The sequence below is a fragment of the Triticum urartu genome, chromosome 2A, assembly GCF_056163025.1.
Source record: "Triticum urartu cultivar PI428250 chromosome 2A, HENAU_Tu73, whole genome shotgun sequence".
In the NCBI taxonomy this organism is placed as follows: domain Eukaryota; kingdom Viridiplantae; phylum Streptophyta; class Magnoliopsida; order Poales; family Poaceae; genus Triticum; species Triticum urartu.
The window spans coordinates 162,027,802-162,171,980 of NC_141874.1; positions in this window are offsets into that span (position 1 = coordinate 162,027,802).

Here is a 144,179-nt window from a genome sequence, read left to right on the forward strand (position 1 = left end):
TATCTTCGCACGCAAGGAAGTGCCTCCTTATTACGCACAAAAAAATGAATACCCCCCCTGCTAGCTAGGACCCAGTATAGTGGGCCTACTAAGTTGACAGGGACGAAGGGCTTTGTCAACTTAGTCAATATGCACGAGTCTAGCTCGACTGACTATACGATGTCCATCCAACGGCCGTAGTGCTTCTTCAACCTCTGGTCTTCTTGCTCCAGCCGCCCAAAGCAGCGCCGGTCATGCCGCCTGCTCCTGCCTCTCGTGGCCGGCTGTGCTGCCGTGGAGGCCTCACCGCCGCCATACTACTCCCGCCGCTGGCCAGGCCATCCCTCCACTCCACTCACCCACACCCCCTGTTATTCTGCGGCGACGGCAGCGCAGCCGAACCAGTGAACCCTCGTACTCCTCTCCGCGTGGGCATCCACTGCCGCGTCTTCCCCGGCTCCGCGCCGTCCCTTCCTAGGCCTCGCCGTCGTCCACCGCCGTGGTGCTCTTGGCGCGGTGTGGTCAATGTGGTCAACGACCGAATTCCATCAGAAGAATACTGTATGTGGAGAGGCCGATAGCTGGGTCCATGGCAGCCGCAAGGAAGTGCCTCCTTATTACGCGAAAAATAATTATTCCTCCACCTGACAGCAGGGACCCACCGGACGCCCACCAGTATTTCGTGAAAAAAACATTTGCCCCTGACTGCTGGGACCCACTTGAGGGCCACTGTATTTCACGAAAAAAACGTTCCCCCTGCTGTCAGCTCGGACCCACCAGAAGTGCCTCCTTATTACGCACAAAAAATGAATACCCCCTGCTACCTGGGACCCAACTTGGTGGGAGGCTGACTTGTGGGCCTACTAAGTTGACGGGGACGGAGGGATTTGTCAACTTAGTCAATATAAATGATTCTAGCTCCAGTGACCGTAGGATGTCCATCCAACGGCCGTAGTGCTTCTTCAACCTCTGGTCTTCTTGCTCCAGCCGCCCAAAGCAGCGCCGGTCGTGCCGCATGCTCCTGCCTCCCGTGGCCGGCTGTGCTGCTGCGGAGGCCTCACCGCCCCCTACTATTCCCACCGCTGGCCAGGCCCTGTGGCAACGACAGCCTCACACCACAGCCGAACCAGTGAACCCTCGTACTCCTCTCCGTGCGGGCTTCCACTGCCGCGTCTTCCCCGGCTCCCCGTCATCCCCTTCCTAGGCCTCGCCGTCGTCCACCGCCATGGTGCTCTCGGTGCGGCATGGTCAACGTGGTCAAGGAACGACTTCCATCAGACATGGACTGTACGTGGAGAGGCTGACAGCTGGGTCCACGGCCACAGCAAGGAAGTGCCTCCTTATTACATGGAAAATAATGATTCCTCCACCTGACAGCTGGGACCCACCGGACGTGCCACTGTATTTCGTGAAAAAAACGTTTCCCCCTGACAGCTGGGACCCACCAGCTACATCTTCGCACGCAAGGAAGTGCGTCCGGGCAAAAAAAAAACGATTCGCCCCCCTGACTACTGGGACCCACCAGCTACATCTTCGCAGGCAAGGAAGTGCCTGACAGTCGGGACCCACCTGGTCGAAGTGTACGTAGCGTTGTCATTCTGGTCACGAACGTGTACGTACATATATACTGGTGGATGTAGAGGCGCGCACGTGTCGTAGTGGAGGTGCGTATGTGTCGTAGTAGAGGCGCACACATAGCATGTACACGTACGTACAGCAGCCAGCGTGCAAGAGAGAAAATACGGCCACATATGTGTACATACATGCGGGGTCTCGAACGCCTACTCGCACATACGTATGGCCAGGGCTCGTGTACATGGCTGGGTCGAAACGGATAAACAGCTTCGTCGTTGTGTTCATGGGGAGGCAACGGAATGCGTCATGTTCATGGGGAGGCAACAGAATGCGTCGTGTTCATCGGGAGGCAACGGAACGCGTGGGAGCCAACCGGCTGGGTCGGAACGGAATGCGTGGTCGTGTTCATCAGGAGGGCTTGGACGGAACAGGCGATGGAAACGAGGCCTGGCATACCGCACAATGGAGGAAACTGACCTCATACATTCGGAACGGGGTCCTGTTGATCGGGAGGGGTCTGGCGTACCGCAAAACGGAGGAAACGGACCTCCTATGGTCGAAACAGGGGTCCTGTTGATCGAGAGGGGTGTGGCTGACCGCAAAGCGGACGAAACGGACTTGTGTTGGAGTGCTACGGTCGAAACGGGGGTCCTGTTCATCGGGAGGGGTGTGGCGTACCGCAAAACGGGACTCCACGAGATACTATTCATCTCCACCGTCGACCTCCTCCAGGCTCCACGGGCTACCGTCGACCTCCTCCAGCCTCCACGGGCTCCTGTTCATCCAGCCTCCACCACGTGCTACTCCACCGGCTACTGTTCAACCACCCCTCCACCATCTACTGTTCATCCAGCCCTCCACACCACGGGGTCCTGTTCAACCACCCTCCACGGGCACCCCTCTACCGTCTACTGTTCATCCAGCCCTCCACCACACCATGGGGTCCTGTTCATCCAGAGGCAACGCCACCACTCATTGTTCATCCAAACCCCCCCGCAACACTCACTGTTCATCCCAAAGGCAGCATCGATCGGCTTCAGTTAGCAGCAGTAGCAAAGGAATCGCTCGATCGGGTTCAGTTAACAGCCATCGATCGATCGCTCGGGTTCAGTAACGTGTAGCCTGCAATGCAATCGCTCGGGTTCAGTTAGAGCCCAACGCCTCGCTCGGGTTCAGTTAGAGCCAACGCCTCGCACACACACGCGTACGGGTACGAGAGAAACGCGCATCGCTCGGCCCCCGACCTCCCACCATAACCGGGAACTCCCCGAAATTTTCCTCCCCCTCGCTTCTACCACGGTTTTTTCCGCTATGGACAGCCCAAAGAATGTCATGCAACTGCGTCTCCGGCCCGCCCAAGACAAAAAGCCCATTTTCTGTCATGATTTTTTGTCATAGAAGTAGGAGCCCACCACATCTATGACGATACCGGGTTTTCTCACAATTATCGTCATAGAAGTGTCATATGTATGAAAGAAATTTTTTTCGTTCGGCCCAAAATGTCGCGGATGTGTCTTTTTTTTTGTAGTGTCAGCTGAGAGTTAATCTTCTGGATGATAGTGTTATTGACAGAGTTCTTCAATCACTGCCACCAAGGTACAAAGGCTTCATGATGAACTATAATATGCAAGGGATGGAAAGGACTATTCCCGAGCTCTTCGCAATGCTCAAAGCTGCGGAGGTAGAAATCAAGGAGCATCAAGTGTTGATGGTTAACAAGACCACTAGTTTCAAGAAAAGTGCAAAGGAAAGAAGGGGAACTTCAAGAAGAATGGCAAGGAAGTTGCTTCACCCGGGAAGAAGCCCAAGTCTAGACCTAAGCCTGAAACTGAGTGCTTCTACTGCAAAGGGACTGGTCACTGGAAGCGGAACTGCCCCAAGTATTTGGTGGATAAGAAGGATGGCAAAGTGAACAAAGGTATATTTGATATACATGTTATTGATGTGTACCTTACTAATGCTCGTTGTAGCACCTAGGTATTTGATACTGGTTCTTTTGCTAATATTTGCAACTCGAAACAGGGGCTACGGATTAAATGAAGATTGGCTAAGGACGAGGTGATGATGCGCGTCAGAAATGGTTGCAAGGTCGATGTGATCATCGTCGGCACGATACCTCTACATCTACCTTCAGGATTAGTTTTGTGTTGAGCATGAACATTATATCTAGATCTTGTTTGATGCGAGATGGTTATTCATTTAAATCAGAGAATAATGGTTGTTCTATTTATATGAGTAATATCTTTTATGGTCATTCACCCTGGATGAGTGGTCTATTTTTGTTGAATCTCGATCGTGGTGATACACATATTCATAATATTGATGCCAAAAGATGTAAAGTTGATAATGATAGTCCAACATTGGCACTTCCATTTAGGTCATATTGGTGTAAAGCGCATGAAGAAACTCCATGCGGATGGACTTTTGGAATCACTTGATTATGAATCATTTGATGCTTGTGAACCATGCCTCATGGGCAATATGACTAAGTCTCCATTCCCCGGAACAATGGAGCGAGCAATTGACTTATTGGAAATAATAATACCGATGTATGCGGTCCAACGAGGGTTGAGGCTTGTGGCAAGTATCGTTATTTTTTGACCTTCACAAACGATTTAAGTTGATATGGGTATATCTACTTAATGAAACACAAGTCTAAAATATTTGAAAAGTTCAAAGAATTTCAGGGTGAAGTAGAAAATCATCGTAACAAGAAAATAAAGTTTCTACGATCAGATCGCGGAGGCTAATATTTGAGTTATGAGTTTGGTCTTCATTTAAAACAATATGCAATAGTTTCGCAACTCATGCCACCTGGAACACCACAACGTAATGGTGTGTCTGAATGTCGTAGCCGTACTTTATTAGATATGGTGCGATCTATGATATCTCTTACCGATTTACCACTATCGTTTTGGGGTTATGCATTAGAGACAACTGCATTCATCTTAAATAGGGCACCATCTAAATACGTTGAGACAACACCATATGAACTATGGTTTGGCAAGAAACCTAAGTTGTCGTTTCTTAAAGTTCGGGTTTGCGATGCTTATGTGAAAAAGCTTCAGCCTGATAAGCTCGAACCCAAATCGGCGAAGTGCGTCTTCATAGGATACCCAAAAGAAACTATTGGGTAAACCTTCTATCATAGATCCGAAGGCAAGATATTTATTGCTAAGAATGGATCCTTTCTAGAGAAGGAGTTTCTCTCGAAAGAAGTGAGTGGGAGGAAAGTATAACTTTATGAGGTAATTGTACCTTCTCTTGAATTGGAAAGTAGTTCATCACAGAAAACTGTTCCTGTGATGTCCTACACCAATTAGTGAGGAAGAAAATGATGATGATCATGAAACTTCAGATAAAGTTACTACCGAACCTCGTAGGTCAACCAAAGTACGTTCCGCACCTGAGTGGTACGGTAATCCTGTTCTAGAAGTCATGTTACTAGACCATGACGAACCTACAAACTATGAGGAAGCGATGATGAGCCCAGATTCCGCGAAATGGCTTGAGGCCATGAAATCTGTGATGTGATCCATGTATGAGAACAAAGTGTGGACTTTGGTTGACTTGCCCGATGATCGGCAAGCCATAGAGAATAAATGGATCTTCAAGAAGAACACTGACGCTGATGGTAATGTTACTATCTAGAAAGCTCGACTTATTGCGGAAGGTTTTCGACAAGTTCAAGGAGTTGACTATGATGAGACCTTCTCACCCGTAGCGATGCTTATGCCTGTCCAAATCATGTTAGCAATTGCCGCATTTTATGATTATGAAATCTGGCAAATGGACGTCAAAACTGCATTCCTTAATGGATTTCTTAAAGAAGAGTTGTATATGATGCAACTAGAAGGTTTTGTCGATCCTAAAGGTGCTACCAAAGTATGTAAGCTCCAACGATCCATTTAAGGACTGGTGCAAGCTTCTCGGAGTTGGAATATACGCTTTGACAGTGTGATCAAAGCATATGGTTTTATACAGACTTTCGGTGAAGCCTGTATTTACAAGAAAGTGAGTGGGAGCTCTTAGCATTTCCAATATTATATGTGGATGACATATTGTTGATTGGAAATTATATAGAATTTCTGGATAACATAAAAGGATACTTGAATAAGAATTTTTCAATGAAAGACCTCGGTGAAGCTGCTTATATATTGGGCATCAAGATCTATAGAGATAGATCAAGACGCTTAATTGGACTTTCACAAAGCACATACCTTGATAAAGTTTTGAAGAAGTTAAAAATTGATCAATCAAAGAAAGGGTTCTTGCCTGTGTTACAAGGTGTGAAGTTGAGTCAGACTCAATGCCCGACCACTGCAGAAGATAGAGAGAAAATGAAAGTCATTCCCTATGCCTCAGCCATAGGTTCTATCATGTATGCAATGTTGTGTACCAAACCTGATGTGTGCCTTGCTATAACTTTAGCAGGGAGGTACCAAAGAAATCCAGGAGTGGATCACTGGACAGCGGTCAAGAACATCCTGAAATACCTGAAAGGACTAAGGATATGTTTCTCATTTATGGAGGTGACAAAGAGCTTGTCGTAAATGGTTATGTTGATGCTAGCTTTGACACTGATCCGGATGACTCTAAGTCGAAAACCGGATACATATTTATATTGAATGGTGGAGCTGTCAGTTGGTGCAGTTCCAAGCAAAGCATCGTGGCGGGATCTACGTGTGAAGCGGAGTGCATAGCTGCTTCAAAAGAAGAAAATGAAGGAGTCTAGATGAAGGAGTTCATATCCGATCTAGGTGTAATACCTAGTGCATTGGGTCCAATGAATTTTTTTGTGACTATACTGAAGCAATTGCCCTAGCGAAGGAATCTAGATTTCACAAGAGAACCAAACGCATCAAGAGACGCTTCAATTCCATCCGTGATCAAGTCAAGGAGGGAGACATAGAGATTTGCAAAATACATACAGATTTGAATGTTGCAGACCCGTCAACTAAGCCTCTTCCATGAGAAAAACATGATCATCACCAAGACTCCATGGGTGTTAGAATGATTACAATGTAATCTAGATTATTAACTCTAATGCAAGTCGGAGACTGAAGGAAATATGCCCTAGAGGCAATAATAAAGTTGATATTTATATTTCCTTATATCATGATAAATGTTTATTATTCATGCTAGAATTATATTAACCAGAAACTTGATACATGTGCGAATACATAGGCAAAACAAAGTGTCCTTAGTATGCCTCTACTTGACTAGTTCGTTAATCAAAGATGGTTAAGTTTCCTGACCATAGACATGTGTTTTCATTTGATGAACGACATCACATCATTAGGAGAATGACGTGATGGACAATACCCATCCGTTAGCTTAGCATAATGATCGTTAAGTTTTATTGCTATTGCTTTCTTCATGACTTATACATATTCCTTTGACTATGAGATTATGCAACTCCCGAATACTGGAGGAATGCCTTGTGTGCTATCAAATGTCACAACGTAACTAGATGATCAGAAAGATGCTCTATAGGTATCTTCGAAGGTGTTTGTTGGGTTGGCATAGATCGAGATTAGGATTTGTCACTCCGAGTATCAGAGAGGTATCTTTGGGCCCTCTCGGTAATGCACATCATGATAAGCCTTGCAAGCAATGTGACTAATGAGTTAGTTACGGGATGATGCATTACGGAACGAGTAAAGAGACTTGCGAGTAACGAGATTGAACTAGGTATAAAGATATCAACGATCGAATCTCGGGCAAGTAACATACCGATGACAAAGGGAATAACGTATGTTGTCATTGCGGTTTGATCGATAAAGTTCTCGTAGAATATGTAGGAACCAATATGAGAATCCAGGTTCCGTTGTTGGTTATTGATCAGAGATGTGTCTCGCTCATGTCTACATAGTTCTCGAACCCGTAGGGTCCGCACGCTTAACATTCGATGACGATTTGTATTATGAGTTATGTGTTTTGGTGACCGAAGATTGTTCAGAGTCCTGGAGGAGATCACGGACATGACGAGGAGTCTCGAAATGGTCGATAGGTAAAGATTGATATATTGGACGATAGTATTCAGACACCGGAATGGTTCCAGAGTGTTTCGGGTATTTATCGGAGTACTGGGAGGTTACCGGACCCCCCGGGGGAAGTAATGGGCCACATGGGCCATAGGGGAGAGGCAAGGCAGCCCACACGGGGGTGGCGTGCCCCCATGGGGAGTCCGAATTGGAAAAGGGGAGGTGGCACGTCCCCCCTTTCCTTCTCCCTTTCCCCCTCCAATAGAAGGAGGGGGGGGGGAATAGGACTAGGAGTCCAAGTGGGTTTACCCCCACTTGGCGCGCCCTAGGCCGGCCTCTGATGACCCACAAGTATAGGGGATCAAATGCAGCTCTTTTAGATAAGTAAGAGTGTCGAACCCAACGAGGAGCAGAAGGAAACGACAAGTGGTTTTCAGTAAGGTAATGTGTGCAAGTGCTGAAATTGTAAGTAGTAGAATAGTTTGATAGCAAGATAATTTGTAACGAGCAAGTAACGATATTAGTAACAAAAGTGCAGCAAGGTAGCCCAATCCTTTTGAGTCAAAGGACAGGCCAAAACGGTCTCTTATTATAAGCAAAGTGTTCTTGTGGGCACACGGGAATTTCATGTAGTCACTTTCATCATGTTGGTTTAATTCATGTTCGGTACTTTGATAAGTTGATAGGTGGGTGGACCGGTGCTTAGGTGCTGTTCTTACTTGAACAAACCTCCTACTTATGATTAACCCTCCCGCAAGCATCCGCAACTACGAGAGAAGTATTAAGAATAAATTCTTACCATAGCATTGAACTTTTGGATCCAATCGGTCCTTTACGGAATAGCGCATAAATTAGGGTTTAAGTTTTTGTCACTCTCGCAACCCATCATCTAATTGCTACTCCACAATGCATTCCCTTAGGCACAAATATGGTGAAGTGTCATGTAGTCAACGTTCACATGACAACACTAAGGGAATCACAACATACATACTATCAAAATATTGAACACATATCAAATTCACATAATTACTTGCAACATGATTTCTCCCGTGATCTCAAGAACAAAGGTAACTAATCGCAAATGATAAAAATGCTCATGATAAAAGGAGTATTTAATAGAATATTGGACCTGAACATATAATATTCAACCAAATAAACCATATAGTAATCAACTACAATATGTAATCAACACTACTAGTCACCCACAAGTACCAATCTATAGTTCCGCTAACAAGATTAAACACAAGAGATGAACTAGGGTTTGAGAGGAGATGGTGTTGTTGAAGATGTTGATGGAGATTGCCCTCCCCAAGATGGGAGAGTTGTTGGTGATGATGACGATGATTTCCCCCTCTGGGAGGGAAGTTCCCCCAACGGAATCGCTCCGCCGGAGGGCAAAAGTGCTCCTGCCCAAGTTCTGCCTCGAGGTGGCGGCGCTTCATCCCGAAAGTACTCCTCTTATTTTTCCTAGGTCAAAATGACTTATATACCAAAAGATGGGCACCGGAGGTGGGCCGAGGGGAGCACAACCCACCATGGCGCGCCTGGGTTCCCTGGCGCACCCAGGTGGGTTGTGCCCACCTGGTGGGCCCCCTCTGGTACTTATTGGCTCCAATAATTCTTATATTCCCATAAAAAATCCTCGTGCAGTTTCAGCTTGTTTGGAGTTATGTAGAATAGGTAGCCTGATGTGGCTTTTCCAGGTCTAGATTTCCAGTTGCCGGAATTCTCCCTCTTGGTGTGTACCTTGCAAATTGTGAGAGAAAAGGCATTAGAATTACTCCAAAAGGCATTATTATGGATGAAAACATTATAAATAACAGTAAGAAAACATGATGCAGAATGGACGTATCAACTCCCCCAAGCTTAGACCTCGCTTGTCCTCAAGCAAAAACCAAAATCGAAAAACATGTCCACATGCTTTGATAGAGAGGTGTTGATAAAAACAAAATACAGACATAAAAGCATCATGTTGATTATTATAATAGCAACAAAATTAAACATAGGACTTTTATCACGGAGCTTTTATCATATACTTCTCACGAATAAGTAATAGTTCATCACACGATCGATGTATAAGGCAAAAACTCTATTAGAAACCAACAAACTATGTTCTCAGTCAACTTTGCAACTACAATTCATCATCTTTTCAAGAAGGGTTGTGTGTCGGAGCCTTTAGGCAAGTCCACATACTCAACGATCATATAGTCTTCTATGATTGCTAACACTTACCGCGTACATGTGAGCAAAACATTTCAATTGGACACATAGATAGATAGGGGCTTATAGTTTCGCCTCCCAACGTACTCACCTCAAGGGTGATGTCAACAATAATAACTGATGCCACCCATATTCAACTGGACATATGTGCCTAGATCTTTTCTCACCACATGATGCTTGCCAAAGGAGAAAATTAAAAGGAATAAAGAGAAAAACTTTGACTCTTGCATAAAAGTAAAAGATAGGCCCTTCGCAGAGGGAAGCAGAGGTTGACATGCGCTTATTTGTTTGTATGCTCAATCCCTTAGTGCAAAAGAACGTCACATTACATTGCGCCTTATGATAGCGACCTTTATTATGCAGTCTGTCGCTTTTATTCTTCACCATCACAAGTTCGTGCAACGCTCAATTTTCTCTTACACTAAATGATCTCACACTTTTAGAAGCAATTTTTATTGCCTTTTTGCACCGATGACAACTTACTTGAGGGATCTTGCTCAATCCTTAGGTAGGTATGGTGGACACTTGAAAATAAGATTTGGGTTTAAGGGTTTTTGGATGCACAAGTAGTATCTCTACTTAGTGCGGAATTTTTGGCTAGCAAAGATAGGGGGCAAGCACCACTTGTTAAAGGATCCATGACAATATGACTTCTATGTGAATATGAACAAACATAAATCATTAAGTTGTCTTCCTTGTCCAACGTCAACAATTTTGGCTTATAATATTTTGATGAGGGCTCACAATCATAAAAGATTTCTAGGATAGTATATTTATATGTGAATCTTCTCTTCCCTTATTAATTATTTCATGAGTTGCATCATTGACTAATGCTATGTTTGTCAATCTCTAATAAAATTTTCTACTTATACTTTTCCTTATGTGGTGCCATCACCTACCATAGGATTAGTATATAATCTTTTCATTATTTCTTTCCTTTCTTTTGTTTATTTCCTTTCTTTTATTCTTTCTTATTTCTGCAACATGAAAGTAAAGAAAGAAAAAACTCAAACTAAACTTTATTATATAACTTGCACACGATTACAAGGATAGATCACTAGGAAAACTCTCAAAGAAGAAAGGATCGAACTAAACTTTTATTCATCTGAAGCAAAAGATCGAACTAAAATAAGTAAAAGCAAAAAGATAGTGGAATGATACGATACCGGGGCACCTCCCCCAAGCTTGGCGAAAGCCAAGGGGAGTGCCCATACCCGATACTCAGTTCTCTTTTGGTGGTGAAGAAGATGGTGGTGACAAATCAATCCTATCTTTAAGGATCAAAAGATTCTCCAATCGACGGATGACGCTCTGGAGGTGGGTGATGTGCTCTTGATGCAGAATATTTTCACGGGTGAGATACTTATTTTGTATGCGAACTATTTAAATGATGTGAAAGGCTTGAATCTCAGCAGCAATAAGATGATTAAGGTAAGGTTTAAGGATATCTTCCTCCCCCTCCTCAGCTGGCAGTGCTTGTTCGAAGACCGGAGGCTAATCTATGGTAACCTCCTTGATCTCATCTCCTCCGACGGCTTCCGCGGTCTCTTCTCTCTTCAGCTCGATCTTCATCAGCCAAGCACCCTCTTCCACATTGTTGCAGGAAGAAGACGACATGATGCCTGGCTCAACAGATCTGACAGAAAACAGCAAGAAAAGAGAACAGAGGATTTCTTCGCGATACGGTGATCAACAGGTTCGGGAAGTATATATAGATTTTTTATCTTGGAGGACAAGCATATGGTAGAAAAATGGAGTCCGGAAGGTGTCCTAGGTGGGCACAACCCACCTAGGCGTGCTAGGAAAGCTTGGCGCGCCCTGCTATCTTGTGCCCACAAAGGGACGCTTCCTAGAAGTTTCTTTATTTCCAATTTTTTTAAATATTCCAAAACTGATAAAAAATATTTTTGCAGATATTTCGGAGTCCGTTTACTTACTGTATCATGTACCTCCTTATTTTCATGATTCTAGAGTGTTCCGGAAGGACTCTTTTATGTGTTCTTCCGGTGTCAAAGTTTGGATAATATTACTTTCAACATTAATAGGCGTACCTGAGATATAATGCTTTATTCGTTGCCCATTGACAACCTTCGGGTTAGTACCTTCGGAATTATTTATTTTGATGGCTCCAGACCGATAAACCTCCTCGATGACATATGGTCCTTCCCATTTTGAGAGGAGTTTTCCTGCAAAGAATCTGAAATGAGAGTTGTACAAAAGAACATATTCTCCGACTTTAAACTCACACTTTTGGATTCTTTTGTCATGCCACATTTTAACTTTTTCTTTGATAATTTTGCATTTTCATAAGCTTGGGTTCTCCATTCATCTAGAGAGCTAATATCAAATAACCTCTTTTCACCACCAAGTTTGAAATGATAGTTGAGTTCTTTGATTGCCCAAGGTGCTTTATGTTCTAACTCAAGAGGCAAATGAGAAGCTTTTCCATAAACCATTTTATAAGGAGACATACCCATAGGATTTTTATATGCTGTTCTATAAGCCCAAAGTGCATCATCTAATTTCTTAGACCAATTCTTCCTGGACCTATTGACAGTCTTTTGAAAAATTAATTTTATTTCTCTATTGCTAAGTTCAACTTGGCCACTAGACAGAGGATGATAAGGTGATGCAATTCTATGGTTAACATCATACTTCGCAAGCATTTTACGGAAAACACCATGAATAAAGTGTGAACCACCATTAGTCATTAAATATCTAGGGACTCGAAACCTTGGGAAAATAACTTCCTTAAGCATTTTAATAGAGGTGCTGGGATCAGAGCTACTGGTTGGAATAGCTTCTACCCATTTAGTAACATAATCAACAACAACCAAAATATGTGTATACCCATTAGAGGAAGGAAAAGGCCCCATATAATCAAATCCCCAAACATCAAATGGTTCAACAACAAGTGAATAATTCATAGGCATTTCTTGATGCTTATCGATATTACCTATTCTTTGATATTCATCACAAGATAAGACGAACTTACTGGCATCCTTGAAGAGAGTAGGCCAACAAAATCCAGATTGCAATACCTTGTGAGCAGTTCTATCTCCAGCATGATACCCTCCATAAGCTTCAGAGTGAAATTTATGTAGGATTTGTCCCTGTTCATGCTCAGGTATACAACGTCTAATAATACCATCTACTCCTTCTTTATAAAGGTGTGGGTCATCCCAAAAGTAATGTCTTAAATCATAGAAGAATTTTTTCTTTTGTTGGTATGTAAAGCTAGGTGGTAAATATTTAGCAACAATGTAATTGGCATAGACATCATACCAAGGAGTACCATGAGAAACATTTATTGCAGCTAACTGCTCATCAGGGAAACTATCATCAATAGGTAGTGGGTCATCAAGCACATTTTCAGGCGTAGATAAATTATCAGCTACTGGGTTCTCGGCTCCTTTTCTATCAATGATATGCAAATCAAATTCTTGTAACAAGAGAACCTATCGACTAAGTCTAGGTTTAGCATATTTCTTTTCCATAAGACATTTAATAACAACATGGTCTGTGTGAACAATTACTTTGGAATCAACAATATAAGGTCTAAATTTATCACAAGCAAACACCACTTCTAAGAATTCTTTTTTAGTAGTAGCATAATTTCTTTGAGCACTGTCTAGAGGTTTACTAGGATAATGAATAACATTCAATTTCTTATCAACTCTTTGTCCTAGAACAACACCAACAGCATAATCACTAGCATCACACATAATTTCAAAAGGCAAGTTCCAATCAGGTGGTTGAATAATAGGTGCAGAAATTAAAGCTTTCTTAAGTGTTTCAAAGGCTTCTAAACAATCATCATAAAAAACAAAAGGAATATCCATTTGCAAGAGACTAGTAAGAGGCCTAGAAATTTTTGAAAAGTCTTTGATAAATCTCCTATAGAAACCAACATGACCTAAGAAACTACGAATACCTTTTATATCTTTAGGACATGGCATTTTCTCAATTGCATCAACCTTAGCTTTGTCCACTTCAATACATCTTTCAGAATTTTTATGACCCAAGACAATGCCTTCATTAACCATAAAGTGGCACTTCTCCCAATTCAAGACAAGATTTGTTTATTCACATCTCTGCAAAATTCGATCAAGATTGCTTAAAAAACCATCAAAAGACTTCCCATAAACAGAGAAGTCATCCATGAAAACCTCAACAATCTTTTCACAGAAGTCAGAGAATATAGCAGTCATACATCTTTGAAAGGTATTGGGTGCATTACATAAACCGAAAGGCATAAATCTATAAGCGTAGGTTCCAAAGGGACAAGTAAAAGTGGTCTTTTCTTGATCAGGTTGAGAAACAGGTATTTGTGAAAAGCCAGAATATCCATCAAGGAAACAAAAGTGTGTGTGCTAGATAATCTTTCAAGCATTTGATCAATAAAAGGCAAAGGGTAATGATATTTTCTAGTTGCTTTGTTTAATTTTCTAAAATCTATTACCATTCTATAACCTGTAACAATTCTTTGTGGAATAAGTTCATTCTTATCATTAGGAACAACAGTTATACCTCCTTTCTTAGGAACACAATGAATAGGACTTACCCATCTACTATCAGCTATAGGATAGATTATACCTGCTTCCAGAAGCTTTAAGATTTTTGTTCTTACCACTTCCTTCATCTTCGGATTTAACCGGCGTTGGTGATCAACAACGGGTTTAGCATCAGGTTCCATATTAATTTTGTGCTGACATAGAGTGGGACTAATGCCCTTTAAATCATCAAGAGTATATCCAATAGCATCTCGGTGCTTTCTTAGAACTTTCAATAATCTTTCTTCTTCATGTTCTAAAAGGTTAGCACTAATAATAACATGATATATCTTCTTTTCATCAAGATAAGCATATTTCAAAGTGTCTGGAAATTGTTTTAATTCAAACACAGGATCACCTTTAGGTGGAGGAGGACCTCCTAGAGTTTCAATAGGCAAATTGTGTTTAAGTAGAGGACGTTGTTCAGAGAAATTTTTATCTATTTCATTTCTTTCATGCATATGTAAATCATTTTCATTGTCTAGCAAATATTGCTCTAAAGCATCAGTAGGTGGTATAGCAGTAGAAGCAAGACCAATTAATTCATCCTTACTAGGCAATTCTTTTTCATGAAGATTTCTACTAAACTTGGAAAAAATAAACTCATGAGACTCATCACCAAAACTAACACCGACAGTTTGTTTCTTGCAATTTATCTTAGCATTAACGGTGTTCAAGAAAGGTCTACCAAAGATAATGGGACAAAACTCATCTTGTGGGGAACCAAGAACAAGAAAGTCAGTAGGGTATTTTATTTTCCCACACAAGACTTCGACATCTCTAACAATCCCAATTGGTGATATAGTGTCTCTATTAGCAAGTTTAATAGTAACATCCATGTCTTCTATCTCTGCGAGTGCTATGCCATTCACAATTTCTTGATATAAGGTGTAAGGAATAGCACTCACACTAGCACCTATGTCACATAAACCATGATAACAATGATCTCCTATTTTAACTGAGATGGCGGGCATGCCAACAACAGGTCTGTTTATCCTTTTTATCTAGTTTGGTAATTCTAGCAGCTTCTTCACAGAAGTAAATAACATGCCCATCCATATCTTCTTCCAAGAGTTCTTTAACTATAACAATACTAGGTTCTACTTTAATTTGTTCATCAGGTTTAGGTGTTCTAGTATAGCTTTTGTTAACCACAGCTGAAACTTTAACATGTTCCTTTATCCTAACAAGGAAAGGTGGTTTCTCAATATAAGCAGAAGGAACAATTGGATCAACATTATAAAGTATAGTTTCTTCTTTAATTGGTACCGGTTCTTTAATAGGTGGGTGATATTTAAACCAGTTCTCTTTAGGGAGTTCAACATGAGTAGCAAATGATTCACAAAAGGAGGCTACTATCTCAGAGTCAAGTCCATATTTAGTGCTAAACTTTTGAACAACATCGATATCCATAAAAGATTTAACACAATCATATTTAAGTTTAATACCTAACTCTTTACCTTCATCGAGTTCCCAATCTTCAGAGTTGCATTTAATTCTTTGCAAGAGATCCCACCGGAATTCAATAGTCTTCTTCATAAAAGAACCAACACAAGAAGTATCAAGCATGGTTTGATCATTACGAGAAAGCCGAGCATAAAAATTCTGGATAATAATTTCTCTTGAGAGCTCATGATTGGGGCATGAATATAACATTGACTTAAACCTCCCCCAACCTAGAGCGATACTTTCTCCTTCACGAGGCCAAAAATTATATATATATAATTCCGATCATGATGAACAAGATGCATAGGATAATTTTTTTGGTGGAACTCCAATTTCAAACGATTCCAATTCCAAGATCCAATATCATCGCATAGCCTATACCATGCCAATACTTTTCCCTTCAAAGATAAAATGGAAAACCTTTCTCATAAATTCATCTCCGGGTAAACCTGCAAGCTTGTACAATCCACAAATTTGTTCCACATATATCAAGTGCATATCAGGATGTTCGGTTCCATCTCCTGCATAAGGATTAGCTAGCAGTTGTTCTATCATACCTGAACGAATTTCATATTCAATATTTTCAGTAGGTGCTGTAGGTTGAGGGGTAATCAATTGTGGTTTTGGAAGAGGTGAAGATACCCCAAAAAAATCCCTCAAAGGATTGTTTTCCATAGTAACAAGTGACAATAAATTTCAGCACACTATATAGATGTTTCCTTACCAAATTCCACTTACCAAAGGCGCTTCACTCCCCGGCAACGGCGCCATAAAATAGCCTTGATGACCCACAAGTACAGGGGATCAATTGTAGCTCTTTTCGATAAGTAAGAGTGTCGAACCCAACGAGGAGCAGAAGGAAATGACAAGTGGTTTTCAGTAAGGTAATGTCTGCAAGTGCTGAAATTGTAAGTAGCAGAATAGTTTGATAGCAAGATAATTTGTAACGAGCAAGTAACGATAGTAGTAACAAAAGTGCAGCAGGGTAGCCCAATCCTTTTCAGTCAAAGGACAGGCCAAAACGGTCTCTTATGATAAGCAAAGCGTTTTTGATGGTACACGGGAATTTCATCTAGTCACTTTCATCACTTCAGTTTAATTCATGTTCGGTACTTTGATAATTTGATATGTTGGTGGACCGGTGCTTAGGTGTTGTTCTTACTTGAACAAACCTCCTACTTATGACTAACCCTCCCACAAGCATCCGCAACTATGAGAAAAGTATTAAGAATAAATTCTAACCATAGCATTAAACTTTTGGATCTAATCGGTCCCTTACGAAATAGTGCATAAACTAGGGTTTAAGTTTCTGTCACTCTCGCAACCCATCATCTAATTGCTACTCCACAATGCATTCCCTTAGGCCCAAATATGGTGAAGTGTCATGTCGTCGATGTTCACATGACACCACTAAGGGAATCACAACATACATACTATCAAAATATCGAACACATATCAAATTCACATGATTACTTGCAACATGATTTCTCCCGTGACCTCAAGAACAAAGGTACCTACTCACAAATGATAAACATGCTCATGATCAGAGGAGTATTAAATAGCATATTGGATCTGAACATATAATCTTACAACAAATAAACCATATAGTAATCAACTACAAGATGTAATCAACACTACTAGTCACCCACAAATACCAATCTATAGTTCCGGTAACAAGACTGAACACAAGAGATGAACCAGGGTTTGAGAGAAGATGGTGCTGTTGAAGATGTTGATGGAGATTGCCCTCCCCAAGATGGGAGAGTTGTTGGTGATGACGATGATGATGATTTCCCCCTCCGGGAGGGAAGTACCCCCGGCGAAATCGCTTCGCCGGAGCGCAAAAGTGCTCGCGCCCAAGTTCCGCCTTGAGGTGGCAGCGCTTCATACCGAAAGTCCTCCTCTTATTTTTTCTAGGCCGAAATGAATTATATACCAAAAGATGGGCACCGGAGGTGGGCCAAGGGGAGCACAACCCACCAGGGCGTGCCTAGGCTCCCTGGCGCGCCCTGGTGGGTTCTGCCCACCTGGTGGGCCCCCTATGGTATTTATTGGCTCCAATAATTCTTATATATTCCATAAAAAATCCTCGTGAAGTTTCAGCTTGTTTGGAGTTGTGCAGAATAGGTAGCATGACGTAGCTTTTCCAGGTCCAGATTTCCAGCTGCCGGAATTCTCCCTCTTGGTGTGTACCTTGCAAATTGTGAGAGAAAAGGCACTAGAATTACTCCAAAAAGCATTATTATGGATGAAAACATTATAAATAAAAGTAAGAAAAAATGATGCGAAATGGACGTATTAGCCTCCTCCTCTCTCCCTCCTTTATATACGGGGGCAGGGGGCACCTCTAAGGCACATCAATTGTTCTTAGCTGTGTGCGGTGCCCCCTCCACCATTTACTCCTCCATTCATATTGTCATAGTGCTTAGGCGAAGCCCTGCGTGGATCACTGCACCATCACCGTCACCACACCGTCATGCTGACGAAAATCTCCCTCGACACTTTGCTAGATGAAGAGTTCGAGGGACGTCATCGAGCTGAACGTGTGCAGAACTCGGAGGTGCCGTACATTCGGTACTTTATCGGTTGAATCGAGAAGACGTTTGACTACATCAGCTGTGTTAAACTAACGCTTCCGCTTTTGGTCTACAAGGGTATGTGGACACACTCTCCCTCTCTCGTTGCTATGCATCTCCTAGATAGATCTTGCGTGTTCATAGGAATTTTTTTGAAATTGCATGCTACGTCCCCCAACAATCCGTTCATTATTTAATCCACCCTCACAATAGCAAAGCCATCTAGAAGAGGAGCGAAATGGAACATCGCATCAGGTCGAGGAGGTAAGACATAGCCGACCGCCACCTTCAAGGTTAGGTTATGGCATTTCGCAATTAGCTCACAATGTTCATGTTGCATGATACCATCCATGGGGTGGAGAGGGGCTGTGATATCAGGCTGAACGAGCTCCATGGAAGCCGCCCTACTTTTCCGCTGAGATGGTGGGGTAGCTTGGGAAGTATCGAATGAAGTATCTTCGTGCCACTGAGATGGTGGGCTGGTAGATCGCTGGCTCTCATGTTCCTCTAGTTTCACTAATCTTTGTTCTAGCTGCTGCATTTGGTCTGCTTGCTCTTTCTTCTTTCTCCCTCGGCTTCTATAACCAGTGCTATCGGGAAACCCATGCAACCGCAGAACAGAGCCTGATGTGCCTCATGTTCGTCTAGGGTGTTAATAGAAAGACGTAGTATGTACCAAAAACAGGGAAGGCATGTCATATTCACAGGTATAATGTGTTAACTAAGTAGATGCAATTTACCCTAATTGGAATCATTACAAGGTAGACACCATATGCAACACACAACCACATATCACATTGCCAAGTAAGAGCAAGCACCTGCGATGGTGGTGTAGGGGAATTGCAGTCGTCAACTAGAGAGCTACGTTGACTATTTTCATTTAGCCTTGCTGTTTCTTGAGAATCATGTGGGGAGGATGACACTGCACTCTTTAAACAAGTAGAGCGTCTCACAGTAACCCACTAGGGTGACTGTCTCATCATAAGTAATTGATGAGGGATACAAAAGAGCATTAGTTTGATGTACGAACATGGTTAATAGACATATGTAGTATGTATCAAAAATAGGAAGGCATGCCATTATCAAAGGTATAATGTGTAAAGTAAGTAGATGCAACTTAACCAAATTGGAAGCAATACAAGCTAGACACCATATGCAACATTGTCGGATTATGGGTTCCGGAAAACCCTTGAGGTTCGAACACTAGGGTGCGCACGAAGATATCTCCCTAGCTCGCTCTCGCAACGATCTCAAGCCTTAGCTTGCCGAACCCAAGGAACAAGAGACATGAGAGTTTATACTGGTTCAGGCCACCACTGTGGTGTAACACCCTACTCCAGTGTGGTGTGGTGGATTGCCTCGTGGGCTAAGGATGAACTAGTACAGTGGATGAACAGCCTCCTGAGGGAGGTGTTATTGGGCTCGATGAGATGGTGTGTTTGAGGATGGTCTGAATGATCCGTCCTCTGCTATGGTGGTGGCTAGCCCTATTTATAGAGTCCCTGGTCCTCTTCTCAAATGTTTAGGTGGGAAGGGATCCCACAACGGCCAGTTTTGAAGGGAGACAACCGGTACAAGTTATCGTGACAAAAGGTGGTGTTCGCCTGCCAAAGGCTCTGGTGGTGACGCCACCGTGGGCTCCATGGTGACCTCCATCCTGCCGTCCTGCTGGTCTTTGGTCTTGTTGCATTGATATGGAAACCTTTGCCTGATGCCTCGGGACTCCTCGCCTGTGCCTGCTTCCTTAGCACCAAAGAGGAAACTGGCACTCTGCGCCCGCTGGCGCCCGCTTGGTTTCGGTCGTCATGGCTCACATCACGTGGACCTCATGAAGTGCCCCTTGCATAGATATCTCCGATCCTTAGGAGCCAGCCTAGCGAGGCCGCCCCTGGGGAGGTCTTGGTGTCGTCCGCCTCGCGAGGCTTGGCCCCTTGCAAGGGTATTGAGTGGTTGCTGATGAAGATGGGCCATAGCAGGCCGTTGGTGGAGCCACGCCTTGGGCCGCAGGCAGGCAAGTCTGGGTACCCCCGTTCCCAGGATGCCGACAGTAGCCCCCGGGCCCAAGGCATGCTCGGACTTGGCTTCGAGGCGAAGCCAAAGGGCAAGTGTGGAGTGTCGCGGGCCCCAACCGCCTGCGGCCTTGATTGACGCGTGGCGATTGACAGGAAGTGGGCATCTCCGCTTCCTCATGCTGCCTCGGCAACTGTCCTCGACTGAAAAAAGACTGGCACACGCCACCGAGTCTTCATTGCCCTCCTTCGCCTTGCTCCAAATCCCCTTTCTCTTTCTCGCCCTGAGAGACTCCAGATCCACACGAACCCCTCTCTGATCCTGCAGTCAATGGCGTCCGACAAGGGGAAGGCCACAGACTCGCCTTCCTGGTATGAGCCGGCCTTGAGCGTGCCTAGCGTCTCGGAGAAGAACCTCGCTGCCACGCTCCTGATGACGGCGGACCGCACCAACAAGAGGGGAAATACCATGCTTCGGGCTGGCTCCGACGAGGCGGAGCCCCCAGGCAGTACCTTCTACCCCTTCTTCATGAATAGCGTTGTTGCGGGACTGGTCCCGCCTTTTTATGACTTCTTCTACGCCGTCCTTAGCCACTACAAGCTTCATGGCCTTCATCTCCATCCCAACTCCGTTCTGCTCCTATCGATTTTTGCCTTTTATTGTGAGGCATTCGTGGGGGTGATGCCGTCCGTGGCGTTGCTTTGCCACTTCTTCTACCTCCGGCTCAAGGAGGGCCATTGCTCAGGGTGCGCCAACTTCGTTGCGGCCAACGGGACCAACGCGATCTTGAAGGCCGAGATGAAGGCCAAGGGCTTCAGGAGCAAGTGGGCCATGATGGACGCCAAGTGCGTCCACCCACGGTTGTGCTGCCGACGAAGATGCCCTCGCCCCACGACAGTTGGCTCCGCGCAAAGCTCATCAACCCTCGGGCGAAGCAGGTCCTGGAGAAGATGACCGCCGACCTGAAGCCTAACGACCTGAGGGCGGAGAAGCTGATGGGGGCCACGCTCGTGAAGGACTTCCTGGCGCAGCGTGTTGCCTGCTCCAGGTGCACTTACGCCCCTTGTGGAAGCTTGGGGACGAGGGGGAAGACTTCCGTCTGCGCCCGGATGCCTTGTCCAAAGAGGAGCTGGGCGCGGTCATCCGTCTCCTGGGCGGGGATGATCTGGGGTACCCACTAGACTCCCATCTTCCTCTATACCGCCGCCCAGATGGGGTGAAGGTAGCCGCGCCCGGATGCCTTGTCCAAAGAGGAGCTGGGCGCGGTCATCCGTCTCCTAGGCGGGGATGATCTGGGGTACCCACTAGACTCCCATCTTCCTCTATACCGCCGCCCAGATGGGGCGAAGGTAGCCGCCGCCATGCCTGTCTTCGATGGGTGCGGGCCCGTGCCGCCAGCGCCTTCCGAGGCCATGGAGACGGCGACCCCCGTACTAGTGCCTTCTAGTGATTCCGGCGAGGAGGAGAGGCCTGACTCAGAGGCGACCCTAGAGGGAAAAGGGGAGACTTCTCCCCTTGCGGTGGACCTCCTCCGAGCCCTCCCCGACGATGACGAGGCCGGCGACCATCCGGTGAGGGAGTCCCAAGCCCCCACCGGAGTCACTACGAGGTCCAGGGGCACCCCTCCGAAGAAGCCGTCGGCCAGGGTCCCAACAGAGAGAAGGTCGGCGCTGGTCTCCCAAGGTGGTGTCCCTATTCTGACGTCGACCGGTGCTGCCGCAGGGCCGGCTGCCGTGACCTCGTCTGCTCCTGGGACTCACGGGCCGGTGCCCCAGGCTGCGAGCCCTCCGGGCTCCGTGCTTCCGCAGAGGCCGCATGATTACGCCGCCGTGGACCAGTAAGCACCTCGTCCTGATCTTGTTCTTGCTCCTGCTCCTGTTGCTGCTTCCTAATGATCTCCTCCTGCACCGCCAGGCCGACGCTGGCGTTGAAGAAGAAGAGGGAGGGATTGGCTGCTCGTTCAGGGACCCAGCGGCCTGGCCTGGCCGCACCTCCTTTGGCGCAGAAGGGCGGCAACAGCCCCCGCGCTTCTCTGGCCTAGTCATCCTCGCGAGCCCCGGAGGACCAACCCCAGGAGAAGGTGACCTCCACAGCCAAGCCGGCTCCGGAGGTGCCCGCTCTTAGCTCGCTGGCCGAGGTCCCACAGGCCCAGGGGTTCCTGGCCTCTTCTTCTGCTGCCATCACTTCGCAGGTCTTGGCGACGATGCTGCCTCCTTCTCTTGTCGCACCGCTGGCTCATGATCCTTCTGCTTCGCCCGTCGCTCTGGAGGGGGCTCTTTCTGCACTAACACAGCTCCGAGATGACCTTTAGGGCACTGACCGTCGCCTGGTGGTGGGGCGCTTGGAGCTGATCTCAGGCTGGCTGCACTCCGGTGAGTCTGTCAGGGCGGCGCTGGGCCAGGCCGTGGCGGCTTCTGAGGAGGACAAGTGGGCCGCCGACCAGGCCGTGGACACCCGCGAGGTGGCGCTGATGGATGCGAAGGCCGACAAGGAGCGCTACCAGGCAGCGGAGGTTGAGCTGGAGAACCTCCGCAAGGAACGGGCTGCCGCGGCTCACCAGCTCAAAGCACGGGAGAAGAAGCCGAAGGCTCAAGAAGTAGCGGTGGCCGGTCAGCTAGAGAAGGAGATGGAAGTGGAGGGGCCCAACTAGAAATTAAGGCGAAGGTTCTTGCCGAGGATCGCGAGGCCTTCAAGTGTCTTGAGGAGAGGTCCCACAAGGCGCTGCAGGGGCTCTACGAGAAGGGTTTGGAGAAGCCTTTGGTGACTAATGACGACGGCCCCGCCCAACTACTTCCTCAGCTCGTCATGATGCTCGAGGACGTTGTTGACGGAATTGACCCCATGGTGGAGGGGGAAGTGCACGCGCTTTCCTCATCGGCCCTGACGCGCATCCTCAGCCACCTTCACCTTCGCGACCCCAACACTGACCTTGGTGTCCTGCTCGAGCCCGTGGATGAGGGGCGCCGCGAACCCGCTGCAAAAGCGGTGAAGGGCCAGGTGGAGGCCTTGCTGAAGAAGTTCCTTGCCATCAACCCCGCGCCTCCAGCTGATGGTGCCGCCGATCCCTCGACAAAGGCCGACGACACAGGTGACGGCAACGCTGCCGATGAGTGGGCGCTTCCAGACGATGGCGCCCAAGGCTGAAGAGGAGGCTCGCTAGTGCTCCTTCCTGCTTTTACTTTCCTGTGAACTTTCCTGCGACATGCGATGTGCCTCATCGAGGCGTTAAAACTCTTGTTTGGTGTTTAAGGAACAACATGTTTTAGTAGTATCTCGTTAAGATTCTGCGACCTCCTTCCCATTTGCTTGATGTTCTATGTCGGGAGGGCCCGACCGCGCGCATACCTCAGCCGTCGTTGGACCGTTCGGATCACCAGGACGGGACCAAGGGGTGATGGGCTACGTGGCCAGTTAGGCTCCTGAGTCGCGATGCTCAGGAGTCCCCCTTGATGCGCAAACAACCTGCGAGGAGGAGGTGCGAAAGTAGGCCTTAGTGTTCTACATCGGCAGAGCCTGACCCCACGCATACCTTAGCCGCCGTTGGACCATCCGGATCACCAGGACGGGACCAAGGGGTGAGGGGCTACGTGGCCAGTTAGGCTCCTGAGTCGCGATGCTTAGGAGTCCCCCTTAAAGCGCAAACAAACCTTCATACCTGTCCTCGTCGAGGTCCCGCTCGGGAGGGGCGCACGATGACCAGGTCCGATGGACCTGGAAGGGTGGCATAAGCTAGGCGTGACCTGAGCGTAGCCCCCGTGCCCAGCCCTCTTGCGTGAATCTCCTGAGGGGAAAGCATTGCGGTGAGGATGGACACTGAGCCGGATGCCTCCCTGAGGTAGATGCGGCCACGGGGCTGCCCTCAGTTGTTTATCACCAGCGCGGAGCATAGCGCTTCTGCACTTGCACGGGCATAGCCGCTCCTCGACCGTGTCGACTGCCAGCGTGGAGCATGGTGCTTCCACTAGTGCGTGGGTGAGGGATCCTTTTGAGTGGAGCCCCCGGGGCATGTGCAGCCCCGCCCTGACATGTGGCTTGCATGGCAGGGCTAGACGAGGTGTGTCTGGGCACTCGTGAGCCAGCACGGGACTCATGAGGCCCTACCTCAAGGCGGGTTGTGCCTGGTCTTAATTCTTGATGGTTGTGGTGGTCCTATGAGATGGTTAGGCAACCTGCGTCGGACAAATCTCTTGAGGTGATCATGTGAGAAGGCAAAAAACCAACGACCCCAGGAGGTGACGTGAATGGGGCCGGCCCGCCAGACAGAGCTCAGTCGTTGGGTTTATCGATGCTGCAGGGACGGACCCGAGCACAGACGCCGTGCCGAGTCTTCTCATGCGAAGAATCCTGAAGAAAGACGACTGACGCGCGGCTCCTGTGGTGGCGAGGCACTGGGTTGCGCGCCCTAGCTTGTCCGTTCGTGATTAGCTCATGCGAGGACAAGGCACCAAGGGCCATGAGAGGTGACATACATGGGAGCGGGCCCGCGAGCCAGAGCTTGGCCTCTTAGGTTTGGCGACGCTGCAGGGAAGGACCCGAGCACAGGCACCGTGCCAGTCCTTAATCATGGGGCGGTCGTGGGCGGGTTTGCAAGGGCGTGCAACGTTCATGGTATCGAGGTACCGGATAGGCAGGTGATAATCATAAGGCAGTCCATGCAAGAGGGAAAGCTGGTTCAGATAGATGCAAGAACGATACATGCCACTGGGACGGACCCGAGCGGCTTGGGAACGATGCATCCGGGGAGGCGCTCCCAACAGAGTAAGCTAAAGATGCAAAAGGGATACACGCCGCAGGGACAGGCCCATGCGACTTGGGGCTAATGCTGCCCGAAGGGCGCCCCTAGCTGAATGAACTGGAAAGAGTCACCTGATACCGTAGCTGGAGTGGTGTCGGGGTAGCTGAAGATGTGCGCTGGAGAAGTTGCTACTCATGAGCCGCCAGGGTCCTGAGCCTCAGGAGGCTCCGCAGGCCCAGGAGGCTCCTGAAGAACTGTCGCGATCTCCGCCAGGACAACATGATGCTTGGCCTTCTGAGCCGCTAGAATGCTCCGCAGGTGGCACTGGAAGGTGACAACCGCGTCCGGCAGGCCGAGAGGCATGCGAACATAGTTATGAGGGGGACCCTCACACCATCCAACGCACGAAGGCCAGAAACCTCCCTGAGATGCGGCCTTGTTGAGCCCTGGAATGTCGACGCAGGTGCGTAGCCCGCCGTCCTCGCTAGGATGGGGAGCTCCGCCAAGTGTTGGGCGGTGGTCGCTGCGCATGGTCCTTGCCTCTTGAAGCTCGTGGATCGCGTTGGGGATGAACTCCTGAGCACTAGGCGCTCCATGCCTCATGCCCTCCTGAGGGAAACGTGCTGTAACGCCCTGAGACCGATGCGCCAGGTGTCTTCCAGTTATTCGCTGTTGTTGCCTGATAACCCACAAGTATAGGGGATCGCAACAGTTTTCGAGGGTAAAGTATTCAACCCAAATTTATTGATTCGACACAAGGGGAGCCAAAGAATACTCTCAAGTATTAGCAGCTGAGTTGTCAATTCAACCACACCTGGAAACTTAGTATCTGCAACAAAGTATTTAGTAGCAAAGTAATATGATAGCAGTGGTAACGGTAACAAAAGGTAACAGTAGTAAAAGTAATGTTTTTGGTATTTTGTAGTGATGATAGCAATAGCAACGGGAAAGTAAATAAGCGAAGAACAATATATGGAAAGCTCGTAGGCAATGGATCGGTGATGGAGAATTATGCCGGATGCGGTTCATCATGTAACAGTCATAACCTAGGGTGACACAGAACTAGCTCCAGTTCATCAATGTAATGTAGGCATGTATTTCGAATATAGTCATACGTGCTTATGAAAAATAACTTGCATGACATCTTTTGTCCTACCCTCCCGTGGCAGCGGGGTCCTTATGGAAACTAAGGGATATTAAGGCCTCCTTTTAATAGAGTACTGGAACAAAGCATTAACACACAGTGAATACATGAACTCCTCAAACTACGGTCATCACCGGTAAGTATCCCGATTATTGTCACTTCGGGGTTAACGGATCATAACACATAATAGGTGACTATAGACTTGCAAGATAGGATCAAGAACTCTCATATATTGATGAAAACATAATAGGTTCAGATCTGAAATCATGGCACTCGGGCCCTAGTGACAGGCATTAAGCATAGCAAAGTCATAGCACCATCAATCTCAGAACATAGTGGATACTAGGGATCAAACCCTAACAAAACTAACTCGATTACATGATAGATCCCATCCAATCCATCACCGTCCAGCAAGCCTACGATGGAATTACTCACGCACGGCGGTGAGCATCATGAAATTGGTGATGGAGGATGGTTGATGATGACGATGGCGACGGATTCCCCTCTCTGGAGCCCCGAACGGACTCCAGATCAGCCCTCCCGAGAGGATTTAGGGCTTGGCGGCGGCTCCGTATCGTAAAATGCGATGATTTCTTCTCTCTAATTTTTCTCTCCCCGAAACACAATATGTAGAGTTGGAGTCGGAGGAGCTCCAGGGGCCCACGAGGTAGGGGGGCACGCCCTAGGGGGGTAGGCGCTCCCCCAGCCTCATGGACAGGTGGTGGGCCCCCTGGCCTTCATCTTTTGCAGGTATTTTTTATATTTTCCAAAAAGTTGCTCCGTGTTCAGGTCATTCCGAGAACGTTTGTTTCTGCACATAAATAACACCATGTTAATTCTGCTGAAAACAGCGTCAGTTCGTGTTAGTTCCATTCAAATCATGCAAGTTAGAGTCCAAAACAAGGGCAAAAGTGTTTGGAAAAGTAGATACGACGGAGACGTATCAACTCCCCCAAGCTTAAACCTTTGCTTGTCCTCAAGAAATTCAGTTGATAAACTGAAAGTGATAAAGAAAAACTTTTACAAACTCTGTTTGCTCTTGTTGTTGTAAATATGTAAAGCTATCATTCATGTTTTCAGCAAAGATTATAACTAACCACATTAGAAATAACGCTTAGGTCTCAAGTTTACTCATATCAATAGCATAATCAACTAGCGAGCAATAATAATAAATCTCGGATGACAACACTTTCTCAAAACAATCATAATATGATATAACAAGATGGTATCTCGCTAGCCCTTTCTGAGACCGCAAAACATAAATGCAGAGTACCTTTAAAGACCAAGGACTGACTGGACATTGTAATTTATGGTAAAAGAGATCCAGTCAAGTCATACTCAATGTAAACTAACAATAATGAATGCAAATGATAGCGATGCTCTCCAACTGGTGCTTTTTAATAAGAGGATGATGACTCAGCATAAAAGTAAATAGATAGGCCATTTGCAGAGGGAAGCAGGGATTTGTAGAGGTACCAGAGCCCGGTTTTGAAATATAGGTGAATAATATTTTGAGCGGTATACTTTCATTGTCAACATAACAACCAAGAGATGTCAATATCTTCCATGCTACACACATTATAGGCGGTTTCCAAACAGAATGGTAAAGTTTATACGCCCGCTTCCACCAACAAGCATCAATCGATGGCTTGCTCAAAACAACGAGTGCCTCCAACTAACAAGAGTCCCAGGGTGAGTTTTGTTTGCAATTATTTTGATTTAGTTTGCATAAAGCATGGGACTGGGCATCCCGGTGACCAGCCATTTATCTTATGAGTGAGGAGCGGAGTCCACTCCTCTTGAGAATAACCCGCCTAACATGGAAGATACGGACATCCCTAGTTGATAAATGAGCTATTCGAGCATACAAAACAAGATAATTATTTGAAGGTTTAGAGTTTGGCACATACAAATTTACTTGGAACGGCAGGTAGATACCATATATAGGTAGGTATAGTGGACTCATGTGGAATAACTTTCGGGGTTTAAGGGATTGTATGCACAAGCAATATTCCCGCTTAGTACAGGTGAAGGCTAGCAAAAGACTGGGAAGCGACCAGCTAGAGAGCGACAACAGTCATGAACATGCATTAAAATTAATCAACACCGAATGCAAGCATGAGTAGGATATAATCCACCATGAACATAAATATCGTGAAGGCTATGTTGATTTTGTTTCAACTACATGCGTGAACATGTGCTAAGTCAAGTCACTTAAATCATTCAGAGGAGGATACCACCCTATCATACCACATCACAACCATTTTAATAGCATGTTGGCACGCAAGGTAAACCATTATAACTCATAGCTAATCAAGCATGGCACAAGAAACTATGCTCTCTAGTTGTCATTGCAAACATGTTTATTCATAATAGGCTGAATCAGGAACAATGAACCAATCATATTTACAAAAACAAAAGAGGTCGAGTTCATACCAGCTTTTCTCATCTCAGTCAGTCCATCATATATCGTCATAATTGCCTTTCACTTGCACGACCAAACGATGTGAATAATAATAATAGTGCATGTGCATTGGACTAAGATGGAATCTGCAAGCATTCAATAAACAGGAGAAGACAAGGCAGTATGGGCTCTTTTGTCAGATCAACAAGTATGCATACAAGAGCCACTTCAATAATTTAATCATGGTCTTCTCCTATCGACCCCCCAAAGAAAAGAAAAGAAATAAAACTATTTACATGGGAGAGCTCCCAACAAGTAAAAGAAGAACATGAAATATTTTTGGGTTTTCTTTTTAATTACTACTATAGGCATGGAAAGTAAACTAATTAAAAGCTACAACTAATTTTTTTGGTTTTTCTTAAGGTTTATTAGACACACAAGAAGAAAGCATAAAAAGGAAATTAAACTAGCATGGATGATACAATGAAAAAGTATGAGCATCGACATCTAGCAATGAGTGTGTGAACATAAATGTAATGTCAGTAGGAAATACGTACTCCCCCAAGCTTAGGCTTTTGGCCTAAGTTGGTCTATGGCCACGGCTGGCCTGGCGGATATCCATAATAGTAGCTGCGGTCGTACTGAGATGCAGCGGCTATCGCCTCCTGAGCTGCAGCGTGGCGACGAGCGGCCTCCGCTCTCCTCTCGTACTCATCTGCCTCCTCTCTGCTAATAACATATCTTCCTTTTGCCTGGTGATCAAAGAAGGCAGGAGCAGGGAGAGTAATATGGACAGCACAGCGTCTGTCAAAGATTAGTCGATACTGGAGAGGTGATTCAGTCCTCTCGACAAACTGGTGGTGAACCATAGCATTAAAGTCTAGGTAAGCAGGGGGTAATTCAATATCATCTTTGCGTATGGCTACACCAAGAAAATTAGCTATGCATGTTGCATAAATTCCTCCAAAGTAATCTCCATTAAATCTATTAAGGTGCAACCTACGTGCAACATTGGCTCCCAAATTATAAGATTTGTCTCCTAACACAGCACTCCTAAGAATAATGAGGTCAGGGACACACATGTGACATGCCTCATCTTTACCATTAATGCATCTACCTATGAAGAGAGCAAAATAATGTATAGCAGGAAAGTGAATGCTCCCTATGGTAGCTTGTGTTATATCTCTAGATTCTCCCACAGTTATGCTAGCAAAAAAATCTCTAAATTCAGATTTGCGAGGATCCCTTATACTACCCCATTGTGGAAGTTCGCAAGCAGTGGTAAAATCCTCTAAGTCCATAGTATAAGAATTTTCATAAAGATCAAACAGGATAGTTGGAGAATTACGTGAAGATGAAAATTCAAACCTCCTCACAAAGGTACTAGTGAGATTGTGATACTGGCTGCACTTCTCTTCCTCGAAGATCACACGATCGGCGTTACGCAAATATGCGTTGAATTCTTCCTTAATTCCTGCTCGATCCATAAAATTTTCAGAAGGCCACTCACAAGGACGCACCGGAGCGTCTCTTGGTGGCTCTTCATCAGCATCACGCATTGCAAGCCTGGGTCCTTGCTTCCTTGAGGAAACACATTGGAACATTTTCCTAAGCATTTTTCTTCCTCTGAAAAATTCTAAAAAATTTCAGTAACTTCAAAATAAAAGTAAACCAAACTCAATAATATTGATAGCAACTACTCCTACAAGTGCCTAGGGCCTATATCATGCATCAAAACTACTTTTGACCATATAAATTTGACATGCAAGCTCAAGAACATGGTCACCTAGGCAGCAAAAATTTGCAATGAATAAAGCACTAAAACAAAAACTAATTGGACCAATGGAGGAGTCACATACCAAGGAACAATCTCCCCAAGCAGTTTTGTGAGAGGTGCTTTGAGCAAGGAGATCGAAAATGGCAGCAAAACGAGCTTGGACTCGGGTTTTAGCTGATTATTCGTGTTTGGGGGAAGAAGAAGGAGTGTGTGTGTGAAAGGATAAGTGGAGGAGGGCCACCGTGGGCCAACGAGGCAGGGGGCACGCCCAGGGGGGTAGGGCGCGCCCTCCACCCTCGTGGGCAGGTGGTTGACCCCCCTGCTGTGTTCTCAGTGCCAAATATTCTCAAATATTCCAGAAAAAAAATCATATTTAAATTTCAGGGCATTTGGAGAACTTTTATTTTCGGGGTATTTTTATATTGCATGGATAATCAGATAACAGACAGAAAAATACTATTTTTATTCTATTTAATATAAATAATAGAAAGTCAAGGTGGGGGTACAGAAGGTTGTGCCTTCTAGTTTCATCCATCTCATGATCATCAAAAGGAGTCCACTAACAAGGTTGATCAAGTCTTGTTAACGAACTCATTCCGAATAACATGGAACCGGAGAAATTTCGAATAACACTATGTTACCTCAACGGGGATATGCACATCCCCAATAATAAGAATATCATATTTCTTCTTGATAGTAGGAAGAGGAAATTCAAAGCCTCCAAATATAATCGATGGAATTTTTCCAATAGAGTTGATACTATGAACTTGAGGTTGTTTCCTTGAAAAGTGTACCGTATGCTCATTTCGATTAACATGAAAAGTGACATTGCCATTAGTGCAATCAATAACAGTCCCTGTAGTATTCAAAAAAGGTCTTCCAAGAATAATAGACATACTATCGTCCTCGGGAATATCAAGAATAACAAAGTCCGTTAAAATAGTAACGTTTGCAACTACAACATGCACATCCTCACAAATACCGACAGGTATAGCAGTTGATTTATCAGCCATTTGCAAAGATATTTCAGTAGGTGTCAAATTATTAAAATCAAGTCTACGATATAAAGAGAGAGGCATAACACTAACACCGGCTCCAAGATCACATAAAGCAGTTTTAACATAGTTTCTTTTAATGGAGCATGGTATAGTGGGTACTCCCGGATCTCCAAGTTTCTTAGGTATTCCACTCTTAAAAGTATAATTAGCAAGCATGGTGGAAATTTCAGCTTCCGGTATCTTTCTTTTATTTGTAACAATAACTTTCATATACTTAGCATAAGGATTCATTCTGAGCATATCAGTTAATCGCATACACAAAAATATAGGTCTAATCATTTCAACAAAACGCTTAAAATCCTCATCATCCTTTTTCTTAGCATCACCCTTTAATGAGAACGGAAATATTTTAAGGATATAAAAGTAACGAGTTCTCTCATCAGTAGTGAACAATGTAGCTATATCATTTAATTTAGTAAGATGTGCCACAGCAGTTTCAGATTCATAGCCATGAAAAGGATCAGATTGAACCAAAGTAATTATATCAGGATCAACAGAGAATTCATACTCCTTATCGGTAACACAGATAGGTGAAGTAGCAAAAGCAGGGTCAGGTTTCATTCTAGCATCTAGAGATTGCTTGTTCCATTTAGCTAATAACCTCTTGAGTTCATATCTATCTTTGCAAGCTAAAATTGCTAAAGAAGCTTCTTTATCAAAAACATAACCCTCAGGAATAATAGGCAAGTCTTCATCATCAATTTCATTAGTATAATCAGATTCAATATTTTCAATCTCTCTAACCCTAGCAAGTTGTTCATCAAGAAATTCACCAAGTGGCATAGTAGTATCAAGCATAGAAGTAGTTTCATCATAAGTATCATGTATAGTAGAAGTGGCATTATCAATAACACGTAACATATCGGAACGAATAGCAGAAGCAGGTTTAGGTGTCGCAAGCTTACTTAAAGCAGAAGGTGAATCAAGTGCAGAGCTAGATGTCGGTGTACTAAAGTAGGGGTACCCTTAGTACCCCGAACTTGTGCACGGGCAGTCGCAGCGTCCCGCGGCAAGGCCTGCCAGGTCACCGCCAAGATCCTCCGTGGTCCCTTTGAAGACCATTCAAGAACAAAGTACTGAAGACAAGACTCCGGCAAGAGGAGCTTGCCGGGAAGAAGGCAAGACCCCGGCAAGAGGAGCTTGCCGGGAAGGCCATCAGAAGCATCCCAAGGCCCCGGCAAGAGGCGCTTGCCGGGAAGGCCGTCCAAGGCATTCCAAGGAACTTGCCCCGGCGCGCTACGCGCCCCGACAAGGCCCGGTGAGCGACAAGCTCCCGGAAGCGACAAGTCAATGGCCGCGGCAAGGCGCTTGCCGCGGCAAGCCCCCACTCCACGCCCGCGCTCCAGCACATCCACCCACGTGTCGCTCCGGGGCCCCTCCCAAGCGCATGTGGCAGGAGGCTGTGCAGCTAGGGGCGTGCGGTGGCACGCAGGTGCTGACAAGACAACCATCGTGGCAAGACGGTGGCGTCCCTAGCGGTCCCTTTCGGTGCTGTCTAGGCGACACAGACGGGCATTTAATGCCCTTGTCCCCTGCCGTCAGGGTTAGGTATGATAACACTGTAGCGGCTAGCTGTGCCTACTATAGCACCTAGCTGTGCCTACCCACGGCACCCTTTTCCACTTTTGCCCTCCGTTGCCCTATGTCGGTAACCCCTTGAGCATATAAAAGGAGGCCCGGGGCAACGTAGAGAGGGGTTCAGCAATTCCACACACTCACGCTCGATCTAGCTCCCGAGCTAGAAATCAATACCAATCCACAAAGCAGGAGTAGGGTTTTACGCATCCGTGTGGCCCGAACCTGGGTAAATCGCTCGCGTGCTTCGCCTCGATCTGCTCTTTGCGCGACCTCCGCCCCCCGCCGAACCAAAAGGGACCCGGTCCGCCGGTCCCATAGGTGCCCGTGGATCAGAAACCCCGGCATCCCTGGCGCGCCAGGTAGGGGGCGTCGACGTTGTGTGAATCAGATCCCGCATCCTCGCGAGCCAGATCTTCTTCATCTTCATCAACATCAGATCCGGCGTTCTTACGAGCTAGATCTTCATCTTCTTCATCAACATGCCACCGAAGAAGAAGGTTTCGGAGGCAGCTGCTCCGTCTGTGCCGAGCCATCCACCGCCGGAGCAAACGGATGGTGGGGCAGGCGCCGGCGGAAGGGCACGCATCGACGAGGGAACTCTTGGTGCTGCCAGGTCCCAGGGCAAGGCTGCGCTGCCCATCGGCGGCGTGGCCGGCTCCCACAACGACCGGGCGCACTCCAAGACCTCGGCGTCCGTGCATGCACCGCGCCCATCTCAGGAGGCGCGGGACCGGCAGCGTCATGGTACTCACGGTACCATGCGCTCGCTGGATCAAGATCGAGCTGGTGGATCCCGGAGCGCCCAGGACCACCATGCGCGTCAACAAGCCAGCGCGAGCGAGACGCGGTCGCCTGGACGGGATACTGCTCCTTCTAACGTGGTTAGGAGTCCGTGCGTATCCCGCTCCTCGCACCGTTCGCTACCGCCGCCCGCCACCAAAGCAGAAGCTCTGGCACGAGCTCAGCTGCTCCTAGACTACCCTCCAGCGGCGGACAAGATCGACGACTGGAGGGCCACCATCCAGAGTCTCATCGGCTTCGCCAACGGCGACACTCCTCGGCAGCCGAGCACGTTGCATCCGCAGCGAGTCAGCCAGGCGCAAACCGGTGGAGACAAGATTGGTGGGGGTGCAACCACTGTGCACTCCCCACCCCGAAGGCCAAGATCGCCGACCCGCCGGATCCGGCACGACAGCGACTCCACCGCGTCGTCGGATCCGCGAGCTCGTCGCGACCAACGACAAGTCCTTCAAGAACGGCAGCGGGAAGACGCTCGTACACGCATCGAGCGCCGGAGAGAAGCGCGACGTCAGTCAGACCAGCGCGCTGGGCCCTCTGTCGACATGCATGCGCCAGGGGAACCAGGTGACTTGCCGTACCCGGTAGGTTGCCCTGCGTTCACTCGTGAGCTGCGGCAAGTCCAGTGGCCCAGTACGAAGAACTTCAAGCCCGACGTACCAGAGAAGTACGACGGCAAGTTGCATCCGTCGGAGTTCCTCAGCATCTACACCATCGCGGTGCAGGCTGCTGGGGGGCGAGACGACAAGATCCTTGCCAACTACTTCCCGTTGGTACTCAAGCCCAACGTCAGGTCCTGGCTCATGCACTTGCCGGACAACTCCATATCCTCCTGGGCTGAGCTATGCCATCAGTTTGTTGGCGCCTTCACAGGCGGCCACAAACCTCATGGCCAAGAGAGCGATCTTCATCTGCTTGTCCAGAAGGAAGGAGAGCCCCTACGCCAGTATATCCAGAGGTTCAGCCGTGTACACCACAACATCCCAAATATCCACCCTGCCGCGGTAATCAGCGCGTTCCATGAGAAAGTGCGTAACCGCAGGATGCGGGAGGAGTTGGCGATGTGCAAGATTCGGGACGTCAGCGAGCTTTATGCCCTGGCCGACAGGTGTGCATGCGCTGAGGAGGGGAGGAAATTCCCCGGAGAAAGCACTGGAGCAGGAGGATCTGACAGTGAGGATGCCGCCCCGGCAAAGAGAAGCCGGCGGTGCAACAACAGGAAGATGCAGAACAGCGAGGTGCTGGTCGTTGAGCAGTCCGGCAATGAAGGTGACGCCACGAAGGCTACAGTTGGTAGCTCCGGCAAGGAAGTTGCCGCGTGCACCAACTGTCAGGCTGTGGCGGTCGCTGACAAGCGGGACGGCTCCGGCAAGCAATACTGTAAGATTCACCGCACCAAGGGCCATGACCTCCAGAACTGCCAGAAGGTCGAGCAGCTCGTCCAGCAACAGAGGGATGAGTACGAGCGGCGCGACAAGGAGAGAGCCCAAGGGGGTGCCGAGAAACCTGGCCAGAAGCGCACCGGCCAGGAAGGACGCCGCGGCAAGGCCAAGCAGCGGCAAGGAGACAGACCTCCCCGCGGTCGCGACAACGACGAAGACGACGGTGAGGATGAAGACATGGATGACGTTGAGACCAGTGAGCAGGAGTTTCAGAAAGCCACAGAGGTCTTGTGCGTTGATGGGGGTGCTTCCCTGCATACCTAGCACCGCCAACTCAAACAGTGGGTGCGGGAAGTCAATGCAGCGGAACCACCCATCGAATCGCGCAAGCTTCTGAAGTGGTCCAGCACGCCTATCATCTTTGACATTGAGGACCACCCTGATCGCACAACAGCGGTCGGGTGTCTACCGATGTTGGTTTCACCAACCATCCGCAACCTCAAGGTCACCAAGATGCTAGTCGACGGCGGGGCCGGCTTAAACCTGATCTCCTCCGCTGTGCTCCGAAAACTCCAGATCCCTGACGGCGAGCTCGAAGAGACCGGCACATTCCAAGGAATCAACCCGGGAAGGAGCAAGCTGAAGGGGAAGGTCACGCTGCCGGTAACATTCGGCAGCAAGTTAAACTTCAGGACTGAGAGGGTCATGTTCGACGTTGCCGATATCCCGTTGCCTTACAATGGGATACTTGGCCGTCCAGCACTCGCCAAGTTCATGGCGGCCTCTCACTACGCGTATAACGTGCTGAAGATGCCAGGCCCGATAAGCGTCATTTCCGTCCCTGGCGACAAGAAGGACGCTCTTATCTGTGCCGACAAGATCTACCGGGAAGCAGCAGCCACGGCAGATCGCCATCCACTTGCCGCTGAAGCTCCCGGGGGAAAGAGGACCAAGCCCGGCAAGAGTTCTGGTGCCTACTCCGGCAAGCGCACCTCTTCGGAGTGCTGCGCTGCCGTCGAGGACGCACCATCGAGCTCCACCGGCAAGAAGGCCAAGTCCGGCAAAAGCTCTGATGCCCACTCCGGCAAGCGCGCCTCTTCGGAGTGCTGCGCTGCCGTCGAGGACGCACCATCGAGCTCCACCGGCAAGAAGACCAAGTCCGGCAAAAGCTCTGGTGCCCACTCCGGCAAGCGCGCCTCTTCGGAGTGCTGCGCTGCCGTCGAGGACGCACCATCGAGCTCCGCCGGCAAGCACAAGAAGACGATGGCAGCTCCGCCGGAGACGAAGAAGGTGTCCGCCAAGGAGGATGGCACTGGTGGTACCTTCACCATCAGTGCCGCGCTTGATCCTAAATAGGAAAGCGCGCTCGTTGCTTTCCTGCGGGCGAACGTCGACGTGTTTGCATGGCAACCGTCCGACATCCCCGGTGTTCCCAGGAAAGTGATTGAGCACCACCTTGCCGTCTGTCCTCATGCGCGGCCCGTCAAGCAGAAAGTCTGGAAGCAGGCGGTGGAGTGCCAAGAATTCATTGCGGAGGAAATCAAGAAACTGGAAGCAGCAGGCCTCGTCAGAGGAGTGCTCCATCCCACGTGGTTGGCCAATCCTGTAGTCGTGCGCAAGGCAAACGGGAAATGGAGGCTTTGCATCGATTTCACCGATGTTAACAAGGCTTGTCCCAAAGACCCATTTCCTTTGCCGCGCATTGACCAGATTGTTGACTCCACAGCTGGATGTGATTTGCTTTCGTTTCTTGATGCGTACTCTGGGTATCATCAGATCTTCATGGCAGAGGAGGATGAAGAGAAGACCGCATTTATTACTCCATGTGGCACGTACTGCTTCGTACGGATGCCTTTTGGATTAAAGAATGCTGGTTCGACATTTGCAAGAGTAGTCCATATTGCTCTTGAGCCACAAATACACAGAAATGTGGAAGCATACATGGATGATATAGTGGTCAAGAGCAAGGACAGAGCAACCCTGATCCAAGACTTGGACGAGACTTTTGCAAATCTGCGCAAGATCAGCCTCAAGCTCAACCCAGAGAAGTGTGTGTTTGGAGTTCCCTCTGGCAAGCTTCTCGGGTTCTTCGTGTCTCAGCGGGGGGTTGAAGCCAATCCCGACAAGATCAAGGCCATTGAGCAGATTGAAGCACCGAAGCGCGTCAAGGATGTACAGAAACTTGCCGGTTGCGTGGCTGCTCTCAGCAGGTTCATCTCTCGGTCTGCCGAGCGCGCCTTGCCATTTTTCAAATTATTGAAAAAGGCAGGTCCGATGAAATGGACTCCGGAAGCGGAGGCTGCGCTGCAAGACCTGAAGAGATACCTGTCCTCCCCTCCAATACTTGTCGCGCCTAAGCCACAAGAGAAGTTGCTGCTGTACATAGCGGCAACCAATCAAGTGGTTAGTGCTGCGTTAGTGGCAGAGAGGGAGGCGGATGATGAGCCAGCAACCGCGGCAAGCGCATCCAGCGACAAGCAGGGGGCTTCCCCGACAAGCTCTGGTCCCGACAAAGATGAACCCGCGCTGATACACGAGGAGATACGGAAGAAAACGGTGCAGCGCCCAGTTTACTTTGTCAGTTCCCTCTTGCAGGGGGCTAGGTCAAGGTACTCTGGTGTGCAGAAACTGCTTTTCGGCCTTCTCATGGCCTCGAGAAAGCTGCACCATTACTTCCAAGCACATGAGATCACAGTGGTCACTCGCTTTCCGCTGAAGAGGATACTGCAGAATCCTGAAGCGACAGGCAGGATTGTTGAGTGGGCACTGGAACTGTCAAGCTTTGGTCTCAAGTTTGAAAGCACTTCAACAATCCAGAGCAGAGCATTGGCAGAATTCATAGCGGAATGGATGCCAACTCCGGACGAAGAAATCCCGGAGACGAGCATCCCCGACAAAGAAGCGAGCAAAGAGTGGCTGATGTACTTTGATGGTGCTTTCTCGCTGCAAGGCGCCGGCGCTGGTGTGCTGCTTATCGCGCCCACCGGAGAGCACCTCAAGTACATAGTCCAGATGCACTTTCCCAAGGAGCAAGCAACAAACAATACTGCAGAGTATGAGGGATTGCTTGCCGGTCTCAGGATCGTGGCAGACCTTGGGATTAAGGAGCTCATTGTCAGGGGTGACTCACAGCTTGTCGTCCGCCAAGTAAACAAGAATTATCAGAGTCCGTTGATGGAAGCTTACGTCGACGAAGTGAGAAAGCTAGAAGAGCGCTTTGACGGCCTGCAAATGGAGCACGTTCCGAGAACTCAGAACGCCATTGCTGATGGCCTGTCAAAGTGCGCCGCACTTAAGTTACCTGTGGAACCAGGGACCTTTGTGCTCAAGCTGACTCAACCGTCCGTAACACCATCAACTGGACAAAGCAAGAAGAGGAAGTTGATTCCCGGTGACTACCTGCCAGCAGAGCTTCCCGAAGCCGCCGCCAAGAAGGTCCCCAAGATCAACACCGAAGGCGCTGAGGAGCGAGATGCTCTGGCAAACCCCAGGGTTTGTTTCGTTGAAGCAGAAGCTCCCGGCAAGTTTGTCGCAGGATGTCACGCTCCAGCAGAGACACAGCTTCTCGCCGTAGAAGCAGATATTCCCGCAGCAACCTCCAAGATCAACGCCAAGAGCGCTGGTGAGCCAGATGCTCCGGTAAGCCCGGCCCTAGGGTTTGTTCCATTGAAGCTGAAGCTCCCGGCAAGCCTGTCGCGAAACGTCAAGCTCCGGCAGAGACACAGCTTCTCGCCATAGAAGCGGACGTTCCCGCAGCAGCAGAGTTGCCTTTAGTCCTTGTTGTCGAGCCATAGGCTCCAACATGGGCGCAGCAGATTGTCCGTTTCCTTCAGACAGGAGAACTTCCCGAAGAGCAAGAAGAAGCCGAAAGAGTAGCCCGGCAGTCAAGTATGTACCAGTTCGTCGACAAGACGCTGTACAGAAGAAGACTCAACGGTGTGAAATTGAGGTGCATTCCCCGGGAAGACGGACATAAGCTGTTGGCAGAGATACATGGAGGCATATGTGGTCACCACATTGGCGCAAGAGCACTCGTCGGCAAAGCATTCCGGCAAGGTTTCTTCTGGCCAACAGCCCTCCAGGATGCAACTGCACAAGTAACCAAGTGTGAAGCGTGCCAGTTCCATTCCAAGCAGATACACCAGCCAGCTCAAGCTCTCCAGACGATCCCTTTATCCTGGCCCTTTTCGGTCTGGGGGCTCGACATCCTCGGCCCCTTCCCCCGAGCTGTCGGGGGCTTTGATTACTTGTACGTCGCAATCGACAAGTTCACAAAGTGGCCGGAAGTGGAACCAGTGAGGAAGGTGACCGCACAGTCAGTCGTCAAGTTCTTCATGTCGATTGTTTGCCGCTTCGGGATCCCTAACCGGATAATCACCGACAACGGCACACAGTTCACGAGCCACGCCTTCATGCAGTACATCCAAGATCTCGGCGCCAAAGTCTGCTTCGCTTCTGTTGCTCACCCAAGGAGCAACGGTCAAGCGGAGAGGGAAAATGCTGAGGTGCTGCGCGGGCTCAAGACCAGAACTTTCGACAGGCTGCACAAGTGCGGAAGAAACTGGATCGAGGAGCTACCGGTGGTTCTTTGGTCGATCAGAACGACGCCAAATCGAGCCACTGGACAGACACCCTTTGCTCTAGTCTATGGAGCAGAGGTAGTTACCCCCACGGAACTCGTATACGGGTCACCTCGAGTGCTCGCTTACGATGAGCTTGAGCAAGAGCGGCTGCGGCAAGATGACGCGCTGCTCCTTGAGGAAGATTGTCTCTAGGCTGTTGTGCGAGCTGCTCGCTACCAGCAAGCTCTGCGTCGCTGCCACAGCCGCAGAGTCAATGCCAGGAGTCTCGAGGAAGGCGACCTTGTTCTTCGGCGCGTTCAGTCGGCCAAGAATTCCAACAAGTTGACGCCGAAGTGGGAAGGCCCTTACCGGGTGAAACGAGTCACAAGGCCTGGCGCTGTCCGCCTTGAGACCGAAGATGGCATCCCAGTGAGCAACTCCTGGAACATCGAGCATCTTCGTAAGTTTTACCCGTAAGGCGCGGTTGTCGGACCCCGTCCGGCAACCACCTTTCTGTACGAGTCTTGCCGCTGTTGCATGTAAACCTCTGTACAGAGCCAGGCGCAGACCCTGAGCACCAGAAAATGAAGCGCTGCATACCCTGGGGGCTATAGCATGCATGCTAGGTTGAGTCTGAGTCTCGTCCTTGGTTAGGGTCGATAGTCCCTAACAGCGGCTAACCCCTAGCTTAGAGGTCGAGTGTCCGTCCCTTTGCTTTTCCTTCGTTCGCAGGGCTCGCACGTCCTGGCCAGGCCACCTGGAGACGAAAAGGAGAAGAAGGGCGCGCCGGCACCTGGGCCCCGGCAAGAACGCCGGGGGCTGCGAATGCCAAGATGTTACCCTCGGCAAGCCAGAGTTGCCGGGGGCTGCGATATCAGATAAGTTTTACATCCCTCTTCATGCATCCTCATATGGACTGGGGAATGTGAAACCGCGTTTCTTCCCGTAAACTGCCGTGCTCCCCCGACTCTAGGCCCCGGAGCGCGTTCCCTGGGCCAAGTTTGGTCGTAGCCGCGACAGCAAAGGGATGAAACGAGGAGGCCGCACCCACCTCATTCCCGCCTCCGTCAAAGGCGTGAGAACGGTCGAAGCGACGTGGGAAGGCGGCAGGGCCTGTTGCCGGGAATGTCTGTCCGAGGGATACCAAGGATTTGCTCCTTGGTGTGGGTTCGACCCGCGAGGCAAATAACCTGGCAAACATCCCCTTTTCATTAAAAAACATCCCGTACAGGTACAATCCATAGAGGATGAAAAACATGAAAGAGAGGATTACAAGTTTTAGATACAACTAAGGCCTGAAGGCTTACAATTAAAAAGATAAGGTGCCCGTAATCCCTTTCCTGTCCCTCTCTTCAGGAGGTAGATCAAGGAGGCGAAAAGGGGGAAGGGGCGCTAGGGCGAGCTACAGGTGCCAGAAGACACCAAGAGAACATCCCGGGGGCGGGGCGGTGATGGCGACGCCGGGAGAAGGGTGCGAAGGAGGGGCGGCAGGACGTCAGCATGCTGTCGAGGGCACCACGCCCTCGTACTCCGACCTGACGGCCTTGTCGCCAGCCCTCTTCCCCTTCCGCGGCCTCCCTACGCCAGCCGCGCAAGGAGACGCCCCTGGGGAGTTCAAGAAGCCGGCGCCGCGGATGATAGGGTCGCCGGTGCCGCACGAGACGGCGCCCGACACCTAGTCGGAGCCGCCGTCCTGCCGCCCGCCACCCTCACCATCACTGCCGCTCCCCTCCTCGTCACTCTCGCTCGAGGAGGAGCCTTCGCTATCGGAGGAGCTGTCCACGCAGCACTTCGCCCGGGTGCCGAAGCACCCGAAGACCTTGATGGAGAGGAGATCGCCCTCCACCAGCTTAAAATGGAGGGTGAGTCCCCCCGTCAAGCTGTGGATGCGGGCGAATGTCTTCCACCCTCGATCGAGATACATCACACTAGGGGCTGGGAACACCACGCGGACTCGCGTGCCGCTGATCCCACAGCCCCTCATGTGTAATCTCAGAGTTTCGGGCGGGTCCGACTCCATCGCGCTCGCGAACGGAGCTGGAAGCCGGTGGCGACGACGAGGCGCCCGGTGCAGCTTGACGAAGAACTCGCAAGGATCGTCCCCTATATGGACCACCGCGGGGAGAGGAGCCGCCGGCGGGGGCGAAGCTGGCGCGTCGCCCCGTCCGCCTCTTCCCCGAGCGCCTCGACCTCGCCCTCGACCTCGTCCATGACCTCGCCCCCTCCCCCTTCCCCTTATGGCTGGCTCTACCACCACGAGCGAGGAAGAGGGGAGGGTGCGCTGTCTGGCGGTGACCCTCGCCGCCACCGATGAAGGCCCAGGATTCCCTTTCTCCATGGCGAATGAGAGAAAGGGGAGCAGAAGCTGAAGAAAGGAGGAGACGAGAGGGTGCAGGCTTCGGTGCTCCCTTCCCGCTCCTTATAAAGGAGCGAAGTGGGAGCCCAGCCGCCCCGCTCAGCGAATCAAGGCACGGGAAGAGCAGGGAGGCGGGCCGACCCGCCCCCTCTGCTCACAACGGCCCAGGTTCCCGCTCCCGCCGTCCGCGATCCCAAGTGCATGGGAGCCGCGTGGCGGAGATGCAGAACTGAGGCGATGGATGGGGCAGCCTCGCCCTACCCCGTAATCTCGGGGAGTGGGTGCTTCGAAAACCGCACGCCGGCCCCGTCCAGTAAATGCGCCACGCCCCCACGCCTGTCTCCGCTTGGAGAAGAGGGCGTGGGCCGTTCCCCTTCATCATGGCTTGATGCACGCTCGCGGGGCTCAGCCCCGCGCGCCCGCGCCACCCACGTCACCCACGACGCCGCGTTTGACGCGTGCCGTTCCGGGCGTACGCGGTGGAAGCGGAGGGATATGCGGCGTGACCTAGGCCGCGCGTGCCCGTGCACTGTTTTGGGCCTGGCCCAACAGCGCTCGGCACCGTGTCTGGCCCAGGCCCGGGGGCTCCTGTCGGTGTACTAAAGTAGGGGTACCCTTAGTACCCCGAACTTGTGCACGGGCAGTCGCAGCGTCCCGCGGCAAGGCCTGCCAGGTCACCGCCAAGATCCTCCGTGGTCCCTTTGAAGACCATTCAAGAACAAAGTACTCAAGACAAGACCCCGGCAAGAGGAGCTTGCCGGGAAGAAGGCAAGACCCCGGCAAGAGGAGCTTGCCGGGAAGGCCATCAGAAGCATCCCAAGGCCCCGGCAAGAGGCGCTTGCCGGGAAGGCCGTCCAAGGCATTCCAAGGAACTTGCCGCGGCGCGCTACGCGCCCCGACAAGGCCCGATGAGCGACAAGCTCCCGGAAGTGACAAGTCGACGGCCGCGGCAAGGCGCTTGCCGTGGCAAGCCCCCACTCCATGCCCGCGCTCCAGCACATCCACCCACGTGTCGCTCCGGGGCCCCTCCCAAGCGCACGTGGCAGGAGGCTGTGCAGCTAGGGGCGTGCGGTGGCACGCAGGCGCTGACAAGACAACCATCATGGCAAGACGGTGGCGTCCCTAGCGGTCCCTTTCGGTGCTGTCTAGGCGACACAGACGGGCATTTAATGCCCTTGTCCCCTGCCGTCAGGGTTAGGTATGATAACACTGTAGCGGCTAGCTGTGCCTACTATAGCACCTAGTTGTGCCTACCCACGGCACCCTTTTCCACTTTTGCCCTCCGTTGCCCTATGTCGGTAACCCCTTGAGCATATAAAAGGAGGCCCGGGGCAACGTAGAGAGGGGTTCAGCAATTCCACACACTCACGCTCGATCTCGCTCCCGAGCTAGAAATCAATACCAATCCACAAAGCAGGAGTAGGGTTTTACGCATCCGTGCGGCCCGAACCTGGGTAAATCGCTCGCGTGCTTCGCCTCGATCTGCTCTTTGCGCGACCTCCGCCCCCCGCCGAACCAAAAGGGACCCGGTCCGCCGGTCCCATAGGTGCCCGTGGATCAGAAACCCCGGCACTAGATGTCAGTTCCTTACCTCCCCTCGTAGTTGAGGGATAAATTTTAGTTCTAGGATCTTTCAAGTTCTTCATAATGATAAGCAGATATAAATCACAAGTAACTCAAAGAATAGAGCTATGCTCCCCGGCAACGGTGCCAGAAAATAGTCTTGATAACCCACAAGTATAGGGGTTCGCAACATTTTTCGAGGGTAAAGTATTCAACCCAAATTTATTGATTCGACACAAGGGGAGCCAAAGAATACTCTCAAGTATTAGCAGCTGAGTTGTCAATTCAACCACACCTGGAAACTTAGTATCTACAACAAAGTATTTAGTAGCAAAGTAATATGATAGTAGTGGTAACGGTAGCAAAAGTTAACCGTAGTAAAAGTAATGTTTTTGGTATTTTGTAGTGATGATAGCAATAGCAACGGGAAAGTAAATAAGCGAAGAACAATATATGGAAAGCTCATAGGCAATGGATCGGTGATGGAGAATTATGCCGGATGCGGTTCATCATGTAACAGTCATAACCTAGGGTGACACAGAACTAGCTCCAGTTCATCAATGTAATGTAGGCATGTATTCCAAATATAGTCATACATGCTTATGGAAAAGAACTTGCATGACATCTTTTGTCCTACCCTCCCGTGGCAGCGGGGTCCTTACAGAAACTAAGGGATATTAAGGCCTCCTTTTGATAGAGTAATGGAACAAAGCATTAACACATAGTGAATACATGAACTCCCCAAACTACAATCATCACCGGTAAGTATCCCGATTATTGTCACTTCGGGGTTAACGGATCATAACACATAATAGGAGACTATAGACTTGCAAGATAGGATCAAGAACTCTCATATATTGATGAAAACATAATAGGTTCAGATGTGAAATCATGGCACTCGGTCCCTAGTGACAAGCATTAAGCATAGCAAAGTCATAGCAACATCAATCTCAGAACATAGTGGATAATAGGGATCAAGCCCTAACAAAACTAACTCGATTACATGATAGGTCCCATTCAACCCATCACCGTCCAGCAAGCCTACGATGGAATTACTCACGCACGGCGGTGAGCATCATGAAATTGGTTATGGAGGATGGTTGATGATGACAATGGCGACGGATTCCCCTCTCCGGAGCCCCGAACGGACTCCAGATCAGCCCTCCCGAGGGGTTTTAGGGCTTGGTGGCGGCTCCGTATCGTAAAACGCGATGATTTCTTCTCTCTAATTTTTTTCTCCCCGAAACACAATATATAGAGTTGGAGTTGGAGTCAGAGGAGCTCCAGGGGGCCCACGAGGTAGGGGGGCGCGCCCTAGGGGGGCAGGCGCGCCCCCACCCTCATGGAGAGGTGGTGGGCCCCCTGGCCTTCATCTTTTGCAGGTATTTTTTATATTTTCCAAAAAGTTGCTCCATGAAGTTTTAGGTCATTCCGAGAACGTTTGTTTCTGCACATAAATAACACCATGGTAATTCTGCTGAAACAGCGTCAGTCCGGGTTAGTTCCATTCAAATCATGCAAGTTAGAGTCCAAAACAAGGGCAAAAGTGTTTGGAAAAGTAGATACGACGGAGACGTATCATTGCCTTGTCATTCGCTTGCGTGTTGCATCTTGCCATGTCATCATCCGCATTGCATCTGCATGTTTCCGAAACTTGCATCCATCCGGGTCTCCAAGTTCTTTCCGTTGTCCGTCCTGAGCCCAGACACACTTGCACGCACTCGCGGCACCTTCGAAATAGTATTTTATAAGTGGCGTAAAAATGTTCTCGGAATGGGGTGAGAGTTGGCATGCGGTCTTACTATAGTGTAGATAGACCGCCTGTCAATTTTCGTCGTATTAGGAGCTCGTTTGTTAGCCCAGCCCTTAAACATATAGCGGCATTATAGCCGGTCATTCGTCAGATGTTTTCGGTCTCTGAAAACCCATGCCGGGCCACTTTCTCTTATCTCCTCTCAGTCCAAGCCCTTCTTCACAACCCACCTACAGCCCACCTAGTCACCCTCCACTCCCGACCGCCCGATCGCGATCGCACGGTCCGAAAACCCCTCCTAACCCCTCAAACCCTAACCCTGCCTATAAAAGGAAGTCCCCCCTTCCATTTTTGGCAGCAGACAACTCCCTCCTCAAAATCAGCACGCCACCAGCCTCCTCCCACCTCTGCCTTGTTTTCCGCGTCAGACCTCTCCCCCGCTGATACGTCTCCAACGTATCTATAATTTTTGATTGTTCCATGCCATATTATATTCTGTTTTGGACATTATTGGGATTTATTATACACTTCTATATTATTTTTGGGACTAACCTATTAACCGGAGGCCCAGCCCAGAATTGCTGTTTTTGCCTATTTTAGGGTTTCGCAGAAAAAGAATATCAAACGGAGTCCAAACAGAATGAAACCTTCGAGAATGTGATTTTCGGAACGAACATGATCCACAGGACTTGGACCCTACGTCAAGCAATCAACGAGGAAGGCACGAGGTAGGGGGGCGCGCCTACCCCCCTAGGCGCACCCTCCACCGACGTACTCCTTCCTCCTATATATACCTACGTAACCCCAAACTACCAGATACGGAGCCAAAACCCTAATTCCACCGCCGTAACTTTCTGTATCCACGAGATCCCATCTTGGGGCCTTTTCCGGAGCTCCGCCGGAGGGGGCATCGATCACGGAGGGCTTCTACATCAACACCATAGCCCCTCCGATGAAGTGTGAGTAGTTTACTTCAGACCTACGGGTCCATAGTTATTAGCTAGATGGCTTCTTCTCTCTTTTTGGATCTCAATATAAAGTTCTCCCCCTCTCTTGTGGAGATCTATTCGATGTAATCTTCTTTTGCGGTGTGTTTGTTCAGACCGATGAATTGTGGGTTTATGATCAAGTTTATCTATGAAAAATATTTGAATCTTCTCTGAATTCTTTTATGTATGATTGGTTATCTTTGCAAGTCTCTTCGAATTATCAGTTTGGTTTGGCCTACTAAATTGATCTTTCTTGCAATGGGAGAAGTGCTTAGCTTTGGGTTCAATCTTGCAGTGTCCTTTCCCAGTGACAGTAGGGGCAGCAAGGCACGTATTGTATTGTTGTCATCGAGGATAACATGATGGGGTTTATATCATATTGCATGAGTTTATCCCTCTACATCATGTCATCTTGCTTAAAGCGTTACTCTATTCTCTTGAACTTAATACTCTAGATGCATGCTAGATAGCGGTCGATGTGTGGAGTAATAGTAGTAGATGCAGGCAGGAGTCGGTCTACTTGTCTCAGACATGATGCCTATATACATGATCATACCTAGATATTCTCATAACTATGCTCAATTCTATCAATTGCTCAACAGTAATTTGTTCACCCACCGTAAATACTTATGCTCTTGAGAGAAGCCACTAGTGAAACCTATGGCCCCCGGGTCTATCTTCCATCATATTAATCTTCCAATACTTAGTTATTTCATTTGCCATTTATTTTACTTGCATCTTTTATTTCTCTTTATCATAAAAATACCAAAAATATTATCTTATCATATCTATCAGATCTCACTCTCGTAAGTAAGCGTGTAGGGATTGACAACCCCTTATCGCATTGGTTGCGAGGATTTATTTGTTTGTTTAGGTGCGAGGGACTTGTGCGCGGCCTCCTACTCGATTGATACCTTGGTTCTCAAAAACTGAGGGAAATACTTACGCTACTTTGCTGCATCACCCTTCCTCTTCAAGGGAAAACCAACGCATGTGCTCAATAGGTAGCAAGAAAGATTTCTGGCGCCGTTGCCGGGGAGGTTCGCGCAAGACAAGTCAAGATTTGACTCCCGACAAGGAGTCACTTATGGCGCCGTTGCAAGTCAAGACATACCAAGTACCCATCACAAACCCTTATCTCCCGCATTACATTATTTGCCATTTGCCTCTCGTTTTCCTCTCCCCCACATCACCCTTTCCGTTTTATTCGCCCTCTCTCTCTCTCTCTCAATCCTCCCTCTCTTTCTCTATTTGCCTCTTTTTGCCCGTCTCTTGTTTGCTCGTGTGCTGGATTGCTTGCTTGTCACGATTGTTCAAGATAATACAAATTGTGTGACTTCACCAATACCAACAACAATGATTTCCTTAGCACTCCGATTGCTCCTCTTACCGATACTGAATCTTGTGAAATCAATGCTACTTTGTTGAATCTTGTCATGAAAGATCAATTCGCCGACCTTCCTAGTGAAGATGCCGCTACCCATCTGAATAGCTTCATTGATTTATGTGATATGCAAAAGAAGAAAGATGTGGATAATGATATTATTAAATTGAAGCTATTCCCTTTTTCGCTTAGAGATCATGCTAAAGCTTGGTTTTCGTCTTTGCCTAAAAATAGTACTGATTCGTGGAATAAGTGCAAAGATGCTTTTATCTCTAAGTATTTTCCTCCCGCTAAGATCATCTCTCTTAGAAACGATATTATGAATTTTAAGCAACTTGATCATGAACATGTTGCACAAGCTTGGGAGAGGATGAAATTAATGATACATAATTGCCCTACACATGGTTTGAATTTGTGGATGATTATACAAAATTTTTATGCTGGGTTGAATTTTGCTTCTAGAAATCTTTTAGATTCGGCCGCAGTAGGCACTTTTATGGAAATCACTTTAGGAGAACCTACTAACCTCCTAGATAATATTATGGTTAATTATTCTCAATGGCACATTGAAAGATCTACTAATAAGAAAGTGCATGCGATAGAAGAAATTAATGTTTTGAGTGGAAAGATGGATGAACTTATGAAATTATTTGCTAATAAAAGTGTTTCTTCTTATCCCAATGATATGCCTTTGTCTACTTTGATTGAGAATAATAATGAATCTATGGATGTGAATTTTGTTGGTAGGAATAATTTTGGTAACAACGCGTATAGAGGAAACTTTAATCCTAGGCCGTATCCTAGTAATTCCTATAATAAGTATGGTAATTCCTACAACAATTTTATGGAAATTATAATAAGATGCCCTCTGATTTTGAATCTAATATTAAATAATTTATTACTCCGCAAAAGAATTTCAATGCGTTGATTGAAGAAAAATTGGTTAAGATTGATGAGTTGGCTAGGAATGTTGATAGAATTTCTCTTGATGTTGATTCTTTGAAACTTAGATCTATTCCACCTAAGCATTATATCAATGAGTCTCTCAATGCCATGAGAATTTCCATTGATTAGTGCAAAGAAAGAATCGCTAGGATGTGTGCTAAGAAAGATTGCTTTATAAAAGCGTGTTCTTCTAGTTTCCATGATAATAAAGATGAAGATCTAAACGTTATTGATGTGTCCCCTATTAAATCTTTGTTTTGCAATATGAATCTTGATAATGATGGGACTGAATATGATCCGCCTTTACCTAGACGGCATTCCAAAAATTCGGAGTCTTTAGATCTTGATGCTAAAATTGCTAAAAGTGGGATTGAAGAAGTCAAAACTTTAAATATTAATGAACCCACTATTTTGGATATCAAGAAATTTAATTATGATAATTGCTCTTTGATAGATTGTATTTCCTTGTTGCAATCCGTGCTAAATTCTCCTCATTCTTATAGTCAAAATAAAGCTTTTACTAAACATATCGTTGATGCTTTGATGCAATCTTATGAAGAAAAACTTGAGTTGGAAGTTTCTATCCCTAGAAAACTTTATGATGAGTGGGAACCTACTATTAAGATTAATATTAAAGATCATGAATGCTATGCTTTGTGTGATTTGGGTGCTAGTGTTTCCACGATTCCAAAGACTTTGTGTGATTTGCTAGGTTTCCATGATTTTGATGATTGCTCTTTAAACTTGCACCTTGCAGATTCCACTCTTAAGAAACCTATGGGAAGAATTAATGATGTTCTTATTGTTGCAAATAGGAATTATGTGCCCGTAGATTTTATTGTTCTTGACATAGATTGCAATCCTTCATGTCCTATTATTCTTGGTAGAGCTTTCCTTAGAACGATTGGTGCAATTATTGATATGAAGGAAGGGAATATTAGATTCCAATTTATGTTAAGGAAAGGTATGGAATACTTCCCTAGAAAGAAATTAAATTACCTTATGAATCTATTATGAGAGCCAATTATGGATTGCCTACCAAAGATGGCAATACCTAGATCTATCCTTGCTTTTATGCCTAGCTAGGGGCGTTAAACGATAGCGCTTGTTGGGAGGCAACCCAATTTTATTTTTATTCCTTGATTTTTGATCCTTTTTAGTAATGAATAATTTTTCTAGCCTCTGTTTTGGTTGAGTTTTTTTGTGTTTAATTAGTGTTTGTGCCAAGTAGAACCGTTGGGAAGACTTGGGGAAAGTCTTTTTAATCTTGCTGCAAAAAACAGAAACTTTAGCGCCACGATAATTGCTACCATTTTTATTTGGAAAGTTCTATTTAGTTAATTCTTTTTTCAGATGATGAATAGATAAATTATTCACGTCCAGCAATTTTTTTTAGAATTTTTGGGGTTCCAGATCTTGTGTTAGCTACAAATTACTATAGACTGTTCTGTTTTTGACAGATTCTGTTTTTCGTGTGTTGTTTGCTTATTTTGATGAATCTATGGCTAGTAAAATAGTTTATAAACCATAGAGAAGTTGGAATAAAGTAGGTTTAACACCAATATAAATAAAGAATGAGTTCATTACAGTACCTTTGTAACATCCCAAATTTTCAATTTGTAATGTTATACATTAGATCATCATTGCATATCATATTTTATTTGTGTTTGGTTTTGATCCTAGAATTTCTACGCAACTCAAGGACCCACGGAGAGAGTTGGGGAATTCATTATTTTCATATTTGAGTTTTCTCAAATTTTGAGAATAGGATCATTTGATTTTATTTATTTTATCATCAATTATTTCTATTACAAAAATTATGAGAGAGGGAATAAAATGACTTTCTCAAAATAAAGAAATATTGAGTATTTAATAATAAAATAAAATACGATTTTATTTCAGAGTTTTTCGTTATTTTATTTGAATTTAGGAAAAATGTGCATTTTTCAAAATTGCATTTAGGCCCCAAATAAATGTTCGCCTTGTGCGGCTTGATTTTAGAAGCCCGTGAAAATTTATTTCGGAATTTTTGGAGTCCGTTTAGTATTTCTTTTTATTTTTCTTCTGCGCGTAATATTAAAAAAAACGAACTGACCTAGGGCCGTGTCCGACTTTGACTCCCGGCCCGTTAGGATATATAAGCCGGGGGAGGGGGGGAGAGGCACAGCCCCAGCCAAACCCTAGCCACCCCCAGCGCCGCCCGTCGCCCCCAGCGCCCGCCGCCGCGCTGCCCCGCCGTGCCGCCGCCGCCGCACGCCGCCCGAGGTCCGCCGCCGCCTCGAATTCCGCGCCATTTTTTTATTTTTTTTTCAAAAAACCGTTCGGTTTTTCCGTCGGTTTTTAGTTCATTTTTTTAAATAGATCGGTTTTCCGGTTTATTTAAATAGCGAGCGTTCGTCCGTTCGTTCGTTCTAGTGAACGTTCGTCGTTTCTGTTTTTCTCGGATTTAATCCGCGATTTTTCTGATCGCGATTCCTGATCCGATTTTCTTTTTAGTATAACTTTTTGCTCGTTTATCGGAATCAGGCGATTCAAGCGCCTAGAGTTTTATCTCGAAACCCTCTATCCGTTTAATCAACTTAAACAAGTTTTTGCTACTGTAAAATTTGCCCTAGATCCAGATTAGTAGAACAAAGTTGTTTTTTTTTCACCGTTTGACTTTCGTTGCTTTGTTTGATTTGATTCTTTTTGCAAACCGGAGTTCTTAAGTTGAACCTTCTGGTTAGATCTCTTATTTGAGTTTTACCTGTGCATTAGATGAGTACTTATTGTATGCTTGTTTGTTGTTTGCGATAGAGTACCCGGAATGCGCCGCTTGTTACTTCGAATCGCTAGGTTTCCCGGATCATCAGCAAGGCAAGTAACACTTTGATCATACCTTTCCTACTACCCAGTTTTATTGCATTAGATCAATCCTCACACATTGCATGATTAGGACCTAATTAAATTGTGGGATGGGAAGTAGTTGAGGTAGTACCTATTACCTGTTTATTATCAAACCTTTGGGAGTTACTTCTACGTTTGCTTATTATGCCATGCTATGCTAGTAGACGTGGATTGGGTGAGTGATATCCATGACAGATGTGAGTTTGTTAATTAATGGTTTATCTAAGGTGGCAACTTAAACACAGATCTGGGTGGATTGAGGCACCTGGGTATTCCAGGACTTTCCTGTTTTCTTTTGGACCGCCACCCAAGCTCAAAGGGATCATGAGACTATTCATACTAGAAACTTCCGTGTGCAGCCACAAGCTATTATGGGCTCTAGCATTGTTGACTAAGTCGTGCGAACTCTTACAGTGGTAGACTAGCAGATGTAGGGGATGTAGGTGGTACGGTCTACCCGATCGTAAGGTGCTAGCGCTTCTGAAAGACTATGTCTCGGTCATCCGTCTTCTCAAACACCATGTAGTGCGAGAAACCAAACGGAGACGATCGAGTCTTGTGGGGAAAAGTGCGCAAACCTCTGCAGAGTGTAATAAACTAATCATGGTTAGCCGTGTCCCCGGTTATGGACATATTGAGTATCTAGTACCTAGATTATCATGTGAATCTCAACATGTTACTCTAAATGAATTTTGTTGGGCTTTGTTTAATGATGATGCTTAATTGGGATTGAGAATGCTGTCAACCATTCTCAATGTTTAACAACCACCATGATAGTAATTAAATTTATTCCTTTGAAGTAGGGAAAAATTGGCTTTACGCAAAACTGTAACCATAGAGCTTTCTACCAGCCAAATATGCATATAGTATAGCTGTTTCATTCCATTATTTTCTATGTGTTACATTGCCAGCATATTCCATGTGCTGACCCGTTTCGGGCTGCAACGTTAATGTTGCAGACTTTTCAGACGACGATTAAGGAGTTTTTAGGTCGTGGTTCTATACTCAGTGATGCCGTTGGAGTTGATGGACTCACTTATCTTCCAAGCCTTCCGCTGTTATCATTATAGATGGCCTTAAGCCATATTTATTGTAATAAGTTCTCTATGGAGACACTCGATGTAATAAGTGTGTGATTGCTACTCTGCTATAAATCCTCCGAGTACTATGTGGTGTCAGCATTACTGATCCAGGGATGACACCGGAGCACAGAGATCAGACTGTTTGAGGTCTGGTCGCTACAGAGATGGTATCAGAGCACACGCTGACTGTATGACACGACCACTAAGCTAAAGACCTAGAACACTATTCACCCTCTTCTCTTCTGGCTCCTCATCTCTTCTACTCTTTTAGGATGGCGGATGCAAGGAACAAGTTCACGCAACTGGATGAAGATACACCCTTTGGACGACACTTGAAGGAAGTCACTAGATACCTGAACATAGGAGTACCAAGCTTCACCAGAACCTACAACGCCACTTTACCTGAAGAAGAGCGCTGGATGATTCACGTTCAAGTTCCAGGAAGGACGTTCATGCCAGTCACAGAGCCCATAGAGTTTTCTTTTGATGCACCAACTTGGAGTCTAGGAAAGAGCATGGCAGCTCACATCGCCATGGGACGCATTGGAGAAGTCTACCGCAATGATCTCAAGGATACTATCTACCAGATTTGTGGACGCCGAGATGAGCACTGGGAGATGATCAGCACCCGGAAGGATAGATCAATTGCAGCTTTTATCCAGGAGTTAAACCAGCACATTCGACGACAGGAAAACTAGATGTGCGCCGACATGTTAGATCTGAAGAAGGCTAAGACAAGAATCAAGGAACTGGAGGAATAACTCAAGGCTACACGTGAAGATTATGAAGAGGAAATTGAAGTATTGGTGGATAAGAATGCCGACCTAACAAAGAAGTTCGGGATATATATGGGAGACCCCACACCAGTAGATGAAGATGAAGAACCCAAGGAGATTCGCTCGGAAGACTACATCATCATCGACGACACCGATTCGGATCCAGACGATAGCGATGATGATTATGTTGATGAAGCTGGAGCAGATATCATGGAGTCTGCATCCGAAGAATATTTCTAGTAGACCACCTCATCAGTAGTAGTAGTCCACCATGTAAATATAGTAGTCCGAGCACTTTTGCGATAGTTAGATCGATTGCATGCCCTTGTTTGATTGAATGAAGTGAATTGTTTGCTTTTTGCCTCATGTGCATATGGGTAGTGTTTTCTCTTTAGACCCCTCTATTCTTATATCTCATCTTTTCTAAACCCTCAGATGCCTCCGAGATGTGACCCCGGATTTGCCTTTCCACCGGAGCTCACCCAGTTGATCCAGCAGCAGAACACATTGATGCAGTTGCTAGTCCAGAATCAGAATCAGGGGAGCAACAACGACAACCCACCACCACCACCACCACCTGTTGATCACTTAGCGCGTTTTCTTAGGCTGAATCCGCCGGTGTTTTTCAGTAGCACCGAGCCGATAGTAGTAGATGATTGGCTCCGCAAGACAGCTAGAGAGTTGACCACAGCAGGATGCACGGATGCGGAGAAGGTGAAGTTTGCCGCACATCAGCTTGAAGGACCCGCAACATCATGGTGGGAGAATTTCACAGCCACTTTCCCTGTCGACACTGTCACATGGGACCAGTTTCAGCAGGCCTTTCATACTGCCCATGTTTCAGCAGGAGCTATGGCCATGAAGAAGCGTGAGTATCGCAACTTGCGCCAAGGAGGACGGACAGTTGGCCAGTATGTGGAGGACTTTAGTAAGTTAGCACGTTATGCCCCAGATGACGTTGCTACGGATGCAGCAAAGCAGGAGAAGTTTCTAGAAGGACTGAATGATGAGTTGAGCATGCAGTTGATGGTAGCAACCTTCAAAAACTATCAGGAGTTGGTAGACCGTGCTCTTATGATTGAAGGCAAGCAGCAGCAAATTGAGAACCGCAAGTGGAAGTATGGACAAGGGAAATACAATTCAGGAGCTCAGCAGAAGCCATGTTTTACCCCTAGACCGGGAGGACATTTTCAGCATACCCATGGAGGAGGTAGCTCGCACAATCACAATGGCACCAGGAGTGGTAATGGGAATGGAGGGAGCAACGGCCAGAATCGCACCAACCCATCAACCCCAGCCAAGAAAGACATGAGCCAAGTCACTTGCTTTAAGTGTTTAAAGACCGGACATTATGCCAATGAATGTCCTGAATTACAAAATGGAAATGGCAGTGGAATCTCTGGGAAGAAGCCGAACCCTTTCAACAGGGGACAGGTGAACCACGTTAACGTGGAGGAGGTTGAAGCTCAGTCTGATGCAGTAATAGGTAAGTTTTTGGTTAAGTCATTTACTGCACTCGTTCTTTTTGATACTGGCGCATCACATTCATACATCTCAAGGGGATTTGTGGATAAGTATAGACTGTCAACCCAAGCCCTTAGGTCACCCATGTTAGTAACCTCTCCTGGAGCAGAGTATATGGCTAGTCGATGGTGTGATCGGTTACCATTAAGGATTGGTAACTATGTTTTCCCCTCAGACCTAATAGTATTGGAATCCCAAGGATTGGATGTGATATTAGGCATGGATTGGTTATCAAAGTATGAAGGGAATATTGAATGTGCTAGTAAGTCCATTTTGCTTACCACACCAGAAGGGAGAAGGATCAAGTATGTATCCCGACATGTGCCAAAGAGGACACAAGTAAATTGCTTAACAGGAGTTGTGCAGGAGGATGTACCTGTGGTAAGGGATTTCCCTGAAGTATTTCCAGAAGAGTTGCCAGGCATGCCACCGGATAGAGATATTGAGTTTTTGATTGAGCTATTGCCAGGCACAGGGCCAATATCAAAGAGACCATATAGGATGCCTGCAAAGGATTTGGTGGAAATTAAGAAACAGATTAAGGAGTTACTGTATAAGGGATATATTCGCCCAAGTTCTTTGCCTTGGGGATCGCCAGTACTTCTAGTGGAGAAGAAGGATGGATCGTTAAGGATGGTTGTTGATTATCGAGGATTGAATGAAGATACGATCAAGAACAAGTACCCACTACCAATGATCAATGATCTGTTTGATCGATTGCAAGGAGCTAAGGTATTTTCCAAGATCGATTTGCGGTCGGGATACCACCAGTTGAAGATTCGAGAACAGGATATTCCTAAGACAACTTTTACCACCAGGTATGGGCTATACGAGTATACCGTTATGTCATTTGGTCTGACTAACGCACCTGCATATTTTATGAACATGATGAACAAAGTGTTTATGGAGTTTTGGATAAGTTCGTCGTAGTGTTCATTGATGATATCCTGGTTTACTCGAAGAATGAAGAGGAGCATAAGGAGCATTTGCGTTTGGTACTTGGAAAGCTCAGAGAACATCAATTGTATGCCAAGTTCAGCAAATGTGAGTTTTGGTTGAAGGAAGTAGGATTCCTCAGACACGTTATATCCGGAGAAGGAATAGCAGTAGATCCCACTAAAGTTGATACCGTGACCAAATGGGAAGCACCGACCACGGTTGGAGAGATACGAAGTTTTCTGGGACTCGCAGGATACTACCGGAGATTTATTGAGAATTTCTCAAAGATTGCGAAGCCTATGACTGAGTTGTTGAAGAAGGATACCAAGTTCAAATGGACTGAGGAATGTGAGGCTAGTTTCCAGGAGTTGAAGAAACGTTTAGTTACCTCACCAGTGTTGATTTTGCCAGATCAAACCAAGGACTATGAGGTGTATTGCGACGCTTCACGTCAAGGACTTGGAGTAGTGCTTATGCAGGAAGGGAGAGTTGTTTCATATGCCTCAAGACAACTGAAACCTCATGAGTTGAATTATGCTACGCATGATTTGGAGTTAGCAGCCGTAGTGCATGCATTGAAAGCATGGAGACATTTCCTCATTGGAAATCATTGTGAGGTGTACACGGATCATAAGAGTTTGAAATACATTTTCACGCAGAAGGAGTTAAACCTCAGACAAAGGAGATGGTTGGAGCTCATCAAGGATTATGATATGAGATTGCATTATCTTCCCGGGAAGGCTAATGTAGTAGCTGACGCATTAAGCCGTAAGAGCCACGTCAATACATTAATGACGGGAGGAATACCAAGGGAGTTAGCGGAAAATCTCCGTGAACTATGTGTGGAAATAGTTCCTAGAGGCTATGTAGAAGCATTGGAGATTCAGTGAACCTTGATGGATAGAATCAGAGAAGCTCAGAAGACTAAGAAGGAGATTGCCTCTATTAAGGAGAAACTGAGCAAAGGAAAGGCTAAAGGATTTCGTGAGGATGAGCACGACACCCTATGGTTTGAAGACCGTGTTTATGTGCCCAATGACCCGGAGATTAGGAAATTGATTCTGCAAGAGGCACACGATTCACCATATTCGATTCACCTAGGAAATACCAAGATGTATTTGGATTTGAAGGATATTTTCTGGTGGACCGGAATGAAGAAGGATATTGCGGAGTATGTAGCAGTCTGTGATGTGTGTCAGAGAGTAAGGCAGAGCATCAGAAGCCAGCAGGATTGTTACAACCATTGCCGATACCCGAATGGAAGTGGGATAAGTTAGGCATGGATTTTATCACGGGATTACCCGGGACTCGTTCAGGCTATGATTTGATTTGGGTTATAGTCGATCGGTTGACGAAAGTAGCTCATTTCATCCCGGTAAAGACCACTTACACCAGTACTAAGTTGGCAAAGATATACATGACCAGGATCGTATGTTTGCATGGAGTTCCGAGGAGTATCGTATCAGATAGAGGAACCCAATTTACCTCAAAGTTCTGGAAGCAGTTGCATGAAACTTTGGGTACCAGGCTAGAATTCAGTATAGCTTTTCATCCATAGATAGATGGACAGACCGAGAGAGTCAATCAGATTTTGGAGGATATGCTGAGAGCTTGTGCGCTAGATTACGGATCTAGTTGGGACGACAATTTGCCATATGCAGAGTTCTCTTACAACAACAGTTATCAAACCAGTTTAAAGATGGCCCCTTTCGAAGCTTTGTATGGAAGGAGGTGCAGGACACCGTTGTCATGGGACGAAGTTGGAGACCGCCAGTTGTTTGGACCTGACTTGATTAAAGAGTCTAAACAGAAGGTAAAGTTGATTCGCGACAGGCTCAAGATAGCCCAGTCCAGACAGAAGAGTTATGCAGATTCTAAACGGAAGGAGACAGTTTACGAAGTTGGAGATAGAGCTTATCTTCGAGTATCTCCACTTCGGGGAACAAAGCGTTTTGGAGTTAAGGGAAAGTTAGCGCCACGATTTGTAGGACCATATCGAGTTTTGGAGCGTATGGGAGAAGTGGCCTACAGGTCGGAATTGCCTGAAGGATTGTCAGGAGTTCATGATGTGTTCCACGTTTCCCAGTTGAAGAAGTGTCACGCTGAGATGGCTGACATACCCTTGAGAGACACAGTGCCATTGGAAACAATTCAGTTGGATAACGATTTGACCTACGAGGAGAAACCAATTAAGATCCTCGAGTTTGCCAGCCGAGTCACTCGCAGCAAGGTTATCAAGTTTTGCAAAGTTCAGTGGAGCAACCACACGGAGGATGAAGCCACCTGGGAGCGAGAGGAAGATTTGCTCAAGGACCACCCTCACCTATTTTCTAGCCAACCCGAATCTCGAGGGCGAGATTCATCTTAAGGGGGGTAGGTTTGTAACATCCCAAATTTTCAATTTGGAATGTTATACATTAGATCATCATTACATATCATATTTTATTTGCGTTTGGTTTTGATCCTAGAATTTCTACGCAACTCAAGGACCCACGGAGAGAGTTAGGGAATTCATTATTTTCATATTTGAGTTTTCTCAAATTTTGAGAATAGGATCATTTGATTTTATTTATTTTATCATCAATTATTTCTATTACAAAAATTATGAGAGTGGGAATAAAATGACTTTCCCAAAATAAAGAAATATTGAGGATTTAATAATAAAATCAAATAAGATTTTATTTCGGAGTTTTTCGTTATTTTATTTGAATTTAGGAAAAATGTGCGTTTTTCAAAATTGCATTTAGGCCCCAAATAAATGTTCACCATGTGCGGCTTGATTTTAGAAGCCCGTGAAAATTTATTTCGGAATTTTTGGAGTGCGTTTAGTATTTCTTTTTATTTTTCTTCTGCGCGTAATATTAAAACAAAACGAACCGACCTAGGGCCGTGTCCGACTAGGACTCGCGGCCCGTTAGGATATATAAGCCAGGGGGGAGAGGCCCAGCCCTAGCCAAACCCTAGCCGCCCCCAGCGCCCGGCGCCACCGCCGCCGCCGCACGCCGCCCGAGGTCCGCCGCCGCCTCGATTTCCACGCCGGTTTTTTTTTATTTTTTTCGAAAAACCATTCGGTTTTTCCATTGGTTTTTAGTTCAGTTTTTTAAAATAGATTGGTTTTCCAGTTTATTTAAATAGCGAGCATTCATCCGTTCGTTCGTTCTAGCGAACATTTGTCGTTTTTCTTTTTCTCAGATTTAATCCGTGATTTTTCTGATCGCGATTCCTAATCCGATTTTCTTTTTAGTATAACTTTTCGCTCGTTTATCGGAATCAGGCGATTCAAGTGCCTAGAGTTTTGTCTCGAAACCCTATACCCGTTTAATCATATTAAACAAGTTTTTGCTACTGTAAAATTTGCCCTAGATCCAGATTAGTAGAACGAAGTTGTTTTCTTTCGCCGTTTGACTTTCGTTGCTTCGTTTGATTTGATTCTTTTTGCAAACCGGAGTTCTTAAGTTGAACCTTCTGGTTAGATCTCTTATTTGAGTTTTACCTGTGCATTAGACGAGTACTTATTGTATGCTTGTTTGTTGTTTGCGATAGAGTACCCGGAGTGCACGGCTTGTTACTTCGAATCGCTAGGTTTCCCGGATCATCAGCAAGGCAAGTAACACTTTGATCATACCTTTCCTACTACCCAGTTTTATTGCATTAGATCAATCCTCACACATTGCATGATTAGGATCTAATAAAATTGTGGGATGGGAAGTAGTTGAGGTAGTACCTATTACCTGTTTATTATCAAGCCTTTGGGAGTTACTTCTACATTTGCTTATTATGCCATGCTATGCTAGTAGACGTGGATTGGGTGACTGATATCCATGAAAAATGTGAGTTTGTTAATTAATGGTTTATCTAAGGTGGCAACTTAAACACACATCTAGGTGGATTGAGGCACCTGGGTATTCCAGGACTTGCCTGTTTTCTTTTGGACCGCCACCCAAGCTCAAAGGGATCATGAGACTATTCATACTAGAAACTTCCGTGTGCAGCCACAAGCTATTATGGGCTCTAGCATAGTTGACTAAGTCGTGCGAACTCTTACAGTGGTAGACTAGCAGATGTAGGGGATGTAGGTGGTACGGTCTACCCGATCATAAGGTGCTAGCGCTTCTGAAAGACTATGTCTCGGTCATCCGTCTTCTCAAACACCATGTAGTGCGAGAAACCAAATGGAGGCGATCGAGTCTTGTGGGGAAAAGTGCGCAAACCTCTACAGAGTTTAATAAACTAATCATGGTTAGCCGTGTCCCCGGTTATGGACATCTTGAGTATCTAGTACCTGGATTATCATGTGAATCTCAACATGTTACTCTAAATTAATTTTGTTGGGCTTTGTTTAATGATGATGCTTAATTGGGATTGAGAATATTGTCAACCATTCTCAATGTTTAACAACCACCATGATAGTAATTAAATTTATTCCTTTGAAGTAGGGGAAAATTGTCTTTACGCAAAACTGTAACCATAGAGCTTTCTACCAGCCAAATATGCATATAGTATAGCTGTTTCATTCCATTATTCTCTATGTGTTACATTGCCAGCATATTCCATGTGCTGACCCGTTTCGGGCTGCAACGTTAATGTTGCAGACTTTTTAGACGACGATTAAGGAGTTTTTAGGTCGTGGTTCTATACTCAGTGATGCCGTTGGAGTTGATGGACTCACTTATCTTCCAAGCCTTACGCTGTTATCGTTATAGATGGCCTTAAGCCATATTTATTGTAATAAGTTCTCTATTGAGACACTCGATGTAATAAGTGTGTGGTTGCTACTCTGTTATAAATCCTCCGAGTACTGTGTGGTGTCAGCATTACTGCTCCAGGGATTACACCGGAGCACAGAGATCAGACTGTTTGAGGTCTGGTCGCTACAACCTTGAAGTGGTGTTTTGTTTTTTCGGTAACAGAGCTCACGAGATTTACTACTTTAAGTTTTGTGTTGTGAAGTTTTCAAGTTTTGGGTAAAAGATTTGATGGATTATGGAACAAGGAGTGGAAAGAGCCTAAGCTTGGGGATGCCCATGGCACCCCAAGATAATCTAAGGACACCAAAAAGCCAAAGCTTGGGGATGCCCCGGAAGGCATCCCCTCTTTCGTCTACTTCCATCGGTAACTTTAGTTGGAGCTACATTTTTATTTAACACATGATATGTGTTTTGCTTGGAGCGTCTTGCATTATTTGAGTCTTTATTTGTTAGTTTTACACAATCATCCTTGCTGTACACATGATTCAGAAATTGTTAGAATACTCTATGTTCTTCGCTTATATCTTTTGAGTTATATAGTTTTTGCTCAAGTGCTTCACTTATATGTTTTAGAGCACATCGGTGAATTTGTTTTATAGAAACTATTGTTCTCTCATGCTTCACTTAGATTATTTTGAGAGTCCTACAAAACAGCATGGTAATTTGCTTTAATTATGTTAGGAATTCAAGATTAATAAATTTTTTCTTATGAGTGTGTTGAATCCTATGAGAAGTTTGATACTTTATAATTGTTTTGAGATATGGAGATGGTAATATTAGAGTCATGCTAGTCGAGTAGTTGTGAATTTGAGAAATAGTTGTGTTAAAGTTTGTGATCCCCGTAGCATGCACGTATGGTGAACCGTTATGTGATGAAGTCGGAGCATGATTTATTTATTGATTGTCTTCCTAATGAGTGATGGTCGGGGACGAGCGATGGTCTTTTCCTACAATCTATCCCCCTAGGATCATGCGCCTAATACTTTGCTTTGATAACTTGTAGATTTTTGCAATAAGTATATGAGTTCTTTATGACTAATGTTGAGTCCATGGATCATACACACTCTTCTTCCTTCCACCATTGCTAGCCTCTCTAATACCGCGCACCTTTTGCCGGTATCATACATCCACCATATACCTTCCTCAAAACAGCCACCATACCTACCTATCATGGCATTTCCATAGCCATTCCGAGATATATTGCCATGCAACTTTCCACCACTCCGTTTACTATGACACGCTCCATCATTGTCATATTGGTTTGCATGATCACGTAGTTGACATTATATTTGTGGCAAGGCCATCGCTCATAATTCTTTCATACATGTCACTCTTGATTCATTGCATATCCCGGTACACCGCCGGAGGCATTCACATAGAGTCATATTTTGTTCTAAGTATCGAGTTGTAATTGTTGAGTTGTAAGTAAATAAAAGTGTGATGATCATCATTTTTAGAGCATTGTCCCAAGTGAGGAAAGGATGATGGAGACTATGATTCCCCCACAAGTCGGGATGAGACTCCGGACGAAAAAAAGAGGCCATAAAAAAATAAAAAAAAGGCCCAAATAGAAAAATGAGAGAAAAAGAGAGAAGGGACAATGCTACTATCCTTTTACCACACTTGTGCTTCAAAGTAGCACCATGATCTTCATAATAGAGAGTCTCCTACGTTATCACTTTCATATACTAGTGGGAATTTTTCATTATAGAACTTGGCTTGTATATTCCAATGATGGGCTTCCTCAAAATGCCCTAGGTCTTCGTGAGCAAGCGAGTTGGATGCACACCCACTTAGTTCCTTTTGTTGAGATTTCATATACTTATAGCTCTAGTGCATCCGTTGCATGGCAATCCCTACTCACTCACATTGATATCTATTGATGGGCATCTCCATAGCCCGTTGATACGCCTAGTTGATGTGAGACTATCTTCCCCCTTTTTTGTCTCCTCCACAACCACCATTCTATTCCACCTAAAGTGTTATGTCCATGGCTCACGCTCATGTATTGCGTGAAGATTGAAAAAGTTTGAGAACACCAAAAGTGTGAAACAATTGCTTGGCTTGTCATCGGGGTTGTGCATTATTTAAATACTTTGTGTGGTGAAGATAGAGCATAGCCAGACTATATGATTTTGTAGGGATAACTTTCTTTGGCCATGTTAGTTTGAAGAGACATAATTGCTTAGTTAGTATGCTCGAAGTATTATTATTTCTATGTCAATATTGAACATTTGTCTTGAATCTTTCGGATCTGAATATTCATACCACAATTAAGAAGAATTACATTGAAATTATGCCAAGTAGCATTCCACATGAAAAATTCTGTTTTTATCATTTACCTACTCGAGGACGAGCAGGAATTAAGCTTGGGGATGCATGATACGTCTCCAACGTATCTATAATTTTGATTGTTCCATGCTATATTATATTCTGTTTTGGACATTATTGTGCTTTATTATACACTTTTATATTATTTTTGGGACTAACCTATTAACCGGAGGCCCAACCCAGAATTGTTGTTTTTTACCTATTTTAGGGTTTTGTAGAAAAAGAATATCAAACAGAGTCCAAACGGAATGAAACCTTCGGCAACGGCATTTTCGGAACGAACATGATCCAGAGGACTTGGACCCTATGTCAAGCAATCAATGAGGAAGGCACGAGGTAGGGGGCGCGCCTACCCCCCCAGGCGCGCCTTCCACCCTCGTGGGCCCCCTATTGCTCCACCGACGTACTCCTTCCTCCTATATATACCTACGTACCCCCAAACTACCAGATACGGAGCCAAAACCCTAATTCCACCGCCGTAACTTTATGTATCCACGAGATCCCATCTTGGGACCTATTCCGGTGCTCCGCCGGAGGGGGCATCGATCATGGAGGGCTTCTACATCAACACCATAGCCCCTCCGATGAAGTGTGAGTAGTTTACTTCAGACCTACGGGTCCATAGTTATTAGCTAGATGGCTTCTTCTCTCTTTTTGGATCTCAATACAAAGTTCTCCCCCTCTCTTGTGGAGATCTATTCAATGTAATCTTCTTTTGCGGCATGTTTGTTCATACCGATGAATTGTGGGTTTATGAGCAAGTTTATCTATGAACAATATTTGAATCTTCTCTGAATTCTTTTATGGATGATTGGTTATCTTTTCAAGTCTCTTCGAATTATCAGTTTGGTTTGGCCTACTAGATTGATCTTTCTTGCAATGGGAGAAGTGCTTAGCTTTGGGTTCAATCTTGCGGTGTCCTTTCCCAGTGACAGTAGGGGCAGCAAGGCACGTATTGTATTGTTGCCATTGATGATAACAAGATGGGGTTTATATCATATTGCATGAGTTTATCCCTCTACATCATGTCATCTTGCTTAAAGCGTTACTCTGTTCTCTTGAACTTAATACTCTAGATGCATGCTGGATAGCGGTCAATGTGTGGAGTAATAGTAGTAGATGCAGGCAGGAGTTGGTCTACTTGTCTCGGACGTGATGCCTATATACATGATCATACCTAGATATTCTCATAACTATGCTCAATTCTGTCAATTGCTCAACAGTAATTTGTTCACCCATCGTAAATACTTATGCTCTTGAGAGAAGCCACTAGTGAAACCTATGGCCCCCGGGTCTATCTTCCATCATATTAATCTTCCAATACTTAGTTATTTCCTTTTCCATTTAGTTTACTTGCATCTTTTATTTCTCTTTATCATAAAAATACCAAAAATATTATCTTATCATATCTATCAGATCTCACTCTCGTAAGTGACCGTGTAGGGATTGACAACCCCTTATCGCGTTGGTTGCGAGGATTTATTTGTTTGTGTAGGTGCGAGGGACTTGTGCGCGGCCTCCTACTGGATTGATACCTTGGTTCTCAAAAACTGAGGGAAATACTTACACTACTTTGCTGCATCACCCTTTCCTCTTAAAGGGAAAACCAACGCAAGTGCTCAAGAGGTATCACCCGCCGCCACTTGTCGCCGCCAGATCCACCACCGCCGCCACCTGAGACCACTAGTGAGGCCTTCCCTGACCTATCGCGCGCCTCCACGTCGCCCCAGCGCCCGCTCTAGCCAACCGCAGCGAACCACACGTTCCTCCCCTATGCCCCACTTAACCGCGGCCCTGCCAGGCCCATCCGCGGCCCGCCCAAGCCCATCTGGGCCTGGACGAGCCCGTCCCGCCGCCGCCGCACGCAACCGAGGCTCGACTGTGCCTCCCTGCCGCCTATCGCTGCCCGAGATCCCGAGCACCCCGACCTCGCCGGCGACCCCAGGTCCTCCCTCGCCGACCCCGTCCTCCTCCTCCTTCGTTTTCGCCGCCTCTCTCAGACCTCTCTCTCTCTCTCTCTCTCTCTCTCTCGCAGGAGAGATCACCGTTGCCGGAGTCGCCCATTCCACTGACGTCGAGGTCGTTGCCGGCCTCCTCGCCCTGAACCGTCGTCGGATCCGGGACTCCCTCGCCTGGATCTGCCCATTCCCGACCTCGCCGGCCACGCCCGTCGTCGTTTCCCTGCGCGTCGCCCTTGCCAGAGCTCGGCCGCTACCGCCGTGGCTCTCTGTTGACCGCACCCTCATCGACCGCACGTGCCTGGGCCGCGTCTTGCATCCGCGCAGGCCCAGCCGGCCTAGTTCTCCTCCACCAACCGGGCCTTGGCCTAGGGTGAGCACCCGCCCTTTGTATGCCCTTGTTGGGCCAAATGGATTTCGGCCCGACTCATGTTTTTTCCATGGAGCGATTTACTAATTATCTAGGAGTTTGGCAGTTTTGCAGAATAGCCCCTCTACTTCATGCATATCGTAACTCACAAACCGTGCATCTTATGTAAAAACTTTATGTATGAAAAATGCTTAGAATTTCATCTAGTTTCACAATATGCTACTTTCATCTATGTTTAAAACGTTTAAAATGATGCTTGTTTAAATTTTCTCAAATAACATGCTAAAATGATTTATTTCATAACTTATCAACCGTAGCTCCAAATTTAATAAACTTTATATGTAACTTGCTTGAAAAAATGCATAGTTTAACATGGTGGCATTACTTTTCATGTTTAACAACTCCAAAATTATGTTTTGGGCAGAACAATAGCTAATTCGAAATATTCACATGGGGATTTTTCCGGACTTGTTGCTTGTTGTTCTGGCCTCATTTAAACTTGCTTAGATAGGTAGTTTTATTATGCTTCACCTCTTTCCATGTTTAATAACATTTAATATTGTTGGGTACATAACCGGGAGTGACCTAAATAGGTCATGTGGTGTTCCATCAATATGCAACTCGTTGCATATTGAGCTCCACATAACTTGTAGTGTTGTTTGTGAACTTTGCCATGCGATGCCTCTTTAAACCGGACATGCATCATACTTGTTTGTGCATCATGCCATGTTTATGGTTGTTGGTTTACCATGTTGTTTGCTCCTTTCCGGTGTTGGTTCTTCTTGTTAGTTCCAGTAATGCCGCGTTTGTGAGGATCCGTTCGAACACATCCGTTTGTCTTCTTCATGGACTCGTTCTAAGGCAAGATGACCATATGTAACACCCACGATGCGGCTATATCTCCCATGTGTCGAGGCACGACTTAGAGGCATAACCGCATGGTGGTTTAGTCGCAAGTGGGGTAATCTTCACACAATCCCATGTACTGAATAAGAAAGGGATAAAGAGTTGGCTTACAATCGCCAGTTCACACAAATAACAAGTTAAACATCATACAGAGTACAATCAAGGTTCGACTACAGAACCAAAATAAAGGAAGACAACCCCAAATGCTAGATCCCCGATCGTCCCAACTGGGCACCACTACTGATCAACCGGAAAAGACACAAAACAACGACCAAGATCTTCATCGAGCTCCCACTTGAGCTCGGTTGCGTCACCCGCACTGGTATCATCGGCACCTGCAACTGTTTGGAAGTATCCGTGAGTCACGAGGACTCAGCAATCTCACACCCGCGAGATCAAGACTATTTAAGCTTATGGGTAGGATAGGGTAAAGAGGTGGAGCTGCAGCAAGCACTAAGCAAATATGGTGGCTAACGTACGCAAATAAGAGCGAGAAGAGAAGCAATGCAATAGTCGAGAAGCTAGAAATGATCAAGAAGTGATCCTGAAACTACTTCCATTCAAGCATAACACAAGACCGTGTTCACTTCCCGGACTCCGCCGCAAAGAGACCATCACGGCTACACACGCGGTTGATGCATTTTAATTAAGTCAAGTGTCAAATTCTCTATAACCGGACGATAAAAAATTCCCATCTGCCACATAACCATGGGCACGGCTCTCGAAAGTTTAAACCCCGCTGGGGTGTCCCAACTTAGCCCATCACAAGCTCTCATGGTCAACGAAGGATATTCCTTCTCCTGGAACAACCCGATCAGTGTCGGAATCCCGGTTACAAGACATTTCGACAATGCTAAAACAAGACCAGCAAGACCGCCCGATGTGCCGACAATCCCGTTAGGAAAATGTAAAACCAAGGTTGGGCCTTGCTGGAGGAGTCTTATTCAAAGCAAACTGTCAAGGGGTTCCCATAACACCCAACCGCATAAGGAACGCAAAATCAAGGAACATAACACCGGTATGACGGAAACTAGGGTGGCAAGAGTGGAACAAAACACCAGGCATAAGGCCGAGCCTTCCACCCTTTACCAAGTATATAGACGCATTAATTAATTAAATAAGAGATATTGTGATATCGCAACATATCCATGTTCCAACATGGAACAATCTTCAACTTCACCTGCAACTAGCAACGCTATAAGAGGGGCTGAGAAAAAGCGGTAACTTAGCCAAACAACGGTTTGCTAGGAAGGAGGGTTAGAGGCTTGACATGGTAATATGGGAGGCATGATAAACAAGTGGTAGGTAGCGCGACATAGCGATAGAACGAACAACTAGCAAGAAAAGATAGAAGTGATTTCAAGGGTATGGTCATCTTGCCTGAGATCCCGCAAGGAAGAAGAACGAGTCCATGAAGAAGACAAATGGACGTAGTCGAATGGATCCTCACAACTCCGGAACGAAACCAAAGCTAATGAGAGAAGCAACCCGGAAAGAAGCAAGCAACATAGTTGTCAGAGTAATGGGCCACGGGTAGCCTAACCTGAGTCCCTGAGCCTTTCAAGACATCGAGGCTGGCTGCGCCCCTCAAGACATCAAGAAGAAGTGCCGCCTTCTGGTGGCCAGCTGTCCCAAGCGGCCGGCTGCCAGAAGGCAGCTGAGCTCAAGAGGGCGGCTCCAAGACGGGTCGACTTCCTGCAGGCGGCCTCCAGAGAGGCCGGCTCCTAGCAGGCGGCCCACCGCGCCCTCAGAGTCTGCGCTCCCATTAAGAAGACGAGACAGGGTGAGGCTACAGTGTAGCCCATCACCCACATATCCAGGGCCGGGCATGGCCACAGTGCTCTGTACAGGCGGAGATCTCTGCCTGTACATGGCACTGTTGCCACTCCATCCCTGACGTCCCTGCTGGCAGGCAGAGCCCTGTTCCCACGACGACATGTCGGTACGTCGTGCAGGCGGCGAGCCCTACTAGGCAGCGAGAGCCCGGAAGATGACAGAAGCCTGACCAGTCGGACCTCAGGGAGGCCGGCTCCCAGCAGGCGGCCCGTTCCTTCCTCAGGGCCCGTGCACCATTAACCAGATAAGATAGGAAGTGGCTACAGTGATCTCCCACCAGTCGGTGGGACTGTAGCCACGCCATCCTGACCAGGAGCGCGTCATTAGCATTACGGCTACATTAACCAGCAGCCGACAAGAGCGCAAGCGGCGGGAGCGGCCTGTCGGCTCCGTACCAGACCAGTCAGCGGGGCCCACCAGGCGGCGGGCCCTAGCAGCGGGCGGAGAAGCCGGCGACCAGAGACACTGACAGCCGGGTCCTACACCCGGCCAGATTACCATTGTACCCCTGGGGGTAGGCCTATATAAACCCCCCAGGGTACCCATGCAAAGGGTTCCCAACCTGTTAGAACTAGAGTCATACCTAGAGGAAGGAGGGAGCATGCCTGCCTTCTTCTACCTCTAGCATACAGCTCGAGGGGCATCATTGTACTCACTAGTGCCTTATGATCATGCGGAGACCCCGCAGAGCAGGACTAGGGGTGTTATCTCCTAGGAGAGCCCCGAATCTGGGTAAAGTACGCCGGTGTTCGTGTCTACGCCTCATCCTGCTTCCAGGCACCGACGACGTTCTACTCGCTCCCACCATGATAAGCCATCCATTGGCATATGTCGCACCCAACCCCCGACATTTGGCTCCCATTGTGGGGCGAGGTGCGCCGTCTCCCGGAGACCTATTCTGTACGGGAGCCTTGTTCCTTCCTGGCGAGCGCAACCAGCCCGGCACGCCAGACATCGTCTGCGCCAATGCGCTGTAGTGTGGAGGTCGCTTGTGCAGTGAGCTGCCTCGCCGAAATTGTTGGTGAGATTCGCCTCTCTGATGAGCCCGCGTCTGATTTGGGCACAGAAGGCCCCGAGAGCCGCCTCGTCAACCTTCTCGATCAGTTCCACGTCGCCAGCGAGCCTGCTGTGGAGTTGGAGTCGGTCGGTTCCACCGACCCGATGCTTGTCGACTCCGACACGGCATCGCTTGACGCATTCCCCACCAACATGGTGGTCTACAACGAACCGCTTCCTCGCGCGGACAGTGGCGGGAGCACCGTCACGGAGGTGCTCCTCATCAGCCACGGCGAGCGCTCTGGCGGAGGTGGCCAGGATCCGTTGCAGGCTGCAATGCAAGACCTGACTGCGCCCATCCCGGAAGACACCGACGCAGAGACGCTGGAGGCACGCCATGTCTAGCTCATTGAAAGCGCCAATCGGCTGGCCAGCATGAGACCCATTTCGGAGGCCTACCAGTGTGAGATGGATCGTGCCGTCGGCGGCACGCCGGCTTCTGGTGGGCCTAGCCGCATTGGCCCGATCCGGTAGCGTGGCGCGACCATCGCCAGCATGTTCGGGATAGATCGTCCCGTCTACGCCATGCATGCAGAGAATATACGAGCTGCCCAGGCGGCAGCAGACGAGCTAGACAAGCTCGAGGGCGACGAGCGTCGCCACATGACGGAGCGTGTCCAGTAGCTCCTTGACGCGGCTGCCAAGCAGCAAGAGGCCGGCTGCCGCGCTGAAGCGCCCAACCGGCGAATTGATGATCCGCCTCCTCGCCGGGACCAAGGCGCGACATCTCGGACACCGACTAGTGGCGTCCGCGATAGGAGAGACAAGGAGCCGTCTGCCAGCCGCAGTCGGACTCGTATCACCATCGAGCGCGACCAAGACGGCCGCCCAAGGACTGTGCGACAACGAGATGATTGTCCGCCTTCCCCTCTCCGTAACGAGAGGCGCATTTCCCCGCCGCCTGTTGACCACCCGACGCTCGGTGACTGCCTCGGTCGACGAGAAGGTTTCGGAGAGAACGACGCCCGCCATCGGATCGACCACCTCAACCGATCCCTGGCACTAGAAGAAGAAGATGATGAGCTAGGTCCACCTTGCTTTGGCCCCCGCATCCGAGATGAGCCCTTCCCCAGAGGGTTCACGCTCCCGAGAGATACGCCCAAGTACACCAGCTCCGTGAAGCCGGTAGACTGGCATGTCGACTACTCCACAACCGTCAGCATCGCCAACGGCAACAAGCACGTTGCCATGAAGTACGTTCCGCTCATGCTCCAGGGCACGGCCCAAACGTGGCTGAACAGCCTGAAGGCCCGCAGCATCAACAGCTAGATTGATTTCACTGAAGCCTTCATCCGCAACTTCACTAGCACGTACAAGGGGCCGCCCAAGCCTCGCCAGCTCTCCTTGTGCATCCAAGGCCCCAACGAGTCGACTCGTGACTACCTCACACGCTGGGCGAGCTGCGCAACTCCTGCGAGGGCGTGCACGAGGTGCAGGCCATCAAGTAATTCACTGCCGGGTGCCGAGAGGGCACCATAATGCGACGAGCCGGCGACCCTCGATGAACAGCTGATCATAGCAAACAAGTACACCACAACCAGCTCCTCCATCAAGGCGGAAATCAAAGTTGAAGCATCTGACAAAGTGGCTCCTCAAGCTCCTCGGACTCTGGCTGGCAACACCAGTCGGCGTCAGCAACCGAGCGACAACAAGTGCAAGGCCTCGCAGTAGGCTTCCACTAGCCGGTAGGTAGCGACAGTCGAAGATCGGCAGCCAGAAGGGCAGCCTCCACCCAGGCGTCAGAAGGGCGACAAGACCAACTGGTTGCCCGCCTTCTCGTACGAGAAGACTCTCGATGCACCCTGCAAGTTCCACAGCGGCACAAAGCCGTCCAACCACACCACTCGGAAATGCCACTGGCTCACCAGGATCGCCAAGGGTGATGGACTCCCGCCTCCTCCTCCCCAGCAGCCGGCGGTTCGGCCAGTCGGCGCCATACAAGATGAATACCCTGAAGAGCATGGAGCTTATGTCGTGTTCACCAGCGTGGCCGACGATAGGCACAACAGACGGCAACAACGACAAGAAGTAAATGTAGTCGCATCAGAGACCCCTGAGTTCATGCATTGGTCTGAGAAGCCCATCAGTTGGAGCAGAGTTGACCACCCGGAGGTGATGCCCAATCCCAGTTCTTATGCCCTGGTTTTGGATGCCACTTTCTCCATGGAGAGGTGGGCTGCTCGCTTCTCCCGAGTCCTGATAGATGGCGGCAGCAGCATCAACATCCTATACCGAGACACTATGGAGAAGTTAGGAATAAAACAGAGGCAACTTTAGCCTAGTCGGACTGTATTCCATGGCATAGTTCCTGGCCTTTCCTGCTCACCAATCGGCAAGACTCAAATTGACGTCCTCTTCGGAGACAAAGAACACTTTCACCGAGAGCCAGTCTGGTTTGAGGTGGTGGACCTCGAGAGCTCTTATCATGCACTACTTGGCCGACCTACTTTGGCCAAGTTCATGGCGGTCCCCCACTATGCCTACCTCAAGATGAAGATGCCAAGCACCAAGGGAATTCTAACCATAACTAGGGATTACAAGAAGTTGTCCGCCTGCGCGGCAGACAGTAGCCGGCTAGCCGAGACCCTCATGATTGCGGCTGAAAAGCGGCTCCTTGACCGTGTTGTGGCAATGGCAGGCAAGCAGCCGGAAATGCCACCCAACCCCAAGGAGTCGGAAGCTGAGGGCTCGTTCAAGCCGACCAAAGAAACAAAGAAGATACCCTTGGACCTGGAGCACCCAGAGAGGCATGCTGTCATAGGTGCGAACCTTGACAGCAAATAGGAAAGTGAGCTCGTCGGTTTCCTCCGTGAGAATCGAGACATCTTTGCATGGTCTCCCAAGGACATGCCCGGTGTTCCGACGGATTTCGCCGAGCACAAGCTACATGTCCGACCTGATGCCAAGCCAGTCAGGCAGCCCTTGCGCCGCCTGTCAGAAGAGAAGAGAAGAGTTGTTGGAGAAGAGATAGCCCGGCTTCTAGCAGCTGGCTTCATCATGGAGGTATTTTTTCCCGAATGGTTAGCCAACCCAGTCCTTGTGCTGAAGAAGAATAAGCGGTGGCGCATGTGTATTGATTATACCAGCCTCAACAAAGCTTGCCCCAAGGTCCCATTTGCTTTGCCAAGAATTGACCAAGTAATTGACTCCACAGCCGGATGCGAGCTGTTGAGATTTTTGGATGCATACTCAGGGTATCATTAGATCAAGCTGAACCCGGCCGACAGGCTGAAGACCGCCTTCATCACGCCATTCGGAGCCTTCTGTTACCTGACCATGATGTTCGGCTTGAGAAATGCCGGCGCCACGTCTCAGCATTGCATGCAGAAGTGTCTCCTCAAGCAACTCGGCAGAAACGCCCATGTCTATGTGGACGATGTTGTGGTGAAGATGGAGAAGCATGGAACACTACTAGAAGACCTCAAGGAGACCTTTAAAAACTTGCGCTGATTTCAGATCAAGCTCAACCCGGAGAAATGCGTCTTTGGAGTACCAGCCGGCCAGCTTCTTGGCTTCCTGGTCTCAGAGCGCAGCATAGAGTGTAACCCTGTGAAGATCAAGGCCATCGAGAGGATGGAGGTGCCCACCCGACTGCTGGACGTGCAAAAATTCACCGGCTGCTTGGCATCTGTCAGCCATTTCATCAGTCGGCTAGGCGAGAAGGCTCTTCCCCTGTACCAGCTCATGAAGAAGACCACTTTTTTCGAGTGAAACGACAAGACGGATGAAGCTTTTCTCCAGCTCAAAAAGATGCTGACCACTTCGCCTGTCCTGGCGGCTCCGACTGCCAAGGAGCCCATGCTTCTCTACATCGCCGTCACTAGCCAGGTGGTTAGCACAGTCATAGTTGTGGAACGAAAGGAAGAAGGCAAGGCACTACCAGTCCAAAGGCCAGTGTATTACCTGAGTGAAGTGTTGTCTGCCTCCAAGCAGAACTATCCACACTATCAGAAGATGTGCTACGACATACACTTCGCCGCCAAGAAGCTGAAGCCATACTTTCAAGAGCACCCAATCACTGTTGTTTGCACTGCTCCTCTTGCTGAGATCATTGGAAGCCGAGATGCTTCAGGCCGAGTGGCCAAATGGGCCATAAATTTGGCCCCCTACACCATCTACTACCAGCCTCACACCGCATCAAGTCACAAGCACTGGCCGACTTCCTCCTCGACTGGGCCGAGACCCAGTACCTGCCGCCAGCACCAGACTCCGCCCATTGGCAGATGCACCTCGATGGTTCCAAGATGCACACCGGTTTGGGAGCCGGCATCGTCCTCACCTCTCCCAAAGGTGACAAGCTCAGATATGTGCTACAAATCCACTTTGCCGCCTCCAACAACATTGCTGAATACGAAGCACTCATTCACGGGCTCCGGCTTGCCAAGGAACTCAGCATTCGCCGGATCCTATGTTATGGAGACTCTGACTTGGTGGTCTAGCAGTCGTCAGATGACTGGGACGCCAAAGATGCAAACATGGCAAGCTACCGTTTCCTCGTCCAGCAACTCAGCGGATACTTTGAAGGGTGCGAGTTCCTACACGTGCCAAGAAATGACAATGAGCAAGCAGATGCCTTGGCATGAATCGGCTCGACCCGGCAAGCAATACCAGTCGGTGTCACCCTGCAACGCCTCCTTAAGCCGTCTATCAGGCCATCGCCAGAGTCAGATTCCATCTTCGTGCCGGCTCCTCCTGAAGTAGTCGGATCTGATTTGAGGACCTCAGCAGCCGATGCTGGGAATTCGGCAGGCGGCCCGGGGACTGCAGCAGCCGCACCCGGCCTGGGGACTTCAGAGACCGGCCCGGGGACTGCAGCAGTCGGCCTGGGGACTTCATCGACTCAGCAAGCGGCAGTCGACTCCAACCCACCGCCTCCCGGCCCAACCACCCTCGTGCAAGTTGCAGTTCTGGCAGTCGAAGAAGTAGCAACACCTTCATGGCACAGCCCATCCTCAACTTTCTGGTGAACAAAGAGCTGCCGACTGATGAGATCTCGGCCCGACAAGTCCAATGCCGGGCATCAGCGTACACCATTGTCAATAGAGAACTTGTGATGCGCAGTGTCGCTGGTGTGTACCAGCGCTGCGTGGAGCCAGAGCAAGGTCAAGCAATCCTCAAAGATATCCACCAAGGTGAGTGTGGCCACCATGCGGCTTCAAGAGCTCTTGTTGCCAAAGCTTTCTGCCATGGGTTTTTCTGGCCGACTGCTCTAGAAGACGCCAAAGGCTTGGTCCAGAAATGCAAAGGGTGCCAGAAGTTCCACTCTAAGGCACATCAGCCGGCTTCTGCACTAAAGACCATCCCCATTGCCTGGCCCTTCGCTGTTTGGGGGCTCGATATGGTGGGACCATTCAAGACATCACGCGGCGGCATGACTCATCTTCTTGTCGCGGTGAACAAGTTCACCAAGTGGATAGAAGCAAAACCAATCAAGAAGTTGAATGGTCCGACAGCTGTGACTCTCATTGCCGACATCACCATCCGGTATGGCATACCACACAGCATCATTACTGACAATGGCACAAACTTTGCCAAAGGCGCCTTGGCTCGTTTTTGCGCGACGCAGGGCATCCGACTGGACTTAGCGTCCGTTGCCCATCCACAGTTAAACGACCAAGTGGAGCGAGAAAATGTCCTCATTTTGTCCGGCATCAAGCCCCGACTGGTCGAGCCTCTGGAGTGCTCGGCCAGATGCTGGCTCGACGAGCTACTGGCCGTCCTCTGGAGCCTGCGCACAAATCCGAGCAAGTCAACCAGCTTCATGCCCTTCTTCCTCGTCTACGGTGCCGAAGCCGTCATCCCGACAGACATAAAATTCGACTCCCCTCGAGTCACCATGTACACCGAAGAGGAGGCAAAAGAAGCACGAGAGCACGGCGTCGATCTACTGGAAGAGGGCCGGCTGCTGGCACTTAGCCGGTCCACCAACTACCAATAGAGTCTACGCCGATACTACAACCGGAAGGTCAAGCCAAGATCCTTCCTAGAGGGAGACCTTGTGCTTCGGCTGATCCAGCGAACAGCTGGCCAGCACAAGCTCTCGGCACCTTGGGAAGGCCCCTTCATCATTAGCAAGGTGTTGGGCAACGACTCCCTACTACCTGATTGATGCTCAGAAGCCTCGAGCACGCAAAAGACACGACTCTGGCAAGGAGACGGAACGACCATGGAATGCAAACCTCCTCCAAAGGTTTTACAGTTGATGCAGTATGTAACAAGCCAACTTTTGTATTAAGTATGAAGACTCCAGGTCCCCCGAGAAGAAGCTCGGGGACTGCCCTCCTTTATTTATATGATAAGTATTATGCCTATGAATGTGTTAGTCCGCCTGGCACCGGGTTCGACCAGTCGACCGGGGGCTTGCCGCCTTGTACTATGTAATGCTTCCAGCAGCCGGACAAGTAATGTGTTGGCACTTAAGCCCTCTCCTGCCAAAGCCGTAGCTCGCAGAGCGGCTGTTCGGTAGGCAGGAGTCAAAGGCAGAAAAGGGTGCCCACATGAAAAATGGCTAAGGACCCAAAAGTATGTACATAGTTCAAGCCGGCTCCCCGCCTGACCGATCGGCTGCTGCGCAGCCAGCCGACTGGCTTCTACCTAAATTACTAAACACTCTAGTCGGCTAAGTACTTGCCTTCCGGAAAGTGGCTAAGTACTTGACCCAGCCACAGTCCGCAGAGCGGCTGTTCGGCTGGCAAGACGGCAACTGAGGGAGGGCGGCAAAGGAAAAAATGCCAAGGAGCAGAAAGCGAGAAGAGGTAGAACTCGGCAAAAATATTTACATATCAAAAGGCCATTGGCCAACATTCAACAGAAGTTTGAAATACACCCCGCGGGTGGAATTGTGCGAAGCTAACAAAGTTTGTCGAGACTGATAAGCACGTAAAAACAAAGATAAATTGGCAGCCTAGGGAGTAGCAGACGGGTTTGGTGGAACAGTGGAGTCGGTGGTGCCGGATGGTGGAGCGACCAGCTGGTCAGTCTCCGCTTGGTTCCCTTCAGCGGCAGTCGGCCCGCTCTGGCATGGCTCGTTGCTGGAGGCATGGTCGAGCTGAGGCTGGCCGTCCGCTTCGACCTCTGGCGCTTCCTATTCACCTTCCTCGCCCTCCTCGTCTTCTCCCTTGTTGCTAGAGTCAATCACTTCGGCCGAGTCCTCGCCATCCTCCAGGTTCAGCCTGAACCACTCTGCTGGCGCCTCGGCACCATTCTCAGCCAGCTCCGGGACGAAGACGTTGGTGTCGGTGTACTCGGCAATCGCCGCCGCCCACTTGATGAGATCACGCTCCACTGCCACCAGCTCCTCCTGGGCCTCCTGTTGAAATGTGGTCCATTGGGCTAGATCTAGCCCAGGGTACCACGTCTTGACGAACTCCAAGGCCCGGCGTGCGCCAGCCCAGGCCGAGGAGCCCTTCCAAGCATCATTGGATGGCCGACCGCCACTTCCAGCCAGTCGGCAGTCCGGCTGGGAGTGCGCGGAGCCGGCATGTCTGGCCACAGGGCGGAGATCGCCTGGGCCCCGACACGCTGAAGACAACGCAACATCCGATGAGCCGTCCGAAGGCGGGCCTGGATGCTGAGAAGCTGGTCGCTAAGGGACTGGGTGCATCGATAGCGATTTGTGCTCCTTCCGCCCTCCGTCCCTCGCGATAGGCCTCAATAGCCTGGTTGGCGGTGCCGGAGTGGCCAGGGAAGAAGTCTGCATGAGCAGAAAGCAAGTGAGGCAGAAGCCGGAAGCTAGAAGTCGTCCTGGTCCGCAGTCAGCAGATCAAAGAAAGAAGAAGGAAGAAGTTTATCGTCAACCATGTCTTCGATCTCGCCGAAGCCAGCAGTCAGCATTGCCTCCTTATCAGTCCAGGCGGAGCGTTCAGTCTCGAACTCTACAAGGAAACTGGACTCCTTCGCCTCCGCCTCTTTCTGAGCCGTCTTGAGAAGCTCCGCCTACACCGTCAGCTGCGTGGCCAACCGGTCACGCTCTTCGGCCAGCTTGCTGCACTCCACCTCCTTGGCACGTAAGGCGGTGTCAGCTTCACCAAGCTGCTGCTGCAGGGTAGCGTTGGCATCTGCAAGAAGGGAGAAAGGAAAAGGCGTCAGTAGCCAACGGAAAAGAAGAACAGTTGCCGGGGAGATCCGGCCCGACTGCTCAGCAGTCAGCCCGAATGGCAGGGACTACAGCCCGCGGGTGCGCCAGCGCGCCCCCGCAGAGAAAGAAAACAAGGAATTACTCTGGCTCTTCGACAAGTCGACGGTCCGTTGTCCAGCTCTCGGACGTTAGAGTTGAAGGCAACTGCGTGGAGGTTGTGATAGTCCTATAAAGAAGACAGCAGATGAAGTCAGTACTCGGAGCTCGCCTATTGAAGTTTCGCGCCGCCTGCTCGGTAGGCGGCCCGAAATTCAGGGACTACACCCAGTGGGTGCACTGGCGCGCCCCCACAGAGAAGTACAAGAATTACAAGAGTCAAAGATGAAGAAGCATACCCGGATGGCTGCTCGCCACTCCAGGAATGCCTGGTTGCACCGCTTCAGGGCGTTAGCTTTGGCTCGAAGTTTGCCTTGGACGTCTAGGATCTCCTGGTTCAAAGGGCCCGTCTCGCCTCCTCAGACCTAGTCGGCGGGCGCAGTGCTGGTCGCCTTAGCGTCCGGGATCGAAGAGCTTGCGGCACTGACTTCCAGCGGGCGCGGCGCCGAATCCGCCTTTGCAAACCGGTGGCGTGATGGTGTGCGGACCTCGGGAATTGGGGCCGTCACCATCTCGCTTTCGGCTGGTGGCGCTGGCGGGTCAGCCGGTTGCTTGTCCCGCGCTCCCTCAGTCGGCGGTGGTGGAGGCACGACTACGTCCGGCATGACGATGTCGCCACCTTCCCTCTCCATGATCGGTCGACCGTCGCTGGCACCCCCAATCGGTGCCACAAACTCTGGCGATGGCGGCACGGAGTTCAGGGGCATGACAAATAGCGGCTCCTGGTGGCGTGCGGTTTCTTCAAGCCACTTCTTTCCGGCCGCATCGGCCTCGGCCTCCGCCAGCTTCTTCAGCACGGTGGCCTCCGCCTTGTCTGGCTCTGCCTTCTCCCGGTGGGCGGCCTCCTTCTCCTCACGTGCCTCACACGCGTTTCGCTCCTGCACCTCCCGGAGGTCGGCCGTAGGATTGATTCGCCTGCTGGTGGTGGAGGCCTCCGCCGACTAGATAACGGAGGCGGTGGCCGACTTCTCGAGTGAGAGCGGAGCCCTAAATCAAGAAGGCAAGGAGAAGAAGCTTAGATAAAATCAACAAGAAAGGAGGGCACGAGAAAAAGATACTTACGCCGACACCATGGGAGGCGCCTTCGGGAGTTTCTAAAAATTGGCCGCCTTCGCGTCGGCTTCATTCCGCCTAGTCGCGGTGGTCGTGTTCTTGGCCTTCTTTGGCGCGCTGCCAAACAAGGCGACACCCTGTTTACGCTTTCGCGTACTGCCTCGGGCGGTCGGGTTGGCGGAGGGGCCCGCGTCTGCCTTGCCGGCGCCTCATGAAGGGCGCGGCTCCTCTCCTCCTCCTCCTCCTCGAAGTCGTCCGGCCACGACTCGATGCCGACCCCCACTTAGGAGCCGCCTGCTCCGTAGACACCGCCTGTGGGGTCATCTTCCAAGGCGGCCGCCCCCAAGTCGGGGTCGTCCATGTCGCTCACAGCTCAGTCCGGTAAGTAGGGGCCGCCCACCCCCACGATGGCGGCCGTCGCCTCGGACAAATAGATCTGTTTTCAAGTAAGAGGCCGACTGGTCGATACAACAAGACGGAATCAAGATAAAGCACGGAAGAAGGAAAAGGTTGAAGAGCTTACGGCAGGCGGCGGGTCCGCGCGGGAATACGGTTGCTTGCCGAACTTCCAGGACCCGTCCAGCTTGAGGTCGGAGATCTCGTTCACCAAGTCTCCCACCTCGGCAGCCGACATCTCCTTGGTACACAACTCGCACGGATCGCGGTTCCCGCTCATCCGGCTGATCAAGTGAGGCTGGCCTTGGAGCGGGAGAACCCGGCGCACGACAAAGGTGACCAGCAAGTCGGACGCTTTGAGGCCTTCGGCTTCGACCAGCACTCGGAGTCGATTGATGGCGGCGACGCTGTTTGCTGACACCGGCTTCGACTTGTAGCCCCAGTTGGCCAGAGGCTCAGCTGGTGGTCCGGCTTCGTAGGCCGACAAGTTGATGAAGTCGACGGACGGGTCGACGTTCTCCACATAGAAGTAAGACTGCTGCCACATCTTGACCGACTATGGCAGCTTGATGGCGGGGAAGACATTCCGCGGCGACGGTCGGCGCACCGCGACGAAGGCACCACACTGGGCCGCCTTCTCCTTGGCGGAGGTGCCCAGCTTGGTGTAGAAGAACGCCCCCCACAACTCGATCATGGGGAGGACGCCGAGGTAGCCTTCGCACATCATGATGAAGGCGGATAGAAGCATCACGGTGTTGGGCGTGATGTGATGCGGTTGGAGATGGTAGAACTCGAGGAACGAGCGGAGGAAGGCACTCGCTGGCAGGCCGAAGCCGCAGATGAAGTGCAGGCGGAAGACGACCCTCTCGCCCTCCCCCGGCGCCGGCGAAATCTCCCCCTCGGGAGGCACGCGTGGCTTCACATAGCCCGCGCCGGGAAGACGTCGCATGTCGTGGAGGAAGGCGATGTGGTCATCATTGACGTTAGACCCGTCCCAATCTCCCCCCCGCTCACGCGCCATGAAGAGCTCGACAAGGAAAATGGCACGGAAGGGGAGCTGGGGATCGAAGCAGGGCCAAGAGGGCTCGGGGCAGAAGAGCTCGACGGAAACTAGCGGTAGCAGCACTCCGGCGGAGCTCGGGGGCGCTGCGACGAGAGGAGGAAGAAAGAGGCAAGAGTGGGGCAAGAGGGCGCGCGTGCTCCGCCGCTTGCCCTCCTCCCCCTAGTTATAGCCGTTGGGATATGAAGCCAAGGGGGCGGGCGTGGGATCGTGGGATTAACTGTGCCCACGACCCCACGTTTATTGCGCATAGTAACTCCGCGGAGAAGCTTGATAACCCACAAGTATAGGGGATCGCAACATTTTTCGAGGGTAGAGTATTCAACCCAAATTTATTGATTCGACACAAGGGGAGCCAAAGAATATTCTCTAGTATTAGCAGCTGAGTTGTCAATTCAACCACACCTGGAAACGTAATATCTGCAGCAAAGTGTTTAGTAGCAAAGTATTATGATAATAGTGGTAACAGTAGCAAAAGGTAACGATAGCAAAAGTAATATTTTTGGTGTTTTTAGTGATCATAACAATAGCAATGGAAAAGTAAATGGGCGAAGAACAATATATGGAAAGCTCGTAGGCAATGGATCGGTGATAGAGAATTATGCCGGATGTGGTTCATCATGTAACAGCCATAACCTAGGGTGACACAGAACTAGCTCCAATTCATCAATGCAATGTAGGCATGTATTCCGAATATAGTCATACATGCTTATGGAAAAGAACTTGCATGACATCGTTTGTCCTACCCTCCCGTGGCAGCAGGGTCCTAGCGGAAACTAAGGGATATTAAGGCCTCCTTTTAATAGAGTACCGGACCAAAGCATTAACACATAGTGAATACATGAACTCCTCAAACTACGGTCATCACCGGGAGTGGTCCCGATTATAGTCACTTCGGGGTTGCCGGATCATAACACATAGTAGGTGACTATAGACTTGCAAGATAGGATCAAGAACTCACATATATTCATGAAAACATAGTAGGTTCAGATCTGAAATCATGGCACTCGGGCCCTAGTGACAAGCATTAAGCATAGCAAAGTCATACCAACATCAATCTCAGAACATAGTGGATACTAGGGATCAAACCCTAACAAAACTAACTCGATTACATGATACATCTCATCGAACCCATCAACGTCCAGCAAGCCTATGATGGAATTACTCACGCACGGCGGTGAGCATCATGAAATTGGTGATGGAGGATGGTTGATGATGACGAAGGCGACGGATTCCCCTCTCCGGAGCCCCAAACGAACTCCAGATCAGCCCTCCCGAGAGAGTTTAGGGCTTGGCGGCGGCTCTGTATCGTAAAACACGATGAATCCTTCTTCTTTATTTTTTCTCCCCGAACACGAATATATGGAGTTGGAGTTGAGGTCGGTGGAGCTCCAGGGGGCCCATGAGGTAGGGGGCGCTCTCAAGGGGCAGGCGGGCCCCCACCCTCGTGGCTAGGGTGTGGGCCTCCTGGCCTTGATTCTTTGCTAGTATTTTTATTATTTCCAAAAATAATCTCCGTGGAGTTTCAGGTCATTCCGAGAACTTTTGTTTCTCCACATAAATAACACCATGGAAATTCCGCTGAAAACAACGTCAGTCCGGGTTAGTTACATTCAAATCATGCAAGTTAGAGTCCAAAACAAGGGCAAAAGTGTTTGGAAAAGTAGATACGACGGAGACGTATCAACTCCCCCAAGCTTAAACCTTTGCTTGTCCTCAAGAAATTCAGCTGAGAAACTGAAACTGATAAAGAAAAACTTTTACAAACTCTGTTTGCTCTTGTTGTTGTAAATATGTAAAGCCAGCATTCAAGTTTTCAGCACAGATTATGAACTAACCATATTCACAATAACTCTTAGGTCTCATGTTTACTCCTATCAGTAGCATAATCAACTAGCGAGCAATAATAATAAATCTCGGATGACAACACTTTCTCAAAACAAATCATAATATGATATAACAAGATGGTATCTCGCTAGCCCTTTCTGAGACCGCAAAACATAAATGCAGAGCACCTTTAAAGATCAAGGACTGACTAGTCATTCTAATTCATGGTAAAAGAGATCCAGTCAAGTCATACTCAATGTAAACTAACAATAATGAATGCAAATGACAGCGGTGCTCTCCAACTGATGCTTTTTAATAAGAGGGTGATGACTCGACATAAAAGTAAATAGATAGGCCCTTCGCAGAGGGAAGCAGGGATTTGTAGAAGTGCCAGAGCTCGGTTTTGAAATAGAGATGAATAATATTTTGAGAGGTATACTTCCATTTTCAACATAACAACCAAGAGATGGCGATATCTTCCATGCTACACACATTATAGGCAGTTCCCAAATAGAATGGTAAAGTTTATATTCCCCCTCCACCACAAAGCATCAATCCATGGCTTTGCTCGAAACAACGACTGCCTCCAACTAACAACAATCCCGGGGGAGTTTTGTTTGCAATTATTTCGATTTGATTTGCATACAACATGGGACTGGGCATCTCAATGACCAGCCATTTTCTCGTGAGTGAGGAGCGGAGTCCACTCCTCTTGACAATAACCCGCCTAACATGGAAGATACAGACAGCCCTAGTTGATACATGAGCTACTTGAGAATACGAAACAGAATGTTTATTTGAAGGTTTAGAGTTTGGCACATACAAATTTACTTGGAACGACAGGTAGATACCGTATATAGGTAGGTATGGTGGACTCATATGGAACAACTTTGGGGTTTATGGGATTGGATGCAGAAGCAGTATTCCCGCTTAGTACAGGTGAAGGCTAGAAAAAGACTGGGAAGCGACCAGCTAGAGAGCGACAACAGTCATGAACATGCATTAAAATTAATCAACACAGAATGCAAGCATGAGTAGGATATAATGCACCATGAACATAAATATCATAGAGGCTATGTTGATTTTGTTTCAACTACATGCGTGAACATGTGCCAAGTCAAGCCGCTAGAATCGTTCAAAAGAGGATACCACCCTATCATACCACATCACAACCATTTTAATAGCATGTTGACATGCAAGGTAAACCATTATAAGCACCTAGCTAATAAAGCATGGCATAAGCAACTATAATCTCTCATTGTCATTGCAAACATGTTTATTCATAATAGGCTGAATCAGGAATGATGAATGATGTCTACTACACAACCTTCTTCTTGTAGACGTGGTTGGGCCTCCAAGTGCAGAGGTTTGTAGGACAGTAGCAAATTTCCCTCAAGTGGATGACCTAAGGTTTATCAATCCGTAGGAGGTGTAGGATGAAGATGGTCTCTCTCAAGCAACCCTACAACCAAATAACAAAGAGTCTCTTGTGTCCCCAACACACCCAATACAATGGTAAATTGTATACGTGCACTAGTTTGGCGAAGAGATGGTGATACAAGTGGTATATGGATGGTAGATAACGGTTTTTGTAATCTGAAAATATAAAAACAGCAAGGTAACTAATGATAAAAGTGAGCATAAACGGTATTGCAATGATAGGAAACAAGGCCTAGGGTTCATACTTTCGCTAGTGTAAGTTCCCTCAACAATAATAACATAATTGGATCACATAACTATCCCTCAACATGCAACAAAGAGTCACTCCAAAGTCACTAATAGCGCAGAACAAACGAAGAGATTATGGTAGGGTACGAAACCACCTCAAAGTTATTATTTCCAATCAATCCGTTGGGCTATTCCTATAGGTGTCACAAACAGCCTTAGAGTTCGTACTAGAATAACACCTTAATACACAAATCAACCAAAACCCTAATGTCACCTAGATACTCCAATGTCACCTCAAGTATCCGTGGGTATGATTATACGATATGCATCACACAATCTCAGATTCATCTATTCAACCAACACAAAGGACCTCAAAGAGTGCCCCAAAGTTTCTACAGGAGAATCACGATGAGAACATGTGCCAACCACTATGCATAGGTTCATGGGCGAAACCCGCAAGTTGATCACCAAAACATACGTCAAGTTAATCACGTGGTATCCCATTGTCACCACAGATACGCACAGCAAGACATACATCAAGTGTTCTGAAATCTTTAAAGACTCAATCCGATAAGATAACTCCAAAGGGGAAACTCAATTCATTACAAGAGAGTAGAGGGGGAGGAGAAACATAAGATCCAACTATAATAGCAAAGCTCGCGATACATCAAGATCATGTCACCTCAGAAACACGAGAGAGAGAGAGATCAAACACATAGCTACTGGTACCTACCCTCAGCCCTGAGGGAGAACTACTCCCTCGTCGTCATGGAGAGCACCGGAGAGGGGGTGCTGGAACGGGTCTAGATTGGCTTTAGGTGGCTACGGAGGCTTCTGGCGGTGGAACTCCCGATCTATTGTGTCCCTTGATGTTTTTAGGGTATATGGAGATATATAGGCGGAAGAAGTACGTCAGGGGGCCCACGAGGGGGAGGGCGCGCCCTAGGGGGGGGTGGACGCGCCCCCTACCTCGTGGCCTCCTCAAAACTTCCTTGACGTAGACTCCAAGTCTCCCTGGCTGCTTTTGATCCAAAAATAAGTTCCATGAAGTTTTAGGTCAATTGGACTCCGTTTGGTTTTCCTTTTCTGCAATATTCTAAAACAAGGTTAAAACAGAAACTGGCGCTGGGCTCTGGGTTAATAGGTTAGTCCCAAAAATGATATAAAAGTGTATAATAAAGCCCATAAACATTCAAAATAGTAGATAATATAGCATGGAGCAATCAAAAATTATAGATACGTTGGAGACGTATCAGCATCCCCAAGCTTAATTCCTGCTTGACCTTGAGTAGGTAAATGATAAAAACAGAATTTTTGATGCGGAGTGCTACTTGGGATATTTTTAATGTAATTCTTCTTAATTGTGGCATGAATATTCAGATCCGAAAGATTCAAGACAAAAGTTCATATTGACATAAAAACAATAATACTTCAAGCATACTAACTAAGCAATTATGTCTTCTCAAAATAACATGGCCAAAGAAAGTTCATCCCTACAAAATCATATGGTTTAGTCATGTTTCATTTTCATCACACAAGAATGCTCTCATCATGCACAACCCCGATGACAAGCCAAGCAATTGTTTCATACTTTAGTAATCTCAAACCTATAAACTTTCATGCAATATATGAGCGCGAGCCATGGACATAGCACTATGGGTGGAATAGAATATAATGAGGGGGTTATGTGGAGAAGACAAAAAGGAGAAAGTCTCACATCAACGAGGCTAATCAATGGGCTATGGAGAAGCCCATCGATTGATGTTAATGCAAGGAGTAGGGATTGCCATGCAACGGATGCACTAGAGCTATAAATGTATGAAAGCTCAACAAAAGAAACTAAGTGGGTGTGCATCCAACTTGCTTCCTCACGAAGACCTAGGGCACTTGAGGAGGCCCATTGTTGGAATATACAAGCCAAGTTCTATAATGAAAAATTCCCACTGGTATATGAAAGTGACAAAATAAGAGACTCTCTATCATGAGGATTATGGTGCTACTTTGAAGCACAAGTATGTCAAAAGATAGTAGCATTGTCCCTTCTCTCTTTTTATCTCATTTTTTATTTTCATTTTTTGGGCCTTCTCATTTTTTATGGACTTTCTCTTTCTTTTTTTGGGACTTCTCTTTTTTTGGCCTTTCTCTTTTTTTATTCCTCACTTGGGACAATGCTCTAGAAAATGATGATCATCACACTTCTATTTATTTACAACTCAATGATTACAACTCAATACTAGAACAAAGATGACTCTATATGAATGCCTCCGGCGGTGTACCGGGATATGCAATGGACCAAGAGTGACATGTATTAAAGAATTATGAATGGTGGCTTTGCCACAAATACTATGTCAACTACATGATCATGCTAAGCAATATGACAATGATGATGCGTGTCATAATAAACGGAACGGTGGAAAGTTGCATGGCAATATATCTCGGAAGGGCTATGGAAATACCATAATAGGTAGGTATGGTGGATGTTTTGAGGAAGATATAAGGAGGTTTATGTGTGAAAGAGCGTATCATATCATGGGGTTTGGATGCACCGGTGAAGTTTGCACCAACTCTCAATGTGAGAAAGGGCAATGCACGGTACCGAAGAGGCTAGCAAGGATGGAAGGGTGAGAGTGCGTATAATCCATGGACTCAACATTAGTCATAAAGAACTCACATACTTATTGCAAAAGTCTACAAGTCATCAAAAACCTCGGCACTACGCGCATGCTCGTAGGGGGATACATTGGTAGGAAAAGACCATCGCTCATCCCCGGCCGCCACTCATAAGGAGGACAATCAAATAACACCTCATGTTTTAAATTTGTTACACAACGTTTACCATACGTGCATGCTACGAGACTTGCAAACTTCAACACAAGAATTTCTCAAATTCACAACTACTCAACTAGCACGACTTTGATATTATTACCTCCATATCTCAAAACAATCATCAAGCATCAAACTTCTCTTAGTATTCAATACTCTATATGAAAGTTTTTACTAATCTTGTATACCTAGCATATTAGGATTTCAAGAAAATTACCATGCTATTTTAAGACTCTCAAAATGATATAAGTGAAGCATGAGAGTTCATCTATTTCTATAATACCACCACCGTGCTCTAAAAAGATATAAGTGAATCACTAGAACAAACGACAAACTACTCCGAAAGATATAAGTGAAGATCAATGAGTAGTCGAATAATTATGCAATTACGTGAAGACTCTCTAACATTTAAGAATTTCAGATCTTGGTATTTTATTCAAACATCAATCAAAGCAAAATAAAATGACATTCTAAGAATGTCAAACATCATGTGAAGAAGCAAAAACTTAGGATCAACCGAAACTAACCGATAATTGTTGAAGAAGAAAGGTGGGATGCCAACCGGGGCATCCCCAAGCTTAGACACTTGAGACTTCTTGAAATATTATCTTGGGATGCCTTGGGCATCCCCAAGCTTGAGATTTTGTGTCTCCTTAATTCCTCTCATATCACAAAAGCTTCATCCACACAAAACTCAACAAGGACTCGTGAGATAAGTTAGCACAACACATTGCAAAAACCTTATCATACTCTACTGTAGCAAATCATTAAAATTATTATTAAACATTGCATACTAAATGCCTCTGCATATTTAATATTCCTATCCTCAAATAGAATCATTAAAGAAGCAAACATATATAAACAATGCAAACATAACAGCAATCTTCCTAAACAGGACAGTCTGTAAAGAGTGCAGCAACATTCATACTTCCATAGCTCCAAAAATTATGAAAGAAAATTCCCACTGTAGTAAATTTATCAGAGCTTAATATTCAAAAGGTTTCAACATTTTATCAGATTCTGACTTTTCTAGGGAATTATTGCAACAGCGGTAAACTTTCTGTTTTCAAACAGCAACATGTGGACTTCTAAAATAGGCATAGTAAAGGCTATGAATGCCACTTTTATTGAAATAAAAGATGAAAAACATTGTTCTAAATAACAGAAATCAAATCCTAAAAAAATAAATTGACGTTCCAAGCAAAACACATATCATGTGGTAAATAAAAATATAGCTCCAAGTAAAGTTACCGATGAACGAAGACGAAAGAGGGGATGCCTTCCGGGGCATCCCCAAGCATAGGCTTTTGGTTGTCCTTGAATATTACCTTGGGGTGCCTTGGGCATCCCCAAGCTTAGGCTCTTGCCACTCCTTATTCCATAGTCCATCGAATATTTACCCAAAACTTGAAAACTTCACAACACAAAACTTAACAGAAAACTCGTAAGCTCCGTTAGTATAAGAAAGTAAATCACCATTTAAAGGTACTGTAATGAACACATTCTTTATTTATATTGGTGTTAAACCTACTGTATTCCAACTTCTATATGGTTTATAAACTCTTTTACTAGCCATAGATTCATCAAAATAAATAAACAACACATGAAAAACAGAATCTGTCAAAAACAGAACAGTCTAGTAATCTGGATCAAACGTATACTTCTGGAACTCATAAAATTCTAAAATAAATTTCTGGACCCGAGGAATTTATCTATTAATCATCTTCAAAAAGAATTAATTAAATATCACTCTCCAAATAAAAATGGCAGCAATTCTCGTGAGCGCTAAAGTTTCTGTTTTTTACAGCATGATCAACAAGACTTTCCCAAATAATGGGAACAATAATCAACAAGACATTCTCAAATAGGGATTTTGTGAGCAAACAACTTATGGGAACAATAATCAACTAGCATAGGAGGGAAAAACAAGCATAACTTCAAAACTTTAAGCACATAGAGAGGAAACTTGATATTATTGCAATTCCTACAAGCATATATTCCTCCCTCATAATAATTTTCAGTAGCATCATGAATGAATTCAACAATATAACCAGCACCTAAATCATTCTTTCCATGATCTACAAGCATAGAATTTTTATTACTCTCCACATATGCAAAATTCTTCTCATGAATAATAGTGGGAGCAAACTCAACAAAATAATTATCATGTGAGGCATAATCCAATTGAAAACTAAAATCATGATGACAAGTTTCATGGATATCATTATTATTTATAGCACACAAGTCGTCACAATAATCATCATAGATAGCAACTTTGTTCTCATAATCAATCGGAACCTCTTCCGGAATAGTGGATTCATCACAAAATAAAGTCATGACCTCTCCAAAACCACTTTCATCAACATAATCATCATAAATAGGAAGCATGCTTTCATCATAATAAATCTGCTCATCAAAACTTGGGGGAAAAAAATATCATCTTCATCAAACATAGCTTCCCCAAGCTTGTGGCTTTGCATATCATTAGCATCATGGATATTCAAGGAATTCATACTAACAACATTGCAATCATGCTCATCATTCAAATATTTAGTGCCAAACATTTTATAGATTTCTTCTTCTAGCACTTGAGCACAATTATCCTTTCCATCATACTCACGAAAGATATTAAAAAGGTGAAGCATATGAGACAAACTCAATTCCATTTTTTTATAGTTTTATTTTATAAACTAAACTAGTGATAAAACAAGAAACTAAAACACTCGATTGCAAGATCTAAAGATATACCTTCAAGCGCTAACCTCCCCGGCAACGGCGCCAGAAAAGAGCTTGATGTCTACTACACAACCTTCTTCTTGTAGACGCTGTTGGGCCTGCAAGTACAGAGGTTTGTAGGACAGTAGCAAATTTCCCTCAAGTGGATGACCTAAGGTTTATCAATCCGTAGGAGGCGTAGGATGAAAATGGTCTCTCTCAAGCAACCCTGCAACCAAATAACAAAGAGTCTCTTGTGTCCCCAACACACCCAATACAATTGTAAATTGTATAGGCGTACTAGTTCGGCGAAGAGATGGTGATACAAGTGGTATATGGATGGTAGATAAAGGTTTTTGTAATCTGAAAATATAAAAACAGCAAGGTAACTAACGATAAAAGTGAGCATAAACGGTATTGCAATGATAGGAAACAAGGCCTACGGTTCATAGTTTCGCTAGTGTAAGTTCCCTCAACAATAATAACATAATTGGATCACATAACTATCCCTTAACATGCAACAAAGAGTCACTCCAAAGTCACTAATAGCGGAGAACAAACGAAGAGATTATGGTAGGGTACGAAACCACCTCAAAGTTATTCTTTCCAATCAATCCGTTGGGCTATTCCTATAGGTGTCACAAACAGCCATAGAGTTCGTGCTAGAATAACACCTTAAGACACAAATCAACCAAAACCCTAATGTTACCTAGATACTCCAATGTCACCTCAAGTATCCGTGGGTATGATTATACGATATGCATCACACAATCTCAGATTCATCTATTCAGCCAACACAAAGGACCTCAAAGAGTGCCCAAAGTTTCTACCGGAGAATCACGACGAAAACGTGTGCCAACCCCTATGCATAGGTTCATGGGCGGAACCCGCAAGTTGATCACCAAAACATACATCAAGTGAATCATGTGGTATCCCATTGTCACCACAGATACGCACGGCAAGACATACATCAAGTGTTCTCAAATCTTTAAAGACTCAATCCGATAAGATAATTCGAAAGGGGAAACTCAATTCATTACAAGAGAGTAGAGGGGGAGGAGAAACATAAGATCCAACTATAATAGCAAAGCTCGCGATACATCAAGATCGTGTCACCTCAAGAACACGAGAGAGAGAGAGAGAGATCATACACATAGCTACTGGTACATACCCACAGCCCCAATGGAGAACTACTCCCTCCTCATTACGGAGAGCACCAGGATGATGAAGATGGCCACCGGAGAGGGATTGCCCCCTCCGGCAGGGTGCCGGAACGGGTCTAGATTGGCTTTCGGTGGCTACGGAGGCTTCTGGCGGCGGAACTTCTGACCTATTGTGTCCCTTGATGTTTTTAGGGTATATGGAGATATATAGGCGGAAGAAGTACATCAGGGGAGCCATGAGGGGCCCACGAGGGTGGAGGGCGCGCCCCCTACCTCGTGGCCTCCTCAAAGATTCCTTGACGTAGACTCCAAGTCTCCCTGGTTGCTTCTGATCCAAAAATAAGTTCCGTGAAGTTTCAGGTCAATTTGACTCCGCTTGGTTTTCCTTTTCTGCGATATTCTAAAATAAGGTAAAAACAAAAACTGGCACTGGGCTCTGGGTTAATAGGTTAGTCCAAAAAATGATATAAAAGTGTATAATAAAGCCCATAAACATTCAAAACAGTAGATAATATAGCATGGGGCAATAAAAAATTATAGATACGTTGGAGACGTATCAATGAACTAATCATATTTACAAAAACAAGAGAGATCAAGTTCATACCAGCTTTTCCCATCTCAGTCAGTCCATGATATATCGTCATAATTGCCTTTCACTTGCACGACCGAATGATGTGAATAATAATAATAACTGTGCACGTGCATTCGGCTAAGCTGGAATCTGCAAGCATTCAATAAGCAGGAGAAGACAAGGCAATATGGACTCTTGGTTAAATTAAGAATAATGCATATAGGAGTCACTTCAACAATTTAATTATGGTCTTCTCCTATCGACCCCCAAAGAAAAGAAAAGAAATAAAACTATTTACACAGGAAAGCTCCCAACAAGCAAAAGAAGAACATGAAATCTTTTTGGGTTTCTTTTTAATTACTACTACAAGCATAGAAATTAAAACTTGCTGAAAGCTACAACTAATTTTTTGGTTTTTATTAAGGTTTATCAAGCACACAAGAAGAAAGCATAAAAAGGAAATAAACTAGTATGGATGATACAATGAAAAAGTATGAGCACCGACAACTGGCAAAGAGTGTGTGAACATGAATGTAATGTTGGTGAGAAATACGTACTCCCCCAAGCTTAGGCTTTTGGCCTAAGTTGGTCTATGGCCATGACTAGCCTGGCGGATATCCAAAGTAATAGCTGGGGTCGTACTGTGATGCAGCAGTCATTGCATCGTGGGCTGCAACTTGGAGGTGAGCTATCTCAGCCCTCCTCTTATACTCTTCCGCCTCCTCTATGGTTATAAAATATCTCCCTTTTGCCTGAAAGTCAAAGAAATTAGAAGCAGGGAGAGCGACGTGATAGGTGCGTCGTTTGTCAAAGATTAGTTTGTACTGGAGGAACTAATCGTTCCTCTCAACAAAATGATGAAGAACCATAGCCTCATAATCCAAATAAGCAGGAGGCAACTCAATATCATCCTCACGTATGGTTATACCAAGAAAATTAGCTATACGGGTTGCATAAATTCCACCAAAGAAATCTCAAAACATAGTGGATACTAGGGACAAGCATTAAGCATAGCAAAGTCATAGCAACATTAATCTCAGAACATAGTGGATACTAGGGATCAAACCCTAACAAAACTAACTCGATTACATGATAAATCTCATCCAACCTATCACTGTCCAGCAATCCTTCTTCTTTATTTTTTCTCCTCGAACACGAATATATGGAGTTGGAGTTGAGGTTGGTGGAGCTCCAGGGGGCCCACAAGGTAGGGGGGCGCGCCCAGGGGGGCAGGCGCGCCCCCACCCTCATGGCTAGGGTATGGGTCCCCTGGCCTTTATTCTTTGCCAGTATTTTTTATTATTTACGAAAATAATCTCTGTGGAGTTTCAGGTCATTCCGAGAACTTTTGTTTCTGCACATAAATAACACCATGGCAATTCTGCTGAAAACAGCATCGGTCTTGGTTACTTACATTCAAATCATGCAAGTTAGATTCCAAAACAAGGGCAAAAGTGTTTGGGAAAGTAGATACGACGGAGACGTATAAAAGCTCAACCGGCTGCCTCAATCGCAGTGGATCTGGTAGTGGCGGCCCAGCTTGCTATTGCGTCCCATCTCGCGTGTGGGCGGGCCGGTTGGCCCGGCTGGCTGACGCCAAGTGGCATGCCCACAGCGGGCGGCGGGCCTGGAGGCTTCGCTAGTAAGCCACCTGGTTCCCGCTGTTGCATTCGAAGTTTTCGGATGAGCCCGTCTGGTCATGGCCGACTCCTTCCATGCGGCGCTAGGAGTCGGACGAAGATTCAGACCAGAGCACTCGGAGATGGAAACTGCCGAGGCTTCTCGGCTTAACAGCTACGACACCTCACCAGCTTCGGGGACTACTGTCAGAGTAATGGGCTGCGGGTAGCCTAACCTGAGTCCCTGAGCCTTTCAAGACATCGGGGTTGGCTGCGCCCCTCAAGACATCAAGAAGAAGTGCCGCCTTCTGGTGGCCGGCTGCCGGAAGGCGGCTGAGCTCAAGAGGGCGGCTCCAAGACGGGCCGACTTCCTGCAGGTGGCCTCCAGAGAGGCCGGCTCCTAGCAGGCAGCCCACCGCACCCTCAGAGTCTGTGCTCCCATTAGGAAGACGAGACAGGGTGAGGCTACAGTGTAGCCCATCTGTTGGAAATATGCCCTAGAGGCAATAATAAATTAGTTATTATTATATTTCCTTGTTCATGATAATCGTTTATTATCCATGCTAGAATTGTATTGATAGGAAACTCAGATACATGTGTGGATACATAGACAACACCATGTCCCTAGTAAGCCTCTAGTTGACTAGCTCATTGATCAATAGATGGTTATGGTTTCCTGACCATGGACATTGGATGTCATTGATAACGGGATCACATCATTAGGAGAATGATGTGATGGACAAAGACCCAATCCTAAGCCTAGCACAAGATCATGTAGTTCGTATGGTAAAGCTTTTCTAATGTCAAGTATCATTTCCTTAGACCATGAGATTGTGCAAATCCCGCATACCGTAGGAGTGCTTTGGGTGTGCCAAACGTCACAACATAACTGGGTGGCTATAAAGGTACACTACAGGTATCTCCTAAAGTGTCTGTTGGGTTGGCACGAATCGAGACTGGGATTTGTCACTCCGTGTAAATGGAGAGGTATCTCTGGGCCCACTCGGTAGGACATCATCATAATGTGCACAATGTGATCAAGGAGTTGATCACGGGATGATGTGTTACGAAATGAGTAAAGAGACTTGCCGGTAACGAGATTGAACAAGGTATCGGGATACCGACGATCGAATCTCGGGCAAGTATCGTACCGCTAGACAAAGGGAATTGTATACGGGATTGATTAAGTCCTTGACATCGTGGTTCATCCGATGAGATCATCGTGGAACATGTGGGAGCCAACATGGGTATCCAGATCCCGCTGTTGGTTATAGACCGAAGAGTCATCTCAGTCATGTCTGCATGTCTCCCGACCCCGTAGGGTCTACACACTTAAGGTTCGGTGACGCTAGGGTTATAGAGATATTAGTATGCGGTAATCCGAACGTTGTTCGGAGTCCCGGATGAGATCCCGGACGTCACGAGGAGTTCCGGAATGGTCCGGAGGTAAATATTTATATATGGGAAGTCTTGTTTTGGTCGCCGGAAAAGTTTCGCGCATTATCGGTATTGTACCGGGAGTGCCGAAAGGGGTCTGGGGGTTCACCAAGGGGGTCCACCTGCCCCGGGGGGGCCACATGGGCTGTAGGGGTGTGCGCCTTGGCCTATATGGGCCAAGGGCACCAGCCCCAAGAGGCCCATGCGCCAAGAGATAAGGGAAAGAAAGAGTCCTAAAGGGGGAAGGCACCTCCTAGGTGCCTTGGGGAGGATGGACTCCTCCCTGGCCGCACCCTTCCTTGGAGGAAGGGCCAAGGATGCGCCCCCCTCCCTTGGCCCTATATATAGTGGGGGAAGGGAGGGCAGCCGCACCTAAGCCCTGGCGCCTCCCTCTCCCTCCCATGACACATCTCCCTCCTCCCGCAGTGCTTGGCGAAGCCCTGTTGGAATCCCGCTACTTCCACCACCACGCCGTCGTGCTGCTGGATCTCCATCAACCTCTCCTCCCCCCTTTCTGGATCAAGAAGGAGGAGACGTCGCTGCTCTGTACGTGTGTTGAACGCGGAGGTGCCGTCCGTTCGGCGCTAGGATCATCGGTGATTTAGATCACGACGAGTACGACTCCATCAACCCCGTTCTCTTGAACGCTTCCGCGCGTGATCTACAAGGGTATGTAGATCCACTCCTCCCTCGTTGCTAGATGACTCCATAGATAGATCTTGGTGACACGTAGGAAAATTTTGAATTTATGCTACGTTCCCCAACAGTGGCATCATGAGCTAGGTCTATGCGTAGTTTCTATGCACGAGTAGAACACAAAGTAGTTGTGGGCGTTGATTTTGTTCAATATGCTTACCGTTACTAGTCCAATCTTGATTCGGTGGCATTGTGGGATGAAGCGGCCCGGACCGACCTTACACGTACTCTTACGTGAGACTGGTTCCACCGACTGACATGCACTAGTTGCATAAGGTGGCTAGCGGGTGTCTGTCTCTCCCACTTTAGTCGGATCGGATTCGACGAAAAGGGTCCTTATGAAGGGTAAATAGCAATTGGCATATCACGTTGTGGTTTTTGCGTAGGTAAGAAACGTTCTTGCTAGAAACCCATAGCAGCCACGTAAAACATGCAAACAACAATTAGAGGACGTCTAACTTGTTTTTGCAGGGTATGCTATGTGATGTGATATGGTCAGAAGGATGTGATGAATGATATATGTGATGTGTGAGATTGATCATGTTCTTGTAATAGGAATCACGACTTGCATGTCGATGAGTATGACAACCGGCAGGAGCCATAGGAGTTGTCTTAATTTATTTATGACCTGCGTGTCAACATAAACGTCATGTAATTACTTTACTTTATTGCTAACCGTTAGCTGTAGTAGTAGAAGTAATAGTTGACGAGACAACTTCATGAAGACACGATGATAGAGATCATGATGATGGAGATCATGGTGTCATGCCGGTGACGATGATGATCATGGAGCCCCGAAGATGGAGATCAAGAGGAGCAAAGTGATGATGGCCATATCATGTCACTATTTGATTGCATGTGATGTTTATCATGTTTATGCATCTTGTTTACTTAGAATGACGGTAGTAAATAAGATGATCCCTCATAATAATTTCAAGAAAGTGTTCCCCCTAACTGTGCACCGTTGCGACAGTTCATTATTTCGAAGCACCACGTGATGATCGGGTGTTAGATTCTAACGTTCACATACAACGGGTGTAAGACAGATTTACACACGCGAAACACTTAGGTTGACTTGACGAGCCTAGCATGTACAGACATGGCCTCGGAACACAAGAGACCGAAAGGTCGAGCATGAGTCGTATGGTAGATACGATCAACATGAAGATGTTCACCGATGATGACTAGTCCGTCTCACGTGATGATCGGACACGGCCTAGTTGACTCGGATCATGTAATCACTTAGATGACTAGAGGGATGTCTATCTGAGTGGGAGTTCACAAGATGAACTTAATTATCCTGAACATAGTCAAAAGGTCTTCGCAAATTATGTCGTAGCTCGCGCTTCAGTTCTACTGTTTAGATATGTTCCTAGAGAAAATTTAGTTGAAAGTTGATAGTAGTAATTATGCGGACTAGGTCCGTAAACTGAGGTTTGTCCTCATTGCTTCATAGAAGGCTTATGTCCTTAATGCATCGCTCAGTGTGCTGAACCTCGAACGTTGTCTATGGATGTTGCGAACATCTGACATACACATTTTGATAACTACGTGATAGTTCAGTTAAACAGCTTAGAGTTGAGGCACCAAAGACGTTTTGAAACGTCGCGAAACATATGAGATGTTTCGAGGGCTGAAATTGGGATTTCAGGCTCGTGCCCATGTCAAGAGATATAAGACCTCCGACGATTTTCTTAGCCTGCAAACTAAGGGAGAAAAGCTCAATTGTTGAACTTGTGCTCAGATTGTCTGAGTACAACAATCGCTTGAATCGAGTGGGAGTTGATCTTCCAGATGAAATAGTGATGGTTCTCCGAAGTCATTACCACCAAGCTTCTTGAGCTTCGTGATGAACTATAATATATCAGGGACATATATGATGATCCTTGAGATATTCGCGATGTTTGACACCACAAAAGTAGAGATCAAGAAGGAGCATCAATTGTTGATGGTTGGTGAAACCACTAGTTTCAAGAAGGGCAAGAGCAAAAAGGGATGCTTCATGAAACGGCAAATCAGCTGCTACTCTAGTGAAGAAACCCAAGGTTGAACCCAAACCCGAGACTAAGTGCTTCTGTAATAAAGGGAACAGCCACTGGAGCAGAATTACCCTAGATACTTGGTAGATAAGAATGCTGGCAAGGTCAATAGAAGTATATTGGATGTATTATGTTAATGTGTACTTTACTAGTACTCCTAGTAGCACCAGGGTATTAGATACCGGTTCGGTTGCTAAGTATTAGTAACTCGAAATAAAAGCTATGGAATAAACGGAGACTAGCTAAAGGTGAGATGACGATATGTGTTGGAAGTATTTCCAAGGTTGATCAAATATCGTACGCTCCCTCTACCATCGAGATTGGTGTTTGCATTGAGCATAGACATGATTGGATTATGTCTATCGCAATACGGTTATTCATTTAAAGAGAATAATGGTTACTCTGTTTATTTGAATAATACCTTCAATGGTCTTACACCTGAAATGAATGGTTTATTGAATCTCGATCGTAGTGATACACATGTTCATGCCAAAAGATAGTAATGATAGTACCACCTACTTGTGGCACTGCCACGTAAGTCATATCGGTATAAAACGCATGAAGAAGCTCCATGTTGATGGATCTTTGGGCTCACTTGTTTTGAAAGGTTTGAGACATGCGAACCATGTCTATTGGTGTATATGCATGAAGAAACTCCATGCAAATGGACCGTTTGGACTCACTTGATTTTGAATCACTTGAGACATGCAAATCATACCACATGGGCAAGATGACTGAAAGCCTCGTTTTCAGTAAAATGGAACTAGAAAGCAACTTGTTGGAAGTAATACATTTTGATGTGTGCAATCCAATGAGTGCTGAGGCATGTAGTGGATATCGTTATGTTCTTACTTCAGAGATGATTTGAGTAGATGTTGAGTATATTTACTTGATGAATCACGAGTCTGAATTATTGAAAGGTTCAAGTAATTTCAGGGTGAAGTTGAAAGATCGTCGTGACAAGAGGATAAAATATCTATGATATGATCATAGAGATGAATATCTGAATTACGAGTTTGGCACAGAATTAAGACATTGTGGAAATTGTTTCACAACTAATACAGCCTGGAACACCATAGTGTGATGGTGTGTCTGAACATCATAACTGCACCCTATTGGATATGATGCATACCATGATGTCTCTTATCGAATTACCACGATAGTTTATGGGTTAGGCATTAAAGACAACCACATTCACTTTAAATAGGGAACCACGTAATTCCGATGATATGACACCATATGAACTATGGTTTAGAGAAACCTAAGCTGTCATTTAGGCTGATAAGCTCGAACCCAAAGCGGATAAATGCATCTTCATAGGACACCCAAAACAGTTGGGTATACCTCTGTCTCAGATCTGAAAGCAAAAAGGGATTGTTTCTAGAATCGGGTCCTTTCTCGAGGAAAAGTTTCTCCCGAAAGAATTGAGTGGGAGGATGGTGGAGACTTGATGAGGTTATTGAACCGTCTCTTCAACTAGTGTGTGGCAGGGCACAGGAGTTGTTCCTGTGGCACCTACACCAATAGAAGTGGAAGCTTATGATAGTGATCATGAAACTTCAGATCAAGTCACTACCAAACCTCGTGGGATGACAAGGATGCGTACTACTTCAGAGTGGTACGTAATCCTGTCTTGGAAGTCATGTTGCTAGACAACAATGAACCTACGAGCTATGGAGAAGCGATGGTGGGCTTGGATTCCAAAATGGCTCGAGGCCATATAATCCGAGAGAGGATCCATATATTAAAACAAAGTGTAGACTTTGGGAGAACTACTTGATGGTCGTAAGGCTGTTAGGTACATATGGATTTTAAAAAGGAAGACGGACAATGATGGTAGGTATCACCATTAAGAAAACTCGACTTGTCGTTAAGATGTTTTCCGACAAGTTCAAGGAGTTGACTGCGATGAGACTTTCTCACTCGTAGCGATGCTAAGAGTCTGTTGGAATTATATTAGCAATTATTGCATTATTTGTGAAATCTTGCAGATAGGATGCCAAAAACCATTGTTTCCTCGACGATTTTTGAGGAAAGGTTGTATGTGATACAACCGGAAGGTTTTGTTAATCCTGAAAGATGCTAATAAGTATGCAAAGCTCCAGCAATCCTTCTAAGGACTGGAGTAAGCATCTCGGAGTTGGAATGTATGCTTTGATAAGATGATCAAAGTTTTGGGTGTATACAAAGTTTATGAGAAACTTGTATTTCCAAAGAAGTGAGTGGGAGCACTATAGAATTTCTGATAAATATATGTTGACATATTGTTGATTAGAAATGACGTAGAATTTCTGGAAAGCATATAGGGTTATTTGGAAAGTATTTTTCAATGGAAAGCCTGGATTAAGCTACTTGAACATTGAGCATCAAGATCTATAAGGATAGATCAAAATTCTTAATGGTACTTTCAAATGAGCACATACCTTGACATGATCTTGAAGGTGTTCAAGATGGACCAGTCAAAGAAGGAGTTCTTGCCTGAGTTGTAAGGTATGAAGTTAAGACTTAAAGCTCGACCACGACAGAAGAAAGAGGAAGGATGAAGGTCGTCCCCTATGCTTTTGTCATAGGCACTATACGGTATGCCATGCTGAGTACCGCACCTGATGTGTGCCTTGCCACATATCTGGCAAGAGGGTACAAAGGTAATCTAGGAGTAGATCAACAGATAGCGGTCTAAATTATCCTTAGAGGAATAAGGATATGTTTCTCGGTTATGGAGGTGATAAAGAGTTCGACGTAAAGAGTTACGTCGATGCAAGCTTAACACCTATCCGGATAGCTCTGAGTAGAGATATCGGATACGTATAATGGAGCAACAATTTAGAATAGCTCCAAGTAGAACAGTTATTTGAAATGGCTCCAAATATAGTGTAGTAGCTGCATCTACAAGATGACATAGAGATTTGCGAAGTACATACGGATCTGAAAGATTCAGACCCGTTGACTATAACATCTCTCACAAGCATAACATGTTCAAACCCAGAACTCATCGAGTGTTAATCACATGGTAATGTGAACTATATTATTGAATCTAGTAAACTCTTTGGGTGTTAGTCACATGGGGATGTGACCTTGAGTGTTAATCACATATCGATGTGAACTAGATTATTGACTCTAGTGCAAGTGGGAGACTATTGGAAATATGCCCTAGAGGCAATAATAAATTAGTTATTATTATATTTCCTTGTTCAAGATAATCATTTATTATCCATGCTAGAATTTTATTGATAGGAAACTCAGATACATGTGTGGATACATAGACAACACCATGTCCCTAGTAAGCCTCTAGTTGACTAGCTCGTTGATCAATAGATGGTTACAGTTTCCTGACCATGGACATTGGATGTCATTGATAACGGGATCACATCATTAGGAGAATGATGTGATGGACAAAGACCCAATCCTAAGCCTAGCACAAGATCATGTAGTTCGTATGCTAAAGCTTTTCTAATGTCAAGTATCATTTCCTTAGACCATGAGATTGTGCAACTCCCGGATACCGTAGGAGTGCTTTGGGTGTGCCAAACATCACAACGTAACTGGGTGGCTATAAAAGTACACTACAGGTATCTCCGAAAGTGTCTGTTGGGTTGGCACGAATCGAGACTGGGATTTGTCACTCCGTGTAAACGGAGAGGCATCTCTGGGCCCACTCGGTAGGACATCATCATAATGTGCACAATGTGATCAAGGAGTTGATCACGGGATGATGTGTTATGAAACGAGTAAAGAGACTTGCCGGTAACGAGATTGAACAAGGTATCGGGATACCAACGATCGAATCTCGGGCAAGTATCGTACCGCTAGACAAAGGGAATTGTATACGGGATTGATTAAGTCCTTGACATCGTGGTTCATCTGATGAGATCATCGTGGAACATGTGGGAGCCAACATGGGTATCCAGATCCCGCTGTTGGTTATTGACCGAAGAGTCATCTCGGTCATGTCTGCATGTCTCCCGAACCCGTAGGGTCTACACACTTAAGGTTCGGTGACGCTAGGGTTATAGACATATTAGTATGCGGTAATCCGAACGTTGTTCGGAGTCCCGGATGAGATCCCGGACGTCACGGGGAGTTCCGGAATGGTCCGAAGGTAAAGATTTATATATGGGAAGTCTTGTTTTGGTCGCCGGAAAAGTTTCGCGCATTATCGGTATTGTACCGGGAGTGCCGAAAGGGGTCCGGGGGTCCACCTGCCCCGAGGGGGGGGGCACATGGGCTATAGGGGTGTGCGCCTTGGCCTATATGGGCCAAGGGCACCAGCCCCAAGAGGCCCATGCGCCAAGAGATAAGGGAAATAAAGAGTCCTAAAGGGGGAAGGCACCTCCTAGGTGCCTTGGGGAGGATGGACTCCTCCCTGGCCGCACCCTTCCTTGGAGGAAGAGCCAAGGCTGCGCCCCCCTCTCCCTTGGCCCTATATATAGTGGGGGGAAGGGAGGGCAGCCGCACCTAAGACCTGGCGCCTCCCTCTCCCTCCCATGACACATCTCCCTCCTCCCGCAGCGCTTGGCGAAGCCCTGTTGGAATCCCGCTACTTCCACCACCATGCCGTCGTGCTACTGGATCTCCATCAACCTCTCCTCCCCCTTGCTGGATCAAGAAGGAGGAGACACCGCTGCTCTGTACGTGTGTTGAACGTGGAGGTGCCGTCCGTTCGGCGCTAGGATCATCGGTGATTTAGATCACGACGAGTACGACTCCATCAACCCCGTTCTCTTGAACGCTTCCGCGCGCGATCTACAAGGGTATGTAGATCCACTCCTCCCTCATTGCTAGATGACTCCATAGATAGATCTTGGTGACACGTAGGAAAATTTTGAATTTATGCTACGTTCCCCAACACCATCACCCCCATATCCAAGGCCGGACGTGGCCACAGTGCTCCGTACAGGCAGAGATCTCTGCCTGTACATGGCACTGTTGCCACTCCATCCCTGACGTCCCTGCTGGAAGGCAGAGCCCTAATCCCATGATGACTTGTCGGTACGACCTGCAGGTAGCAGGCCCTACTTGGCAGCGAGAGCCCGGAAGACGGCAGAAGCCTGACCAGTCAGACCTGAGGGAGGCCGGCTCCCAGCAGGCGGTCCGTTCCTTCGTCAGGGCCCGTGCACCATTAACCAGATAAGACAAGAAGTGGCTACAATGATCTCCCACCAGTCGGCGGGACTGTAGCCACGCCATCTTGACCAGGAGTGCGTCATTAGTATTATGACTACAGTAACCAACAGCCGGCAAGACCCGCAACCGGCCTGTCAGCTCTGTACCAGACCAGGCGGCGGGCCCCAGCAGCCGGCAGAGAGGCCGGCGACCAGAGACACTGACAGCCGGGTCCTACACCCGGCCAAATTACCATTGTACCTCCGGGGGGTAGGCCTATATAAACCCCCCAGGGCACCCATGCAAAGGGTTCCCAACCTGTTAGAACTAGACTCATACCTAGAGGAAGGAGGGAGCGTGCCTGCCTTCTTCTACCTCTAGCATACAACTCGAGGAGCATCATTGTACTCACTAGTGCCTTAGTGATTATGCGGAGACCCCATAGAGCAGGACTAGGGGTGTTATCTCCTAGGAGAGACCCGAACCTGGGTAAAGTACGCCGGCGTTCGTGTCTACGCCTCATCCCGCTTCCAGGCACCGGCGACGTTCTACTCGCTCCCACCATGATAAGCCATCCATTGGCATATGTCGCACCCAACCCCTGACAATATTAAACAACCATCACATGAACATGGCATGATGCACAACCAAGTATGATGCATGTCCGGTTTAATGAGGCATGGCATGGCAAAGTGCACAAACAATACTACAAATTAAGTGGAGCTCAATATGCAACGAGTTGCATATTGACGAAACACCACATGACTTATTTAGTTCTCTCTCGGTTATGTACTCAACAATATTAAATGTTGTTAAACATGGCAATAGGTGAAGCATAAGTAAACTACACATTTTAGGCAATTTAAATGAGGCTGGAAACATCAAACAACGGTTCCGGTAAACCCCCACATGCAAATTTTGAGTTGGTACTGTTCTGCCCTAAACACAATTTTAGAGTTATCAAACATGCAAAGTAAAGCCACCATGTTAAACTAGGCATTTTTCTACCCCATATACATATAAAGTTTATTTAAACCGAGCTACGGTTAAATACTTATGAAATATAACATCTTAGCATGGCATTTGAGAAAAATTAAACAAACAACATTTTAAACATTTTAAACATGCATGAAAGTTGAATTTTATGAAACTAGATGAAATTCTAATCATTTTTCATATATAAATCATTTTAATATGATGCACCGTTTGTGAGTTATTAAATGCATGATGCTTGGGGGGTTTTCTATAAAAATGGCAATTCGGGATAATAGATAAATTCGTTCGGCAGAAAAAAGGTACTGGGCTGAAACAGTGGGCGGTTGGGCGCTCACCAAGGCCCAAGGCCTGAGTCGGTGGAGGTGCTGGGCAGGGACGAGGCCCACGAGGCCAGGTCAACAGGCGCAATCGCTCGTTCCTGGACAGAACAAGAAGCAAGGCGCGGAGGCGTTCGTCCTCCTCTAGACGCAGGGGAGGCAGCTGCGCGAAGCACAGGAGCAACAGAGGGACTTGGCGGGGCGAGGGACCACCGGAACCGGCCGGATCCGAGGTCAGGGTGGCGGTGCAAGGCGACGGCTTGGCAGTTGGCGTCCACAACGTCGGCTGTTGCCTAAAGAACAAAGACAGAGGGAATTCAGAGAACAAAACGGGGAAGTGAAGACGAAAGAGACGGCGAGGGAGATGGCAGGGGCGCGGCGGGGCCTTCCTGGGGTTGCCGTCGACGATGAGGCCGGTCGTCTGAGGCGCGAAGGCGAGGCCATGCTTGCCAGGGCGGCAAGGCGTGGTTTCGTGAAGCAGAGGCAGCGACGGTCTGCAGGAGGCTGAAGAGGGAGCCCCGGAGATGGGGATGACAGGTGGACGAGGGGGCGGATCCGAGTCACTGGTGCTCCGGCGAAACAGCGGCGGCGGAGGAGCATCTAGGCACGGGGACGCAAGCTCCTCTCGACGGCCATGGCAGAGAGCTCCTGTAGAAGAAGATGAGAGGCAGTCCTGTGAGATAGAGACATGAAGAAGGGAAACGGGAGGAAGCAGAGGAGAGGGACGCGAGGGTCCTGCTGGAAGTGGTCGCCGGTGGAGCTTGGCGAGCATCTCATCGGGCGTGAAACAGGCAACGCTTGGAGTGGACTACAGATGCTGGATGCGTCCATGGAGGCAGGGGAGGCCACGGCGGAGGTTGATCGAGGGGGTGCTGGTTGGGTTCGCTGCAGAGATGAGGAGAAGGTGGTGGCTTGTTGTAATTGGGTGGCGGCGGAAATCAAGGGAGCTGGTCGGAGCGATCCTGTTGGCGGAGATTTGGATCGAGAGGGATCCCGTGGGAGACATGAGAGGGGTGGCGGCGGCGGAAATGGGGATGGGAAAGCTAGTGGCTATGGTTTGATCTGTTTAAATAGCATGTGGAATTTGCTTAGGGGTTAATCGGATCCTCCGATCGTAATTGGAAGGTCGAGAAATAAATAAATATGGAGCCCAAATAATAAAACGGAGATGTTTTGTAAATGTTTGGGGATGATCCGGATCCAATGGTGATGACTGTCCGGGTTGGGTTCGGGGGAGATTCGTGCGCGCGCGAGGGGTCGATGCACTGTGCAAAGAGGGGTTAGGAGAACGAGGTCAAGTGTGTGGTTTGGCTGAGAAGAGAGAGAGAAGCAGAGCGGCCCAGCGACGGTTTTCGGACACCAAAAACGTCTGACGTGTGACCAGCTATAGTGCCGCTATATTTAACGGTTGGGCTATCAAGCGGACTCTGAGTGTGATGAAACTTGGCAGGAGACCTACTAACAACATAACAACACCGCACGCCAACTTTCATCCCATTCCGAGAACATTTTGACGCCACTTATAAAATAATATTTTGGATGTGCCGCGGGCGCGTGCAAGTGTGGTTGGGCTCAGAACGGACAACAGACGGAACTGGGACACCCAGACGAATGCAAGTTTTGAAAACATGAAGATGCAATGCGTATGATGACATGGCAAGATGCAACACGCAAGCGAATGACAAGGTAACAATAGTGAATGACTGGAAGACACCTGGCGCAATGGTCTTGGGGCATTACAGCATACCCTCGAAATCACTTCTATCTTTGCTTACTAGTTGTTCATTCTATCGCTAGGTTGCGCTACCTACCACTTGTTATATCATGCCTCCCATGTTGCCATGTCAAGCCTCTAATCCACCTTCCTAGAAAATTGTTGTTTGGCTATGTTACCGCTTTTCCTCAGCCCCTCTTATAGCATTGCTAGTTGCAGGTGAAGTGGAAGTTTGTTCCATGTTGGAACATGGATATGTTGGGATATCACAATATATCTTATTTAATTAATGCATCTATATACTTGGTAAAGGGTGGAAGGCTCGGCCTTATGCCTGGTGTTTTGTTCCACTCTTGCCGCCTTAGTTTCTGTCATACCGGTGTTATGTTCCTTGATTTTGCGTTCCTTACGCGGTTGGGTGTTATGGGAACCCTTCGACAGTTTGCTTTGAATAAAACTCCTCCAGCAAGGCCAAACCTTGGTTTTACCATTTGCCTCACCACCACCTATACTTTTCCCTTGGGAGTCGCGCTCGCGAGGGTCATCTTTATTTTAACCTCCCTGGGCCAGTGCTTCTCTAAGTGTTGGTCCGAACCGAGCTACCTGCGGGGCCACCTCAGGGAAACTTGAGGGCTGGTTTTAATCGTAGCTAGTCTCATCCGGTGTTGCGGTGAGAACGAGATACGTGCGACTCCTATCGGGATTGTCGGCACATCGGGTGGCTTTGCTGGTCTTGTTTTACCTTTTTTGAAATGTCTTGTAACAGGGATTCCGAGACTGATCGGGTCTTTCCGGGGGAAGGAATATCCTTCGTTGACCGTGAGAGCTTGTGATGGGCTAAGTTGGGACAACCCTGCAGCGTTTAAACTTTCGAGAGCCGTGCCCGCAGTTATGTGGCAGATGGGAATTTGTTAATATCCGGTTGTAGAGAACTTGACACTTGACTTAATTAAAATGCAACAACCGCATGTGTAGCCGTGATGGTCTCTTTTTCGCGAAGTCTGGGAAGTGAACACGGTCTTGTGTTATGTTTGTGCGTAAGTAGTTTCAGGATCACTTCTTGATCACTTCTAGCTTCATGACCATTGCGTTACTTCTCTTCTCGCTCTTATTTGCGTATGTTAGCCACCATATATGCTTAGTGCTTGCTGCAGCTCCACCTCACTACCTTATCCTACCCATAAGCTTAAATAGTCTTGATCTCGCGGGTGTGAGATTTCTGAGTCCTCGTGACTCACGGATACTTCCAAACAGTTGCAGGTGCCGATGATACCAGTGCAGGTGGCACAACCGCGCTCAAGTGGGAGCTCGATGAAGATCTTAGTCGTTGTTTTGTGTCTTTTCCGGATGATCAGTAGTGGTGCCCAGTTGGGACGATCGGGGATCTAGCATTTGGGGTTGTCTTCTTTTATTTTGGTTCCGTAGTCGTACCTTTGATTGTACTCTGGATGATGTATGTTTAACTTGTTATTTGTGTGAAGTGGCGATTGTAAGCCAACTCCTTATCCCTTTCTTATTCAGCACATGGGATTGTGTGAAGATTACCCCACTTGCGACTAAACCACCATGCGGTTATGCCTCTAAGTCATGCCTCGACATGTGGGAGATATAGCCGCATCGTGGGTGTTACAAGTTGGTAATCAGAGCCATCCCCGACTTAGGAGCCCCCTGCTTGATCGAATAGCCGACATTAACAAAATGTTTTGAGTCTTAGGATTATATATCAGAGAGTAGGATTCTTTTTACTCCTCAGTCCCTTCGCCGCTCTGGTGAGGCCCTCTGACGTAGAAGTTTTGACTCTCATCTCCTCAAATTTCACTAATTTTTTTTAGGATCACGCGGGTATCTTGGAATCAATTTGATAGTCTTATGATGAGAACATTGTTCTTGGTGCCTCCTGACATTTAGGGGTTGTGGCAGTGTCCCGGGGAGTTGAGCTTCGAGGTGTTGTCGTCACAATTTTATCGTTGCAGTTCTGGAATACCTGAGTTCGCCGACATCGAAAATCTCTTTTATGTAGTTGTTGGTGAGATAACCTCGACACCACCTAGTACTGGGCGGGAGTTCGGGAGTATTGCCATAACTCGTATAACGGATGTTTTTTTCGAAGGTTGAGGTACATGATTTCTGAAGGTTTCTTGGTTATGTGTTGAAGGATGGATAGAGTTGGATGTAGGAATTGTTAGTTTGGGTGAGATATTATGCTTCCCTTATATCCCTAACACCCGATCGCATAACCAGAAAGTTTTGGGAGTTTATAAGTGGGAATTCAAGTAGCTCCTAGAATAATCCTTCCAATAGACACATGATACGATATGGGATCTATCATATGTTTGTTTCCGGCTTATTTTGCAAGCCAATCCTTTGTTTTGTTTTGGTTTGTGGTATTCGAGTTGCTTCAATGTCAAGTGTTCATTCCATACCTTTCCTAAGCGATGCTTTCATATTTCTATGAGAGTATTAATCCTTCTTGATCATCAAGGTTGTCATCTCAATTCTACTTCCAACCGGTGTGTTTCTCTTCACGTGGATCCGATCATTTCTGCATTCGCAAGATCAATTCTAAGTCTTCTCAATGGTGTTTGTTCCATCCGTCTCAAGTTGCCTTTGTTTATCCCGCCCTCCCACCCTTTTCCTTCAAGGACTCGGATTTCTTAATCTGTTATCCATTTTATTGATGTGAAGTCTCTTCATCTCTTTCTTTCAAGTTTCGATCCGGTGAATTATCGTGAAGATACTAACGAAGCTTCAAGTTTATTATTCTTCGTTCTTTTTCTTCTCCGGTGGATTCAATTCAAGCTTTATCGATCATATCCTTTCCTCATTTCAAATGTTTTCTCATGCCGGTGCACCTCTTAATCATCCACTTCTCGTCATTCAATTGTTCCGGAGTGCTGGAGATATCTCAGGAGATTCGTCTTTTCATTCAAGATCCATTTAACCTATTTCAAGATCCACTTCTTGATCTTTTGAGTGTGCCTTAACCCACAGGTCTTTTCCCAGGATCTTACCTGACTCTTCTAATTTTTTCCGGAGTTACTCTTAAATTCTTGTCGTCATTCTCAGATTTTGAAGACCGAAGAAGAGTTCCTCTTAAATTCTTACCTGTTCTTCCAAGATTCATGGTTCTAGCTTTATACCATCCTCTCATAATTGTTTTCGATTGTGACAATTCTTTTCACCCATCTGGAGCAATTCAAGAGTCTTTCCAGTTTGATTCTCCGGAACCCATCATCTCAGAATTACTCATTCTCAGCTTTAAGGTCTCATTCTCCAAATATTACCGGTGCATCATTCAAGTATTCTCTAATCAGTTCACGATCTCTTCGTTCTCTTACATCTTGATTCACTCAAGTATCTTAGTTCATTTTCAATACTTACGGTGGTTCGTTCAAGAGTTCTCTTCCTTCGTTATCATATAGATTCATTCGTTCTTTCCAATACTACCGGCGGATCATTGAAGACCTTACCAAGTTTGCGCCATATCTCTCTTAATCCTTTCTACGAGAATAAGTAGTATGCCAAATCTGTTGCTTTTCATCAATTTAAATTTGTGAATGATACGTCTCCATCGTATCTATAATTTTTGATTGTTCCATGCAAATATTCTACAACTTCCATATACTTTTGGCAACTTTTTATACTATTTTTGGGACTAACATATTGATCCAGTGCCCAGTGCCAGTTCCTATTTGTTGCATGTTTTTTGTTTCGCAGAATATCCATATCAAACGGAGTCCAAACGGGATAAGAACTGACAGATATTTTTTGGAATATATATGATTTTTGGGAAGAAAAATCCACGCGAGATGGTGCCCGAGGGAGGCACGAGGCAGGGGGGCGCGCCCCACCCCCCTGGGCGCGCCCTTGACCCTCGTGGCCACCCCGTAAGGATGTTGATGCCCTACTTTCGCTGCAAGAAATCTAATATCCGGATAGAGATCGTGTTAAAATTTCAGCCCAATCAGAGTTACGGATCTCTGGGAATATAAGAAACGGTGAAAGGGTAGAATTCGAGAACGCAGAAACAGAGAGAGACAGAGAGACAAATCCAATCTCAGAGGGGCTCTCGCCCCTCCCACGCCATGGAGGCCAAGGACCAGAGGGGAAACCCTTCTCCCATCTAGGGAGGAGGTTAAGGAAGAAGAAGACGAAGGGCCCCCCTCTCCCCTTCTCTTCCGGTGGCGCCGGAACGCTGCCATGGCCATCATCATCACCGCAATCTTCACCAACAACTTCACCATCATCATCACCAACTCTTCCCCCCGCTATGAAGCAGTGTGACCTCTCTCTTACCCGCTGTAATCTCTACTTAAACATGGTGCTCAATGCTATATATTATTTCCCAATGATGTATGGCTATCCTATGATGTTTGAGTAGATCTGTTTTGTCCTATGGGCTATTTGACGATCAAGATTGGTTTGAGTTGCATGTTTTATTATTGGTGCTGTCCTATGGTGCTCTTCGTGTCGCGCAAGCATGAGGGATCCCCGCTGTATGGTGCTCCAATACATTCATGATTCGCTTATAGTGGGTTGTGTGAGTGACTGAAACACAAACCCGAGTAAGGGGGTTGTTGCGTATGGGATAAAGAGGACTTGATGCTTTAATGCTATGGTTGGGTTTTACCTTAATGATCTTTAGTTGTTGCGGATGCTTGCTAGAGTTCCAATCATAAGTGCATATGATACAAGTAGAGAAAGTATGTTAGCTTATGCCTCTCCCTCATATGAAACTGCAATAATGATTACCGGTCTAGTTATCGATTGCCTAGGGAAAAATAACTTTCTCGTAACAAAAAGCTCTTAACTAAAACTAATCTAGTTGTGTCTTTATCTAAACAGCCCCTAATTTTTATTTACATAATCTTTATTATCTGGCAAACCTATCCAATAACACCTACAAAGTACTTCTAGTTTCATACTTGTTCTAGGTAAAGCGAACGTCAAGCGTGCGTAGAGTTGTATCGATGGTCGATAGAACTTGAGGGAATATTTGTTCTACCTTTAGCTCCTCGTTGGATTCTACACTCTTACTTATAGAAAACTATTGCGATCCCCTATACTTGTCGGTTATCAAGACCTTTTTCTAGCGCCGTTGCCGGGGAGCCATAGCATGGGGTGAATATTATCATGTGTGCTTGTTTGCTTTATCACCAAGTAATTTTTATTTGCTGTTCTTAGTTGTTCTTTATATTTAGTTATGGATATGGACCACGAAATACCCAAAAAATTAGGTGTACTTGCTGCTCATGGAGATGAGGAACCTCCTAAAACCCTCGATGCTCGTTATGTGACAGATATTATGTACTACTTTGATAATCCAGAGAAAACCCCATTCAATTTGGTAATGGGAGACACGTTGGATCAACGTGAATACTTTAGGGATTATCGCTTGACTCAAAAAGGGAAACTATTATGGGATCAAATTTATATGTTGTATTGGTATACTAGGCAACTATGCTTGAGATATGATTATACTTGTTGCTCTAGGATGAAGGCTCCACACCTTCCCTTTTCATGCGAATTTAATGATAATGAAACCTTGGCTTCTTATGCTAGAGGTATATATGACTACTATGATGTGGAACAAATAGAAGAATTTGTTTCTTTTATGGGTGCTTATGAAATTGAATCTTTGTTTAAAGAGTGTGAAAATTTTGATGATTTAGTTTATAGACCTGAAAAATTAGCTAACCTTAAATATTGCTATGAGAATTATGAATTCAATGCCGATATTGATGCATTTATTGACAAAGTCTTCGCTGTCCAAGAAGAGACTAATATTTTACAGGAGTCTATGGAAGAAGAAATTGATGAAACTGTGAGCTCATTGGATGAAAAAGATGAGGAGGAGAGCGAAGAACAAAAGGAGGAAGAGCGGATTGATCACCCGTTCCCACCTTCTAATGAGAGTAACTCTTCAACTCATACATTGTTTAATTTCCCTTCGTGCTTACCAAAGGATGAATGCTATGATAATTGCTATGATCCCGTTGATTCTTTTGAAATATCCCTTTTTGATGATGATTGCTATGCTTGTGGCCAAGATGCCAATATGAATTATGCTTATGGAGATGAACTTGCTATAGTTCCTTATGTTAAACATGAAATTGTTGCTATTGCACCCACACATGATAGTTCTATTATCTTTTTGAATTCTCCAAACTACACTATATCGGAGAAGTTTGTGCTTATTAAGGATTATATTGATGGGTTGCTTTTTACAACTACACATGATAATTTTGATAGATATAATATGCATGTGCTTGCTGCTCCTACTTGCAATTATTATGAGAGAGGAACTATATCTCCACCTCTCTATCTTTCCCACACGATAAAATTGCAAGAAACTCTTTATACTATGCATTGGCCTTTACTTTGTGTGCATGAATTGTTCTTTTATGACATGCCAATGCATAGGAAGAGAGTTAGACTTTGTTGTTACATGATATATGTTACTTTGTGCTCACTACTAAATGACAAATCATTGTTAATTAAAATTGGCTTTGATACCTTGGGATCCGGGTGGATTCACTACTTGAGCACTATATGCCTAGCTTAATGGCTTTAAAGAAAGCGCTGCCAGGGAGACAACCCGGAAGTTTTAGAGAGTCATTTATTTCTGTTGAGTGCTTTTATATAGTTTAAAAACAACAAAAATAAAGAGGGGAACCCAAAACTTTTTCAAAAAGGAAAGCGAAAGTGAGAAAGATGAGCATTGTTGAAGTGGGAGCTAGCCTTGAACTTTGTTCATGCTCACGGAAAATTTGTGAATCTTGATTACAGGAACTTTTCAACAAAAATAATTATCCCCTTGTACAATTCCATTGTATTATAAAAATAATGCGCCAAGGGTTGCCTTTAGGATGTTTTAGATGCTTGTTGGTTTGTACGGTGCAGGACAGAAAGTTTGGCTGTAGTGCGCGACTTTACATTTTTAGCTGGAACGTAAAATGGTTCTGATTCCTTTTGAACTGTATTTCTATGAACATTACTTATTTTTCCTAATTTTGGCAGAATTGTTCAAGGACCAGAAGTATGGTGAATGTTCAGATTATTACAGACTGTTCTGTTTTAGACATATTCTATTTTTGATGCATAGTTTGCTTGTTTTGATGAAACTATCGATTTATATCAGTGGATTAAGCCATGAAAAAGTTATACTACAGCAGAAACAATGCCAAAACAAAATATGAATTGGTTTGCAACAGTACTTAGAGTAGTGATTTGCTTTATTATACTAATGGATCTTACCGAGTTTTCTGTTGAAGTTTTGTGTGGATGAAGTGTTCGATGATCGAGAAGGTCTCGATGTGAGAAGAAGGAGGAGAGGCAAGAGCTCGAGCGCGGGGATGCCCGAGGCACCCCAAGTAAATATTCAAGGAGACTCAAGCGTCTAAGCTTAGGGATGCCCTGGAAGGCATCCCCTCTTTCTTCAACAAGTATCGGTATGTTTTTGGATTCGTTTCGTTCATGCGATATGCAATCTTGGAGCATCTTTTGCATTTAGTTTTCACTTTTCTTCTATGCACCATACTGGTATGAGATAGTCCTTGGTTGATTTATAGAATGCTCTATGCACTTCACTTATATCTTTTGAGTATGGCTTTATAGAATGCTTCATGTGCTTCACTTATATCATTTGAAGTTTGGATTGCCTGTTTCTCTTTACATAGAAAACCGCCATTTGTAGAATGCTCTTTTGCTTCACTTATATTTGTTAGAGTGTGGGCATATCTTTTGTAGAAATAATTAAACTCTCTTGCTTCACTTATATCTATTTAGAGAGATGATAGGAATTGGTCATTCACATGGTTAGTCATAAAATCCTACATGAAACTTGTAGATCACTGAGTATAATATGTTTGATTCCTTGCAATAGTTTTGCGATATAAAGATGGTGATATTAGAGTCACGCTAGTGGGTAGTTGTGGATTAGTAGAAATACTTGTGTTGATGTTTGTGATTCCTGTAGCATGCACGTATGGTGAACCGTTATGTAACGAAGTCGGAGCATGAGGTATTTATTGATTGTCTTCCTTATGAGTGGCGGTCGGGGACAAGCGATGGTCTTTTCCTACCAATCTATCCCCCTAGGGGCATGCGTAGTAGTACTTTGCTTCGAGGGCTAATAAACTTTTGCAATAAGTATGTGATGTCTACTACACAACCTTCTTCTTGTGGACGTTGTTGGGCCTCCAAGTGCAGAGGTTTGTAGGACAGTATCAAATTTCCCTCAAGTGGATGACCTAAGGTTTATCAATCCGTAGGAGGCGTAGGATGAAGATGGTCTCTCTCAAGCAACCCTGCAACCAAATAACAAAGAGTCTCTTGTGTCCCCAACACACCCAATACAATGGTAAATTGTATAGGTGCACTAGTTCGACGAAGAAATGGTGATACAAGTGGTATATGGATAGTAGATATAGGTTTTTTTAATCTAAAAATATAAAAATAGCAAGGTAACTAATGATAAAAGTGAGCACAAACGGTATTGCAATGCGTTGAAACAAGGCCTAGGGTTCATACTTTCACTAGTGCAAGTCCTTTCAACAATAATAACATAATTGGATCACATAACTATCCCTCAACATGCAACAAAGAGTCACTCCAAAGTCACTAATAGCAGAGAACGAACGAAGATATTATGGTAGGGTACAAAAACCACCTTAAAGTTATTCTTTCCAATCAATCTGTTGGGCTATTCCTATAAGTGTCACAAACAGCCCTAGAGTTCGTACTAGAATAACACCTTAAGACACAAATCAACCAAAACCCTAATGTCACCTAGACACTCCAATGTCACCTCAAGTATCCGTGGGTATGATTATACGATATGCATCACACAATCTCAGATTCATCTATTCAACCAACACATAGAACCTCAAAGAGTGCCCCAAAGTTTCTACCGGAGAATCACGACAAAAACATGTGCCAACCCCTATGCATAGGTTCATGGGCGGAACCCGCAAGTTGATCACCAAAACATACATCAAGTGAATCACGTGATATCCCATAGTCACCACAGATACGCACGGCAAGACATACATCAAGTGTTCTCAAATCTTTAAAGACTCCATCCGATAAGATAACTTCAAAGGGGAAACTTGATCCATTACAAGAGAGTAGAGGGGGGAGAAACATCATAGGATCCAAATATAATAGCAAAGCTCGCGATACATCAAGATCATATCACCTCAAGAACACGAGAGAGAAGGTCAAACACATAGCTACTGGTACATACCCTCAGCCCCGAGGTAGAACTACTCCCTCCTCGTCATGGAGAGCACCAGGATGATGGCCACCGGAGAGCGATTCCCCCTCCGGCAGGGTGCCGGAACGGGTCTAGATTGGCTTTCGGTGGCTACAGAGCCTTCTGGTGGTGGAACTCCCGATCTATTGTGCTCCCCGAAGTTTTTAGGGTATATGGATATATATAGGAGGAAGAAGTACGTCGGGGGAGCCACGAGGGGCCCACGAGGGTGGAGGGCCCGCCCAGGGGGGTGGGCACGCTCCCCTGCCTCGTGGCTTCCTCGTTACTTCCCTTATGTACACCCCAAGTCTTCTGGATTGCTTCCGTTCCAAAAATAAGTTCCGTGAAGTTTCAGGTCAATTGGACTCCGTTTGATTTTCCTTTTCTGCGTTACTCTAAAACAAGGAAAAAACAGAAACTGGCACTGGGCTCTGGGTTAATAGGTTAGTCTCAAAAATAATATAAAAGTGCATAATAAAGACCAATAATGTACAAAATAGAAGATAATATAACATGGAGCAATAAAAATTATAGATACGTTGGAGACATATCAGCATCCCAAGCTTAATTCCTGCTCGTCCTCGAGTAGGTAAATGATAAAAACAGAATTTTTGATGCGGAGTGCTACTTGGCATAATTTCAATGTAACTCTTCTTTATTGTGGTATGAATATTCAGATCCATAAGATTCAAGACAAAAGTTCAATATTGACATAAAAATAATAATACTTCAAGCATACTAACTAAGCAATCATGTCTTCTCAAAATAAGATGGCCAAAGAAAGTTCATCCCTACAAAATCATATAGTTTAGTCATGCTCCATTTTCGTCACACAAGAATGCTCTCATCATGCACAACCCCGATGACAAACCAAGCAATTGTTTCATACTTTAGTAATCTCAAACTTTTTTCAACTTTCACACAATACATGAGCGTGAGCCATGGATATAACACTATGTGTGGAATAGAATATAATGAGGGGTTATGTGGAGAAGACAAAAAGGAGAAAGTCTTACATCGATGCGGCTAATCAATGGGCTAGGGAGATGCCCATCAATTGATGTCAATGCAAGGAGTAGGGATTGCCATGCAACCGATGCACTAGAGCTATAAATGCATGAAAGCTCAACAAAAGAAACTAAGTGGGTGTGCATCCAACTTGCTTGCTCATGAAGACCTAGGGAACTTGAGGAGGCCCATTGTTGCAATATACAAGCCAAGTTCTATAATGAAAATTTCCCACTAGTAAATGAAAGTGACAAAACAAGAGACTCTCTATCATGAAGATCATGGTGCTACTTTGAAGCACAAGTGTGGAAAAAGGATAGTTGCATTTCCCCTTTTTATTTTTATTTTTTATTTGGCCTTTCCCTTTTTTTATTTGCCTTCCCCCTTTTTTTATTTGGCCTTTCCTTTTTTATTTGGCCTTTTTTGGGACAATGCTCTATTAATGATGATCATCACACTTCTATTTATTTACAACTCAAAGATTACAACTCGATACTAGAACAAGATATGACTCTATATGAATGCCTCCGGCGGTGTACCGGGATTGCGATGAATCAAGAGCGACATGTATGAAAATTATGAACGGTGGCTTTGCCACAAATACGATGTCAACTACATGATCACGGAAAGCAATATGACAATGATGATGCATGTCATCATAAACGGAACGGTGGAAAGTTGCATGGCAATATATCTCTGAATGGCTATGGAAATGCCATAATAGGTAGGTATGGTGGCTGTTTTGAGGAAGATATAAGGAGGTTTGTGTGTGAAAGAGCATATCATATCACGGGGTTTGGATGCACCGGCGAAGTTTGCACCAAGTCTGAATGTGAGACAGGGCAATCACTACAAGAAATATGTCAACTTATGACCTTCTGTCAGTGACCCTCGAAGAATTGGTCATAAATTTATGACCATTTTAGACCAATTGGTCAAAAGCTGTTCAGGGGGCTCCAAACCCTAAACCATTGCGACCATTTTGGTCAGAAAGGTCGTAATTTCCTTACACGAAATGGTCACAAAGCAAATAGTGCTAGTCCGCTGCCTTATTTCTAGTTGTTAATGACCAATATAGATGGTCATAGCCTTGTAGATTGTGGTGGGTTGTGATGACTAGGCGCCATCTCATCAGTTTTGCCTATGTGTCATGTCCATGTGGCAGTTTTTGCCCTAGGTTGTGAAGCAACCTATATTTCTATCATTCCCAAAATTCCCAAAAAATCTCATAAATTCTTTGGGGCATATCTTCATCAAATATGTTAAAATATTTCCTTGCCTAGTTCAAAACTAATTCAACAATATTCATTTTCCTATTCTGTTCACAACAACACTTTATGAAGGAAGTGCTATTTATATATTCTTGATTGCCCTCGGAATTTTTGGGCACTCTTTCCTATCCAAATTATTACCACATGACAAAATTCAGCTCCATTTGCCTAGCAAATCTTCCTCGGCAAATATCCAAAGTTTTTGTCCACCTAGAAGCATTGTGAAGGAAGTACCTTTTTTATACCTCTAAGTGATATGAAATTTATACAGTTCCTTCATATGCCCAAATTATCAACCTCCTCCAAATTGCAGCTCAGTCAAATCATCTATGTGAGCCCAGGTTCAATTTATATTTTATGGCCAAATTGGCACGTTGCAAAGCAAGTGTTATATAGACCCCTCCTATTACCCTCAAACTTTTCGGGCACTCTTCCATACCCAAATCATTTCCACATGATAATATTCAGCTCAAGTTTCCTAGTAAATCTTTCTCGGGAAATTTCCAAAGTTTCTACCTCGAGAGAAGCTTTGTGAAGTAAGTACTAGCTAGGCTTACCCAAATGATCTGAAAATTTACCAGCGTATGACCATACCTAAGTAACTTACCTACACCAATTTTGAGATCATTTCATTCATCCAATCTCTCTCACTAGTTTTCCCAAGTTTCTGTCCATAGAAGAGCATTGTGAAGGAAGTACTTCTTTGGCATGTCCAAATGGCATCAATTTTCTACAATGCTTTCCTATGCCCAAATAACCATCCTCCACAAAATTTCAGCTCACTCCATTCATTATTTTGAGCCCAGCTTCAACATTCATATTTTTGTCCAGCGTGGTACTTTGCAAAGCAAGTACCACCTAGGATCCTCCTTTTGAGCTAAAAATTTGTGAAGACATTCTCCTTAGTAGATGATAATCCTCAGCCAAAACTCACGCCCATTGGCCATGTGCATTTCCCGTAACGCTAATCAAACACTTGGCTGCTAATTCATGTTTGAGCATCGATCGGTCTCCTTGTGAGAATCTTATGTTGTAATTTTCTTCCTAGCACCAACCTGGGGAGTGCCTAACCCACTAGACATGCCTAGGCCGCCCAGAACACATGGCAACATTACGGTCACACGGTGACCACGCGACGGGCATGCGAGTTTACGCGCTCTAGAGTTGGGGCCCTCGGCCACCGCCCAAACCTCGACGTATCGCCACCAAACCATGTATTTATGATTAAATAGGTCTTTATGTAACTAGAAATGATTTTTGGAAAAAATAAATAGCAAAATATGAGGCAGCTGCAGTTCAAATTTGACCCGCTTCCAGCTGAATCGGCGGAAATTTGTCTTTTTCACGAGAGGTGGATCAAATTTTTTTACACCCAACCATTTTGTTAATTGTGCATTAAATATGGCCTAGTATTTTATAAAAATGATTTGGTACAACTTTGCAACAATTATTTGGTAGTTCCTTCACAAAAAACCTCCTTTCGGGCACTCGAAAAATGGAAAATAGTTTTTTCGTCCAACGAAAATGAAAACTTCCTTAGGCAACATTGTTTGCCATTCCAATATGCACCCTTGTGCACAATATGAGATCATTTGAACAAACTATGCCATGGATGTGGCCATAAGATTGATCATTTGGCTTGAAAGCCATTGATCTCCACACGTGATAGCTCGTTTCTGAGAACACTTTTTTACAATAATTGCCGTATTACAAGTTTATTATTTTTCCTAGGAACTTGGCCACATATAATGACACAATGCGAAGGTTTCCCAATTTTTTGATTTTTTTTTTATTTTTTATGCCCATTTCAAAATGCGGTCAAAACGGCGGGAATGACCGTTCCTAGCTAGTGGTTGAATCTTGAATTTTTTTTGGTGTTTCTCTGATTAAATAGGTCCTTATGTACCTAGAAATGATTTTTGGAAAAAATAAAGAGCAAACTACGAGGTAGCTACAGTTCAAATTTGACCCGCTTCTAGCTGAATCGGCGGGAATTTGTCTTTTTCACCAAAGGTGGATCAAAACTTTTGGCACCCAAACATTTGGTCAATTGTGCATTAAATATGTCCTAATATTTTAGAAAAATGATTTGGTCCAATTTTGCAACAATTATTTGGGAGGTCCTTCACAAAAAACCTCCTTTCAGGCACTCGAAAAATGGAAAATGGTTTTTTCGTCCAACGAAAATGAAAACTTCCTTAGGCAACATTGTTTGACATTCCAATATGCACCCTTGTGCACAATATGAGATCATTTGAACAAACTATGCCATGAATGTGGCCATAAGATTGATCATTTGGCTTGAAAGCCATGAATCTTCACGCATGATAGCTCGTTTCTGAGAACACTTTTTTAAAATAATTGCCGTATTACAAGTTTGTTATTTTTCCTAGGAACTTGGTCACATATAATGACACAATGCGAAGGTTTCCCAATTTTTTGATTTTTTTGAATTTTTTATGCCCGTTTCAAAATGCGGTCAAAACGGCGGGAATGACCGTTCCTAGCTAGTGGTTGAATCTTGAATTTTTTTGGTGTTTCTCTGATTAAATAGGTCCTTATGTACCTAGAAATGATTTTTGGAAAAAATAAAGAGCAAACTACGAGGTAGCTACAGTTCAAATTTGACCCGCTTCCAGTTGAATCGACGGGAATTTGTCTTTTTCACCAGAGGTGGATCAAAACTTTTGACACCCAACCATTTTTTCAATTGTGCATTAAATATGTCCTAGTATTTTATAAAATTGATTAGGTCCAATTTTGCAACAAATATATGGTAGATCCTTCACAAAAAAAACTCATTTTAGGCACTCGGAAAATGGAAAATTGATTATGACCATTTTAGATGGTCATAACATCATCAAAGCCTGCACTTCATTCTGATTGGTCAATGGGCATGTCACGCGGATCAAGCATCAGAGACCGTCGGATCCTGCTAGATCCAACGGCCCACACCCCTCACCCTCTCCCCACCCACACCCACCCGAAAGCAGCTCCACTCACCTACACCACATGTCGTTGAGGACACTGACATGTGGGCCTAATTCCTCGCAGGCCCACCTGTCATTGGCAAAATGCCACCACTCACCCACTCCTCCCCCCTCGCGGGCACACCACTCCTCCCTTCTCTCCTCCTCTCCCCCGCACACCACTCCTCTCTCCGCAGCCAAAACCCTAACCCCTCTCCCCTTTCCCTCCATTGGACCGCGGCCGCCACCTTCGTCGACCACCCGCCCCACTGCTCTCCCCGTCGACCATCGCTCCACCGCCGCCCCGTCCTCCCCTTCCTTCCGCTGCCCACCTCTCCCTTCGTCTGCACCCTCCCCTTCCCCCCCTCCACTCCTCCCTCGCCTCCGGCCAGAATCGTCGCTCCCGATCCAGATCCCTCCCCTCGCCGCCACCCATCCCTCCCTCCCCACCTCAGATCCTCGCCACCGCCACCCACCTCTCCCCTCCCCACCTCAGATCCCTCCCCTCGCCGCCACCCATCCCTCCCTCCCCACCTCAGATCCTCGCCACCGCCACCCACCTCTCCCCTCCCCACCTCAGATCCTTCCCCTCGCCGCCACCCACCCCTTCACTGGCCGTCGTGGACATGGTCGCCACCATCGACCGCGAGCGCATCCGAGTCCCATCCATGTCCGCGCCGGCTCCGTCTCTGTCTCCTTTCATGGGAGGTGACCCGCACCCGACCCCGCGGCAGGGGAGGGGCAGCGGCGGCCTCGCGCTCCACCCAGATCCGGTGCTCGCGTGCTCCAGCGGCCACGCGCGACCGTCTCCCGTGGATAGGGTTTGGTCCACCGCGTCGTCGGCGTGTCTCCGGCCACTAAGGTTGGTCCCCTCTCTTCCTCACCTCGTCTCCTATCCCTACCAGATCGTCTCTTCCTCACCTCGTCTCCTCTCGCTACTAGATCCATCCAGCACGTCGTCGTCGCTCGTGCTCCGGGCCGCCATGGCATGGACGGGAAGGCTGCCTCGACGCCGACGCCATGGAGAACCCCGACGGTCAGCCCCCTGTCCTCTCCTCTCCGTTTTGATTTCTTCTTCCATTGCATTCCCTTCCATCCTCTTCCCTGACGCGATGCGGTTTCCATCCATGAGCAGCAGCGTCAGGGGCGGTGAAGGCCAACAGCAGAAGCATCCATCTCCGGCGCCACCAGGGGCAGGTAAAATTCTGGTTGATTTGCATATATGGTCGCTGTTGACTCTGCTTGTCTCTATCTGAAAGTAGTGGTAGTCATAGTGCGTATGCTGAGTGATTGCCAACGCTTTGTTGGCTGGTTGGATGTAAGAACTGAACGCGTTGCTTTTGCAAACTGATTATCTATCTAGAAAATGTTGCAGTTGTGGTACTACATGATCTTACTAATGCTGTCTTTTTCAGTTCTTATGAAACTGAACACTGCCATGTTTGGCAAACTGATGATACGTGTATCTTTGTTGAACTCTGGTTATCTGCAAGTAGTAGTGCTCTTCCTGGATTGGAGTGGAAATTGCTGCATGGTGCTGCAACTTGCGCAAACTGATGATATGGGATTAAGAATAATGATGCATTTTTGTTGTTAGCGATTTCTTCTGTGAAACTTCATATATGTATTTACATTCATTGAAAGCATATAATCAATATCTGGTCTGATGATTTATGTACTGTTATCTCAAATAAAAAAGCATATAACAGCAGCAGTAGCACAAATTTAACTGAATTCAATTAAAATTTCCATGATGTGCCATATCTTCTACTAGCTTAGCTGAAGAAGAAGAAGAATAGAGGGCTTTGTTCAGAAGAAGGAAAATGGTGCAAGAATATATGCATGTTTTTGTAGAAATTCAGTGCGTGTTGCTTCAGCTTAACTTGTCATTGATTCTTTGTGCTTCCATAACACTCTTACTAGTTCGTTACCAAATGAACACCAACTAAAAAATTCAGAGTTGTCTGCAAATCTGCATGTTTGTGATGTCTTATCTGCTCACGGGGCTGAACATTTGGTGAATGCCCTACTGATGATGCTGATGAGCATGATTCAGATACTGTCAGTCACAACCTGCAAACTCTGTATGTATGAATCCCGTAGTTTGATTTGCTGGTTCTTAACTTTCTTCAACTTGTGAATTCTTAAATGCTAGTAATACCAATTGGGTTTTGCAATCACATACATGATGGATGGCTCATTCGAGTGCCTACCTGAACACACTTTTAATTTTTTAGGAGAATACCTGAACACACTTTTACTACTTCAAAAAAGGAAAAAAACTGAGACCACTGTACCATCATCATGCATCTACCTAAAATTCTTCATATCACTTCTTTGTTCTACGGAATGGATGCAAATAGGATGCTGCGGCATTAATTTACCGTTTGTTGTGAAGATAAGCACATAAAACCTTCCACATGTGTAAAAACCTTCAAAGTTTCATCACTGTTTGCTTCTATATTATTTTGTTACAGATGTTATCTGCTTATCTTGTATGTTCCACCCTGATCATAATTTGCTGATCGAAATGATTTTGCCTGCAATAACCTAATCCACGTGAACATGAACAATGTCGTAGATGTTGGCTTGGTTATTCCAGACATTTATTTCAGTTGGAATTAGAAACATCTAGTACAGACTGTTCCTGGTGCAGCTGCAGGACTGCACCTTGTTGCATGTTGATTGATTCTTCTTTTGTTTTTGTGAATTTGATGCTTGCTTGTATTTTTTTGTGTTCCTGCTCGGTTGATGTACAGTTTGTGATAGAGTAGGAAGGATTGCGTACTTGTTAACTGCTTGCCTCATTCAGTTAGTATCATCTTGCACTGTGTCTCTTATTTTGCATTGAGATTGAAATCACACGAGGTAGCTTTTTGCACCATACTCAGGTATACAAATGGTCTTGGTGCGAGGTCTTGAACCATGCTCCCGTATTTGTTTGGTGATTATTTTGGATACATGTTCTTTTTCTACAGAAATATGTTGTGGTTCCTTGCTGAATAAACAAGTAACCAGTATAGATAATCATTTTAAAGTACAACTCTTGGAATTACTGTTTTCCTTGCTGTAAAATTACCTATTTGTTGTTTACTTGTTGCTATCAGTTAATCATACTTTATTCCTTTTATTGAGCTGCTCCGCCACCTCCCCTGGCGTCTTCGCGGGGCGCTCGACGGTAGGCAGGTCATGGGTGTGACGGACCTGCTGCTGCCGACTGTCTTCCTCGACCACTTCCCTGAGCTGCTCCTGCCGCCGACCCTCCTCAACTTCGCCCTGCTGTTGCTGCTGGTGAGAGAATTTCCTCGATCTGTCGCTTCTTCCTCCTGCCAACGACATATGTGATGATTCTGTAACTACTCTAGTTTGGCTGTAGCTGTAACTACTGTATTTTGGGTGTGATTCGATAAAAGCTATGTGGTTTGGGGTTAAGGAGATCGTGTAGCATTTGAAGCTGTAAAAGCTATGTGGTTTTACTAGTCATCAGTATTATGCTTATCAGCTTTAAAATTCTGAGACATCGGTATTGTTTTCCTTTGCTTATTTATAATTGTGTAGCATTTGAAGCTGTAAAAGCTATGTAGTTTTACTATTCATTGGTATTATGCTTATATTCAGCTTTAAAATTCCGAGACATCATGTATTGTTTTCCTTTGCTTATTTATAATATATATGATTGTCTTTCTTATTTTCATGTGTTCTGCTTGCTGCTTGATCCATTCGCTCGTACCCTTGCTGGTTTGGATTGAGTTATGTTTGTCTTTCTTATTTTCATGTGTTCTACTTGCTGCTTGATCCATTCGCTCGTACCCTTGCTGGTTTGGCTTGAGTTATGATTGCACTATTTTCTTCCATAGGTTGAGACCAACGAGGCATGGCGGATCAGGCCTCTACCCCCCCACCCTGCGGACCACACCATCCTCCCTAAGGGGAAATACCAGGCCAAGTAAATGCTCTCTTCGTCTCCACGCCCATTTCTAGAAGTTTCTGTATGCTCGTGCTGGGTTTGTGTGAAGCCCTTCTGTTTGAGTGAGATCTGAACTGCTATTGTGATAATGCAGAGTTGGTGTCTATTTCTCCATGGATATTTGAGTTTCTTCTTTTTGTTTATTCTGTGTGGTGTTAGTCCGATGGTTTATTGCAAGATGGCTGTATGGATAACTCAGCTTTGTGTGTTTATGGAATTTCCTAGAGGGTTGATAAAACTGTGAGTCTGTCAGCTTGCTTGGAACCAATTGTTATGTGTTGCTTTGTGTAGTGCTGATTTTGCGCTGATATGAACTTACAACAGTATTTACATTGTAGTGTTTTCTGCATGTTGTCGTATCACTAGTTCCATGCTGCCTACACATTTGAGTCTATTACTTATTTTTGTTTTTATCCTTGATTAGTATTAATTGTTGTATTGTAGACTTAAAATTGTGGTGGTTCCTCTTTTACAGAAGCTCAAGTGTGAAGTGTGAAGCCGTGTAGTGTGAAGCCAAGTGTGGAGGCGTGAAGTCCAACTCAGTAAAGAGTAGCATATTGTAGAATATCTGTGTTGTAAAGATTGTAATAAATTTATTTAGTGGTATATTTGATGAATTTTATGTGTTCTTTGTTTTATTTGAAGTATTGATTATGTATGCGATTTGAAAACTTGTGAAATGGAAACTTGACAATGGGTCCACTTATGAAAATAATCTGTCAAATTTGTACATTTCTGATATGTGGGACCAATTTGAGAGATGATCATGACAAGTGGGACCCATCTGACTAGTGGGACCAACTTGAATATATAATGGCTGAAAATAGAAAAGCAATGAATAATAAAAGGCCACGGGCCAACAATAAAAAAGGCTACAACGTTGGGCTTGGCCCATGAAGCCGACCAGAATTAACAAGGAAAAAAAAATCCTAAAAGGCTGAATTAATGGGCTCGGCCCATGTAGAAAACCAAATTGGACCGGGCTGAATCTTGTGCCACATCAGCTTGCCACGCTAGATGCCTACGTGGCCTGGGGAGGTTGCTAGTGACCAAAATGCCACAGTGGACTTATTTTAGTCATAAACGTGTGTGACCATTCCAAAAGAAAGGTCGCTATAGTCAGTTTACGATGCCCAGCTTTTGACCTTATGTTTTTGGTCACGAAAGGTCATAAATGGAAATTTGTGACCTTTCAGTGACCAATAGTGGTGGTCATAAGTTGACATATTTCTTGTAGTGAGTGCACGGTACCGAAGAGGCTAGCAATGATGGAAGGGTAAGAGTGCGTATAATCCATGGACTCAACATTAGTCATAAAGAACTCACATACTTATTGCAAAAATCTACAAGTCATCAAAAACCAAGCACTATGCGCATGCTCCTAGGGGGATAGATTGGTAGGAAAACACCATCGCTCGTCCCCGACCGCCACTCATAAGGAAGACAATCAAATAACACCTCATGTTTCAAATTTGTTATACAATGTTTACCATACGTGCATGCTACGGGACTTGCAAACTTCAACACAAGTATTCCTCAAATTCACAACTACTGAACTAGCACAACTTTAATATCACTATCTCCATATCTCAAAACAATTATCAAGTATCAAACTTCTCTTAGTATTCAATGCACTTATATGAAAGTTTTTATTATATCCCTCTTGGATGCCCATCATATTAGGACTAAATTCATAAACAAAGCAAATTACCATGCTGTTTAGGACTCTCAAAATAATATAAGTGAGGCATGAGAGTTCATCTATTTCTATAAAATAAAACCACCACCGTGCTATAAAAGATATAAGTGAAGCACTAGAGCAACAACAAACTACTCTGAAAATATAAGTGAAGATCAATGAGTAGTCGAATAATTATGCAACTATGTGAAGACTCGCTAACATTTAAGAATATAAGATCTTGGTATTTTATTCAAACATCAAGAAAAACTAAATAAAATAAAATGACGCTCCAAGCAAAACACATATCATGTGGCGAATAAAAATATAGCTCCAGGTAAAGTTACCGATGAACGAAGACGAAAGAGGGGATGCCTTCTGGGGCATCCCCAAGCTTAGGCTCTTGGTTGTCCTTGAATATTACCTTGGGGTGACTTGGGAATCCCCAAGCTTAGGCTCTTGCCACTCCTTATTATCAAATCTTTACCCAAAACTTGAAAACTTCACAACGCAAAACTTAACAGAAATCTCGTAAGCTCCGTTAGCGAAAGAAAACAAAACACCACTTCAAGGTACTGTAATGAACTCATTCTTTGTTTATATTGGTGTTAAACCTACTGTATTCCAACTTCTCTATGGTTTATAAACTCTTTTACTAGCCATAGATTCATCAAAATAAGTAAACAACACATGAAGAACATAATCTGTCAAAAACAGAACAGTCTGTAGTAATCTGTAACTAACGCAAACTTCTGGAACCCCAAAAATTCTAAAATAAATTGCTGGACTTGAGGAATTTATCTATTAATCATCTTCAAAAATAATTAACTAAATATCACTCTCCAATAAAAAATGACAGCAAGTCTCGTGAGCGCTAAAGTTTCTGTTTTTTACAACATGATCGCAAAGACTTTCCCCAAGTCTTCCCAAAGGTTCTACTTGGCACAAACTCTAATTAAAACATAAAAAAACAATCATAACAGAGGATATATGATTAATTTATTACTAGACAGGAACAAAAAGTAAAGAACAAGAATAAGATTGGGTTGCCTCCCAACAAGCGCTAACGTTTAACGCCCCTAGCTAGGCATGATGATTTCAACGATGCTCACATAAAAGATAAGAATTGTAACATAAAGAGAGCATCATGAAGAATACGAATACCACATTTAAGTCTAACCCACTTCCTATGCATAGGGATTTTGTGGGCGAACAACTTATAGGAACAAGAATCAACTTGCATAGGAAGGTAAAATAAGCATAACTTCAAAAATTTAAGCACATAGAGAGGAAACTTGATATTATTGCAATTCCTACAAGCATATATTCCTCCTTCATAATAATTTTCAGTAGCATCATGAATTAATTCAACAATATAACTATCACATAAAACATTCTTTTCATGATCTACAAGCATATAATTTTTATTACTTTCCACATAAGCAAATTTCTTCTCATGAATAGTAGTGGGAGCAAACTCAACAAAATAATTATCATGTGAGGCATAATCCAATTGAAAACTAAAATCATGATGACAAGTTTCATGGATATCATTATTCTTTATAGCATACAAGTCATCACAATAATCATCATAGATAGCAACTTTGTTCTCGTAACCAATTGTAACCACTTCCGGAATAGTGGAATCATTACTAAATAAAGTCATGACCTCTCCGAATCCACTTTTATCAATATAATCATCATAAATAGGAGGCATGCTTTCATCATAATAAATTTGCTCATCAAAACTTGGGGGACAAACAATATCATCTTCATCAAACATTGCTTCCCCAAGCTTGTGGCTTTGCATATCATTAGCATCATGAATATTCAAGGAATTCATACTAACAACATTGCAATCATGCTCATCATTCAAATATTTAGTGCCAAACATTTTAATGCATTCTTCTTCTAACACTTCGGCACAATTTTCCTTTCAATCATACTCACGAAAGATATTAAAAAGATGAAGCGTGTGAGGCAACCTCAATTCCATTTTTTATAGTTTTCTTTTATAAACTAAACTAGCTAGTGCTAAAAAAAGAAACAAAAAGATTCGATTGCAAGATCTAAAGATATACTTTCAAGCACTCACCTCCCCAGCAATGGCACCAGAAAAGAGCTTGATGCTACTACACAACATTCTTCTTGTAGACGTTGTTGGGCCTCCAAGTGCAGAGGTTTGTAGGACAGTAGCAAATTTCCCTCAAGTGGATGACCTAAGGTTTATCAATCCGTAGGAGGCGTAGGATGAATATGGTCTCTCTCAAGCAACCCTGCAACCAAATAACAAAGAGTCTATTGTGTCCCCAACACACCCAATACAATGGTAAATTGTATAGGTGCACTAGTTCGGCGAAGAGATGGTGATACAGGTGGTATATGGATAGTAGATATAGGTTTTTGTAATCTTAAAATATAAAAACAGCAAGGTAACTAATGATAAAAGTGAGCACAAACGGTATTGCAATGCATTGAAACAAGGCCTAGGGTTCATACTGTCACTAGTGCAAGTCCTCTCAACAATAATAACATAATTGGATCACATAACTATCCCTCAACATACAACAAAGAGTCTCTCCAAAGTCACTAATAGCGGAGAACGAACGAAGAGATTATGGTAGGGTACGAAAACCACCTTAAAGTTATTCTTTCCAATCAATCCGCTGGGCTATTCCTATAAGTGTCACAAACAGCCCTAGATTTCATACTAGAATAACACCTTAAGACACAAATCAACCAAAACCCTAATGTCACCTAGATACTCCAATGTCACCTCAAGTATCCGTCGGTATGATTATACGATATGCATCACACAATCTCAAATTCATCTATTCAACCAACACATAGAACCTCAAAGAGTGGCCCAAAGTTTCTACGAGAGAATCATGACGAAAACGTGTGCCAACCCCTATGCATAGGTTCATGGGCGGAACCCGCAAGTTGATTACCAACACATACATCAAGTGAATCACGTGATATCCCATTGTCACCACAGATACGCACGGCAAGACATACATCAAGTGTTCTCAAATCTTTAAAGACTCAATCCGATAAGATAACTTCAAAGAGGAAACTCGATCCATTACAAGAGAGTAGAGGGGGGGGGAAGAAACATCAGATGATCCAAACATAATAGCAAAGCTCGCGATACATCAAGATCGTATCACCTCAAGAACACGAGAGAGAGAGAGAGAGATCAAACACATAGCTACTGGTACATACCCTCAGCCTCGAGGGAGAACTACTCCCTCCTCGTCATGGAAAGCACCGAGATGATGAACATGGCCACCGAAGAGGGATTCCCCCTCCGGCAGTGTGCCGGAATGGGTGTAGATTGGCTTTCAATGGCTATGGAGGCATCTGGTGGCGGAACTCCTGATATATTGTGCTCCCCGAAGTTTTTAGGGTATATGGATATATATAGGAGGAAGAAGTACGTCGGGGGAGCCTCGAGGGGCCCACGAGGGTGGAGGGCGCTCCCAGCGGGGTGGGCGTGCCCCCTGCCTCGTGGCTTCCTCGTTGCTTCCCTTACGTACACCCCAAGTCTTCTGGATTGCTTCCATTCCAAAAAATAAGTTTCGTGAAGTTTCAGGTGAATTGGACTCCGTTTGATTTTCCTTTTCTGCGTTACTCTAAAACATGGAAAAAACAGAAACTGGCACCGGGCTCTGGGTTAATAGGTTAGTCCCAAAAATAATATAAAAGTGCATAATAAAGCCCAATTATGTCCAAAACAGAAGATAATATAGCATGGAGCAATCAAAAATTATAGATACATTGGAGACATATCAGTATGTGAGTTCTTTAGGACTAATGTTGAGTCCATGGATTATACGAACTCTCACCCTTCTATCATTGCTAGCCTCTTCAGTACCGTGCATTGCCCTTTCTCACCTCGAGAGTTGGTGCAAACTTCACCGGTGCATCCAAACCCCGTGATATGATACGCTCTGTCACACATAAGCCTCCTTATATCTTCCTCAAAACAGCCACCATACCTACCTATTATGGCATTTCCATAGCCATTCCGAGATATATTGCCTTGCAACTTTCATCATCATCATATACATGACTTGAGCATTCATTTTCATATTGCTTTGCATGATCGTAAGATAGCTAGCATGATGTTTTCATGGCTTGCCCGTTTTTTGATGTGATTGCTACGCTATATCATTCCACATCCCGGTACACCACCCGAGGCATTCATATAGAGTCATATCTTTGTTCTAGTATCGAGTTGTAATATTGAGTTGTAAGTAAATAAAAGTGTGATGATTATCATTATTAAAGCATTGCCCGCCAAAAAAAGAGAGGCCAAAGAAGCCTAAATAAAAAAGGGGGCCAAAGAAGCCTGCAAAAAAAAGAGAAAGAGGGGGCAATGTTACTATCCTTTTACCACACTTGTGCTTCAAAGTAGCACCATGTTCTTCATATAGAGAGTCTCTTGAGTTATCACTTTCATATACTAGTGGGAATTTTCATTATAGAATTTGGCTTGTATATTCTGATGATGGGCTTCCTCAAATGCCCGAGGTCTTCATGAGCAAGCAAGTTGGATGCACACCCACTTAGTTCAGTTTGAGCTTTCATACACTTATAGCTCTAGTGCATCCATTGCTTGGCAATCCCTACTCCTCACATTGACATCAATTGATGGGCATCTCCATAGCCCGTTGATTAGCCACGTCGATGTGAGACTTTCTCCCTTTTAATTTATCTTCTCCACACAACCTCCAGCATCATATTCTATTCCACCTATAGTGCTATGTCCATGGCTCATGCTCATGTATTGCGTGAGGGTTGAAAAAGCTGAAGCGCGTTAAAAAGTATGAACCAATTGCTCGTCTTGTCATCGGGGTTGTGCATGATGTGAATATTTTGTGTGGTGAAGATGGAGCATAGCCAGACTATATGATTTTGTAGGGATAACTTTCTATGGCCTTGTTATTTTGAAAAGACATGATTGCTTTATTAGTGGGCTTGAAGTATTATTGTTTTATGTCAAATGATATAATATTGCTTTGAATCACTAGTGTCTTAATAATCATGCCATGATTAGATATGTGATCAAGATTATGCTAGGTAGCATTCCACATCAAAAATTATCTTTTTTATCATTTACCTACTCAAGGACGAGCAGGAATTAAGCTTGGGGATGCTGATACATCTCCGTCGTATCTATAATTTTTGATTGTTCCATGCCAATATTCTACAACTTTCATATACCTTTGGCCACTTTTTATACTATTTTTGGGACTAACATATTGATCCAGTGCCCAATGCCTGTTCCTGTTTGTTGCATGTTTTTTGTTTCGCAGAATATCCATATCAAACGGAGCCCAAACGGGATAAAAACTGACGAAAGTTTTTTGGAATATATATGATTTTTGGGAAGAAAAATCCACGCGAGACGGTGCCTGAGGGAGGCACGAGGCAGGGGGCGCGCCCCACCCCCTTGGGCGCGCCCCTGACCCTCGTGGCCACCCCGTAAGGCGGTTGATGCCCTACTTCCGCCGCAACAAAGCTAATATCCGGATAGAGATCGTGTTAAAATTTCAGCCCAATCGGAATTACGGATCTCTAGGAATATAAGAAATGGTGAAAGGGTAGAATCTGAGAACGCGGAAACAGAGAGAGACAGAGAGACAGATCCAATCTCGGATGGGCTCTCGCCCCTCCCACGCCATGGAGGACAAGGACCAGAGGGGAAACCCTTCTCCCATCTAGAGAGGGGGAAACCCTTCCCCCATCTAGACAGAGAGACAGATCCAATCTCGGAGGGGCTCTCGCCCCTCCCACACCGTGGCCATCATCATCACCGCAATCTTCACCAACAACTTCACCGTCATCATCACCAACTCTTCCCCCCCCCCTCTATGAAGTAATGTAACCTCTCTCTTACCCGCTGTAATCTCTACTTAAACATGGTGCTCAACGCTATATATTATTTCCCAATGATGTATGGCTATCCTATGATGTTTGAGTAGATCCTTTGGCCGGACTGTCGGATTATGAATATACAAGATTGAAGACTTCGTCCCGTGTCCGGATGGGACTCTACTTGGCGTGGAAGGCAAGCTAGGCAATACAGATATGTATATCTCCTCCTTTGTAACCGACCTTGTGTAACCCTAGCCTCCCCCGGTGTCTATATAAACCAGAGGGTTTAGTCCGTAGGAAAAAATACAATCATACCATAGGCTAGCTTCTAGGGTTTAGCCTCTTTGATCTCGTGGTAGATCAACTCTTGTACTACTCATATCATCAAGAGCAATCAAGCAGGACGTAGGGTATTACCTCCATCAAGAGGGCCCGAACCTGGGAAAACATCGTGTCCCCTGCCTCCTGTTACCATCCGCCTTAGACGCATAGTTCGGGACCCCCTACCTGAGATCCATCGGTTTTGACACCGACATTGGTGCTTTCATTGAGAGTTCCACTATGCCATAATCATAAGGAGGATGGCTCGTCTCGTTGTCAAGGATAACATCACCTCTGGGGGAGCCCTGGCTGCAGGCCAAACTCTCCGACTAGGCGGCTTCGTCATGACCGCTCGCTCGGCCGCCGCATCGACGATGACTTCTCGGGTCATCGAAAATAGCCTGCACATCAGCTCGAAATTTGCCGAGCAGATTGATCCAATGGAGCTCTCCTCTTTGAACGAGCTCTTGGATCGCATCGCCGCTCTGGGAGTCACTACAGACTACGATCGGATCGGGCTTAAACCCGACCAAAGGGAGATTAACTCTCCGCCGGTCACCCATCAGATAGCGGTGGTGGAGGAGCAATGCGGCGATTCTCCCTCTATCCTGAGGACGAACTATGTCCGGATTCCCGAGCTCCCCGAGCCGGATACTCATTCATGGGAAGACACCGCCCTACCCCTGAATCCAGAATCAGGCCGCATACCGAACCCACAGGGCAACATCCCGGAGCCCGAACTTCCAAGATCGAAAACTCCCCTGCCCCGGGATCATAGATTGGGTGAAGGTCTGGACTCAAATCCACCCACCCACCCAGATGCAAACGATCTTTCCCACATTGGACAAGCGCCCCAAGAGACAGTACATCACTATTGGGCCAGATTCCTCCTTGTAATGAACAAGGTTAAGGACTGTCACGAGGAAGACGCAATTTTGTTCTTTTGCAACAATTGCAAGGACAAGGGAGTCCTCAACGCCATAAGTCGCCGTGACATAACACACTTCGCAGACTTGGGGGCCATAGTACGGAAATACTATGCGATGGAAAGTGCCTGGAAAACCCAAACGCAATTCTGGGATAATCCGACCTTAACAAAACCCTTGGTCCGAGCTAAAAGGGTACACTCTCATAAGTCGCTCGACTCAATTCCAAATAAGTAAAAGCCCACTACAGGGCGTGGAACCATATTGGAGGGATGGCTTAACAGGCCCTGCAAAATCCATAGTACAGCAGATGCCATATTAACACACAACCTTAGAGCATGTTGGGTACTCCGGCAGGTGGCCAAAAGTAGTGAGGATCTCCTCACCCAAAATACCTCAGAGCACCTTCCCACGGATAACAATACAGTGTTAACGGTCTTCGAGACCTTCGCCTCAAATAATAGGCGTAAGCGAGCACTCCGCAGCCTCGCCGAAGTCTGCCACGTGGCAGCAATAAATCCATGGAGCGACACGGCTATCACCTTCAATGCGAGTGATGAACCTAAATTCCGAACAGCCCGAACACCAGCCGCTTTGGTCCTCAGTCCAATTGTGGACGGCTCTCGACTCAATAAAGTGCTCATGGACGGCGGCAGCGGATTAAACCTCATTTATGAGGAAACTCTCCGTAAAATGGAAATAGACAGCAACCGTATTGAGCAAAGCAGTATGACCTTCCAAGGAATCATCCCTAGTCGGGAGGCACGTTGCGCTGGGAAAATCACAATTGATGTGGTATTTGGCACTCTGGAGAATTACAGGTCCGAAGAAATTACATTCCAAGTGGCCCCGTTCAGGAGCGGATACCACGCCCTTCTAGGGCGGGAGGCATTCACGATTTTTCAAGCCATACCCCATTACGAGTACATGAAGCTCAAAATGCTCGGGCCCAATGGAATCATCACCCTAATTAGTGATCCGGACATAGCACTCCGCGCCGAGGACAAAACAGCCGCACTAGCCCTTGAGGCATTATCTGAAGCCCTTGTGGCAGAGGAGTTAACCGCGCTGCACTCCACGGTGGACAGGGACGACATGATACTAAATAAAAGATCCAAGTCCACCTCCTTTAAAACAGCGGACGAAATAGTCAAATTCCAAGTCCATCCAACGGACTCCACAAAAACAACATCCATCGGGGCACAGTTAGACCCCGCGGTAGACGCCGCACTACGGGAGTTTCAGCGCGAGAATTGGGACATATTCGCCTGGTATCCTTCAGACATGCCAGGAATCCCACGCAGATTGGCCGAGCATAGCATTAATATTCTAAAAGGATTAAAGTCGGTCAAGTAGACTCTTCGGCGTTTCTCTGAACCTAAGCGACAAGCCATGGGAGAAGAGCTAGCCAAGCTACTAGAGGCCGAATTTACTAGAGAAATAAAACATCCGGACTGGCTAGCAAACCTGATGATGGTACCAAAGAAGGACAAATCCTGACGCCTATGCGTCGACTTCAAAGACCTTAATAAGGCTTGCCCAAAGGATCCCTTTCCACTCCCTCGCATCGATCAAACCATCGACGCTACCGCAGGACATGAATCATTGTGCTTCCTCGATGCATACTCCGGTTACCACCAGATTAAGATGGCGGAGTCCGATCAAGATGCAACGGCATTTATCACTCCATATGGCCCCTTCTGTTTTAACACAATGCCCATCGGCCTCAAAAACGCCGGCGCAACATATCAGCGCATGATCCAGACATGTTTGGAGAAGCAGATCAGCAAGACTGTGGAGGCATATGTAGATGATGTGGTCATTAAAACCAGACACGTCAACTCTTTAATAGACGACCTGAGGCTCATGTTCACCAATCTCCGAACATACGACATTATGCTCAATCCGGAAAAATGCGTTTTCGGCGTTCCCGCCGGAAAGCTCCTGGGCTTCATCGTATCCAGTAGAGGAATTGAAGCAAATCCGGCTAAAATCCGGGCTCTGTCGCAGTTGGCTATCCCAACTGACCTCAAGCAAACCCAGAAATTGACTGGATGTGTGGCGGCTTTAAGCTGCTTTATCTCCCGATTAGGAGAAAAGGCACTTCCCCTTTATCTCCTTCTTCGGCGCACCGAACACTTTGAGTGGACGGACGTAGCCACGGCCGGACTGGAAGAAATAAAAGCCATCCTGGCCACCAACCCAATCTTGGCCGCGCCAACTGTGGGTGAACCAATGCTATTATATATAGCGGCAACTCATCAAGTTGTAAGCGCAGTGCTCGTCCTCGAACGAGAGATGTACGGACATAAATTCCCACTTCAGAAGCCGGTATATTATGTATCCACCCACTACAAAAAAATACACTTTCATGATGATACGTGTTTGTCACAGTAGGTCGCTTTTTTGTCATGCATGTACATCCATGACAAATTTATGACAAAATCAAGATAGTCATACCTGTGCTGTCATAGAAGTGTTCCATGCCATTACCAAAATTATCATCGCGGAAGTGTCCACTTCCATGACGATAAATCGCGTGTCACAGAAGTGCTTTCGTCAAGGGTGACCGACACGTGGCATCCACCGTAACGGAACGCCGTTAAGCTATCGGGTCAGGTTTTGGATCCGATAACCCGTTAACAGCCCCGACCAATGGGAAATTTCCACGTGTAAAATTCTTATTGGCCGGACGAAACACGTGTCAGCTCGTCAGTGGGTCAGATAGGCATCTATGATACGTCGACACGTGGCACAGCCCAACAGAGGCCCATTCCTGTGAAAAGGCCGGCCCGTTTTACTTGGTCAAAAGGTGGCAGGCCGGCCCATGGAAAGCCTGTTAACGGCCTGTTCGCATATAGCCCATTTACAGCCCGCTAACCCAAGGCCCGTTACACCCTATCCGAATTAGGCCCAGTAGCGTTATCTGGGCCATCCAATATGATTCCAGCCAGTTTTCACTTCTGGCCCATGTATGGCCCATGACGTCTTTCGGCCCATATGAGGCCCTATGTAACTCTTGGCCTATTAACGGCCCGTGGTGAAACTGGCCCCTAATGAACAGTGTATCACTTTACACCCATTAACGGCCCATGGTGAAACTGGCCCGTAATGTGTCATGACCGGTTTTCCAATAAAAATGTTTATTGAGAAACCAATCTTTTGAGTCCAGTATGAGAAAAATCCTCCTTACTGGTAGACAAATTCTTGATACAATAAGCCAGTAGCATAAAATATATTACAGGGTCGCGCTACGGTTGCTCAACCAAATTATTACAAGCACGCCAATAATTATACATAATGGCGGATATGACACGGTGGTGTGGAGGCATACTACTGACTCGAGGATAGGGTGGTGGTGGAAAAGCACAGCGGGGAGTGAGATACATGACTCTAAAACTGGCATCTCATCGAGCGTCGAGGTGAGGCTCGATGAATTTATTTGGTAGCGGAAGCAGATATAATACAGTGACCAAATCTAGGGTCGCACGAGACTGACTGGGATTCCTCTAGGCGTCGGACTTGATATCGAATTCTTCATCCATGAGATCGCCTTCGTCAGCATCTGGCCAAATCAACAAGCTAGGTGAGTACTTTGAAAGTACTCGCAAGACAGTTCGGACGTAAGATATAACAAATGCATGCATGGATGCATCATGATTAATTTACCAATGCACATTCAAAATTTAGCAAGCAAGGTAAGTAAAAAGGGAATCGGCGGTAGTCCGCCTGAAAACCCAACAAAAAGAAATAATAGGAAACCGATCGGGTGTCTGAAGCGATGCCTCGAAGGGTGAACAAATAAATAAAGATCATGCCGCAGTCGGGCGTCTAAGCGATACCACGTAAAGGGCTTAAACTGAAAATAAAAGACATGCGTGCCACAGTCGGACGTCGGGGCGACATCACAGAAAGGGCTTATATTGAAAGTAAATAACAGTACTGCCGCAGTCGGACGTTTGAGCGACATCGCAGAAAGGGCTTTTATTTAAAGTAAATAATAACAATGCCACAGTCGGACGTCTGAGCGACATCGCAGAAAGGGCTTTTATTGAAAGTAAATAATAACAATGCCACAGTCAGACGTCTGAGCGACATCGCAGAAAGGGTTTTTATTGAAAGTAAATAATAACAATGCCATAGTCGGACGTCTGAGCAACATCGCAGAAAGGGCTTTTATTGAAAGTAAATAATAACAATGCCACAGTCGGACGTGTGAGCGACATCGCAGAAAGGGATTTTATTCACAAGTAAATAATACTCATAATAAATATTCAATTCATGATAATAAACGGGTTAGTCCATCCACAGGAATAAACATTTAACCGGACTTAGCACTCATGTGATTCACCGGAGTCTCTGTCATCAAAACTGACATTTGTCAAGATAAGATAATACCGAACTTGGACATGGAATAGATGATTCAAAGGGATATATGACTCTGCAGAGTTTGTACGAAAAATTTTTCCACAGCCAACGGATTTCCGTAGTCACGAAGGACTAGTTCCGTTTACGGTATTTCGGAAGAAAACACAGCTAACCAGTACACACCCATCCTACCTCTTGATGCCAGGAATCACCCTAGACATCGTCCAAGAAAAACTTTTGAGACGGGGAGATAACAATCTCGAATAGCATGGGATCAAATTTATATACGCGCGCTCTAAGGGGTGCCCCCCTCTCGGTCCCAACCGGAAACACCCATGCCCCCTGACCGGATGACTGGCTTTAATCCAGGGCCATGGAACCATCATCACGGCCTCTCCTTTTGGTGTGTACCAAGAAAGCGGTTTGCAACTTACTAAGCCATATTCCTTGCGGAAAACATGTGGTAGTACAGGGAAGGAAAAAATGGAAGGAACTGGATCGATACGGGTTGACACTGAAGTCATATAGTCTGGCATAAGACTGGCATGCTGCAACACTGCCATCTTACCCATCCTCATGCCAACACATGGCCATGCATACTCACATCCATCCAGTTATGGATTTTCGAAACTCACTTGCCACATCGTTGCATGTAACATGACATTCGTCGGTATGCTCATCAACATGCCATGAAACTACTTAATGCAAACATGCCAAAACAATCATCATATCAAAAGTTCAAACATGCTTGCCTGGTTCAGAGTAGTCGGAGCCTAGCTCAGTGAACTTCGCGGTCCCGTCACCTCCTTCGGTATCTACGGCATAAAGAAAATATACGCGCTATCGTGAATAACGTGAGGTGCACAAAAATTTCTCCAAATATTTTTCAAATAAATCTAATAAAAAACTAGACAAAATTCTAAATAGGACAGAAAAAGAATCAATCAAAAATACTTTTCTGCTAAAAAGTTATAAGGGTTTTAGTCCAGGGACTCATCTGTAATGAAACAGAAAGTTCCCAGGGGCTAACTTATAAAAATAGAAAACGCTTCGATAAAGAATACGCCGGCCCAGAGGGAAAACACATTTGGCAGAAGACGCTTTCATAAAACGGTTCGTTTAGAAAGGACAGAGAGGCTGACAGGCGGGTCCCGCCCGTCAGGTTTGAATTTTCAAAAGAGGCGGCAGAGCTCGACGGTGCCCGAGAGCCGCGGTGGTCGCCGGCGGCGATCCACGGCGAGGCAGGGGGATCGGGTGGTACCTCTGTGTTCAGTGCGTCCTTCCGCATCGGTGGGTGGTGGTGGTGGTCGCTGGCGAGCTCTACGTCGACGACGGCCCTTGCTCCGGCGGACGGTGGCTCGGGTGGAGATGGATCTCGTCGTGGAGAGCTACAAAGGCCAAATTGACGCTTGGGTTAGCTCACTGGGGGCTCGAGGAGGCTACTGACGGTGTTTGGGTGTCGGGGATGGTCTCACCGGAGTGAATCGAGTTGGTGGCCGAGGCGGAACGAGGCGGCCAGAGTTGGGGGAGGAGACCTCCTCGAGGTCCTCCTAGTGGCCTGGCGGGGTGTCTGTGGGGTGTAGTGAGGGTGTGTGCTCGAGGGCGAGCTCGGGGTCCCCTTTTATAGGCGATCCAAGGCGGTGGCCGTGAACGGGGTTCTCCGGCGATGGATTACGGCGGCGCAGTGCTCGGTCGGGGAGTTTAGGAGGTTGGGCATCAACGTGGAGGTCCACTGGTTCCATTCAGACGCTAAACGGACTTGGATTAGGAGCTTGGGGTGGGTTTCGACGGAACGGGGCGGCGCGGGCCCGTCGGCGGCAGAGAGCGTGCCCTGTGCTTGCCGGGCCACGGCGACGGTGCAGCGGGGTGTGCTGGCGTGCATGAGGCCACGCGGAGCTACCAGGGGGATTGGGCGGCACCGAACGGCGTTGAGCCGCCGTTCTGCTCCCTGTCAGTGCTACGGTGGTTCGGCCGCCGCAAGACACGCCGGCGCAGGCGGGCCAGGGTGCCACCGACGCCAGGAAGGCGCCAAGCGCGCGTGTGGAGCTCCGGACAAGCAGGCCAGGCGGCGAGCAACGTGCCAAGGGCACTATGGCCACGTGACCGAAATCTGACAAAGAGAAACGACACTGAACCCTGAAGTTTCTCTGAATTTTCTGAATGTGCAAAGGAACAGTGCAGCTCAGTTGTTCGACATAATGTTTTTGGAATGAGGGAGGCTCTGCTTGAGCTGATTTTTGGTGGAGTGGCCTCTCATTTCACCAGGAGACTGCCTGAATTTTTGTGGAATTTTTGGGGAAGTGTAGATATGAATTTCACCAAATTTGGCAAATCTGGTCCAAACTTGCAGTGAGTGAAATTTGAAAAATTTGAAAAGAAGAAGAGTGGATCAAGATGGTTCTAGGTTGTGGGTACTAAGGACTATCCAGGGGAGTTGGTTTGAGATAAAAATTCAAAGGCAATGAGGTACTTGCTTTGAAAATCACTCAGGCTCAAAATAATTGGCAGAAATGATTTGAGAGATAAAATAATTGAAATAAAATTCAAAACTTGTTTGGACTTATTGAGATAGAGAATTTAGATTGTTCAAAGGTGGAGGGAGGGATTTTGAGAAGATTTGCTATAGGGGACATGGTAAAACCATGGGTGGTTTTCAAGATAAGAAAAACCTAAAAATTCGTAGAATTCTTTTTATAAGAAAAAGAATAATTTCTAAAAATATACTTTGAGAAGGTAACCATCAGAGAAAGAGTTTTAAATGATCAAACACCATTGTTTGAAGAAGATACAAAAATAAAAATCCTTGCCAAAGAAGTTTTTAAGAGGAAGGTTTTCTGGAAAAATTTTAAATGGCCTCTTTTCAAAAACCAACAAAGTTTTTGCTGAAAACCCAATAAAATTTTTGGAGTGTCACAACACCTACCCCCTTAGGAAAAATCTCGTCCCCGAGATTTCAGCTGATCCTTAAATAAGTATGGATGCTCTGTCCGAAGGAAATCCTCCCTTTCCCAGGTTGCTTCACTTTCGGTGTGGTTGCTCCACTGAACTTTGAAAAACTTGATGGTTTTCTGTCGGGTCCTCCTTTCAGACTCCTCTAATATTTTTACTGGGCGTTCCCGATAGGTGAGGTCTGGCTGCACGTCAATGTTCTCATGGGATACTTGTTTCTCTGGGTTGCTTACACACTTCCTCAATTGCGAGACGTGGAACACGTCGTGGACATCGGATAATTCTTCCGGTAAGTCTAGCTGGTAGGCTACCGTGCCTCTTCGTGCCACTATACAGAATGGTCCGATGAATCTTGGCGCTAGCTTTCCTTTAACCTTGAATCGTTGCAGGCCCCTCACAGGTGATACTCGTAGGTATACAAATTCACCGGGTTCAAAGCTGACTTCACGGTGCTTCTGATCGTAATAGCTCTTTTGTCAACTTTGAGCTGCCTTGAGTCGGTCCCTGATTAGCTTGACTTTTTCCGGGTCTACGGCAATACCTTCTTGGGTCAGTATGTGGCCCAGAAACCCTACTTGTTTTAGCCAAAATTCACACTTGCTGAACTTGGCATACAATTGGTGTTTCCTGAGTTCTCCTAGCACAATCCTGAGATGTTCCGCGTGCTCTTCTGGTGTCCTGGAGTATACCAGAATATCGTCGATGAATACCACAACGAACTTGTCCATAAACTTCATAAATACTTTGTTCATGAGGTGAACAAAATATGAGGGGGCGTTCGTTAATCCGAATGGCATTACTGTGAACTCATATAGTCCATATCTGGAGGTGAAGGCTATTTTGGGGATATCTTCTGTTCGCACCTTTAATTGATGGTATCCTGATCTTAAGTCAATTTTGAGAATACCTTGGCCTGAGCGAGTTGATAAAACAAATCGTTTATCCTTGGCATCGGGTATTTGTTCTTGACTGTGACCATGTTAAGTGCTCGGTAGTCTATGCACAATCTCAGTGTTCCATCCTTCTTTTTGGCAAATAAAATTGGTGATCCCCAAGGTGAGGAGCTGGGTCGAATATACCCTTTGTCCAGCAATTCCTTTATTTGTTTCTTCAACTCAATCAACTCGGATGGTGCCATTCTGTATGGTTTCTTGTATATGGGGGTGGTTCCTGGGGCTAGCTCAATGCTGAATTCTATCTCTCGATCTGGTGGCATGCCTGGTAGTTCTTCGGGGAATACGTCTGGAAATTCACACACTACTGGAAAGTTGTTTAGCTCAGAAACGTCCACCTTATTCAATCTCGGTTGCCGGGCCATTTTCCTCTCCTTGGCTGAAACTTTTATTGTCTTCTCGTGGTGGTGGGTGAGGATTACGGTCCTGTTGAAGCAGTCAATAAAACCTTTGTTGGTGGTTAAGCAGTCCATCCCTAGGATGACATCCAGTCCTTTATTTTCCAATACAATAAGATTGGCGTGAAACTTCAATCCTTCAAACCCAATAACCACATCCTGACAGTAATTCTGAGTGACTTGCTGAATCCCAGGGGACTTGATGATCATGGATTTCTCCAAAGGAAGCATCGAAAAATTATTTTGCAAAGCAAAACTTTTCGAAATGAAAGAGTGAGAAGCTCCAGAATCAAACAAAACCATTGCAGGTATTGTGTTGACAGGAAACGTACCGAGTACGATATCCGGAGCATTTTGTGCCTCCTCTTTGGTTACGTGGTTCAGATGACCCTTCCTGTGGTTGTTGTTGGGGTTGAAATTGTTTCGCTTGGGCGCTGAATTATTGCCACCGTTGTTTGGCTTCGGGGTCGAGTTCCTTGGCTTGGGGCACTGTTTGGCATAGTGCCCTTCTTCTCCACAAGCATAGCAGGTCACGCCTGGGCGATATGTGAACTCCTTGTCTCTGGCATGGAAATTCTTGGTTGGGCGTGAGACGTTTGTCGTAGGTTTGTGTGTCCCACCTTTCTGAAAATCTGTCTTGCTTCGGTGGTTGCGCGCAAGAGTAGTCTGGTCTCTTTTTCGCTTGCGGAAATCCTCCAAGCTACGTCTCTCATTTTCTAGAGTAATGGCTTTGTCCACTAGTGTCTTAAAATCTGGAAAAGTGTGCACGACCAGTTGGCATTTAAGCGCGGGCGCCAGACCGTCAAGGAATTTCTCAATCTTCTTGCTTTCAGTCATACGTTCTTCATTGGCGTAGCGAGATAACAGTGTAAATTGTCCGTTGTATACTGACACGGTCTTGTTCCTTTGTTTGAGGTCATCGAACTCTCTCTTCTTGATTTTCATAATACTCTTAGGAATGTGTGCACCACGGAAACCTTCCTTGAAATCATCCCAGGTTATATCACTTTCGTTGGGGTGCATGTGCAGAAAATTCTCCCACCATGATGCAGCTGCTCCTGTGAGATAGTGCGGGGCATATAGTACCTTCTCGGGGTCCGAACATTTCGCAATAATTAATTTTCTCTCCATATCTCGAAGCCAATCCTCGGCTTCAAGAGGCTTGTCAGTATGAGAAAATGTTTGCGGACGTGTCTTCTGTAGCTCAGATAACTTGGAATGCTGCTGATACTGTCCATGGTGATTTCCCATGTTGATGACTTGGTTCATCATTTCCCGATGTTGTTGCTGACTCTGCTCATAAAGGCGACACATTTGGGAAAATGCTGTTTCACTATCCTGTTGACTCGACTGTCCTTGAGTGAAATTGTTGCTGGGTTGTGTATCATAATTTTCCTCTGGTGGAGTTGGCATGGAGCGAGTCCAAGGACGAGACATTTTTCACTCTGGGGATATATTTTGTAAAACCCATAAGAAAAGCGAAAAGGGTCGCAAAAACAATTCCATAAATGCACAAAGCTGGCAAATAATTTAAATGACCAAGATCACTCAAGAAAAACAAATTGATTGCGCACGGAGAAGGACTGCTCATACATATCTTACACGCGGGTGATAATTATACAATACATCACTCAGGATATGCGTACATATTCCTGACATGTTATTTAGGCTAGTGCACTTCTCCCAGTTCCTACATGATGCGCAAACAAGCTACTTCTCACAACCTATGTACATGCCTTAAAAGGCGATACATCGCATGACGGCTAAGCGTACTCAGTCGGAGATGTTGATGATTTCCTTGGCCCTGCCAAGGGTGAGGCACAGTGAGGCTGGGGACTCGACCTCCTCCTCACTGATAGGCTCCATACGTGTAGTGCTGCGCCGGGTAGATGTAGTGGGTGCCAGGGGTGGAACCACACGAATTAACTCTTATGCTAATAACCGATTAGCGATCGCACCTAGTGGCTTCCTACAGTCAGCCTGGCTCTGGTACCAAGCTTGTCACGACCGGTTTTCCAATAAAAATGTTTATTGAGAAACCAATCTTTTGAGTCCAGTATGAGAGAAATCCTCCTTACTGGTAGACAAATTCTTGATACAATAAGCAAGTAGCATAAAATATATTACAGGGTCGCACTACGGTTGCTCAACCAAATTATTACAAGCACGCCAATAATTATACATAATGGCGGATATGACACGGTGGTGTGGAGGCATACTACTGACTCGAGGATAGGGTGGTGGTGGAAAAACACAGCGGGGAGTGAGATACATGACTCTAAAACTGGCATCTCATCGAGCGTCGAGGTGAGGCTCGATGAATTTATTTGGTAGCGGAAGCGGATATAATACAGTGACCAAATCCAGGGTCGCACGAGACTTACTGGGATTCCTCTAGGCGTCGGACTCGCTATCGAATTCTTCATCCATGAGATCGCCTTCGTCAGCATCTGGCCAAATCAACAAGCCAGGTGAGTACTTTGAAAGTACTCGCAAGACAGTTCAGACGTAAGAATAACAAATGCATGCATGGATGCGTCATGATTAATTTACCAATGCACATTCAAAATTTAGCAAGCAAGGTAAGTAAAAAGGGAATCGGCGGTAGTCCGCCTGAAAACCCAACAAAAAGAAATAATAGGAAACCGATCGGGTGTCTGAAGCGATGCCTCGAAGGGTGAACAAATAAATAAAGATCATGCCGCAGTCGGGCTTCTAAGCGATACCACGTAAAGGGCTTAAACTGAAAATAAAAGACATGCGTGCCACAGTCGGACGTCGGGGCGACATCACAGAAAGGGCTTATATTGAAAGTAAATAACAGTACTGCCACAGTCGGACGTCTGAGCGACATCGCAGAAAGGGCTTTTATTTAAAGTAAATAATAACAATGCCACAGTCGGACGTCTGTGCGACATCGCAGAAAGGGCTTTTATTGAAAGTAAATAATAACAATGCCACAGTCGGACCTCTGAGCGACATCGCAGAAAGGGTTTTTATTGAAAGTAAATAATAACAATGCCACAGTCGGACGTCTGAGCGACATCGCAGAAAGGGCTTTTATTGAAAGTAAATAATAACAATGCCACAGTCGGACGTCTGAGCGACATCGCAGAAAGGGATTTTATTCACAAGTAAATAATACTCATAATAAATATTCAATTCATGATAATAAACGGGTTAGTCCATCCACAGGAATAAACATTTAACCGGACTTAGCACTCATGTGATTCACCGGAGTCTCTGTCATCAAAACTGACATTTGTCAAGATAAGATAATACCGAACTTGGACATGGAATAGATGATTCAAAGGGATATATGACTCTGCAGAGTTTGTACGAAAAATTTTCCCACAGCCAACGGATTTCCGTAGTCACGAAGGACTAGTTCCGTTTACGGTATTTCGGAAGAAAACACAGCTAACCAGTACACACCCATCCTACCTCTTGATGCCAGGAATCACCCTAGACATCGTCCAAGAAAAACTTTTGAGACGGGGAGATCACAATCTCGAATAGCATGGGATCAAATTTATATACGCGTGCTCTAAGGGGTGCCCCCCTCTCGGTCCCAACCGGAAACACCCATGCCCCCTGACCGGATGACTGGCTTTAA